This window comes from Ursus americanus, chromosome X, assembly GCF_024610735.1.
Source record: "Ursus americanus isolate L20-20 chromosome X, mUrsAme1.1.p, whole genome shotgun sequence".
Lineage (NCBI taxonomy): Eukaryota > Metazoa > Chordata > Mammalia > Carnivora > Ursidae > Ursus > Ursus americanus.
Window position 1 is genome coordinate 111,189,400 of NC_142164.1, and position 142,593 is coordinate 111,331,992.

The following is a 142,593-nucleotide window of genomic DNA, read 5'->3' on the forward strand; positions in this document are numbered from 1 at the left end:
CTGAGCCAGTGTAAGGCTTTCAAGGAAGTAGTAGTTTGGTGAAAATTGTAACCTTGATGGATTTGGTCATTTGGTCAAAAAGAGCTGGACTTTGTCTACTTTACTCATGATCCTCAGTGTGAAAACAATGTCTTACATTTAGTAGGTACCTAATAAATAATAATCAATAAATAATAAAGAAGTATTGCACTGATTTTGTGGAAGCCCAAGATGAACTCTCATTCTCCGGGGCCTCTCTCCAGGTGGCTTTTCATCATTGGGTATCTTGCCTGAGATTTGCTGCATAGCCATCGGCGATCAAGAGGAGAGCATCCATCAGGACACTCCTCCGTGCATAAGCACTTACTGATTAAGCTTCTGCTGCCTCCCATTTACGGATGACCCACTGGCCAAGCAGGTCACACGGCCCAGTCTGGAGTCAGTGTGGGAGGGGATAAGATAAGAGTGTTCATTGAAAGCCGCCAACGTCAAGGCCTCCTCCAACATGCGGAGCCGTTACTCTTTGTCCTTCAAGAGCTGAACCCAGTTCATGTCTTCCTGCTTCCACATAGAGTCCAGGACCTACGGTGGCTTTGGTCTGATTACCACTTTGCATTTTAGTTCTTTTTTAAATCACAGCTATAACATTTTGATTTTTCTCATATCTCTTTTTCTTTTTGAAGCAGGGTGAGGAGTGGATAGTCTCAAGATGTTCACTGAAAATATTCTTTTGGCTGCAAGCAAGTCTGGCTCAACATCAAGTCCATTTTCCTCAGTAAGATCCTCGACCAGTTTGCTTCAACCTTTGCTGGAAATGCCCCCCTTGTCCTGTCTGAACCCTTCCCCTCCTCACCCCTGCATAACTGCACGGTGGGGTGCGCTGCACAGTCAGCGCCTCTCTACCTTGCTTTTGGAATGATCTTGATCCCAACGGTTGCATGAGCATTTTTTACTTCTGTGCTAAATGCTGGCAGCTAGAAATACTCTTTCCCTCTGAACTCCCAGGGTTTTTCTTGTATTTCTTTTACATTGCTTACCACTTCCTACCCTTTCTCACGGGTATTTACGTACACCTTAGCTCCGTCTTGGTTCCTTGGGTGTAAAGCTCATGCCACAATTTCCCTGCCTTGTGTCTTGTATATAAAAAGTAGGCTCTCAGTACAAATGTGTAGCCTTCCCACTCCAAAATTATCCAAGGGAGCTTGGAGCTGAATTTACAAAGAGCTGGATTTCGAGGGAAGGTGATGTCGGCATTTACTTTATACCTTCTCCATTTATAGGTCATTTTGTACTACAGCTGGTACTGACTGCCCTCATATTTTACTGAGTGTAATCAGAATACACTGCATGTAAGTACTTTAATTTTAGTAGTTTCTAAGAAAATTCTCTAAAAGCATACCTTGATTCCATACATTTAGGCAGCACACTATGATTAGAATTGTCCCTAGTTTTATAGCTTAATCCTGATGCTACAACTTTGCTTTGACTTTTAGAAAGTAGCCTTAAATTTTAACTGACTATAAATGGAGTCTCATACCCACATGAGATTGTGAGCCATGTGCAGAATTATGATTTATTTACCTTTAATGCTCAGTGCCTAGGTCAGAGACAGGAGCGTGATGAATGAATTTCAATGTTTTCAGACTGCCAGAACCTATACACTTCATTGGAAAAGCCTGCAGTTTTCTCAGCCCTCTCCCCCACCACAGAGATGCAGCAACAGTGTGCCTTTATTAATTATTTATAAAGGTCAGCCTATTCTATAGTACTTAAAACACAAAGAACCTTTCGAGGCAAGTGGATTGCTTTTTACTGTTGGAAAAAGGTATATAAAAGCTAGGAAGGATTAAAAAAACTTTTAAAACATAGAGACTATGTTTAATATTCCTTGTATTCCCCACAAAGCCTTTTACAGAGTCAGCACTCAGTAAATGTCTGATGATAAAGGTAGAAAATATTCTGTTTTGAAAAAAGATCACAACTCTTTTGAAGGAGTATTGGTATCGGAATCTTAGAATTTCAAATGGGTGTTGTGATTAGAACTATGGCCCTGGCAAACCAGGGGATCAAGAAATGGGCTTATTATACTTTCCAGGGTCTCTGCCCATGCCCTGTGTCTTAAAACTTATTGCAAAAATGAAAAGGAGACCAAAGCAATGCTGTAGCATCTGGTATGTTGGTGCTATCTGTGCAACCAACTGCGACTTATTAAGCTTGAATAAGTATCCTTGACCCTTCATTATCTTTATTCTCTGATGCTTCAATATTAACCCAGTGCAGCATATCTACTCCTACTTGACTTAAATAACTTTAACTCATTAAAGTTAACTCATTGATACACTTCAAATCCTACAACCAAAATGCTCTTTGAATTATATCGTTGAACTGTAATTTTTTAAAAAGATTTATTTATTTAGTTTTAGATGGACGGAGGGAGAGAAGGAGAGAGAGAGAGAGAAAGAGAAGGGGCAAAGGGAGAGAGTCTTCAAGCAGACTCCCCCCAAGTGAGGAGCCACACGCTGGGCTCAATCCCACAACTCATGAGATCAAGACCTGAACTGAAACCAAGAGTCAGACGCTTAATGGACTGAGCCACCCAGGCACCCCTGAACTGTAATTTTTATGTGGTACACTCCATCAAATATTTTCAATACATTTTATTGGGTATATAATGTGTTTGTACTGAGACTGTATTGATATTGGATTTTAAAAATTCAGGGGCGCCTGGGTGGTACAGCGGTTAAGTGTCTGCCTTCGGCTCAGGGCGCGATCCTGGCGTTATGGGATTGAGCCCCACATCAGGCTCTTCTGCTATGAGCCTGCTTCTTCCTCTCCCACTCCCCCTGCTTGTGTTCCCTCTCTCGCTGGCTGTCTCTATCTCTGTCAAATAAATAAATAAAATCTTTAAAAAAATTCATTAATACAACTAAAACTTATTCAATGTCTGTTACCAGGAACAAACCTTGCCTCAGCTTACTATCTGGCCGGGAGGGCAGACACTTAACAAGCAAATTCAATTGCCAGTTTTCAGAAAGAAGTCCGTGTGAGATCCCAAGAAGACCCATCTTCGAGGTTCAGGTTGAGGGGGACGGGAGCTGGCAGCCAGGAAAACAACTTGAATATCACCCGATAACTGCTATACCAGCATATGGCCAAAGTACTATCAAAATTCAAGAGGGAGGATTTAATTCCGTCTGGAAGCTTGGGGAGGGCATCAGAAAGCTGAAATTTTCAGGGGATGAATAGGCTTTCTACAGGCTTAAAAGGGGTGCCAGTGATAATGCTCAGGAAGGCATCTGTTCTTGAAAGCGTACGCAGGGCAGAGCTGGGGGAACTCCAAGCACCACATGGAAGGGGTGGATGGCCATCAGACCACTCCATGGATTCATTAGCCTCCTGGCCAAGCACCATCATAGCCAGTTGAACCAGTTTTGAGTGGGAGTTGATATTTCAGGTCAGACCTCCGATTTTTTTTTCCTTCGGAGTGTAGGGTTGCCTGATAAAATACAAGATACCCAGTCAAGTTTGAATTTCAGATCAACAACGAGTAATTTTTTAGTAAAGTCTCCAATGTTTAGGACATACTTGTATAGAGAGTATTTATCTGAAATTCAAATTTTTATAAAATTTGATTTTATTTTACTCTTTATCCGTGTATTTTTATTTGCTACATCAGGAAACCCTGGCAGGGTGGTTAAGAACAAGCACGGTTCTGCTGCGGCACAGATAATCACAAACACAACGCCACCACGACCCCGGTAGCCTTCCGCCCCAAAAGTCTCCCCAGTTCGAAGCCAGAGAAAACGGGCTTCTAGAAAAGAGACGCTGTAACTAGGTAACCAAGACGCTAGCCCACTCGACCTTCCGCAGAATTCAGGTTTAGAGGTGCGGTGCATCCTGGGAGTGAGTTTTCTAAGTTCAGCTTCGCTTCCAAAGGCCACCAGACTACAACTCCCAGCAGCCCTAAAGGCTCGCTGCGAGTCACGCTGGGATTTCTGACTTTACCCTGAGGAAGGCTCCTGGTAGGCTACTTGCGTCAGAAGAGAAGAGGGACGGTTTCTAGAGATTTGCGACAGTAAGAATTCATGGGAAAGGTTAAACCAAGGATTACTACTTTCGATGCAGAGAAAACAAGTCTCCGCGAACATTGCGAAAACCTGTGCCTACGCGCACTGACGTTACATCCCGCGCTGAAGGGTGGGGACTGAGCGGCGCTCCTGCACGTGACGCCAGCGCATCTTTGCGATTGGCCGTCTCGGGGGCGCGGCGCTCGAGCGCGGACGCCTCGGATTGGTGTTTCGGGGCAGCGGGGTGGGACTCTGTCTGCAGCCGCGGGAGGTCCGGACACTGGCGGCCATGGGACTCGCCGGTAAGTGCGCGTCTGACCCTGCGCCGGCACTCTCGGCCGCTTCCGGATGGGACTGTGCTGCACCCGTGGGAGTGTGGCCAGAGATGGAAGGGGCGAACCCGGCGAGGCTTAGAAGCTCGGAAGTCGGGGTCGAGAGCCTCCGGAGTCGAGTGGGGCTGAGGGTGCGCTGGGGCGGCCGCGCTGGAGCCGGTTCCGCCGAGACTGAGGCGGGCAGGGTGAAGGGCTCCGGGACTCCCTGCCCACTGTCTGGCCATCTTCCTCCTTTTTGGCCTGGCGACCCTGCTTAACTCCAGCGGGGTCGCTGATGGAGCGGGGTCGTCCCTTCCTTGGCCCTGGCGCTCCCGGGTGACCTCTCAGTGAGTGAAGCCGGGGTATTGCCCAGGGTGTGGATGTGGGTGTGGAAGCACCGTCCTCTTGACCCAAGCCCCCGCGGGGTCTCCCTAAAGCTCCTTGGGAGCCTCTGCTGCTGACTGCCCGGGGACTCGTTGGCCATGGATGGTTGTAAATTTACGGCCATCTCGCGTTTGCCACTTAAGTGGCTGGGTGGAGACCTTGGTCAAATCGCTCAACTTGTTTGGCTTCTCATTTGTAAAGCAAGGGAGGTATTCCTGCATCTCCAAGCTTCTCGTCGTCTTTAAAATCTAAGATTCTCTGATTGTTCCGTTTGTTGAGCTTTTACGCCATAAAAATGTTAGGCGTGATAATTCGATGGAAGTAGGCAGACTCCTCACAGAACGTTTGCAGGTTAATGACAAAACTTCAGATAATTTCATGTGGTTCTTTACTCACTTTTTTTTTTATTAATCATCTTTTTAAATTGAATATAACTGGAAATTCAGGTTTAGTTGATAAACCACAGTAAGAAAATGTTACTGAAACCACGTAAAAGTACAAAACTGAAGAATTGCAGTACTTGGTTATCTTGAATCTTAATTAGTGAATTCAGATCAACAAACACTTATTGAGTATTTCTGCGAATATATTTAAAATATAGATGACTTTGTTGGCAAGAATAGGTAATTAAGAGTTTACACAGGCAGTTAACTTTGCATTTCCTGAGTTTGCAGGTGAAATCAGAAACTCAGACCTTTAGGATGGCTTTCCAGAGGTGTGGAAATTCCGTCTGTAAATCTGAGGAAGATTTCCACTAGCTTTCCAAGACACTCTTTAGCTTTAAAAGTAAGAATCTCTGATAGTACTGAATATTGAGTGGGGATTTTGTGCTGATGAGGCTCTAGAGGGCTCCTGAGAGCAATATTTCCTACTTGAGATGGAGAAAATGGCCCCAGATCCAGTCCATCTCGAATTGAACCCGTATCTTTAGACTTCAAACCAAAGAGAAGGACACTTCTGGAAGAAAGGCCTACGTAACTGAAAGAAAGGTTAAGAGAATGAAAGCAGTTTATTGCCATCCTTGAAGAAGGAAGAGGAAAACGTAGATGGATGTCTGCAGCATGTGCTGTAGGCAGTACTTGAAAAAGCTACTGTCAAAAAGACACTTCTAGCTCCAGCAATTTTTTAGTATAAGCCACAAAGTGAATAGCAAGATTGTATGAGATTCGTTGCATCAGTGGCTAAGCTCTAGAGCAGGGTTGGCAAACTTTTTCTGGAAAGAGCCATATATTTAATTATTGGAATGAACTGGTTTGTTAGCATAGCACAGTCTTCTATACTGTGATGTAACAAACTAATTTTTTACAATGACATGTAGCAGTATTTTTAAAGCAAAATTAAAATGTAAGGGTATTGTGAAATCTAGTTTTGTTGTATAGCACAGAGTAAGTACTAAGCAAGTAAATGTCAGATGAGTAATTTCATTATAATGCTTGTGTTTTATTTCTATGGGGAAAGCTAGCAAATTTACATTAGCATAAAACAGTGTTTATATCTGGATTTGGAAAGTGTAATGTATTTTGTCTCTGAGTTGAGATCTTGTTTTATACTCTCTTTCAGGTACTAGACGACACATTACTGAGTTGCTCTAAGGACAAATGCCTAAACCATCTCAGCATGGCGTCTAGAGGAGGAGGTGGGCATGGCCAGCCTCCCTCAGCTGTGCGCTCCCGTGTTAGCCCTGGAAGTCTCTCGACATGTAGGACCCATACCCATAATATATGCATGGTGTCGGACTTTTTCTATCCTAACATGGGAGGCGTGGAAAGCCACATTTACCAGCTCTCTCAGTGCCTGATTGAAAGAGGGCACAAAGTCATAATTGTCACCCATGCTTATGGAGATCGGAAAGGCATCCGTTACCTCACTAATGGCCTCAAAGTCTATTACTTGCCTCTGAAAGTCATGTACAACCAATCTACAGCCACGACCCTCTTTCACAGTCTGCCATTGCTCAGGTACATATTTGTTCGGGAGAGAGTCACGATAATCCATTCACATAGTTCTTTTTCTGCCATGGCCCATGATGCCCTCTTCCACGCCAAGACAATGGGGCTCCAGACAGTCTTCACGGACCATTCCCTTTTTGGATTTGCTGATGTCAGCTCGGTGCTTACAAACAAGCTTCTAACTGTGTCTCTTTGTGACACAAACCACATAATTTGTGTCTCTTATACTAGTAAGGAAAACACTGTGCTAAGAGCAGCACTGAATCCTGAAATAGTGTCCGTCATTCCTAATGCTGTAGATCCTACTGACTTCACTCCAGACCCATTTAGAAGGCATGATAGTATAATAACTATTGTTGTTGTCAGCAGACTTGTTTACAGAAAAGGTAATGAAATGATAGCTACAATTGCACTGCACACTTTTTTTTTCTTGTAGAAAGCTGTTGAATACTTGAATGTAATGATTGTTTGGTTTTTCGTTTTGTTCTATGGTTTTATAACTACTTCTGCATTAAATACAGCAAAGAAAGGTCCAATACTGTCTTATACATCCAAAAAGAAATTTTTGGAACAGTGGTGAATGCTGCCCCCCCCCGCCACTTTGATGCTTTAATAGTTACTTAAAAATAAAAACAGTAATCTGATGTTGTTTAATAGGTCAGGTCTTTTTAAAGTTAAAACAGCCCTGCATGTGTGGTAAGAAGTCAAAGGCTGAGCCCACCACATATCCCTTTCTGACGGCAAAAGTCATGTCTTTCATTGGAGGTATTTTGAAAACTCAGAAAAGCACAGGGGTGAAAACTAAAATCAGCTGTGACTGTACGATTCAGGGATGACCCTTATGAATATTCTGATCTGCAACTCTCCTGTGTTTTATGCATGTCCTCAAAGTCAATGAGCTTGTTCCACACGTGGCTGTTCTGCGGCTTGCTTAGTTCATTTAGCTGCAGACTTAGACGTTAAGAACATGTAGGCAGGTAAGTGGTGAAGGCAGAACCATTAGCCTGGAGTCTGAGCCTGGCTGCATCCCGTTGTGTGAGGACAAGCTACTTAACATCTCTGAGTCTCAGTTTTTTCATTTGTATGATTTGGGCAACAAGGGGAATCTTGTGAGGGTTCGGTGATGGTTCCCCTGAAGTACTTAGGCCAGTTAGAGTTTGATAAGTGTCTGCCGTTACCAAGGAGGATTTTTTTTTCTTAGTGCCTCTGCAGCGCTTACTGGACACCTCGATAGCATTCATAGAGCCTTGTGTACTAGAAGCCTGGAACAGTCTGGTTATTCAAAACCTAACTGGTCTTCTGGATGGTATTTGAAAACCTGTCCAGTAGTCAAAATTGTCACTTCAAGTAGGGGATTATAAAAAAGATAACATGTACCGTTCCTTAAATACTTGAATTTGCCTCAAAATGTTATTAACGTGCACTGAGTTGCCAATAATCTGACGTCAGCCTGCAGGCATTAAGAGTACTGGTCCACTGCTTGGAGCTGTGTCAACGTTCTGGCACAATCTCTTTCAAAAAGCATAATTTATACTTGCCAATTTGGGTGTTTTTTTTTTTTTTTTTAGGCGGGGTGAGGATGTAACGGTATATGAAGTTATGTACTTCTGGATTTTTAACTTGTTTTTTATTTTATACAGTGGTTTAAGATGCCCCCTAATCTGACTAGAGCTTTTTTCCGTAACTTTGCTTTGTTGAATTCTTCGAACCGTTCAGCTTAGCTTCATGGAAACTTATTCTGTCAGTTTATGTGCTGTTTAACTAAATTACCCAATGCAATAACAAGTGTAACTGGCATCAAACACGTGGACAAATGCAGCTGATGGTTGGTAAGCACGAAGCTCAGCGGTAGGATCCGTAGCGTCCCGGTGTGCTAGGGATCGGCCTGAAATCCACGCGTGGGCCTTGGTCAGTAGGCTTTATATTTGGAATAGCCTTGGTTGACCCAGCAATCCACTTAAGCGGTGGTTGGTGGGAAAACTGGTGAACTGGGTTTTCTGGGGTGAAGGCATGCTCTCGTGATGTGCTTTCATTCTTGACTCAAGAAGATGTGAATGGACCAGCATTCTCTGTTCGGAATCCCTCTTGGGATATTGGTGACGTGTTTGTTGTATCTTAGAAAATGTGCCTAGTTTGTCTTTTAATCACACAGTATACCTTCGTGAGATAGCTAGCTGAGCAAGCATATGATGCACGCATGGTCGAGGATCAGAGCAAAATGAACGATTTGTACAAAGATTAAACCTGTTACCGTTACTTCACTAGTGATGGTATTTTAACCAGCCTCAGCTGGTTAACCGCCAGCCACAGAGTGAAGGTATGGCCTGTCCTGTTCTCAATTCAGTGCTTTAACAAATATTGAACCCTCTCCATATGCCAGGCACCGTGCAAAAAGTAACATTCTCAGAAGGAACGGCCTCATCCGTAGCCCAAAAGTGAGTAGCTGTATTTATGGTCCGTTACTTATTAACTAATTAATTTCCTTAGGAGGTGTTCCTTTGGACCAGTTCTCAAAGGCCCACTGCCACGTATTGAGTGAGAGAGGATAAGTCCCAGTTCTTAGCACCCAGGTTTTCTGGCTGCCTTCCTCCCTCTTCTCTAGGGCCTGTTTTGCCCTCAGTCAGGGTTTCCCAGCGCTCCTGTGCATGTGCAGGCACACCCCACTTACTGCTGTGGTGGTAATGACAACTTCCATTTATATTCTGCAGTTGGTAAAGCCTGTGCATGGTACAGTACCTCACTTGACCCTCCCAACAACTGTAGGGTAGATGTTATCTGCATGTAACAGACAAAGAAACTGAGTCTCAGGGTAAGTAACTCGCTCAGGTTACACAGTAAGTATCAGAGATGACAAACATGAGTTCAGCTCTTGAGTTAAAGGTCTCCTGTTCCCCTCACCTCTGGCCCAGCCTCTAGGTATATGTAGATTGATTAGATTTGTTAAAATATTGTTAGCTTTAAAAGCAGTTTGAATTAACGGTTTTTCTTTGTCCATTTTGTATGACCATGGCGATTAAAAGCCCTTTTGTATGTTCCATCGTGTTAGACTCTTCTTAGAGGCAGGAGAGTCTCTTTTATTGTTTGGGAAAAACCTTTTATTCTTAGAATAATATTATAGATCATTGATAATATTAATCAGTTCACTTCTTATAAGGCAACTGTCAGGATTAAATGACACAATGCACTTAAGGGACATAGACTGATGTAAGTAACCACTCAGTAAATGTTACTTGTTATCAGCAGTACGATTATTAATCAGTATGTGTTGCATTTTTCATTTGAAGAATGGGTTCTTAACCTTTGTATTAGAAGGGAGAAGGAAAGGAAAGAAAGAAAGTGAACGAATGACATGAAGCTAAATGTTAAAAGTCATTAAGCCACCTTCTGGTTTATGTAGAAATCCAGTTGATGGATTTGGTAATTGTCTCAAAACAAAGATAGCTATGATTTTAATGAGATGCCTTCATAATTCAGAAAAGCTGCATGTGAATTTATGTTTTGCTAATGCAATCATATTTTGAAAATACTGGCGGAGTTTACTTAAATCCTACTTTGAATTATTTAATAAATATAACCCCGTATAAATGATTTCTCCGACCATCTTTTTTTAATAATTGATCAGCCTGTATTTGGGAAGATTGATAGAAAAGTACAATTCTTATGTATGCGCGTCTATATGTATGCATTTCTTAAAATAATAAACTTGAACTGGGTTATTTTACATTCACTTTTACTTTTGAATGTGTCCAATTTATAGTTGTTAATGACCTAAATTCCCAAATAGTGTCAACATTGCTGTCACGTTGGATAGCCACTTTCAGACTGGTAGGGCATGGTTTATGTTACAGCTTTCTATCACCTGAGGTTGTATTTACCTATTATAAGAAAAGTGTTTCATTAAAGAAGCAGGAACCAAGATGCACCCTCTTGTTCTCTGGACTGTAACGGTCTGGCAGTTGAGGTCCTGCCAACTTCATTTACTCTCATTAAGTGTGGGCTACGGCAGGTTTGGACGGACTGCTCTTATATTTGGCTAACACTGTCGTGATCCTTACAAGATCCTCTGTGCAAACTGCCTTCTCCACAAAGCCAAGGCTGCAGTTATACTTTGTTACTTAGCCCTTTCCTGTGGTGGGAAGTGGAACACAGACTGGTAGAAATTTTGTAGCTGAAAGAGACCTTGGACTTCAGGTACATCTGATCTCTTCATTTTCTGTATCAGAAAACTTGCCCACGAGCAAAGAGCTTGCTCATGAAACGGCTGGGACAAGACCTAGATCTCCAGTCAGCTGTCCGGCTCTAGAAAAATGTTAACTACCTCAAATACCGTTTTTAGAAGTAGGTGATGTGTAAACACAAGTGGATAACTTAAAGAATGTTATGTTAGAATGAAACAGGATAGGCCACGTATTGGGTAACAATGGATATCCCTGTATGTATCTTTAAGAATTGCAACTTTTGGGAGACCCCTGGTAGTTTGGCCATTCCACCTTCCCAGGGAAGGTTTGAGAGTTTCTCTACTTAAGGAGGGCATAGCTAATCCTTTTCAAAGTGAGTGGTTTCTCAGTTCTGATGAATTTTTTTTAAGTTTAAATGTTAATATTTCCAACATTCAACTTTATTTTATATTTTCAGGGACTGATTTGCTTAGTGGTATAATACCTGAACTCTGTCAGAAATATCCAGATTTAAATTTCATAATTGGAGGAGAGGGACCTAAGAGAATCATTTTGGAAGAAGTACGAGAACGGTACCAGCTACATGACAGGTATTGATGGATTCTGTATTGTCTTGGGTGAGAAAATATGTTACCTAAATTCAGTTTTGGTTACTTGTGTCTGTTAAGCGGTCTGCTTCTCCTACGTGTGCTTGATGTAAAATGTAAAAATGCCTATTTTTTTAAAAAAATGTGTATAAAATGGGAAACCTTAGTTTTAAAAAATCACAACTTAATTTTTTTTTGTTTTTTTTGTGCATACACACGCACACACACACACACAACCACCACTTTGGAAATGTTTGTACATTTTCAAGCCTTGCTGAGTTGTGTGTGATTTAAATAGCATGGCCCAAATCATGTAAATTGTCCTGCACATACAGATTCAAATACTTCTCTTTCTCAGTAACTTAGAAGGATGTTTGCTGTGAAGCATCAATTTAAAAGGGGCCTTTTTCTGTTTAGAAATGACTCTTTAATATTTACTTACCAAAGTATATTAATATTTTTATTAAATGCCAACTAATTTTCCAGAAGATGAGATTTGTATGCATGACAAAACTTAGAAATATTTTAGCTGTATGAGTTTTAACCAAATAGCTTCAAAAGACTCTTTTAGATCAGAATTTGAGGATATTTATCTTTCGTGGTGGAAAACATTAGAATACCAGCAATAATCTAAGTATAACATGAATAACACACTTGGCTTCTAAGTGATATTTCTTTTCTAGCATGATTTTCACTCCCTTCTTTTTTTCTTTCATTTCAAAAATCAGAGTGCGTCTCTTGGGAGCCTTAGAACACAAAGATGTTAGAAATGTCTTAGTTCAAGGACATATTTTTCTTAATACTTCCCTTACCGAAGCATTCTGCATGGCAATTGTGGAAGCAGCCAGTTGTGGTTTACAGGTAAAAACCTTTGAGGGCTTACATTGTTGGGGTTCCTGTACTTGTATTTTGAAAAATTAGCAGATGCGTTCTGTAATGACTTTTAATTTGTTGGTTTTGCCGATTTTCCTGAGATACGTATTATGGTGTATTGTATATTCTTTTTCTCTTTTTAAGGTTGTAAGTACCAGGGTTGGTGGAATTCCTGAAGTACTTCCAGAAAATCTTATCATTCTGTGTGAGCCTTCTGTCAAGTCCTTGTGCGAGGGTTTGGAAAAAGCGATTTACCAGCTGAAGTCAGGAGCATTGCCGGCTCCGGAAAGTATCCATAACGTAGTAAAGACTTTCTACACCTGGAGGAATGTTGCGGAAAGAACTGAAAAAGTATGTCATGTGCTAAGCAAAGGGTATTTGAAGATTGTGTCTAAATTCTTGGCGTTTCATGTACACGTTTGCTTTTTCTTGTATAGGTTTATTCTTTCTGTTGCTTAAGTTTAAGAAATCTCTTCGAATGAAAAGAAATGCACTGTGTACTATTTTTGGGATATGCTAGGCTGAGTTTCTAGTCAACTCGATGCGTTTGACATCTGAAAATAGCAGTAATGCCATCTAGAGCTTTCATTAAAGTGGGCGTAAGAAAGTTACCGAATTTTCTAGAAGTCACAACTGCTAAAGGCCAAACTGGTATTAAAATCTGCTCTTAGACATTTCTTGAGGCTGTTTTTAATTCTAAAGCATGTCGGTCTATTAGAAAATACATGGTTTTGCTTAGTCCGATGGCGGCAACTTTAAAACTTGCAAACGTTTAATTCAGGCTACTCCCAAAACTCTTGCGTCACCTTGGCTAAGTACCGTGATTTTCTATGAGAAGAGGATTTTTGCATCCCTGGCTGACTGAGAACATAGTAAGTTAGAATTCAGAATGCAAGTGACAAATGTTGGAAATACCATAAATAAAAAGCGGCGATAGAGAATTTGTAGTTGCTCTTTTAATTCTACCTGTTCCGCACAGGTCGTTTTGATCCTTTTCAGCTCCTCCTCTGTAGTTTAACTATGCTATTTAGAAAATTGATGAAGAAATTAAATTGGAGTTCACGCTGGAAACATACTTTGTCAACTGTTCTAATTCACCAGTCGCAGCATAATTCGAACTGAAATGTATTCCAGATGTTTTGAGGGTAGAAGAGCTAGCTGGAAACAGCCTGTACCTCTCGTGAGGCCAGTGGCCTGTAGAGCTCGCACTGCATGTCCCAGCCTTGCTGAGTTCCAAAGGAGATGGCTCACAGGTCCGCTGCGTGACAGTGACCACAAGTCATGCTCGAATGCAGTCGAAACCGATAAATGCTGGCCTCGTTTATGTGTTCAAACTAAGTATGTTTACGGATCTTTGTTTTTAAAATATTTCTGAGTTTTGTGCTTAGCAGTGCTTCAAAACAGCAAGCCACCTGCTACCAGTTCTCAGTAAACGTTTTGTTTGCCAAAAGCGTTTGACCTATGCCATCTACTAAAATGTCCCCCATCTTTTTCCCCTTCCTTTTATTTGGAGTCCATGAAATGGTTCTGTATAGTCTCACCATCCATGCTCAGCAACACGGCCTCACGTGGCTGTGGAAAGAAGAGCCTCTCTGTACCCAGAAGCACACTAGATTAGAGCTCTCTGATAGTGGTTGATGTCTGCCAGCTTGCCGAGAGAGGTGCTCAACCGAGTCAAGGAATCTTAGAAGGCCAGTCCTGCTTCAGGAAGTCACTGCTGAATTAAATGTGGCCTCGACAGAGGTGACCCGAAAAGCGGTTCCAACTTCTCAGGACTTTGGAATTCTTGTAGTTGGTTAAAATTGATGGTGATCCCCTAGGGGACAGGAGCCCTGGCATATTCGTCTTTGTGTGATGCGGTGTCTAGCCCAGAGTTTTGTCCAGAGTCAATCAGCACTCCATAAGTGTTGAATCGCATGGCAATAATTACTTTAATTTCATTAATCACATCCTTGCTAAAACAACAACAACGAAATGTAAGCGACTCCCGTTTGCATCTGTAAAACCTTCCTGGTCCGTGCAGGTCGTTGTTTATTGTGGGTCAGAGCGCTCACTCTCGGCCTCTCTCCCGCCAGGTGTACGACCGCGTGGCAGGAGAAGCTGTGTTACCAATGGACAAACGACTGGACAGACTCATCTCTCACTGTGGCCCAGTAACAGGCTGCATTTTTGCTTTGTTGGCTGTATTCAACTTTCTCTTCCTCCTTTTCCTGAGATGGATGACTCCAGATTCTGTCATCGATGTCGCAATAGATGCCACAGGGCCAAAGGGCGCCTGGACTCATCAATATCCTTACAGTAAAAAAAGGGGCAAGAATAATGAGATGTCTAAACCCAGGTAGAAGAAAGCCTGGATTGTAAGGTTTTACACATTTGTAATAATTCCAGTAAGACGATTGAAAATAACCTTGCTTTTTTCCTTTTTTTAAAAAAAGTTTATTTAGTAAGTTATGCTACCTCTATATCATTCAATGTTTTATTTTGAGGAAAGATAAAAACTTATGCAATTCCTGAGTGTAGAAACTCCTTGCACTTACTTAAGATTTCGGAGAGAACATTGAAGCCACTCAGGTATGAAATTTTTCAGACTACTGAAATCTCTCTAACAGAGATGTTTTAAAATTATATTTTGGGAGCTTTGGGTGCTGAAGGGCCAAATGTTTTCTGGGCATTTTTTGGCCAATTTTAAATGTTCTACCATTACTTAGACATTCACCAAATGTTTACAGGTTTTCTTTCGGGAAGTACAACAACGATATGAACTATTTTTGAGTCCTGTTCATACCCATTTTAGTCATTGAAGTCACGTTCTTAGACATTTATTTGGTACGCCTAGTGTTACAGATCATCAGGTTTCTTGAGCAAAATGGTCCATCAGTTATGAGCATGTTTTATGCACCTACTGTCTATTGAACTAGACACTTCTGCTGTTCGGGGCCAGGGGCGCATTCAGATGCTCTTTGTTTATCACTCGGATGGCTCACTTCATTGTAGTCACAGTTGACAAAATGGGGAAATATCTAACATGCCAAAAATGCTCACGCTTTCAATGCCAGGAAAAAATGGTCGGCAGGTTCCAATTCCTTCTTCGATCTTGTATGCATTCTCCTAGGTAGAGCCTTTGTCTTAATTTGTGTTTATGAAGAAACTCTTTGCTTCTGAAATACTAGGGACCGATATCACTGTTGATGATAGTGCAGAGAAACCCTCCACGTCTTCCCGTGCATCATCGAGTCCTCTGTAAATGCCTTCGTGTTTTCCGAGCAGAACGTACGAGGTGTGCCATCCCCAGATCAGCTGCTACCCTCCTCTACCTTGGATAGAAGTCACTTCCCTTCACTTGTGGCCTAGCTGATGTCTGAGAAGTATTGTCAGTGTGCAGAAGTCTTCACCCCAGAATATTTTATTTATAGCAAATTGAGTCTGAAAATTGTAGGAACACAGTCTCTTTGTGGATGTCTGTTGTTAACTGTAATCGTTGTTGCCCAGAGCCATGGGTTTTTAAACCCCAAATTATCCACATGGTGTGTCTTATTAACTCCTTGAACCCCTTAGAATAAGTTTTGGTGATAAAGGACTGCGAAGTCAAAGAGGCGCTTGCGGCGCATGAGGAAGGTGCTGGCGGTGTTGGGATTCTGTACAGGATTGGTTTTTTTTTTTTTTTTTAACAACACTCAAAACTTCTTTTTTAAAAAGTATCTTAACATGCCTGTTAACCGGTTGCCACTGATATGTGAGAAATACGATTTGTGTTTTGTGCTAAAACACAAATGCAAGAGTGCGATTTTTAAAACCTGGAAGTTAAGGGATCTTTTGTTAAAGAAAAATGGACTGACCCAGACCATTAAATCTTATTGGGATTTTTATGCACAGAAACTGATTTATATAAATATGAAATAAACAGTGCCAGTATTCATGATAAAGCAAGAAACTGTAACCTATGTTTTTATTTATTCTCTTCAGCAATTTTTAAGGGCATACTACTGTTTGTTCTTACATTTTTGTTTCTCAGCATATTTTCGAGATGGCCGTTTATTTCACATGGAAATGGGATTTAAACTTCTTGCATGTAAAATGTGTAATTTGCAAATCAAAATTATTTGTTTTTAACAAATGGAAGTAAATTTGCTTCTTCTAGTAAATCTTAATTTTCGGGCTTCCTGGATACCTTAATTGTAACTGTCAGTGTTGCACTGGTCAATATGTGGAAACATATTGTTCGACCCTGCTACTTACATTTATTTAAAAGTGAACTTGCAGTGATGAGGAATTTATGAACAATATATTGTATTTCTTTTGATATAACAAAAACTAGCACATATGAAACTGATTTATGAGAACATGCTACGTGTCCAAAAATAAAGACCAAAATGACATTTTGACAATTTTCTGTGTTTGTCTTGTTTTATGAACAGAATATGATTTACTCGTTGAACAGTGCCCCCCCACCCCCTCCATCATATGCTTGATTTTTCACTGCGATTAGATGTTGTTGCTTGGTCTGTTAGTAAAACAGGAACTGTCCTTAGATGATAAATTACTCTGTCATCTTTTCTTTCTAGAGCACATGCTCTCTCTTTATTTGTGGAATAGCAAGTTGAATTGTGCCTTTGTTTCCTGATCCACACAGGCCCTGTTTTTCCCTGCACTGGAGTGGTCGCGTGAGACAAGTGAATACATCTAGAAGCTATTGTGTATGCGAACTACGTAATTATACTTTCTATCTTGTAAGCTATTTTAAGAGGAATTTGAATTTTGATTTCATTTACAGAAGCCCAGCTTCTCCCACCCCTTTTGTTGGAAGCAGTGGAAATCAGTTCTCTAAGATGATATGTCCTGATTTATCTTACGCCAAAACTTTTTTTGGCAAAGTCGGTATCATGGGCCTGTGTTTACTTTCGCGAAGTATTTTTAAAGGCCTCTTTCTCCTTCTCCACATTCCCAAAAGAATATGGTGAGATGTTAAATTGTATCATCATGTGGCTGGACTTTTTAAATATGAAATTCTAAAAATTCAAGTTCTGTACAAAATTTAATTTGTATGCACTAGTACTTCGGGGAGTTGATTTTCCTTTATCCCTTATATTTGGCTATGGCTCAGTGGTTCTTAATTGGATGTGATGGGGGTAAGGGAGGAGTGGGGGTGGCGATTTTGCCCCGTAGAGGACACCTGGCAGTGTCTGGAGACATTTCTGGTTGTTAGGTCTGGATGGGAGTGGGGGGGTTGGCAAGGAGTGGGCAGAGGGCAGAGATGCTGCTGGATATCCTACAATGCTTTTGGATACCCCTCCCCCAACAAAGAATTGTCTGGCCCCAAATGTCAGTAGTGCCGAGGCTGAGAAACTGGTGCCACAGAGGATGTCATCTGTGAAGGGTGCTGTGAATTAACCCCTTCCTTCAGTAGCCTTTTGTGCCCATCTCGAATGGAATGCTCAAACGTAGTTAAAGATGGTCTCTCAGAAATAGCATAGACCTCCCTTTGAACCTTAAAAAAAAGCCAAGCTCCTCATGGCCAACTTTTCTGGTATATAACACAGAAAGTACAGCCATATTTTAAATGAAGATTAAGGCCCATACAAGATTGAATAATGTCCTATAATACGTCACTGGGCTGACTCACCGGGCTCTTGGAGGGCAGTGAAATGAGACCTGGAAAGAGCTAACATGCTTGTGTTCACGGATTCTCCTACATTGGCACTCTCTAGGTAGTAAGCTGTAGGTCAGTACTAAGCTGGGTCAAGAAACCCTATATTTTGATCTCAGTTCTTGGGAGTGGGAACTGCACCAGATCTTCCTGGTTGTGTAATACACTGAAATGGACGCAGTGTATACTGGGATGCAATGCTGTCTGCTCACACATCAGCCTCTCCCCGGACTATAGGGAGCCAGTTCTCATAGAGGTGGTCATTCTAATTTGCCTGAGTGCTATGAGAAACTTCCATATTTTTTGCATAAAGCATTTAGTAAGTAAGATTTCTTTAGTCTGCTTTTGCAGTTTTTTTTGGCTTGCCTCTTTCAGTAGTTTGTAGAGATTTTTGAAAATGTAATATAGCTAAGAATGCAAGAGGAGACCTGGATTTTCCTCATCTAATTTTTGTAGGTGAGGGAAATGAACAATAAGTCGATTTCCCTTGTATTGGCCCACTGACGCACGTTGAAGAGTGAGGGCTGCAAGAGAATACTGTCCAACGAGAGAAGGTATTTGAAACAGAATCTTTGGATAATTCACCTAGAACATAGGGCATCTTCTTCATCCATTTCGCTGTAACTCTTCCATGGTCAAGGAGAACGCCCATATTCCAGTCCGAGGCACCACCTTTACTGACACTTGAAATGGGAAATGAATGATGGGCTTTGCTAGCGGACGTTGTCATGGATGAGACCATTAGAGCAAGTGGTCTAATGCCCTCAATCTGACACATCCACTTGGAGAGGCATCCAAGATGAGCCCTTTACTAAATACTGCCTTAGAGTAAATGGTCTTGTTTAACTGGTCATATTTTAGATTGGGACATTATCTCCCCAAAACCGCGGGAGGAGAGAAAATGTAATGGTCTGGGGCCAACACTTCCCACTTCAGAGAACTTGCTGTGTCCCCATGGGATCGGAGAAGTTTGCTTTTTCTCTCCAGTGCTCTCTTCCCACGTAATGTAGCACAAATTGGGATTTAGGAATAAAAAAGATCCTGCCAGAAATCCTGTGTGTTAAATAGCACTGAGGAATGCAGGTCTAAAAGGAAGTTTCTGGAGTTCATTTCACATTGCTCTGAAAGTCAGCACATGCAGCCGCCAAATCACAGTTAGCTTAGAATGTACGAGTGAGTTCTCAGTAACAGGAGCACCAAGGGTTAGAAAGTTGAAAATAGATGTCATATGATACCAGTGATAACTCAGTGAGATTTTGCAGTACCAAGAACCTACACAGACTGTAAGCCAAAATGGAAGACGGTCCTGTTTCCTATGGCTTTAAAAACATTTTTATTACAATGTTTGCTACTTTTTTTTTCTTCAAACTTCTAATTAAAGTTTGTTTGGCTCTCCTAACTCATTTCTATATCGTCAAAGGAAATAGAAAAGAAGCGGCTAGGATAGCAGAAGAGATCTATGGTGGAATTTCAGGTAAAAACACATGGATTTGCTCCTAAATCTTTTTTTAAAAAACCTCTTCTAGATAGTTCATATGAGTAATATTTTTAGAGGGCAGATTTTATTTATCCTTTGGCTTTCTTTGTGTGGGTAGTTTTAAAAATTATTATTTAAAGTAGCGAATGATGTTGACTGCACCAATTTGAAGGATTTTCAGCTTTATTTTTTGCAAGTTTGTAGTTTGGTTAGTGGTTATTACTTAAGTAAATAAGGTAGTGGCATTCTAAGAGTATTTGGAGAAACTTCATTTCTACTAACCTAAAAAACGACTTATATGGGATTATTTTCTTTAATATTTTTAAGCAGACTTTAACAATGCATTCTAACAAGACTAAGTGTCCTCAGGAAATAGAATGACCAGTAAATCTGATTTAAAGCAGCAAATGTGGCGTGCTATCTATGTTTTTGTGTTGTCATTTGCAATTCGAATCCATTACCTACTCATCACTGTCAGAAAAAAACCCTGCACTAAACCCGTGTATACACGGCGTTGTGCAAAGCTCTGCAAACAAAGGTTTTTCTAAGATGAAATGCCAACATTTGAGAAAAACATTTTAAAGTCTCATGCTCTGTAGGACTTATTCTCCAGTCCTCTCAAGAAATGATTTACCTTAACTGGAGGGAATTGCTACAAAAGTAAATGGATCAGATACTCTTGTTGCTGCTGGGATGGTCACTTGGTAGAGGAGTATTTATTCGTAAACAGAGTTCCCAATTTCCCTCTGTATTCTTAGTGTTCATAGGGGTTCCAGGATGACATCATTCTTGAACTAGTATCCATGTCAATTTGCACCCAGGATTCTCTTTCAAAATAGACCTGTGCAGTGTGATTGCAATACACTAGACAACTTTGAAGACACTAGATGACGGCAGTCTCATCCCCCCAAAAAATAAGACCTCCAAAGACAAAGCCTCAGAATGCTTCAATTCACTGGGGGAAATGAGGAGAATCTTGAAGTTTCAGGAATTGTCAGAAGGCCCGGAAGGTGGAAAGCAGTTTCTTTTGGGGATTACATTTGTCACACATTTCAGGGAGGTATGTTGCTTCGACTGGTTTTAAAAAAGTTTCTCTTTCATTTCGAGTTAAGCGTGATCTGAAAATCTGTTTTCTGATTCAACGTGTAAATGTGGGCAGGGGCTTTCTAAGAGTTTCAGTAACACAGGATGGATGTTCTCGTAGATCGATCCTCCTCACGGTTTAAATGAGGTAAAGTTCAGCAAAGCCCGTATTGACAGGAGTGTGTTAAGAATGTTTTGTCCTCTTGCTCACATGCATTGTGTCTGTCTTTGTCATCCTGAATTAAGTACACTCTTAAAAAGGTTCAATAATAGTCAAAACCTACATAAACATGGTTTGGATTTAGGCCTGGAGCCATAATACAAATCTCTTAAATAGAGCTCATTCATTCTTTAGCTCATGTGTCCTCCTTTGGTCAAGCTCCTAGGATAAAATTCATTTAATTTGCAAGTTGCATGATATTATAAAGTCAAAACCGTATTTTTTTGATTATCATTAACGAGGTGGAAGGGGGAGAATAGTACATGCTAATTTCTCAGTTTAATTTCCTTTCTATGTATACAGATACGTGTATGTGGGTGACTTTGTGTGTATTTGAATACACACACACACCCACCCACACGTATATATAATAGACAGTATATCCAGATGTGGTAAATAAGGCTTTCTGTAATTAGGCAGCAACATGCCAGAAACAGTGCTTTTCTTCTTTTGACACTGTTAGGAGTTAGATGCTGTATACTTTTTTTTTTTAAGATTTTATTTATTTATGTGACAGAGGGACAGCGAGCGAGAGAGGGAACACAGCAGGGGAGTGGGAGAGGAAGAAGCAGGCTCCCAGCAGAGGAGCCCGATGTGGGGCTCGATCCCAGAACACCGGAAGGCAGACGCTTAACGACTGCGCCACCCAGGCGCCCCCAGATGCTGTATACCTAAAGCTAGATGTCTTAACAAAATTCTGTGCCAGTCTTCAGCTCAAACCGGAAATTCTCCTCGCTGCTTACGGGTCAGACAAATGTCGGTTGGGAAAATATGTGACATTTAATCAGTAAGTTAGCTAATTGACTTAGAAAAGTCTCAGTCCAAGGTTAAATTTCTTGATTCCAATAGCATATTATGTTCCTGTAAACTATCAGCAGAGCTGTCAAAAACAAGGGGAGCATAGTTAAAAACTCAGCCAGGGCAGAGTTTAGCCTGTCATAGGTCCTGGCACGCTTTCTTTTGGAAGCTACACCTAGCAACATGTCCCTCATTAAAGATCATTTTTGGGGCTGTAAAATCTTCTGGAATTTTTTTTTAATTCTGGACTCTCATATTCTGGAATACATCATTCAATAGGTCTTTGTGGCTTAAACTATTACATTTATTGATAACTTACCAGACTTGAGGTAAACTATGGTTGGCTGGTTTTTTGATTTTTTGGGCTTCTTTGTGTGATTGGTCAATTATATATACATATATATTTAAGTTTAAAACATTGTCATTGGCCCTTGGCGCTGCATCTCAAGCACTGGATGAATCACTGGCCCCCACCTTCAGCCCACAGAGATTTCTATGGGCACTTTGTCCTGACAGACGTGGTATATGATTTTTCCGCCTTGGCTCATTGGGCCAGAATTGAAGCTATATTTAGTCTAGGGCTTGGTCATCAAACTTGATAAAAATAAAGTGTAGCTACAGGTTGCTCATCTGTTTTCCCGACCCTTGGGCCAGATGTGGTTCAGGATTCAGGAGTTTCGGGGATACTGGAAAGACTGCACGGTGTGTACGGTGTATATTACACAGCACTCCCATAATCAAACATTTTGATATTTCTGTTTCTGTATTATATTTGATATTTTAAACTAAGCAGAAATACAAATGAAAAAGAATAAATTGCTTAACCTGAGTCCTCACCATGCTTTGCTGCCAAAGGAGTTTGCATCCAACTTGGGGGAAAGCTTGGTTTTCAAAATCTGGGCGATTTTACAATTGCAGATAAGAGATTGGGGAACTATTGCACTCTTTTTTGAAAAAAAAAAGTTTATGTGAAGCCAAATCTAAAAGATTAGTTCTTGTCTAAGTGTTAACGCTTAGAATCAGTTGTCCTTGTTCTAAATTCAAAAGACTCACCTCGATTTGATGGCCACGCCTCTGTGTGACTCAACATCCTGACTCCTTTTTCCTGTCCTTCCCCTTCCAACAGGTTTTTCCTGCTTTTGGTTCATTCTTGCCTCATCCTCTGCCTAGCTTTCTACCCTTGCTCAGTTTTGCTGGCTGGCTTCTCAAGCCTTGGCCCAGCCATCCTTTGCGTAGTGACCTCTCACAGGTGCCTGCTGGCTTTCCCAAGTTTGGACAGCCAGTCCTCAGCAGGGGCTCTGCCCACACCACCTGCTACCTTTAGCTCGGCTCTCCTGCTCCTGATGGGCTCAAGGGCACCTTCTTTCTAACACCCTACAGAAAGATGTTCGTTGACCACGGTGCATCTCCTGATTAGAACTGTGTGTTCTAGAGAGTATGCATTTTAACTCAATTTAATTATAATATTTTAGGTATCCCATGAAATTACTATAATATGGGTTTTTGTCAATTACCTTTGTTTGACTTAAAATACCGTTAATTCTGCTAGGCTCTTGCGTAGATTTTGGTTCGAAATTGAGAGTCCTTTTGAATTTTTTAATTTGATAGATGCTGCAGGAGAAGATATTGCTTCATATAATTTTGGAACTTGAATAAAGAGAATAAAGATTGTTCCATATGCGCTGGAGATTATAACCAGTTAGGTGGTTCTTTAAAAATAATAAACCAGTAACCTTAAATACTTGTTGGAATTAGGAAGGGGAAAATTGGAAAAAATATACTTTTAAATAGTCATAATAGGTTTTATCTTGAATACTTGGCCCTCAGACAACTATATTCCTTCGGAACCGATTTTGCTATTGAAATCTGTGGTTTTAGAAGTTGTCATGAAATTGTTATTCAAAGAATCTGAGAACTAGAGATATAAATCATATTCTGAGAAAAAGTCAAAGGCGGGGGGATGAAAAAGTACTTGAACATTTTCCATACACCTCATCAGGAACAAGTCCACATATTTGTCCAGTAAACTATCTTCCTAATGTGCTTGCAGCCCTGTGACACAGGCAGTCCGCCAACGGACTAAAAATAGGCTGCCTTAGAAGAGAATGGTTGAGTTCTACTTGGGCTTTCATTTCTTTGGAGAGCTTAGTTGATATTTCCTGAAAGGAATGGAAAAAGTCCCTAGCTGCCAAATAACTTTTATCCTTCATTTCTCACAATTAGCTCCAATTTGAAAACAAGAATGATAAGGGTGAGAGACTGCGTGTTGGGAGTAAGAAGAGGAGAACAGCAGAGCCCACCATGGCAGAGTTGCTGGAAAGGGTTTTGTGTGAAAACTCAAGGTCCTTTGAAGCGAGTGCTGGAAAACAGTGTGACTGGAAAGGTGACTTCCTTTAGAGTGGTTTTGTTTCCAGCTGGGAAGCAAAAATGAGTTCTGCTTTTAAGGTGATAACAAGTGGATTCATTTCATGCTAGGTATGGGGAGACGGTGGGTAGAGCTAAGCATCCCGGGCCAGTAAATAGGCCTGGAGGTGAGGCGGCATTGAAAGCCAGTAGTTCTAAACACTAGAGCAGGGTGTGTTCTCTAAGTCACAAAAGCTTGGAGTTTGGTGCTATTTCTGCCACTTGCTGCAAGTGGGATCTCTTCATGTGGGGCGAATGTGTTGGCATGCATTTTGGGGGTGTTCCCATTCGTGAAGCAAGTCTCTTCCCCACCCTCCTCTCTGGAAGGCCAAGGGTGGGGGCTCCAGGAGAAATACAAGTTGAGATAAGGGGCCTCTGGCAGGAGGGGAGCTTGGTATTTCCCTCTCAAGGTGGAAGTCCGCTCAGGCAACTTGCTGAGCTGCCCCCCTGGGCTGAGCTGCCCCCTAGGCCTATCCTATGGGAAAAGAGAAGCGGAGAGGTGTCCTGTGGTGAGAGACAAGCCCCGGACGGCTCACCACGCCTGCTTTCATGGTGGAATGGAAGAAGACTCCGCAGGCTTGCCATGACGTCCGAGGTGTGGTGTGGGAGTCGGGGGTGTCAGAGGGTGCTGCGTTGACAGGGGACACTAGGAGAGGCGGCCCAAGGCCAATACATAGGAAGGGGGCCTGGAAGTGAGCCCCGGCAGGAAGGGCAAGCCTGCAGTGAGACCAGGAGTGAGACTGGCCTCCTCTTGCAGTGAACCGGAGTGACGTCTTCCCTTCTCTTTTCGTCACCCCGGAGGCACTGGGGGAGCTGGCACCTAGAAGGAGGAGGTGGGGACGCGTGTGAGAACACTCCTCCGTCGGCAGCTGCTTGGAGAGGGCCGTGCCCTGGGCTGGGGAAGGCAGAAGAGCAGAGGTTGTAGTTTAAAGTGGACTGCCCCGGAGACTAGTGGTTTGAAAATCTCTTTGTTGAAGCACTTTGTAAATACAGGCAAGGGCACAAATTCTAAGCGAACATCTGCATGAATTTTCACAAGGCGAATGGGATCAGGTGTCGGCTCCCAGGAGCAAGAAACTGTGTCTTCTTAGCATGGCCCCTACTCTTTGCTCTTCCAGTCAGCCCCCTTCCCTCCTTGGGGTCCTTTTGACTCCTAACAGCCCAGGTGAGTTGGGCCCCTTTTGTACGCGAGGGAAAGGGGTCACACAGCACGTGCTCTTTTGTGTCTCACTTCCTTCACTCAACATTAGGTTTGAGATCTCTCCATTATATGTGTGCAGTGGGTCTTATGGGACTGGTGAGTGACAGAAGTTACTAGAAACAGGACGAAGATGTGGGTAAGGTTCCTGCTTCTCAGAAGGAAAGGGGATGCCACAGCCCACCTGGAGGTAAGTTTTAAAAATAATAAAGCCATTTCATGTTAGTATTCCAATTTCACAGTAGCAAGTTACCATGTAAACCTTGTTTTTATTTTTGAATCAAACACTTCTATAGCATACCTTCAGGTGACTCGGGTTGACTGGCTCTTCTTGGAACAAAAGAATAACCGAGCTGTGGCTGTGGGTTTGCTTCTTACATTGGTCAGGGTGCTGAGTTGCCCTCTGTGGATGAAGACTGTCCTTCCAACCCCAGTGCCTGTGTCCATTTCCAAGAGTGATTAGGCAAGAGGGCAACGTGTCCGAAACACAGTTCATGTTGAATGAGGTGGAGATGTATTAGAGGAAAGCCAAGGCTGACTAATTGAGGATTATATGCATTCATTATCTCATTATTGTCAGCTTATGCAAATTATAAATGTCGGAAGAGATTTCAAAATACTCCATCAGCTTTTAACTGACTCAGGAACAAGTAGAGATACAAGCACAAGATTTTTAACATGTTAAAATTGTTATCTGTTTTTCTTATAAAAGCATCACACATTCTACCAGGAATATGAAAACAGCAGTGATTATATGTGTATATAGATAAATTTATATATAAATTAGTTTCAATTTGTGTATGTGTGTGTATCACACTTTTTAATTTTGGAGCTAATTTCAAAGTGACAGAAAAGTTACAAGAATGGTACAAAGAATTCCCACTCCTCTTTGCCCAGAGACGCCATTCCTATTTACCCAACTGTCCTAATAATGTCCTTGAGAGCAAAAGGATCCCATGCGGGCCTTTGGATGTTGTGTTGGTTCACAGTGTCCTCGGGGTTAGATTTGGGTTATGCATCTCAAGCAGGAATATTACACAAGCTATGGTGTGGTTTTTTTCGTTGCATTCCCTCAGCACATGATGTCTCCCATCGCAGTCCATCCCGTGGCACACTGTGCTAATATCTGTCCCATCACTTCTGACGTTAACTTGGATCCCCTGGGTAAGGTGGTATCTACAATTTTGTTTCACCGTGAAATGGCCTGTGTTTCCTTTATAACTAGTAATTATTTTGTGGGGAGATAACTTGAGTCGGATTTGACGATTTCGTCTACGTTCCCCAGTTGGCGTTCTGTGAGGAAGAGCTTCCTCTTCACTATTTATATATTAATTTATATCAGTGAGGACTTAGAGATTCCTATTTTATTTGATAGGATATAATCACCTACTACCGTATTTAATTTCGATGCTCAGGTCATCCCATGTTTGACCAGTGGAAGCCCCGTGTCTTTTTGACATATCCCATCATTCATTGTCTTCCCAGCAAGGTATTCAAGGCCCATCTTGTATTTTTCCTGGCCTGGGCCCGAAATTAGCCATTTCTCCAATACCTGTTAAAATAATATAAATATGAATAGAAATAGAAATATACATACATTGAATCACATTTTTGTACAAACGACTCCAATTTCAATCCAACCCTGTGGAGTTCATTTTAGCCTTCCCTCTTTTTATAACCTCAGAGTTAAGAGAAGGTAAAAATTGAATTGCAATATAAGAAGAGGGACTACTGAAATGTTTATGGCCCGGGTTCTCATCTGTTGGAGAAGTTCACTCTGTCCTTGTGGCCTTGAGTTATTTCACACTCTCGTAATCCCATCTTTGGCGGGGTTGTGTTTGCCAAGGTCGCTGGTATAGGAAAATCCAAATTCTTGGCACCATCAGGATCCCCTAGAAGAGGTTGATAAGATGGACCCTTTGTGTGAAATCCAAATTGTGTTACATGCTATTGGGTGAATGAAGAGCACGATTATGTTTGAAATTTTGCAAACTGAACAGGTGTTCATCCCAAACAAATGATTGCCCTTTGGCATGTTTAAAGAGGGTTACTTCTCAAATGCCCCTTGAAGCTGGTTAGCCTGTTTACTAACAAGTGAGTACAGGAAAAAAAATACTCACCCTGCCATGTGTACTTACTAATCATAAGTTGTCGAGTACCTAACATTATTGATGTGTTTTATTGGCCTACTTAGAGACCAAAGCACTTGCTAAATACCAAATTACTAGACTCCCATTTTACAAGTCACGAAATCGAGGTCAAAATAATTTTAGTAACTTGCCCCTCTTGGCAGAAAGGGGTTGAGGTCGGACATGACCCCAGGCAGTGTGGTCCCACGGGCTCTGCACTTAGCCATCACGCCCAACTGCCCGCAGGAAATTTTTGGAAGATTGTGTCATCTGAAAAACCGTACTTATTCTGCATCATTTTAACAGATACGCCTCATGACCAAAATGAAACCGAGACAATTACCTAGGGCATTGAGAACCATCCCATTTCCCCTGATCCTCCAGCCTCCATCGTGGGGTACAGGCTGTTGAGTTTTCAGGGTAGAGGTGAGGGTGGGAGGCGGGGGCAGGGGGAAAGCAGGGAGGCTCAGTGACCAGCTTTGCCCTTCATTTTGCCTTATTTAGAGCTATCAGACCCAGGTCCTGGGCAATACGTATTTGAACTAAATCTATTGCTTGTGAAAACTGCCCCCCAAAGAGTGAGAGAGATGGTCTGTGCTCCCTCTCCGCACACAGCGCTAGACCAGTGTGCCGTACACTCAGTGGCTCGTCACCCTGAAAGGGGCTGGTGAGAGAGCCTGATGTGTGGTAGGAGCTTCCCTTGTCTTCCCCAAACCCCTCCCACGGTGGGTGGGCAGCGTGATGCAACAGCCAGAAGAAGACTCCAGACTTTGACTCTGAGCTCGATATGTGTTTCAGATTGCTGGGCTGACCGATCCCCACTTCATGAAGCTGCCGCCCAGGGGCGCTTACTGGCCCTTAAAACTTTAATTGCACAGGTAAGTAAACCGAAGACTTGCTCCTTTGCCCTTGCGCCATAATCAGCATCGCGCTTTCGGAGCTTTGGCTGTGGCAGAGGTCTTGCTCGCCCCATCTGGGGGCCCGTGCAGCCAGTCTACATGTACATATCCTCATTTTTTATGCCCAGCACCCTCCCCCTCTTCTGGGCCTGCCTTGACCCCATAGGCAGTTTCCCTGTGAGGGGGACAGCAGATGCCCTCAAATTTTTCTCACATTAACTCACCCCGTACTCTCTCAGCGTGCCTAACAACGGCCCTGAAACCACATTAGTCAGTTACCGCCACATAACAAATGACCCCAAAAACGCAGTGGCTGAAAACAACCAGCAGAGATTCTCGCAGCTTCTGTGGGCCAAGGAGCAGCCTGGCTGGGTGCTTGTGGCTCTGAGTCTCTTGCAGGCAGCCAAGTACCAGCTAGGGCTGCAGTCGCCTCACAGCTTGAGGGGGGAGGATCTGCTTCCACCCTCACTTGTGGACTTGTTGGCTGCTTCAACTCCTTGCCACAAGGCCTCTCCACAGGGCTGTGCCATGAAATGGCAGCTGGCTTCCTCCAGAGAGAGTGCGAGAGAGTGCCTAAGAAGGAAGTCTTAGCATAACCTAATCTCCAAAGTGACATCCCATCACCTCTGCTATATTCTATTCATTAGATGTGAGTCAGTGAATCCAGCCCACATTCAAAGGGAAGGAAGTACGCAGTGGGCCAAAACCAGGAATCAGGGATCACCGGGAGCCATTTTAGAGTCTGCCTACCCGGATGATACAGTATCTCAGGAGCAAACATTACAATAGGTTGACATGGGTAAATCTTACTCCTTTGGGAAGATTCATTAAAGTCCTAGTTATTAAGGCTACTTCATTTTTATTGATGACTGTATCCCTCGCACCTTGAACAATGAATAATGGCTTGGTAAATATTTGTAAAGTGAATGAACGAAAGTGTACATGCTCCACTGACTTTGTTTTAGAGTCTACATGTGTATAGAGGAGGCGATTCATTACATGTTTTTTCCACATCCTAGCTACCACCGAACCTGGCTTCCTTACCATTTTGAATTTAAACAGCTGGACGCATGGTTCTGTGTGTGTGCGTGTGTGTGTGCGTGTGCACACACACACGTATGCACACAAGCCTTTTTTTTTTTTTTACTTCCTCTTTTATGAGCTGGGTTACTTCTTAAGAAAGTAGAGACAAAAGGAAAACAGTACTGCCAGTAATGATCAAATGGATTTTGTACTTGATTTTTATGACTTGCTTATGTCTAAGCACTTAAAATTTGATCTGATTTGATTATTTTGAATATGTAATATATTCACAGTTTGAAAATTAAAATGAAATTAAAAGGTGAAAAGTCTTACATCCACCTCTTCCCTTTCAGCCCCCCACCTCGACACTTTTATTAGTATTTTTTAAAAGATTTTATTTATTCATTTGAGAGAGAGAGACAGGGAGACCACAAGCAGGGGGAGAGGCAGAGGGAGAGGGAGAGACAGACTCCCAGCTGAGCTGGGAGCCTGACGTGGGTCTCGATCCCAGGACCTGGGATCATGACCTGAGCCGAAGGCAGATGCTTAACCATCTGAGCCACCCAGGCGCCCCAGTATTTTTTTTTTAAAGTAGGCTCTACACCTAGCATGGAGCCCAACATGGGGCTTGAACTCACAACCCTGAGATCAAGACCTGAACTGAAATCAAGAGTCAGACGCTTAACCGACTGAGTCACCCAGGCACCCCTTATTAGTATTTTTTATTTTTTTATTTTTTTATTTTTTATTTTTTTATTTTTTAAAGATTTTATTTATTTATTTGACAGAGATAGAGACAGCCAGCGAGAGAGGGAACACAAGCAGGGGGAGTGGGAGAGGAAGAAGCAGGCTCATAACGGAGGAGCCTGATGTGGGCTCGATCCCAGAACGCCGGGATCACGCCCTGAGCTGAAGGCAGACGCTTAACCGCTGTGCCACCCAGGCGCCCCCTTATTAGTATTTTTTAAATAAACTTTTAATTTGGGAATAATTTTAAAGAAGAGTTGTGAAGAGAGTGCAGACAGTTCCCGCATGCCCTTCACCCAACTTCCCCTGGTGCTAATATCATATATAACCCTGTACTTCAGTCAAAACTAAGACATTAACATTGGTACAATAGTGTTGACTACAGACTATTGGAATTACACCCGTTTTCCCACAGACTCCTTTTTCTCTCCCAGGCTCTGATCCAGGATCCCACATTGTCTTTAGTACTTCTTTATTTTTATTTATTTAAAGATTTTATTTATTTATTTGAGAGAGAGAGAGAGGGAGAGAGAGCATGAGAGGGGAGAGGGTCAGAGGGAGAAGCAGACTCCCCGCTGAGCAGGGAGCTTGATGCAGGGCTCGATCCTGGGACTCTGGGATCATGACCTGAGCCGAAGGCAGTCGCTTAACCAACTGAGCCACCCAGGCGCCCCCCTTTAACTATACTCCATAAGCATGTTGGTTTCTGTAAACCAGTGTGCTTAAATGTGTGAGGAGCGTTCTTCGGAGAAAAGTTCAACTTTTTCTCAGCGCATGCCCACTTCCTCACCCTTACACCCTAGTGAAAAATGTATTATTCTATTTTTTACTCTATTTCACATACATCGTGGTGGAGTAAAACATTAAACCAGGAATCAGGAGCTCCTAACTCTCAGGCTGGCTGTCATCCACCGCTAGGGAGCCTTAAGTCTTATTAATAATTGGAATTGTCTGCGTCTCTCTTTCCTCGTGCACAATGGAGGTGATTCACTCTAGATGGTCTTTCAGGCCCGTCCAGCATTACATGCGCAGAGACGCAGGGATTCTGAGAACGTGTGCCAGATGCAATTTTTTTTCTAGTGCACTGCTGCCACCTTGTGGACTAGCCTGTTTATCTTATTTTTTTTTTTTAAAGGAAATCATATATAGGAAAAGGACAAGATTTTTCTAATTGTATTAAATACCCAATTTGAAATCTGTAGCACGGCTCTAGAGTAGTGACGCCATATTCAGGACACAAGAGTGGACAGGACCAAGGAGGCATAGGCCCTAAGATGAAGGGACCCGCAGTCGTGGGCAGTCCCAGCGGCTGGCCACAGCAGGGATGCCCTCAGCACCAGGGAGGTCTGGCAACTTAGGTGGGGGTTTGGGGTTCAGGGTCACACACTAGGTTTTGGAAGCTTTCAACGGGCCAGTGAGGAGGCAGGAAATCAGGAGCAGAACTCCGCTCGGAGGGACCGGCAGGGACCTAACTCATTTCCCAGACAGAAAGTGGTAATCATGGGGCGGGGGGAGGGATGGTAAGGGCCAAGTTGTGAAAATCAGGGCTTGAAGTCAGTTGATCTTGTCATCTGTCACATGGAGGAAGGTGGAGCGTTGCAGGAAGAGGAGGGGGACGTACTGGGCCTGGGTAAGGAGATGAGGGTTGGGAGAAGCCGCCGGCCCCTAGACGCTGGTCCTGCAGAGCGCGCTCCACGCAGCGGAGTTGCGTGCCCCCCTCCCCCCTCCCTGGCAATGCTGCTACTGCGGCTCACGGCTCATGGCTCATGGATCCCAGGAGCCCTGTCCACTTGCCTTTGTACTCTCCAGTCCAGGAGTTGCTTCCCTTACTATTGCTAATGCAGCCTTTAACCCCTTCTCTTCAAATTCTAGGGCGTCAACGTGAACCTCGTGACCATTAACCGGGTCTCTTCGCTCCACGAGGCGTGCCTTGGAGGCCACGTAGCCTGCGCTAAAGCCTTATTGGAAAATGGTGCGCACGTGAGTACCCCACCCCCACCCCGCGGCTCTGTCTGCCCAGCTGCACCTGCTAGCGTCTACAGAGATGCTACCTTCCAGACTACTACACCCCTGGGGGTGTAGGCGGGTCTGGCCCTGTCTGCGTGCACATTCCTGAGCTACCCGCACACTGCGGGTCCCTCCCCTCTCCAGCCTCTGTGCCCCTGGGCGAACATTCCAATGAGGTAATTCACAAGAATCTTTGAAAATTGTGATGCTGAGTTTCAAAAGATCAACTGGAACCGAACTTATTTGAAAACCGATCTTGGGACATTGATTGGGAAACATTAAAAAGAACACAATTTAAACGAACAACAACAGAAACACTCTTAATGCAACACCCTAAACCAACAATTATTTTCATTGAGCAAAATCATCACATGAGCTTTTAGTAAATAATACATTGAAAAAAATCCAACAGAATTAACTTTATCTTCTTTTGAAATTCTACCTTTATTTCTCTTTTTCTTTTGTATATTTATTTTATTTTTATATTATCTTTAACCCCAGTGTAGTTAACATACAGCATTATATTAGTTTCAGGTATACAATAAGGTGATTCCACGCTGCCCTACATCACCCAGTACCCTCAGTTCAAGGCTAAGGAGTGGCTGAGCTGCTGTGTTGTAACACAGATATCACAACGGAATTGTAAAATTAAAACTTTTGAAAATCTCAGTGACATTTATTTAGTTGCAAGCTATCATTTTGTTGCTAATTTTGGTTTTTAATTTCAGTCCTTGTGTTGTTTCATGAGCTGCAACATTTTTAAGTGCTTATGGGAGATTTTCTTTGCATTTTATGTGGAAGTTGGGTTTCTACACGTAGAACTGAATATGAAAGTCTTTCTTGGGCAAAAGCGATGTTCCCGATGCCACAGTGGTCATGCATTTTTATTAGGTAGCGCTTCCTTACGTTACTACTTAGCTCACGTGTAATGATAAGGGTGAGGTTGGGTGTGGGCCATTTCCTTTTTTTTTAAGATTGATTGATTTTAGGTGGGGGGAGGGGCAGAGGGAGAGGGAAAAAGAAAAACCCAAGCCGACTCCGCGCTGAGTGCGATGTGGGGTTCGATCTCACGACCCTGAGACCGTGACCTGAGCCAAAACCAAGAGTCGGACTCTTAACTGACTGCGCCCTCCCCGCCCCCCGCCAGGCACCCCAGAGGGCCCTTTCCTTCTGTTGGTGGAAAAGAGCAAACAGCATCCTTTTGTAGAGGAGTGTGTGCTGGTACGAAGCTGGGAGGTTTTGTGGAGGAGAAAGAAAGAGTAAGACACGGTCCCTTGGTTTTGGCCTCAGTCTTATGAGGGAACAGTCGATACTGTATTATTTAACATTTAAATCAGAAGAAGAGAATCAAAGAAAGTTGGTCGATCAGTAGAAAATTCCTCAAAATTGGCAGCCCTGTGGGTGCCTCAAACTCAGTGCATCTGAAACGCTGCTTATGATGTTCTTCGTGGGGGACCGGCCCCTCCTCCGGCCCGTCCAGTCTCAGAGCCCCCGCGAAACGTACTCGTGCTTTCCCACCTTCCAAACCTGGGCTCGGCCTGATCTTCCCTCTCCCCCACTAATGAATCCCCGCATCCTGCTCATTTTACTTCCGAAATAGCTCTCGTCTGTCCTCTCTTTTGTCTTGCTCTTAGAGTGATCTAAAGCACTTAGTATCGTGTCAAAATGATCTCCGTTTGTGTGGGTCTTCCCTGATAGAATTCAACCGATTCCGGAGAGGCGATTGTCTTAACCCGCCTTTGCTTCAGAAACACTGGCGCCTAATAGGTGGTCAATAAATGTTTGCTGACCTGAACTGAGAAACTTAGGAAGTCAAATTAGACGGCTTTGGGACTGAGGATGAGGATGATTCTCAGTAAAAACAAGTCAAATCAAACCAGCCCCACCCGATATTTTTCAGTAAAAATGTAAATCGGTCGGAAATCCCTAGACTGTATGAATTCACACACATTGTGCCCTGTCCTTGTCTGTCTCTGCCACCTTAGCATCTCCTGTTTGACGTTCCAATTTAACAGGGGCTATCGTGGCACTGTGGAGAAATAGCTTTTGTTGTTTCTTTTTTTTTTTTTAAAGATTTTAAAGAAAATGAGCAGGGGGAGGGGCAGAGGAAGAGGGACAAGCAGACTCCCAGCTGAGCCCAATGGAGCCATACACGGGGCTTGATCTCAAGACCCTGAGATCACGAGCTGAACCAAAATCAGACACTTAACTGACTGAGCCCCCCAGGCACCCTCTTTTTTTTGTTTCTGAAACAAAGAAACTTAGGATCCTGATTATGTATCCTGAGTTGTTGAGGCAAATGGTTTGACATCAAGCCTTTATTGTCCTCCATTTCGATCCTGTCAGAGCCTCCCCACCATTAGAATGCTTTGGTTCCCTGACGTTCATTCCAATCTATTGCTACTACTCAAAGATGCCTCCCACGTCCCCGGAAGGCAGCGAGGGACACCGCACTGATGGCTATTTTCTTTGTGCCTTTGGCTTGATCACGATCTCGTCGGGAGTCACTGCCGGCACATGCGGTGTGTATGGATTATAGACCAGTAAGGACCTTTGTGGCCAGAGACACAGAACTGTGGCAAGAGAGACAGAACTGTGGGGGAATTGCTGAGATTTTTTTTTTTTTTGCAAGCACAGATTTGAGGACCTGGTTTCTCCCAGCATTTTTGGTTCCTGCCATGTTTGTTCATGGTTGGGAGCGGGAGTCGGATCCTTATTAATGGAAAGTGAAAATAATTGTTGCAAATGCTTAAATGTTTACTCGGCCTGAAGCAGTGTTCTAGGTGTTTGACCTGTAGTAACTCCCTTGATCCACCCAATAACCTCATGAGGTTGATTCTTTTATGATCCTAGTTTAAGGAAACTGAGGCACAGAAAGTTAGTATCCCAACCAAGATCCCTGAACAGGTAGAAGAGAGGGTGCTGGGATTTGAACCCAAGCTAATGATTCCAGAAGCCATGTACTTAACCACCAAACAGGACAACTCCTCAATGATTAGGAGGCTCCTAAGAAGCTCTGGAACACCCATGAATACATTTGAAAAGCTTTCTCCCATTTTGCCCCACTTGGGATATTACGTACAGGTGAGACTTGATAGGCTACTGGCAGCTAAAAAACGTAATACTGTTAAGGGTGTAGCGTTCCCTCCCTCATTCACCAGCCTGGGAGCTTCCTCCAGGCAGACGCACAGGAGTACACGCTTGGAAAGGGTGATAGAAAAGTGGCAAATCCTCTGGGTCTCTGCTCCCCACTAGGTCAACGGAGTGACGGTTCACGGAGCCACGCCCCTGTTCAACGCGTGCCGGAGCGGCAGCGCCGCGTGTGTCAACGTGCTGCTGGAGTTCGGAGCCAAGGCCCAGCCCGAGGCGCACTTGGCTTCACCCATCCACGAGGCAGTCAAGAGAGGTAAACGGGCCATCCCACTGCACGCACCGCATGGGGGGGGCTCACTCCGATGTGCAGGCGGCAGCAGTACAGTGGTTACCGTGCAAGACACAGCCAGACCTTCACCGGTAGGCTACGTGTTGCTTAGAATCCCAGAGCACCAACTTCAGAGTGCCTGAACCTTCAGGAAACACCCGTGGGGCATGCAGCCGCCCTTCTTGGGACCTGGGAACGGCTTTCTCAGATGTCACATTTCCTGGGGAGTCAGTCTCTCGGCAGCCCTTTCTTGAAGCTTTTCCTGGTGTTTTGGGGCAGCTGGCCCGGTCAGGATGGCAGGGGTGACTTCCAAGAGTCGTACTTTGCTTATGTCTCTGTCTTTACTTGAAAAGAACAGCTCATCTTCCCAAAGCCCATAAAACATCAGCCAGTAAAATAAATTATGAAAGCGTCTGAAAGCCAAGGCTGATAGGATCCCTAATGGAAGATTAAACCTAACTGTCCGCAAGAAGCAATATACTCTTTCTAGATGAGCTGCCGACTTCAAGGTCATTAGTTACTGGAAAAAAGTTGCAACTTTAAAAAGCATGGCATTAGAAATCTTGGAGTTGATTCTGGACTCCTATATTCTCAGTTACTTTTGAAATGAGAGTCAAATGAGGTTTTAAAAAACTCTATGCATTGGCTAGACATGAACAAGAAGGTATCACTGACAGGCCAAGGCCATTTGTCAAAGGTCACGCCGAGAGAGCAACATTTCTGTTACCCAGTGGTGGAGTTATTCTCTTATATTGAGATAAGAAATAAAATGGGGAAGTTAGAACACTGATCTTGGCTGGTCTAATTGGGGACGAAAGTCTTTATTTCCAAAGGCAATAATGAAAGATTTGCCCCGGGTTATTAAACATGTCACTTGGTAATTTTTTTTGCAGCAGATTTTTCTTTCCTGTGCTTTTACTTTTTTCCCATTTTTTAACAGTTGAAGTATAATTAATGCACAGTACTGTATTAGTTTCAGGAGTACAAAGCAGCAATTCAGCACTTCCCTCCATCACCCGGTGCTCCTCCCAAGTGTACTCTTCATCCCCACCGCCTGTTTCACCCAGCTCCCTGCCCCCCTCCAGCTCCCCGCCCCCCTCCCCTCTGGCAACCGGCAGTGTGTTCTCTGTATTTGAGTCTGATTTTTTTGTCTTTTTTTTTCCCTTTGTGGATTACTTTAAATGAAACAAAAGGCCCAAATCTCAATGTATCTATGGTTTTGATGTCTTATACATATTTAATAAACTTCTATTGATTAATAACTGATGCTGGTCATTTCCCAAACTCCAAGTACATCCTTTAAGTTGAAGGGAAATGGTCTACTTTGGAAATGATCTAAAAGTCTTAAAAATTTTTTAAATATTGATTTGAAGTAAAAATTCATCTGTTAGTTACATTTCTATCCAAACATTTAAAAATGGATAAATATTGGGAATGGTTTGAATTACTGAAATAATTCTGCAGTACTTGGATGGTTTTATGTTGGAGTGTTTGGTATCTGTGTGCCTACAAAATATATACATGCTTATCATAAACACATGAATGCATGCGTCTCTATGTATTTTTTTTTCTGAATCTACAAGTATGTTAGGGACCCACATCCATGGAATGGAAGAATAAATAACAAATTAATTGTTTTAGATACTGTTATATTAGTGCTTATTATTTATATATTAATTTCGTAAATCTTCCTGTGAGTACTTAAATTTAACTCAGACCAGGCTCAGTTTCCTCTGCAAAGAAAAAGAAAGAAAAAAATCAAAAGGATCAGGAATTACTTAAAAATGCTTATTAGATATCCTGTATTTACCAGGCAGTTTTAGGTACTGACTAGAGATTAGTTCTGGATTCTTTAAGCCTCTGCCAACAGACTAGGTCAGTCTGAGTCCATGCTTTGACATATTGATGCTAGAATCCCAGTATAATATTTATGTATGTGAACAAATAGTTTGGATCCATAGGATCCTTATTTGTACATTTTAATGCATATTTCTACTTAATTTAGCATTTGTGATAAATCTACCTGGTTTGAGATGAGGCTTGCTTTTATGTTATCTTATGAAGAAAAGATTGGTGAAGTGATGGTAAGATTTTTTTTTTTAAAGAAAGCACTTAAATCTTCAAAGAGAACAAACTATAAGCTCCCATCAATTCTTTGCTCCCGTCAATTCTTTGCTAGAAGTATTTGCTCCTGATCAAGTCCTTCGTATGCTGCAAATTAATCAAATCTGTTCATTGGGCAGCGTCTCCGAGGACAATGCTTGTCTGCATACTTCTTGTTAGCCACCGAATTTGCAAGTGCAGTTAAATATATCCTATATTTGAGGCTTTGAAAGTGCAGTTGAATATATTCTATATTCGAGGCTTTTTATTCTCAGAGGTGTCTTCCAGCTGAACCAAAATAAGGAGGTGAGACCATACATGGGTGAAGAAGAGAATGAGGGATTTGTAATGGAGAGGGATCAGGGCCCGGCCTTGCATTTGAGCTCTGGCTTTTCAGGATAATAATAGGATAAGTCGTTCACCCGTCTGCATCTTGCAGCCTCTATTTATAAACTGGTGGCTTCATTGTAGAGAGTGATTTCAGCTGTGCTCCTTAGAGCCCTTAGTCTTGTTGAAGGTACCTCAAGGGCTGCAAAGGGGAATTTAAGTGGGGAAGTATGGGCATGCTTTTCTTTTTAATGGTTTTGAGTTTGGAGTTTTCTAAGATCCACCGCCCCCCCCCCGCAAATTATTTTTCTGCTTAAAAAAAAATCTAGGTTATTTCTAAAGCCCATTCCAGATAAGCAAGTCTATTGTTCTATAAATAGTCAATATTTCCCTTACTTGAGTAAGGTTATCTTTTTTTTCCACCAGGTCATAGAGAGTGCATGGAGATCCTGCTGGCAAATAACGTTAACATTGACCAAGAACTGCCTCAGCTTGGAACTCCCCTATATGTGGCCTGCACCTACCAGAGGGTAGACTGTGTGAAGAAACTTCTAGAATTAGGTAACTTCCAGAAATCTTTTTGTGAGAGGAACCTATTAACTTTGTTGGCTTTCTATGGCTTTAAAGACAAAGTTCTTGTCAGGCTGGATAAAGTTCTGACAATATTTGATGTTGGAATGCTTGAAACAGAACTTTTCTAAAGAAATGAGTGTCTACTTCCTTTGATATTGGCTCCATTTACCTGGTATGATTCTCCTTGGTGGTTTAAGAAGAGGGTAAGGGTTTCTTTCCCATAAGTCCTAGTGGGAAAAAACAATTTTATTTCATTGGCTCCTTACAAATCACATGCCCATCTCTGAGCCAATCATGGTGGCCAGGAGAGTACAATGCGGTGATTGGCTTAGGCCTAGATGTCAGTCTATGCTGTGGTGTTGGGCTTTACTGGAAACACCTGAAACTGGGAATCTGAGGGGATGGTTTCCCAGAGGGGAATCTAGGCGTGGTTATCAGAAAGATGCCCCATAGCAAAAATAACAGACATTTGCCATAGATTCCTTTAGACCAATTCTGCTAGGATCCTTAGTAACCTTTTAATTTTTATTTTTAATTATTTTTTTAAAAAGATTTTAAAATTTATTTTAGAGAGAGAGAGGTGGGGGGAAGGGCAGAGGAAGAGGGAGAGAGATAGAATCTCAAGCAGACTCCCTTCTGAGTGTGAAGCCCAATGCAGGCCTCGATCTCATGGCCCTGAGATCGTGACCTGAGCCGAAATCAAGAGTTGGAGGCTTAACGGACTGAGTCACCCAGGTGCCCCCTTAGTAACCTTTTTAATTCTGAAACGCATATATAGAAACTGGGAGTCCAGGGAAAAGCAAAATGTCTTGAAACTATTATTTAGTTAAAGGTTCCCCAAACTTAGCTACTGACATAAAGGTAGACTCTGTACTAAGAACCTTTAAATAAGAATTTTTATCTCCAAGATTTTTTTTTTGGTCTTTTTTTAATCCCCCATCATTTACTACTCCCTGTAGTAGTTCAGAAATCTTTTTTTTTTTTGAGCCCAGAATAATAGAAATACTAAAGAAACTTCACTTTACCCTTTGCCAAAAACCAAAACAATAATTCTGTGTGAAAGGAGCCGCAAATGTTTAATTTTGTTTGTCACACAGTTCCTACGGGAAAGCGAGTAACGTATTTTTAATGACTAAAAATATCTTTCCTCACTTTTCTCATCAAAATAGTTTGAGGCGGTCTCAGTAGCCATTGCTGAGGTTCTGGGCTTAAGTCCTGCATTTTCCAAGATCTGTCAAATACGTCATGACATTTCAGTTGCCATTATCTGCAGCTGCCGTGTTTTAGGCTCCTGGTATTTCCACGGTGACGTTTGGCGTTGACGTGCGGTCGTCTTCCTTCAGGAGCCAGCGTGGACCGCGGCCAGCGTCTGGACACGCCCCTGCATGCGGCGGCGAGGCGGTCCAGTGTGGAAGTCATCCACCTGCTGGCCGACTACGGGGCTCCCCTGAAGTGCAGAAACGCCGAGGGCAAAAGCGCGCTGGATCTGGCCGCTCCCAACAGCAGCGTGGAGCAGGCTCTCCTGCTCCGGGAAGGTGAGCAAGGGCTGGGTGCCCCTTTCTCCCCCTTAAGCGCATCGGCGCTCTCTCCTTCCTGTCTTCCCTCTAGACTTTCTTACCTTTGTTCTTTTCTCTGTTTAATTGGGAGTGGCGTGTGGCAAGGCAGCAGGTCTCACTTGCATCGCTGGGATGAGACTTTATATGCTTATCGCATAATGGCATTTATACGGCTGGTGTATCGCAGTGCGTTTTCCATAACGAGAAAATAATCAGAGAAATTGGTTTTCACCACGAGGAGGTTGAACTGCCCCGTGTATCCTGGCCTAAGTGCACAGCTGAGTAGACCAAGACTCAGCTTTGTCATTTTCGGGGAAATTCGCGATACTCGCGTTAGAGGCTGGAGGGTGGACACGGAGTGCGTATTTCCGATCCGGGACTAAACGGTGAAGTTGCTTGCCTGGTCTGTTTCCCCCCCCCCGCCCCTGCCTCGCTCCCGTTTCCACCACGGGCTAATGGAGCTACAGATGCCGGAGGAGAGAAGGCAAGTCTCTCAAACGCTCTGCATTCCAGATTCAAAAGCGAGCCATGCAAAGTCCATACAGAAAGAGAACATTATCCGAGCCTCTACCGATCATTTGTATGCTTGGGAGACTATTAAAGAATAATAGTAATTATTCAGCTTTATACATGTGTCGGGCGCTGAGCTGAATTTGAAATGTAGATTAATCTCCCTGAATTCTGAAAACTTGAAAGCAGGGAGAACTTTAGGGTAACTGGTGCTAGCCCAGGTGCAAATGGGAGAAGAGAAGCATAGAGATACTGGCTTGCAGCAGGTCATATGACTCCACCCTAGAACTAGGATTCCAGCCAAGCAGTCTAACCCCGGAACATGCACTCTTTAATGTTATGCTGGCCCTATCCTGAACCTTCTGAAACAGCTTCTGGCAGAGAAGGGTTTTATTTCACTCACCGGTTCCATCTTATGAATCCGCCCTCATGTCTTCTAAGCCTTCCAAGTGGAATGCTTGGTTCAATAATTTTAGGCATACTTTCTAGGTCAGTGCTTCCTGAGTTCTGCCGTGAGTACAGATCACACAGTCGGGGGGTGGGGGGGTGGGTGTGTCTCGTTAAAATGCAGATTTGGATCCAGGAGGTCTGCCGTGGGGTCCAGACTCTGCACACCCACTGGGTTCCCAGGTGATGCTGCTGATGCTGTGGTCCGAGGCCACACTTGGAGTGCCACTGGTCGAGGTTATCTCCAGTGGTCTAGGTCATTAAGGATTGCTCTTTATTTGAACGTCTGCTTGAAGAATCACGATCTTCCTTTCCAGCTCCCTGTTTGGAAATACCAGGTCCTTTCCGACTCTTAGCTGAGAAGATGGTTTATAGCACTCGTCACATTTCCTCTTTTCTTCCACCAAAAACGTCTCCAGGTCCAGGATTTAAGTTCTTCTGTCATCTGCTGTCATCAATACAGCTGCTTCCTCCAGAAGGATGAGCGCCAGCTATGTCAGAGTTCACTCTGGCGCCTGAACTTCTGTAGGCAGACTGGACAATTCGTCTGCGCTACTGTTTTCCAGAGGACCTTTAGTTTGGTGGCAGGTAGAGATGCTTTCCATTCTGACTTCCCGCGATTTTGACCGAGGGCCGTTATTTGCTGCTCCTATCACATGGCTACTCCTTGGAAACATCAAATCAAATGTTATCTGGCTACTTGCATATGCAGGGCACCATTTCTCATGGGGTGCAAGATCCTGTTATGGTAGGATTTTCTTGACAAGGACAACTTTGTGTCGTCCAGTAACCACACAGGTCTACTTGAAGAGATCTTTACCGAGACAGATTAGGGAATAATGGGACATTACAAATGCCTCAAACTAGTGTTCCAGCCCAAACCTCATTTGTCCTGTTCAGACATAGTTTGGCTCTCCTTACTTTCCTTCAGCCACTCAAAGCCATGGGTGTGATGACTCCACGAGCTTCCTTGAGACTGAGGTTCTGGGCATAATGGGGGTTAAGCGAATTGGGTCCTTTCTCTAGATCCTCTCTTGAGCTGGGAGCCTCGTGCAAATGGAGGGCCCCTCCTAGTAGGACTTGAGACCCAGCCACCACCTCATGAGCAGCGAGGGCCAGGAGGTCCAGGAGGCCTCTGTGACCATACAGGCCCCAACACCCGCTCGGCAGCTGGCCGCTGCTGGGCAGCTCTGTCTCAGGCTCCTGCCCGCTCAGCGCTTCCATTTGTGCTTTCTCCTCGGCCAGTATTATCACGTTCATTGGCACGTACAGTGTATGAATAGAGGGCGTTCCCTTTATTTATTTTTTAAATTTTTTATTTAAATTCAATTAATTAACCTATGGTGTATTATTAACTTCAGAGGTAGAATTCAGTGATTCATCAGTTGCATACAACACCCAGTGCTCATTACACCCCGTGTCCTTCTTAATGCCCATCCCCCAGTTACCCCACCCCCCCAACACCTCCCCTCCAGCAACCCTCAGTTCATTCTGTAGAGTTAAGAGACTCTTACGGTTTGCCTTCCTCTCTGTTTTCGTCTTATTTTTCCTTCCCTTCACTTACGATCCTCTTGTTTTGTTTCTTAAATTCCACATATGAGTGAAATCAAATGGTGTTTGTCTTTGTCTGACGGACTTCTTTTGCTTAGCATAATACCCTCTAGTTCCGTCCACGTTATTGCAAATGGCAAGATTTCCTTCTTCGGGATGGCTGAGTAATATTCTATTGTATAGATATGCCACATCTTCTTTACCCATTCCTCTGTCGGTGGACATCTGGGCTCTTTCCAGAGTTCGGCTGTGGTGGACATGAAGTGCATTCCCTTTAGACCGCATGCTTCATCTCTGGCTTGCCTCTGGTTAGCCTCACTCTTCAATATCACTAATACAATTACCTTTAGAGGGTCAACTTAAATGTGTCCCCACCCGGAGGGACAAACTGGGGTCCCTGTGTGTATTAGTGTCTGCTCCATCACTCTGCCATCCACGTACAGATCCAGCTTCTCTTAAGCTTGTAGAACATTTCAGCCTCTTCCAGTCCTCTGGTCTTCCCTTCTCCCCCACCCCCACTGCCACGAGCTTCACACATTTTCATTTCTTCCCCAGGCCCACCTGCTCTTTCCCAGCTCTGCCGCCTGTGTGTCCGGAAGTGCTTGGGTCGAGCATGTCATCAAACCATCCACGAACTCCATCTTCCAGAACTGCTGGAGAGATTCCTGCTGTACCAGTAGTCCCAAATGGCCGTGGGAAGATACTTGGAAATAAGCAGGTTGTTGCCTGCTGTATCCAGGGTACCTAGTGTAGATGCCTAACCACTAGACTCTGACTATCTTCGAATGAACTAAGTCAGTTAGTGTAGGTCCCGGATGAACTGGAACCCTTGAGGAGTAGAAACTCCCGGTTAATGCTCTCATTAACCAAGGGACAACCAGGAGCCTTTTTGTTATTAGCTTTTGTTGTTAAGAAACTTTAAAAATCTGTGAAGGGGAGTGAAAATAATCTATGTTTGAAGATTCATGATCTTTAATTATCTAAGGGTCAATATTCTGAATATCATGCAGACGTGTGTAAATCTGGGTGAATAAGATGATGTTGAGAGTAAGTATTTCAAGATGTGTTCCTGATTTAGTTCCTCCTTCCCTTCCCCTTTCTTTCTTTGCTTCTGTGAATAAACCTCTGCTATAATTTCGATATATATGTAAATGCTGAATTCATTAAAAACATCACAGTTAACAGAAACTTCCAGTTACTGAGGTCCTGGTCGATAAGAAAGATGTTGGAAGAGATGAGCTCACCCAGAAGTTGGGGTCTGTCGCTCGTCACTTCTGATACTAAATGCTGTTCCTTGAAGCAAACAGTTCTAGGCTCGAGCAACATTGGGCGCTCCCAACTAGCTGAACCCACAGGCGCTGTTTGATAGGTATTGCAACCTAAGCATCCATCAGCTTGTTTGCAGAGTCAAGAGCCTCAGGGTTTTTGTCTGACATGTTAATGCCAGTCACTGAGATGGGCTCAAAGCTGGGTCAATATTATTTCTGTGAGTCTGGGCCCCAGATAAGCATGATGATTATAATAGAAAACACAGCCTTCCCCTCCCGCTCTCTTTTTCTTCTTTTCCACTCGTTCCCCTTCTGCTTTTCCCATTGCTAGCTCTTCTTTCTCGCCTCCTCCTTTTTGTGAAGTTGGAACATGGAAGTTGGATAGACCTTTAATTGTTTTAAGTACTACTGTCGTGGTTCCGTGACTAGAGTCATATTAGCTTCTAAGAAGAAAATTTTCTCTCAAATGATCCTAAGGTTTGTTCCAAACATGTATTTTTCCCCCAGTTTTTCTAGCCCTTTGATTCTCAACTGGGGACAATTTTGCCCTCCCCCCCAACTTAGGGACATTTAACGGCAAAGTTTGGAGACAATTTTAGTTGCCACGACCGAGGGAGGGGTGCTACTGACATCTAGTGGGTGGAGGTCAGAGATGCAGCTAATCATCCTGTGACCAGGGCAGCTCCACACAGCAAAGCATTATCAGTCCAAAATGCCAGTAGTGCTGAGATTGAGAAACATTGCTCTAAACCTGGGCTATTCGGTACAGGAGCCGTAAGACACATTAGGCTGTCGATCAGCTGAAATGTGTCTAGGCTGAATTGAGACGCGCTGTAATATAAAAAAAATACCGTGTTTTGAAGATTCAGTACAAAACATGTGAAATAATAATTTTGATGTTGATCACACATTGAAATGGTAATAATTTGAATATATTAGGTTAAATAAAATTCATCATTAAAATTAATTCCACTTCTTTTTACTTTTTATTTATTTTTATTTTTTTTTTATTTTTTTAAAGATTTTATTTATTTATGTGACAGAGAGACAGCCAGCGAGAGAGGGAACACAGCAGGGGGAGTGGGAGAGGAAGAAGCAGGCTCACAGCGGAAGAGCCTGATGTGGGACTCGATCCCGGATCGCCAGGATCACGCCCTGAGCCGAAGGCAGACGCTTTAAGGACTGCGCCACCCAGGCGCCCCTCTTTTTACTTTTTAAATGTGACTACCATACAATTTTAAATTATACACGTGGCTAACATATTTCTGTTAGTACTGTTCAAGACCTTTTTCTGATTTTCACAACTTTGGAATATCAAGTTAATTTAGTTAACTACCTGGGAACAAAAGGTTAAATTATTTTAAATTCCTATTTAACATCACATTCCAAAAACAAATCTTGGTTTTCTGAAAATGTTAAAAAAAATTTCAAATGCTCTAACATACTAAAAGAAAATGTTCATGAATATACATGAAAGGGAAGGTCTTTTCTAAGCCTAATATCAAAGGCAGAAACTTTAAAAGAAAATACTGATAAATTAAAATACATATCATAGATATTCAGTAATTAAAATATATATCATAGAACATTCAGGAATTGTAGTTTCTATCTTCAAAGTGTTCTCCTGAGCGCATTTTTTGGTCAACTTACATCTTGTTGAATGTCTGAGCTCTGTGTTAAGCCCCAGGATGTCCTAGGATATTCCATCTGTCTGTGGCCCCAAGGAAGTCGAGGATCCTGCTGTTCCATCTGCTTTCTGAAACTGCAGACCATGAATTTCACGAATCATTTGTACGTACCTTCCAGCTCTGGTAGGTGTGTTTTGTGTGTGTGTGTGGCGGGGGCGGGGGGACACTTTAATTCTGAACTGAGTCCCAAGAGACCACTTACCAGTCCGATCCTTCTGACTCCAGAAGGATGTGGATGCAGAACAGGTCCAGATCCCTGTGTCTTGGAGCTGTTGTGCTGTTTTATGATTTATGAATATAGAGTTTGGACATGAGGTGGTCTTTAAATTCCCTGTGAGTCCTACAGTCCATCAAGCTAGAATTAGACCATCAGATGGAATCCTCTGATTTATACGATATTACATTGCTTGCTTTTGGGGGGGTTCTTAACTCTAATCTAGATTATTTCATTTTTCACGGGATGTGGGATGTTTTATTCCCCAAATGGTGTAATTTTCTACAATTTCAATCATATTTGAAGTGCTCTAGGATGACTTTTCAATTAATTCATTCAATACATTTTTCCCCAGCATCTATTATGTGCCAGGCACCAAGGCTCTGAAAAAGATGGACAAGGTCCTTGCCCTCGACAAACTTATGCGTTACTGGAGGCAACAGGGACTAAAGCAACACATACGTACATATCATCGTGTCAGGAAAGTGGTAAGACAAATAAAGCAGATTGGGGTAACGAGAGCTACTCTTTTAGATAAGGTAATTAGGCAAGGTCCCTGGCAGGGTGACTGAATTGTGAAAGAACTCCTCAGGCATGTGTCTAGAATTTATTAGTTCATTTTTACTGTGAAGGTTTTAGTGACTTTTTTCAGTATATCACGTTTGTTGTTTTGTTTTGCTTTCTATGCCTGGTTTAATGTCGTGGTCCTGTTATAAAAGTATTTTTGATTCCTGCTTTTCCCCCAAACCATGTTGTAATGATTTTCTAAATTTCAAACCCTTTGAATCTATCCTCTCAAATGGCTGCATCATATCCCTTAGCTATTTCCATGTTGTTGGAATACTTAGATTACTTCTAATTTCTTGCTGTTACAAGTAACACTAGTGTGAACTTCCTTTTTTTTTTAAATTTATTTATTTGACAGAGATAGGGACAGCCAGCGAGAGAGGGAACACAAGCAGGGGGAGTGGGAGAGGAAGAAGCAGGCTCATAGCGGAGGAGCCTGATGTGGGGCTCGATCCCATAACGCTGGGATCACGCCCTGAGCCGAAGGCAGATGCTTAACCGCTGTGCCACCCAGGCACCCCCGAACTTCCTTTTTTAATAAATCTTTTTAAATGTTTGAAGTATTTCTTAGAAGATGTTCAGAAGAGGTATCTACCGATTAGGAAAACTATTTAAAATAATAGTTAAAAATAATTGGAAAGATTACACGATAAATCACTTTAAGGGAAAAATATTTTCATAACCACACAGATCTCCAGTATTACCTATCCATGTACCATGTGTCTCTCTATAGAGACACCTAAGACGTCAATCTCTATACCCTGTGTCTGTCTGTCTCATCTGTCTACCCATCCATCATTTATCTGACTATATTCCTCATCTGCCTTGACCCATTATTTTTTAAAAAAGTAAGCTTGCCTGTTTTATTTGAAGACTTAAGCCTCAACTCTTTCAACATCCCTTAAAGTACTTAAAAGGTGAGGTATGTCATTCAACATCTCTGTTTTTCCTGTGTTTTTTATTAAGGGACCGTTTCTCCCAAAGTGATTCTGCTCCCTGATATGTCTACTGTCACCTTGTCAAAGAAACCTGAGGCTTACAGATGATACTTTTCTCAGTAACAACGCTCATGGCTGAGACAATTTGACGCACGTACCACGACGAGAACGGCGGAGGCTTCCGAGACGTTGCCCGAAGCTGGCAGGGTGAGGGGTGAACGGTGGATGAACAGCTTGCTGGGGGAGGGCGCGCTCAGTGTCGGAGGACCTCCCGAGCTGACCCGTCACAGATGGCTGCCAGTGGCTGCTCCCTCGAGGACACTTGCACGTGGTGTCGATGATCTCCTTTCTTCAGCGGAGCTGGCACTAGGACGAACACATGGGTCACACTCAGAACAGCAGCTCCCTACTTTAACACGGGTTTCACCTGTAAAACATGTACCCAGATTTTAATTTTTATGTGATACATTCTCCCCCACCGCTGTTGTTTTGAAACTTCCCCAGCCTACAGAAAAATGACAAGAAGAATACAGTGAACATTTGGATACCCATCACCTCAGTTCACCAATTTTTAGCATTTTGCCGCATTTGCTTCTCTGTGTGTCTGCACACACGTGTGTATACGTACATACATGTGTGCATGGGTGTGCACACGCCTGTAGAATTATGTGTATGTGAACCATGTATAGTGAATACATATACCAATAGTTTTTTTAAAGATTGATTTATTTTTGAGAGAAGGAATCTCAAGCTGACTCCCCACCGGGCACAGAGCCCACTGTGGGCTTGATCCCACGACCCTGAGATCACAACCCAAGCTGAAATCAAGGGTCTGGAACTCTTAACCTACGGAGCCACCCAGGTGCCCCTGTACAAATAATTTTAAATGAGCCATTCGTGAGTCAACTGTGGAAGTCCTGAGTCTTCCCCAAGGCCAGGATTAGCTGAGGCAAGTGTTGCAAAAAAATTTAAGGGGGCACCCAGAAACTCTTATCATCAAAGTAAATATTGTAGTGCAATCTTTAAAAAAACCCGACATTACAGAAAAAAGCCCAGGATGATCAAAAATATCAAAAATTTTTAATAAAGACGGGCTGTGGTTTGTTTTACGGGCTTACATAATTGTGCAAGGAGAGGAGTGTTTCCAACCAGCTGGAGGTCCTGGGACATGTGGCTGTTGGGTTTATGAGGCATGACGGTGGCTTGTGAGCAGATTAGGCAATGAGGGCTTTCTATATTCTCACGTGTTTTGACTGTAGAGCTTGCATTAGCTTTTTGTCTTTGGTGCACAATGTGTCAGAGGGGCAGGCATTCCTCCCTCTGCATGTGGCTCTGCCCCAGCCCTCGAGCACGCGACTCCTTAGGAGCGCAGAGTTTCTTTTGTACCGCCCGGTGAAGTCACCACGGGCAGGAGGCTCGACGGCGATGCACTTGTGACTATGTGGCATCAGTCCCTATTTAAGTTTCGGGGATGGTGGCATTGATGTCTTTTAGGTCTTACCGCCCCCAACACCCCCCCCCCCAGGCAGGATCTGATCAAGGATCATGTACTTTTTTCTCCTTTAAGCTAGAAAGCCTCCCCACCCCCACTTTTGTCTTCCGCGCCACTGGCAGTTTTGAAGACTCCAGCCCCATTGTTATGCAGACTAGCTCTCAATTTTGATTTGCCTGATTGTTTTCCTCGAGAATAGGCATTAGGCTGGATTTTAAAGAACACGTCCTTGTTTGGATCTTACCGCACTGCTAGACGGAGTGAAGGAGTGACTGCATTCCCAAGTAGCAACTGTCAGCCAGCTCAGCATGCAGAGCCAGCTATGCAAGGACAACAGAAACAGCTAGGCGTTTGGCGGGTGGCGCAGATCATTCCAAATTAGCAGAGGAGATGTGTACCTTTGGGGTTTTAAAGGTTTTGTGCTAGAAAAGTTGCTGGCTGGAATGACAAGAGGTTTCTGCTCCTGGGCCGACTTTAACTGATGGGAGGTGACTTTCAAGGCTCCCCAAGGCCTCGGGGCCGGGGCGGGGGTGGGGGGAGAGTCTTGCAGTCCATGAGTGGTGTCAGCCGTGGACATCTAGGTGAGGGGTGCAGAGGCACTGGCTGAGCGTTAAGACTGCACCTGATAAAGAATGACTGTGGCCTTAGTGCTGCCGCAAGCCATAATTCTCTCTTCTTACCTAACCTGGGCCAAGTTTCCTGAACAGGCGCACACACGCATGTACGCATGCGCGCACGAGGACTGACTGGAAGTTTGTAAGGTGTCCTTCTCTTGGGGTAAGCCCACCCATTCCTCTATAATCACAGCTCATACACATGTAAATCAACTTTATCCCCATACAGACCCTTAAAAATGCATGGCCTTCTCTAGTAATGGTTTTTGAATTCCTGACTGAAGTGTGGCTGAAGAGTTAAATAAAAAAATCAGGTCCCATCCTCCACTATTCACGGGAGGTGACCAACAGTATAAATGTAGCAAGAAGGTTAAAAGCTGATTAATTCCCTCCCAGGTACTAAGGCAACAACCTGGAAATCCTCTTTATTGTCATTTTGGACAATAAATTTGGATATGGAAAAGTGCTATCTTCTTGGAGTTTAATTAAAAGTAAATAAAGAAGCTGTACCATGAAGACTTTACTCAAAGAACAGGGATAATATTCAGGATCCCCATGGTGCCTCTCTGTTTAACTCCTTGTCATCCAGTCTACCTTGGGAATACATTTCTCAGTCTCTGCCAAATGCAAGTTTTATAGTTCTTCGAATCTTTCCTGATGTTGCAGTGAACAATGCCTATGCCTGTGGCCTGTTCAGATAATTCTGGAAAGAACCGGACGGCAGTTTGGCAGTGTTTCTATCAATCTTAAAGGAACAGCCCCTTTTTTCAAAATGAAATTTGTATTGAGGTAATTGTGCATTTGCATGCAGTTGTAAGCAGTAATACAGAGAGTTCTGCCGCGGCTTTGCCCACGTTCCCCCAACGACAGCTTTCTGCAAACCTTGAGTACAACGGAGCTCGACCGTGACACAAGCCACCGACCTCATTCAGAATTCTCCAGTTTGGCTTGTAGTCACTTCTGTGTGTGTCTTTAGTTCTGGACAAATCATTGCACGTGTGGGAGCACACCTCTGACCTGGCATTCCCACTCTTAGGAATCTCTCCTCCAGAAACATTTGCAGTTGTGCACAAAGCCCCTGAGACAAAGATATGGACTGCGATGTGTTTGTGGTAGTAAAGAAATGGTAACAGTCTGCTTCCATCACAGGGGAATAGTGAAATATTTGGGGCCCAAGATGGAATGCTACACAGTAATGAAGAAAGAAAGGGACAGCTATATGCGCGGGGAGAGATCTCGAAGATAAAACAAGTGTGAGAGGCATAGAACAAGATGGTAATATAATTACATTTATGTGAATAATGTAAAGGGATAAGTGTGTACCCATATGTTTGCACAGAAATGCATTTAAAACATGAAGGGCAGTGGCTGCCACATGTTTCATTTCAGGCAGGATCCCTAAAACAGCTACCTCTTTGGCATTAAAAAAAAAAAATCTGCAGTCATTTCACAGACTGCGCCTGAGACTAACTCAGAGCCTTCCCTCCCTGGGAAGAAAAATGCCCTTCACCTGGAAAAGAGGCCCAGTGGGAGTCTCGGGAGGGCCATCAGCCCGCAGCAGCACCCAGGGGTGCCGGGAGCTGTTTTCGTAAAGGCAAGCGGGCGAAACCTCCCCAGAGTAAAACTTTTTATAATTAACAAAGTAGTAGGTTTCCCCCGCAGGCCATGCAGCCACCCATTTCCCAATAACAACCATTAATTATTTATTTAGAAGTTAAAATACAGTGTGGGGAGGAAGGGCGAAGCAGGATGCCCAGTGAAATCCTCGTAGTCAGAGGGAAGAAAATAGAAGTTCTGGCCAAAGGGGCATTTTTGTAACATATAGACACATTTTCCCATAAGAAACTCCCAGAAAAATTGAAACCACATGTGCAGATGGCCAGGGCGTGCTGTGCATGTTGCTGTGCAAGCGATTCAGCGGGGCTGCAGCAAAACCAGCTTTCTCAGCTCTTGGGTTCTGGGGCTTTCTCAACAATGAGAAGCCCCCAAAGAACAAGCAGATCCCAGCAGAGCGAACAACGTTGCAGCAGGGAGTGGTTTCCTTCACCCCCACCCTGTTTGTTCCCTTTGCTCTCCAAAAGTTACAAACTGGCTTTCCTTCCTGATAAACCAAGGCTTCCTCACTGATTGGTCTCAGTTTGGGAAAGGACGTGACATCAGCAACTTTGCAGACTTGGGGCTTGGGGGGCCGTTGTGAGCTTTGGCCAACCTCCAGCCAGCTAGGTGGAGCGTGCGTGCGTGCATGTGTGTGTGTGTGTGTGTGTCTGGGCGCGTGCGTCTGACCACAGGTAGTGTGCTCAGATTACCCTGCCTGTTCTGTTCTCTGCTGTTCTCTGCCGTCTGACCAGGACGGTACGGCTCGACCAGCCACAGCACTGGAATTCCCAGGAGCAGGGGGAGCATGGAATTTGGACTCTCCTGAGCAACTGAAGTGGAGCACAGAGCTGGCCCGGCCCAGGAGAGCACCATGGACGGCGAACCGGGGGGCAGGAACAGCAAGTCCCCGAGGCCAGGAGACCCTCCTGACACCAGGCTCCTTGCAAACCCGTGGATGGGGGGTGAGTGGACGGGCTGTGGAATCAGAGTGCTGGGGAGGCTGCCTAACGTGCTGAGGAGAGGAGAGGGCGGGCTGATTTCAGTGGCCCTGTCTGAGGTGTGTCCACAGCTTGGAAGATGTATGTCCTTTACACGGTGGTTCAAAAAAGGTGTGCACCTCTATCTGCAGAGTCCTAGAGACCGCACTAAGTCGACTGTCACAGCTTATTCACCGGTAGAAACTTCCGCTCCCAAAGAATTCTCTTTTGTGGGCCAGAGGTATCACATATATTACATCAGAGGTATAAAACTTATATTTAAATAGGATAGTTTTACTGCCAAGACATTATTAAAAGGTCTTAGGTATTTGGCATTTAGGCGGGGCCGGGTTTATAAATGATGTCCAAACACTGAGTACTGATTGATTCACTTTAAAAGCAGACTTCTTTTTTTTTTTTTTAACTTTGGAGAAGCATCTTGGATGATTCTCACCTGTCAGGTGGTGTCTTCACTATAAAGCCTCATGCCTCTGGGCAACTGTCATTTTTGGTGAACATTCAACAGGTGCCTGAAAGGATTCTGAAAAATGGGTCTAAGCATTAGAGGAGCGATGCTGACATTCGGATTCATATTACTAGCAAGGCTGCCCACAGCACTTGTCTATCAGAGGGGCAATATGCAGGGACCCAGAAGTCAGGCAGGATTTATTACTCTCCTGTCGTACAGCTGCCGAAAGGCGAGGAGAAACCAGAAGAAATTAACAAAATGCCTTCCCTCCCACTAACGACTGCTTCGGTCCTTCATTCATGTATCCAATTTTGCTGCTAAAAGGAGCAGAGCTTTCAACAGTGAGTAGGATTTGCATCTGCAAAGGCAGAACTGGATTAATCAGATTTTTTGAGCCCAAACTTGGAGGAGTAGAAAGCAGAGTGGCACCAAAAATTGCTTTTAAAAAAATGAATTTGGTAAATATATTTTTCAAGCAGCAAATTGTATTTCCGGGTTCATGTGGGAAAGAATCTGTAATCTGGATGACTTGCACGTGATTATTTTACACCTAAGTATGATGTTTATTTTTATTTCCACTCCAGAGAGGGGTGGCAGCCACTTTTCACTGATTAGGGTTTCTAAAGTTCCTAATCTCCATTTGGGGCCGGATCAGTGGGTGGAGGCGGGCAGGCGCCTGTATACTTAAAGGTCTAGTGCTTAGAAAGTGGATAGAGGGTCACAAGTAGGATGCAGAGAGTCTTAGGGAGTCCGCCGAGGGCAAGTTTGGAGAGATGAACTTGATCATGGAGCTGCGGAAGGCTCGGACGAGTGAAGCCTTCATGAGGCAGGGAGTTGAGAGCCATCGATGGTTCTGGAGTGGAGATCGGGCAGTAATGAAGGCTGTTAAGTGAACCTGGTGGCCAAAGTGAGGCTGGATAGTGGGATCACGGGAAGTTCTTGCACTAATCTGCTGCTTCTCCAGCTCTCATGCAAGGGCGTCACCCGGAGGGCTTGCTCGCATGCAGATGGGTGGGCCCCACCCCCGGAGCTTCCGAGGCCCTGGTAGGCCTGGGTGAGGCCTGGGAGTCTGCATTCCTAATAAGCTCCCAGGCGATGCTGATGGTGCTGTTTGGGGACCAGGCTTGGAGAACCATGCACTCACTATCTCAGCATGGAGCTTACACTTGGATCGAACGTTGGAAATGACAGAGAAATGGGAAACGGGTGACTATTTCAGAGGAGAGAGCAGCCAGGCTGTTGCTTGATTAAATACCGGGACGAAAGGAGGGAAGGCAGCTGAAACTAGTTTTGAAGCCTAAATTAATGTCAGCCAAGGGGGCAAGGTACGAGAGAAGTTGGGGACAGGAGCTGACGTGGGAGCCAAGTGAGGAAGGGAGGATAGGGCTTCTGCTTTGAACATCAAAGTACCAATGCCGCTGCCCGGCGCACAGCATGACCATGTGGCCCGGACGCTGGGGAATGCGAGGGGTCGGGAAGCCGAGACCTCAGAGTATTCTGCGGGGGCTGTGCTGAAATCCTGGGAAAGGAGAGCTGGTCTGATGGCCCACAGCTGAGAGCCAGGGTTGGGCCCCGGGGCCAGGCCTGCAGGTGAGCACGTAGGACCAGTGAGAGAAGCAGGAAGAGATTCAGTGTTGGCATTCCCCAAGAGCTAAAGGAATAGGAGTTTCCAAAGAAGCAGGAGTCACAAGGGCAGATGGCAGGACACCTCTGCTCTCCTCCTTCCTCGTTTCCTGCCTCTGACTGGCCAGGTCCCCCTTATCTTCCACCCCTCAGCCCTGCCACTGCCACCACGAAGCCCTCCTGGGCTCTCTGCTGCTCCCTTCCCGAGTGGAGCCCAGCTCCCCTTGCTTTGTTCCAGCCTTGCCCCTTGCGCGTAACCTCAGTTCTAGCCCAATTGCATCTGTTTGTGCTTCTGAAGTCCTGACCTTGGCGAGGTGTGGAACGTGAAGTATTCCGAACGCTGTTTCCCAAAGGCCCTGCCGAGAGACTCAGCTCAGGTGAAGCGTGTCCCCTGGCACAGGACCAGGTCGGGGTTAACGAGGGCCCAGGTGTGGTTCGTCTGGGGAACTTGGCTGCTCCCTTTCTCCCTTGCAGGTCTTTCTCTGACTCCTACTCTGAGGCAAGGGAGGAAAGGGTAGGCAGATGGCAACCAGCTCTTCGCAGAGATTGGTTTAATAGTTTAAGGAGAATGTCTTTATTTTCCTGAAAATACCTTGTTATGTATGGGTTGAGTTGTGCCTCCCCAAAGGATGTTGGAGCCCCAACCCCCATTACCTCAGAATGTGACCTTATTTGGAAGTCGGGTCGTTGCAGATGTAATTAGTTAAGATGAGGTCATACTGGAGTCGGGTGGGCCCTAATTCAATGACCGATGTCCTCAGAAGAAGAGAGGAGAAAGGGAGAAGACCTGTGACAGCAGAGGCAGAGATTGGGGTGACGCGTCTAACAAGCCGAAAAACCCAGTAAAGATGGCCGGCCACCACCTGAAGCTACAAGAGGCAAAGAAGAAAGGATTCTTCCTTAGGGCCTCTGAAGAGAGCATGGCCTTGACAACACCTTCCTGCCTTCCAGCCTTCAGAACTAGATGACAATGAATTTCTGTCGTTTGAAGCCAACCTCGTTAGGGCAGCTCTAGGAGAGCGATGCATACCTCCTCTTAGCAACTCGTACTCCTTATGGTGGAGGAGAAACTAGACATCACCCATGACGCACCGAGCAGGTCCCCACTCCTGCAGGTTTTTGTAGAAAGGTCTTTCCTCCCGAAATCGAGCCCACCCTGTAGAGAGTGGGCTCGCATTTAAGGAGGAGACAGGCGCGAACGGGCACGGAAAGGAAGCAAGCCCATGTGCTCATGGTGGATCTTGAGATATCAGGGCGCTTCGGCGGGGGCAGGTTTTCTGGGGAAACCTGCCTGACCAGCCAGAATGGGTGCTGCTGTGAGGTCCCTGTGGAGAAAGCAGCCTGAGAGAGAGACACAGACGGACACCGGGAAAGAAGAGGCTGGGCAATGGGGCTGGAGAAGGAATTACAGTGGACAGGTCTGACTTGCCCAAGAGCTGCCTCAGTGGGCCTTTCTGTTTCCTGTTTCTGACCACGAGGCTCTGCCTCTCTTCCTCTTCTTTTTGTTTGTCCTGATACCCAACCAGGGTCCATCGTAATTGTGAGCACAGCCCCCACTCCCTCTGTGTCTCGGTGCACACCCCTGAGCCCCCCTCGCCACGTCCCGTAGACCGAAGGCAGACGCTCCCACCCTCTCACGGCCACCCAACCTCCCCTTCTGCCCCTTGACCTCGCAAAATGTTTCCCAGGATGGAGACAGATTTATGCCACTGCCTCAGAGCTTCGGTAGTAGCTCTTCTCAGAATGTACCAATTAGCGCCTTTAAAATCTCTTCTGAAATAATGGAAATTAAAAAAAATCATTCCAGAATTGCAATAAAGATGAAATGGCAGCCTTCCTAATGCGCTGCAGGGTTTGACGGCGGCTCGATTTAAGAGGAAGGCAGGTGTAATGGCCCTAATTGGAGGACTGGTGGAGTGGGTTTGTGAGGAGAGCTGCCTGCCCCATTTTCACCTCGAGCTCGGCTGCGGCATCTGTGGCGTTGCCAATGACCCCATTTGGCATTGATTTTCTGGCAGTCAAACCAGTAGACCCTGGCTGAGCAAGTGTTGGGGAAGAATCCTTAATATATCCTCAGGGCTTGGGTGGTGTGTCGTGTACAGATAATGGCCCTTGAGTTTCAGAGGCGGTGGTGGGGTCAGTGGAAGAGGAGATGGTGACCTTGAGTCCCTTCTTCGTCCAGTTCCCTACTGGGAGCATTTCTGTGTTCTGGGGGAAATCGGTCCCCTTTCCTGCCCTGTCTGCTCTCTGGTGGTTAGCAGGAAGGCAGGCAAAGCTGTTTCTGGGTGTAATTGCACATGTTGTCTATAGCTCATTGCCTGCTTGGGTGTGGGCTCTGGAAAACCCTAGAGAAACCTCTTCCTGATCTTCCCAGGCAGGAGCACATAAGGTGTATGCCTCAGCTGTCTCTCCAGTGTTTTTAAGAGCTGGAGAGAGAGAGCGTGTGTGTGTGTGTGGACTAGTCCGTGTTGCAGATTACGGTGTTTACTAAACCATGTGTGTGTATGTATGCATATAGATACGTATCTCCACGCTCTCGATGCTAGAAAAATGTCAACCTTCCCACCATCATGGTTTTCAGTCTTCACACAATCACTCAGTTGTTCAGAGACCAGCTGAGGCTGACGTCCTTGTATAAATCTGAGATGAATTTTGCCTTTGGCAGGACCCATGTTTTTCTCCTGGGCAGGAGTGATCGACACATTATGATAGGCTTACCGAACCCTAGTCTGAAATGACTTCCAATGAGAAAGGTGCTGACGGGAATATAAAGAGGTACGACCCTTTTGGAAGAGAGTTTGGAAGTTCCATAAAAGGCTAAACATTGGGTGACCATGTCCTACAGCACTTCCACTCCTAGGTATGAAGCCAAGAGAACTGAAAACAGCCACGCACAGATTTGCTCATGGATGTCCATAGCAGCGCCGTTAATAGGAGCCAAGAAGTAAAAACAACCCAGGTGTCCATCAACTGACAGGTGAATAAGTAAAATGTGATCTTATCTCGACGGTGGGTATTATTTGGCCTTGGAAAGCGATGAAGTACTGATAGGTACTAGAATGTGGACGAACCTTGAGACATGACACTAGGTGGAAGAAGTCAGCCGTAAAGGACCACGTCCCGTACGATTCCATTTACGTGAAATGTTCAGCTTGGCAGATCCATGAAGGCAGACAGTATATAAGTGGCCACCAGGTGTCGGGGAAAGTGAAACTGGGCAGTGACAGCTAATGGGCGAGGGGTTTCTTTTGGGGATGATGAAGGTGTCCGAAAATGGACAGCGTAGTAGGACGGTTGTACGGCTCTGTGAGAACCAATGACTGGTACACGTTAGGGGCGTGAATTGTATGGTATGTGGATTATGAGTCAATCACGTCGTTAGAGAGATGTAGATGGTCAGCCGCTCACCACGTGCACCAGGACAACACCCTGCGCTTCTCAGTGACACAGACTGTGTCTGCTTTGGAAATCCCACACTCTAACGCAGGGGGACCAAACCGCAGGTGACCTTTTTTATTCCTCTTAGAGGAGTACGTGGTTCTTTATTTACGGTAAATGGAAGGAGTAATGGTTTCAAGACGAACGAACAGAAAGTAAAGCCCGTTTTTGTCTCTGGTTGATAATATAATTGCATCGTTTTTATGAAATCTGAACAGAGTTACAATTTAGGACCCAAATTACCTGCCCGGACTGTTTAGGCTGTCAGCTCTAATTAACCGAGCTCGCTTTAAGAAAGGGGAATGTACCAGCTAGGTTTCTTAGCAGCTGAACACTTGGAAGGAAAAATGGATTAATCATCACACACATGGTGAACCATTAGGGTACATTTGCAAATGTCTTTTAAAACAGATCTTCCAAACCTTTTTTCAGTTGTTGGCTCTTCTTCTCACTCAGGATTCGGCGCACATTTGTATTTTGCATCAGCACCGACAGTGCAGAATTAGTTGTCCTTTTAATTCTAATTTGGAGAGAAGTCTTTCCGTATCTGCAGCCTCGAGGGTAGGCTCCAAGCACTAGAAACAGCAATATTTTTTTCCTGAGAGAATCAGGAACCTCAGAGACTGCTGCGAGGCCATGAAGTTTCTACTGAGCGTAAGGTTTTGGAGGTAGGAAAAGCCATTTCACGTAAGGAACTCGTAGGGACCCCCGAAGGAAAGCGTTGGATGGACTGCGTGTCTGTAGGCTCGTTCAGCTGCCTCTTACCTATCAATGCTTCACGAATCCATCTGGAAGGATGGTAATTTGCTCCCTAGGACAGATTTTCCAGGGCCTCGATAGCTCCAGATAGCAGGCGGACCTCAGCCAACGCGTGTTAAGTACAAAGTGTTCTAGCCACCTCCTTTCTGGCTTTTCGGTCGGTAAGGCATTAGTAACTGCCCTGCTTCCCCAGGTCCCCGTAGCTTTTAGGAGCCCCTGGTTCCTTTACAAGGCGTGGCTGCTGCAGACCATTCTGCCTTGTTCGTGTGTAGCGTGTTAGGCAGGCAGGCAGGGTGAAGCAAGCTCGGATGAAACGCCTCACATTCTGATTTCCTGTGTTTGTTCTAGAAATCAGACACAGCTTGAGAGGAGGAAAATGCAGGTCTCTGTCTCATTCAGGTTGCCTCCACATTCAATTAGAGAGAGGAAAACATTTAATGTGTTGGGACAGGGTTTACAGGCTTCCTTCCGCGGAATGTGTATTCTTTCTCTGTGGTCGTGAAATACGTTTGCTATTTGAAATAGCAGTGATGAGGGGGTATAATCAAGACTCTGCCTGATGGCAGGGCAGGATAATGATAGTAGCTAATAGGTATTGAGCTGTGGGTAAGTTTATTACTGTCCTTACGTGACAGGGAAGGAAACTGAGGCTCAGAGCCTGTCCACGGACCCACAGCTCAGGAGCGGCCAAGCGGGTCTGAATCCAGAGCTCTCTTAACCACACCGGCATGCTACCTTTTGGGGTAAATCATGTTCCCGTTACAAGGTCAGACTGAACTCTACTTTGTGCTTGATATTGGGATAGGAGGTAGTTCATAAATAGATAGGGTTCTGTTTAGATCTGATTTCAAACCTAATGGTGTATGTAATGATGTCAGTACTACTATTAGTATGTGGCGCTGTTTGCTGAGATACCAGAGTTCGGATTTCATGCGGGAAGCTAGACTGGCAACCACAGCTTAACACGCTAATGCTGCTGATTAGTGAAGCTCTCACTTAACTAAATGGACCATTTGCCTTTGAAACCAGTGTGTAAATGGAAGTCCAGTAGTCCGTCATCCCAATCTATCTCTTTTGTCCTCAGCTGGGAGACTGGCTGTCGTTCTTTCTTTAGCTATCTCGACATTTCAAATAAAATGTGTACTGGGAGCATCAACAGAGGGGAGAAATGCTGAAGGGCTCATGGGAGTCTTGGTTGATTGACTCCAAGCTCTCCATCCAGGAAGACCCTTTGGGCTCTTCTTGACGGGGGAGGATGCGCCTTGGGTCTATAGTGTGTTAGCACGATGTAACCCGTTCCTCCCTTTCCGTGTAGATGTTGTGTCTGATTGGTCTCCTGTGCACGAAGCTGCCATCCACGGACGTCTGCTCTCTCTGAGGAACCTCATCAGCCAGGTACATGGATTTTTTTGGGGAAAAAGATAAATATTAAGCATATCTATCTCTTGCTCACCATGCTGAGAAAAAATTATAATCTGATTTATTAAGATAGAAATTTCCTCTTTGGCAAAATGAAGTGAATCCTGTCCCCTTTAACCATTTCTTTATCGGGAGGCTGGCACCAATACTAGAATTTACTAAATTCTATGCGCATAATAGGTACTATTATACCTACTGGGTGAATAACTGAGATCAGTGCATTCGAGTTACCCTCGCTTTACTCGATAGACTGTGTTCTTGAAAATTATCACCTGAAACAGTTTTTCTCAACTGGGGCAATTTTGTCCCTTAGGGACATTTGACAATGTCTGGAGACAGTTTTGGTTGTCACAGCTGGGAGTGGGGGTTGGGGGGGTGCTACTGGCATCGAGTGGCTAGAGACCAAGGATGTCATTGACATCCTACGTTGTGCAGGACAGCCCTCTACATCAGAAAACTATCCAGCCCCAAATGCCGGTAGCGCTGAGGTTGAAAACCCCTGATGTAAAATAAATGCTTGAAAATGTCTTTTAAAATATGTAATCTTACCATTTTGAAGATACTTTCAGTCTTACGGAACCTCTAGCTGATAGTGGCTCTGCCCAGTTTGATAACCAGTTTCTCTGCTCCCCAGGTGTAATTTCAAGTACACATTAATTTGAGTTTTGCTGGTTCGAAATTATTGGGAACTTAAGCAAAGACACTTGTAAAAAAAAAAGCGATTGAAATCAAAATTCTAATAAAAGTTTTTGTTCAGAATGTTCTGTTTTCAGAAAAGACTGTAGTCTTTCAGGTGGGAGCTCTTGGCCCTTTCCGTACCATGGACCCTTTGACAGCCTGGCAAGGTCTGTGGACCCCTTCTCAGACTAATGTTTTAAATGCGTGAAACACAATATTGAGACGACCTATCAAATGAGTAAAAGAACAAATGTGACATGGTGATATAAAATGCATTAAATAAGATTTAGCGGCGATTCCAGTGACTACCGTATTTTCTAAGTAGGCTGAGTGCATGTTTTGAGATATTTTAGATGTCTGCAACAATCGAAACACAATAAGAGGGTCTGTGATTCCTCTCAGTGATAGTCCTCTGTGCTGGTATTACCACTGTGGCTTGTCGTCTGGATTCGTAATGGAAGGACATCAGACATCTTAGGTAGTTGTTCGTGAAAATAAATGTTTTAAGTTTAAAAAAATTCCAATTTCATGGACCTATCTAGACTAAGAAATCCTCCCATAAGATAACAATTTCTTTTTTTTATTTAAGTTTTTATTTATTTATTTGACAGAGAGAGACAGCCAGAGAGAGAGGGAACACCAGCAGGGGGAGTGGGAGAGGAAGAAGCAGGCTCCCAGTGGAGCAGGGAGCCCGATGCGGGGCTCGATCCCAGGACCCTGGGATCAGGCCCTAAGCTGAAGGCGGACGCTTAACGACTGAGCCACCCAAGCGCCCCGTAAGATAACAATTTCTAAAGAAAAATTTCAGACTACGTTAAGCCACTATCTTGAGCTGTTTATGGTAGCAGCCTATTATAAATCGAAATTTAGGTAGTAACACATAACTCCAGCTAAAAGCAGTTAAGCTGCTTCTCAGATAAAATGAAACATTTACCTTATTTTGGTAGGATGAAAAATGATCACTGTGGCTTTTATATATCACTTATTAAATTGGACTGATATTCATTTATATTCAGTATTTATATGTCTACTGCACATCAGATGGAACCATATCTTTATCTAAGTTCTGTCACATTATTTGAGCAACTTATCTTCTTGGAACCTCACTTTCTACCTTCATAAAATGAGCATTCCAATAACTACCTGTATCAGTCAGATCTTGCTGGGCAACAACGCAGCCCGAACGGAGGGGCATAATACAATAAACATTTATTTCTGGTCAACGAGTCTTGAGGTCAGCCAGCCTAGGTCGGGCTTGGCTGTAGGCTGTAGCTTGGGGGCGGCTCTCCTGCATTTATCCCGTCCCTTTTTGAGCCGCGGCTACCTGAGGAATTTCGGCTTCATGGCAAAAGGCTGGAGCACAGCAGGGCAAGCCCAGCCATGCAGGGGTACTTCCGGTCTGTTCATGTCACATCTACCAACATCCCGATGTTGGCCAAAGCAAGTCAGAGGACCAAGTCTGAAGTGAAGGCTGAAGGAAGTACATTTTGTCAACGATGAGGTGACGGCAAAGGTGTGAATGTGTTACACTGCTATAGGAGAGTAAAGAATTAAGACCAAAAATTCAGTCCATTAGGTTACCTTATATGGGTCTGCGAGGATTAACTGAAGTGACATCATGTAAATTACCTACTCCAGTTACCGTCATCACACATGGCGTTTATTTTCTGATTACGATCTAATAGCACTTTGGCTAATCAAAGAATAATGACAAACACGGTTGCTAAACCAAACCTATTTTAGGGAGGGAAATAAGACCAATGTTCAAATGTCTATAAAACAAAGAGAAAAGAGAAAGAGGAAAGAAATTCTAATTTTGCCCAAGAATGGAGAAACTGAATCCGTAACTATTCTTCACCATGGCTTCACATTAAAACATCCAGGACGTTTTTAAAAAATAACAATGCCTGGACCTCACTCCAGATATTCTGATTTAAACTAGGGCATTCTTCATACATTGGTAGGTTTTTTTTTGTTTTTTTCACATTTTATTTGAGAGAGCGAGCGAGCATGTGAGTGGGGGGAGGGGCAAAGGGAGAGGGAAAGGAAGAGAGAATCTCAAGCAAATTCCCTGCTGAGTCCAACTCAGGGCTCGATCCCACGACCCTGAGACCATGACCTGAACCAAAATCAGGAGCCAGATGCTTAACTGATTGAGTCATCCAGGTGCCCCCCCCCTGCTTTGGTAGTTTTTAAAAACCTCTTGTAGAACTACTACATTCAGGGATTTTTTTAATAAAAGAGACCATTATGATAGTGTAGGAGAGAGAGAGGCGATTGGATATGAAAGGAGTAGTAGGAGGAAAAAAAAAAGGACCAATAAGTTGGATTTCATTAAAATTAAGAACTTTATCAAAAGGCAATATTTAAAAAGGAAGGAGGCCAGCCACAGATGAGAAAATATTTGTTTTATATATATATATATATATATATATATATATATATATATATGTATATATGTATATATACACACACACACACACCCATCCATCCATCCATCCAATGAAGGGCCCATAATCCTTGTCTAAAATCAATACAAAAAAGATAGGCAACCTGACAGAAAAATGAGCAAGAGACTTGGACCGGCACTTCATAAAAGGGGCTATCCAAATAGTCAATAAATGTATCCGACTATGCTGATTAGTAATTGGGGTAATTCAGATTACAAGTAGGAGATTGTATCACCAGCTCTTCCCAGCAGAAGGGTTAAATGTGAAAAGACAGATGATATCAAGTTTCTTTACCTGTGTAGTGATAACATGCATATTTTCTTTATGATAATTCACTGAGATTTACACTTAGGCTTTATGGACTTTATTGCACTTCAGTAAAACCTTATTTTAAAAAAAGTAGCAGTTTGTTAGGTCAGCAGAAAGCAATTATGATACCACTTGACCATAGTGGGACCTTAATCTGGTGGTTCTCAATCTGCACTGCACATTAGAATCGCCTTGAGATGTCTGGGATAAGGTGGTGCTCTTAAAAATACTGATGCCTGATTTCAGCCTCCTTTGATTATATGACAAATGCTCTGGGGTGCAGCCTGGGTGTCAGGACTTTAAAGGCTCCCCAAGTGATTCCAAGGCACAGCTGAGATCTAGAACCTTAGCAGTAAGTTCTGGCTAAAAGCAAGTGGTGAAGACGGGCTGTTCAGTTCCTTGAATAAAAGTCCTTATGCTGCCCCCTGTAATCCTCAGAGGCTGAGGATCAGATCATAACTGCCTGCAAGTTACAGCATGCCGAGCATACGTCATTTCTGAGTCCTCGTAACAACCTTATAGGGTAGGGACAATTGTCTCCATTTTACAAATGAGGAAACTGAGACTTAGGGAGAGAAGTAACTGGCTCAAGGTCACACTGCTTGTTAGGTGATGGTGCCAGCATTTGAACTTGGGAATCACTCTGCTTACCCTCCCTCTGAGGTCTCCGTCCTAGGTATGAGACAATATAGTGGGACCATTCAGAGAATTCGGGCTGGCGAGACAAGGAGCCCTTTTCAGGGAGAGTTTGGTTGTTGGCAGAGGCTGAGTTTATGTGGTTAGTTGGGTCTCTAGATGCTTATGTCTTAGCAGGGAATTAGAAACGTGTACGGGGCAGAGATTGAGTTTGGAAAGCCGTATACGATATGTAGAGAGTATTGAGAGAAAAAAGAGCCGAGGGCAAATCCTTGAAATGCCTGCATTTAGGAGATGTGAGGAGGAAAAGGACTGAGTTAGTGAGAGAGACAGAAAAAGGACAGTAGGAGGTCAGAGAAAGCGCTTTTGTCAGGGAGAGCTTGGTTTTCGAAGCCAGGGGAGAGGTTTCATGAGCTTGGGATGAATACATAGCAACTTCCAGAAGTGGAGGAGGTGGAGGACAGAGCGAGCTATATTGCATTCGATAAGGAGAAAGTCTCTGGTGATCTTTAAAAGCAGTTTCAGCAGGATTGTGTTGGCAGATGAGAGAAGGGCTAGAAGTAGAGACAATGGGGACAGACTAATTTTGAAAAAAAGGAGGAGGGAAGCAAAGGGGAGAAGGGCATTGGATGGAGGTTTAGTAGGGGGCCTGGAATGAGAATGGGAAGGCTTCAAAACGCAAAAGGAAAGTGTGCCTGAAGAGGAGAGAGCTGGGGAACGCCTGTGAGAAGGCGGCCGAAGGCAAGTCATGAGGTGGTGGAGGGACCGGGTAAGGTCACAGGCTGTTGGGGCGAGCTCAGATGTTTCTTTCTCAAAGAAAGGAGCAATGGAAGAGCAGCAGACTGGAGACATGCAGAGAGATTTTAGGGGTGGGGAGAGAGGAATGCGTGAAGTCCTCACATCAAGTGGCTTTGATCTCCTTGCTACAGTAGAAGGGAATGATGTGTTTGATGAGCCTGAGCGAGACGGCTGTTCGTGACCTTCTTCTGCCCCGAGCGCAGAGAATGCTGTGTCCGTTCTGTACAGGACAAAGGAAAAAGCCAAACCTTCTTGTAGTCTTCAGGTTGGTTCAGGTGGGGGAGGGCATGTGATTTGAGGCTGGGACAGAAAGCTGCCAGGTACTGAGCACTGTGTCACCGTGGGTAACCTGACATTGCCCAGCCCCAAGGATGCGTCAAAAAGAGCGTCTGATGATAGGCCGAGATTAGGGACAAATTGATTACAGAAAGGTTAAAGATAAGCCATTTAATCCATTTTTTTAAAACCTGAGAACCCACTGGGGACTGGACCCTGTGTGAAATAATGGGTTAAAAGTTACCTTATGATATCCTAGGATTCAGATTTGTCAGTAATTCTGACCGGTTGCCGCTGTTCATTAAAGTTGCGTCCAAGCCCAGTGGAGGAACCTCTTTGACATGTGCTTATGTGATGGGGGTGAAAAGCTTTTGTATTGTGACTAAATTCTTTTTTGCATTTTCATTTACCTGGGTTTGTGTAGAAGAACCCCAATGATTGCTTAGAAACGGCAGCGGTCTCAGAAAGCAAGCAAGAAAGAAAAGAAACGGCGTTGGTAACTGGAGGAGTTCGTTGGTAATAACAGAACACCTAATACCTAATTCCTTTAAAGGACAGTCTTCTGTCATCTCATGATCTGTGACCCTGGGGAATTGTGAATTTCTTGTGTATTTCTTGTATATTCTAGCAGTGTGAGTGGAAGAGATTGGACAAATACAGAGCATTGAGAGGGGGCAAAAAAGGATCTGAGAACAGAGCTTTGAGGGGATGCCTCCAATTAAATAATAAAATAATAATGACAATAATAAAACAGCAGATGCCACCCTGAAGTCCCTGGGCAGTACCTGAGAAGGGATCAACGCAATAACTCAATTCTTCTTGAGTCGGCCGTCAGGAAGCATTCATTCAGTGCTCAGTGGGTACAGAGGGGATGCGAGGTTACAAAGGAAGGGAAGATGTAGTCCCATCCCTTCCTGTGAACAGCAGGGCAGTCGGGGGGGGAATACTGTAAGGGATGTTGGAATTTCTCGTTTACAAGTGGGTTATTTCGAGTCTCCCAGAACCCCTCCCCAAGCCCACCCAAAGAAAGGCTCTGGATTCAGGATCCTGTTGACTCAGGCGTATGTCCAGAATGATTGGACCTCTCAAAATCTATGAGGTCACCCATCAGACAGTAAAAGCCGACAGGACAGGATGATCAGGAGGCTGACTGACGCATAAATGTCCACACAGGTGGAAGAATGTGTGTTAGGAATGACAACGTGAGAGCAATTCATTGGAATGATTTTAGGCAAATTTTAACTATTATGGGAAGAAAAGGTACAATGTATTACCAAGTCATTAGTTAAACTAACCGTGTTCTCAAAAAATGTGTCCCAAGAAAAACCAATTTGATCGTACCCAATTTCCTCCTGTTAAGAATAATGTGTTCCATGATCAGGGCGTCTGCGGAGCCTCTCCTGGAGTTCTTCCGATGTTTTGCTTGGATTGAGCTCATAATCCATCTCCCGGAGAGCACATTTTCCCAGAGGTTGATGAAGCCCAGGGCCTTCTGACAATTTTCTTGGCTCTTCAGACCTCGAGTACCTAGAGTGGGAACGTCATTGCCCCTCTGCCTTGGGACTTTCCGCCTGTCTGTGTGGAGGCTCCCCTCGTGCTTTGGTCCTGCATGAGTCATCTCTTGCTGTGTAACAAATTACCCCCAAACTCAGCAGCTTCATGTAATAGACCGTAATGGGTCACAGGGTCTGTGCCTCAGGAGTCTAGACACAATTTACCTGGGTCAGGGACTCCTATAGCTGTTGGCCAGGTTCGGTTCCTCCGGGCTGTTGGACTGAGGGCCTCAGTTGGAGTTGTTGGACTGAGTGGCTGTTAGCTGGAGACCGCTCTCCGTTCCTTGTCATGGACCTCATCGAGACAAAAAGCCAGCAAGTGAGAGGACAAGAGAGAGCGAGAACGAGATAAGTCAGTCTAGAATGTGTATCCCCAAGAGTTAAATTGCGGGGTCACAGGGACGCATCTCGTCCACTCTAGTAGAGGCTGTCCCGCTGTATTTCTGAGAGGCTGTAGCATATTATCCTTTCGCCAGCTGCATGAAAGTTCCTTTTGTGTTTGTTCGTTTGACGTTATCAGCAACACCTTAGCATACAGTCCGACTGGGAGCAAGGTTAACTTTAAAAGAATTGTCGAAGGGCTGGATCTGTGGCTGAAACGCCGCCCTATGGAGCTGTGACTTTGCACCCCTTACTCTGTTCATTTCCTCTCCTGCAGGGGTGGCCCGTGAACCTCATCACGGCAGATCGTGTGTCCCCACTCCATGAGGCCTGTCTCGGAGGTCATCCCTCTTGTGCCAACATTTTATTAAAGCACGGAGCTCAGGTAAGTGCGGCTCAAATGTCTTAGAAACCACGACAAATGCCTGTTTCCATCCCTTTTGAATAATTTCCAGCACTTTTGACTAGCCTGATCTGAAGGTCGAAGAGGGGTGTTTTTCAAAAGTATTGTGTCCATCAAACTGCTTTGCTTTAGCGATAGATGAAGTATTGAATTTTTAGCTAGAAAGGAATGGTTTGAGTCTGCATCATTTTCTTTAACCGTGACTACTAGTAAATAGCTGTTAGATTTCTGCCTTCGTTCCCAAGGCTGGAAGGTGATGAAATATTATAGAAAACGTAGAACGTTTGGCTCCATAAGACCCGAATAATGGTCCCAAGCCATGTCTACCATTTGCTAATATTGGAAACTTGGTTAAGTTACTTAGGCTCTGAGCTTTAGAGTGCGTATCTGAGAAGAGGGGGAAAGTAACAACGAAGCTGTGTGCCCCGGAGAGAGGAAAGAGCTTTGCGGGATGTCAGTATCTACGCCACAGCAGGCAATCACCAAACACTGTTTCTACCTGTTATATTTGGCCGTGTAACAAGCCACCCCAACTTAATGACTTATGACAAGAGCCATTTATTTGTCTCACAATTCCTTGTGCTGGCCAGGTAGTTCTTCAGGTCTGGCCTGGTTCGGCTGACCTCAGTTGGGCTTCCTTTAGGCATTTGAGGTTAGCTGACACGTTGGCTGGGGCAGGCTGCTCTGTGACGACCCTGCTGGGGTGGCTGGGGAGGCAGAAAACCTCTGTGTGGTCTCTCATCCTTTCGCAGGCAGCCTGGCCTGGTTCCCATGGTAGCAGGGATGCCAAGAGCATCAAAAAAAGACAAGCTCTCGGCTTGCATCCCATTTGCTCTTGTCCCATCGGGCAAAGCAAGGCCCATGGGCGAGCCCCGACTCAAGGATCGGAAAAGAAGTGTCCATCTTGTGATGGCAGGAATTGCAATGCTGTGTCGCAGAGGGCTATGCATACTGGGCAGAGAATCTGTGGCCGTTTTTGCAAACTACCACCACGTGACCAGTGTGAATACTAAGAAGCTTGCTGGGAGCACACAGAAGTGTGCTGGCCCGTTCCTTTCTGATGGGGAGAGGAAGCCTGATGAGGCTTCCGAGGGGAGAATGATGTCTAAGCTGAAAGGCAGAGGACCCGTTGGCATCAGTCAGCTGAGTCGTGGGTTGGGGCAAGTTCTGGGCTTCCCACCCACTGGCAAGAGCAAATGCAAAGACTTGAAAACGGAAGTGAGCAATTTTTTTTTTTTAACTTCCAATCACTCCTTGTGGCAGCAGAGCAGAGTGGGTAAGAGGGGCCAGAACACAAACAGCCTTGTCGTGCCCGCCAAGAAAATGGGCTTTGTCCTGAGAGCAGTAGTAGAGAGCCATAGGTGAGAGCATCATCGGGTTTATACTGGGGTTAAGAAAACTGACTCCACGTGTGGAAGCAGGGCCGAGACGAAGGAGAGGCTGAGTGGCACGTAGGGTGCCAGGTATAGAGAGAGACTCCCTGCCGGGGTTGCTGTGCACTCGCGTGTCTCCGGGAAGGGAGTGCCTCCTTAAACTTTGTGCCCTGGATATCTTCTGTGCCTCACTAGTCCTCTTCTTCCTTGGAAATGGCTTGTGAGAATGATTTCATGGTCTTCATAATATCTTTGGTTAACAATGTAGAAAATTTGCATTTGGCTTGGCTCTTCCCTATTTGATTATAGCCCAAACTGTGAAGTCGGATGTGAACTTGTAAGTTTCAGTCAGATTTCCAACCTTAGAAAAGATGGCCCCAAAGACTCTAGCTTTATGGCCCTGTAGGACGTTAGCGAGTCTTGTATCTATTAGCAGATTTATTTCAGCATTTAATTGACTGACGATATAATTTTTCCTTTGAGCCAGCCGTACCATCTTACTGGTTCTCTCATTAACGAACGAGTTGAAGAAAATCTTTGGCACGCATTCACACTATAGTTCTGTGAAACTCATGTTTTAAAATTTAAAAAAATACGTTAGCTCTAAAAGGTTACTCTCACTGCTGGAAAGGACACTGGATTGGTGTGGGACGGGTCTAGAATGGCATGTTTAAAACAAGGAGATTAGTTTGTAAGCTATATAGGATTATCCTAACTAGTTTCAAGGTTCATGTTCCTGGGGGCGTGGAAGTGGTAGAATATTCGATAACATTCTCGATGCCTTACCTCAGTCAGTTTTTCATAACCTTGCGGAATTTGGTATTTTTGTCCTCATTTTATAGCTGTGGAATCGAAGGCTCTGAGAAGTTAAATAGCAGCTTAAAGTAGTGGAGTCTAGATTTGAACCCACGACACCCCACTGCCAGCCTTCAGCCTGGAACTTTCCTTTCCAGGTGAATGGCGTCACTACAGACTGGCACACCCCCTTGTTTAATGCATGCGTCAGCGGCAGCCAGGACTGTGTGAATTTGCTTCTGCAGCACGGGGCCAGCCCCCACCCTGCGAGCGATCTGGCGTCCCCCATCCACGAAGCGGCTAAGAGAGGTAAATCTGTTGAGAATTCAAGTTTTCCACCACTCCTTCAACAGACATCTTACTGTTGTAAGAGGAGGGATATTTTTAAGGGCTCTCTTCTCAGTGTGGGGTCCTGGGACCAGAAACATCAGCCTGGCCTGGCAGGCGGTTGCAGATTCTTGGCCCCCACGCCAGACGCATTGACTCAGCGACTCTGGGGTGGGGCCCAGCCATCTGTGTTTTGTTTAGCAGGCATCCAGGTGATTCTGATGCACAAAAAGTTTGGGAAGCACCCCGTCAGAGCATCTGGAATGTTGTTCACTGCTGTAGCTCTGGAACAGGGTCTGGCACACGGTAGACCATCCATCAAGATTTGTGGAATACACTGTTGAACCCATGACCCCAGAAAAATCAAATTATTTTATTTATTTTTTAATTTATGTTTAAACAATATTTATTTAACAGAGAGAGAGAGGGAGAGAGAGAGAGAGAGAGAGCACAAGCAGGGGGAGAGGCAGGCAGAGGGAGAGGGAAAAGCAGGCTCGATCCCAGGACCCTGAGATCATGACTTGAGCCAAAGGCAGACGCTTCACCGACTGAGCCACCCAGGTGCCCCGCCCCACGTAGGTTTTCTAAGTGAAACAAACTTTCAATGTTCGGAAATAAAAGATGCTGTATACAGCTTGGGGTAATTTTCCACCGTGCCCGGCTTTATTGAGGTATAATTGACAGACCAAATTGTATATATTTAAGGTGTACTAACACGATGACTTGTTCTACACCTACATCATGAAATGGATACCACAGTTAAAGTAATGAACACATCCGTTGCCTCATAGAGTTACCATTTTTTGTGTGTGGGGCGAACACTTAAGGTCTGCTCTTAGCAGACGCCCGGCACACAATATGGCGTTCTTCTGCACGGTTAGCCTGCTGTACATTCGAACCTCGGAACGTACGCAGCTGCGGCAATCTTCCCATCAAGCCACAGTTTTGCCAATATTCTTAACTCTGGTACAAAAAATAGAATGGCAAGTTCTGCCTCTCCCCAGTGTCCATTACCGTCGTCATCACCAGCACGACCACACGTTGCTAGAAGAGTTTTTATTTCCCCATGACCCTTACAGCAGCCCTGTTCGACTGAAACCATCCATATGATAATTATCTCCCAAAGCACTGACATTTCTCTCTTTAAGAGACCTGTCAACTCATCAATTCCCTGGATGCATGGAACTCAAATGATTTTATAAAAAGAGAAACGCAGGGCGCCTGGGTGGCTCAGTCGGTGAAGCGTCTGCCTTCAGCTCAGGTCATGATCCCAGGGTCCTGGGATCGGGTCTTGCATCAGGCTCCCTCCTCAGTGGAGAGTTTCTCCCTCTCCCTCTGCTCCTCCACCCTGCTCATGTTTTCTCTCTCAGGCGCTCTCTTTCAAAGTAAATAAATCTTAAAAAAAAAATACAAAGGAGCAATGTTTGAAGTATGAGCAATGTTGAAGTAGACCAAGCAAGAGCGATTTGGCTTTCACCATACCTAGTTTGCCAAGCTGGGCCCCACTCGGATTGGATTTGCAGCTGCTTCTCAGCCTCGCCTGTGTCCACCGTGGCCTGTTTCTCCCCAGGGCTGGCCCTTGGTGAGCTTCTCGGCTGCCTCCCCGGGCCCATGGCCCATACGGTGCCCTGTCTTCTTCAGGCCTACCTGCAGTCCCTGTTCCTCCAGCCCTCTCCCCACCCTCACTTCCATTTCTGTATTCAGTCTGATTACAAAGCCACAGACACTTAGAACAGGTTGCTGGTTGCTTCCCGTGGCTCGTAAACCCCAGTGGAGTTCTACCCGGAGCTGCAGAGAAATAACCTCTTAGGGTCAGCCCGTCAACTGATGGCAGTGTGTCAAGTCCTTTCCTATGCTAAGTAAAAGGAATAGCTTTTGGTCCGTGGCAAATGTAAGCACGCAGGAGAGAGGGAAGGTGGTGTTTCCGTGGCTGAGAGAATGTGCACTGCAACCATCTTTCTTCTGTCTTGGGCTTCAGGCCACGTGGCGTGCGTGGAGACCCTTGCAGCTCATGGGGGCGACGTGGACCATAACATCAGCCACCTGGGCACGCCGCTGTATTTGGCTTGTGAAAACCGGCAGGTAGCCTGTGCCAAGAAGCTTCTGGAGTCAGGTAAAGCAAAAAGCACACGAAGCAAGGAAAGAAAATGAAAAGTAGACTGAACGTCTTTTGAAGCTGTTTGTATTGCAGCGGGGGGAAGAGTGTGGGCCACGGCATCGGGTGAGATCAGGGTCCGTGGTGGCTGTGTTCCCAGGAAGGGGGGATGTTTTACACTCTTCGCACTTTGACTGTCTCACTCGTAATGAGGGTGAGTATGATGAGCCTATCTCCTCCCCAGGGTGGTCCTCCGTGATTAACTCTTCTCCTCCCTTCCCTCTCACCTCCTCCCTCCGGCTGCTCACATTCTTTTATTTTTATTTTTATTATTTTTTAAATTTTTTATTATGTTAGTCACCATACAGCACATCATTAGGTTTCAATGTAGTGTTCCATGATTCATTGTTTGCGTATAACACCCAGTGCACCATGCGATACGTGCCCTCCTTACTACCCATCACCGGCCTAGCCCAATCCCCCACCCCCTCCCCTCTGAAGCCCTCAGTTTGTTTCCCAGAGTCCACAGTCACGCTCTTAGCCCGGCAGGACTCGCACAGCTGCTGGAGCTGGGCTCGGCCTCCCTCCCTGGGGCCTTCTCCTCCAGTTTGCCTTGTTTGGAGATTCAGCCTGCCCCATTTGTAGCTCATTGTCGATCTTCTGTGCTCCTCGGAGAGGCCTATGTTGTATCATTCTTTTCACCTCCGTGCTGTTGTCCAGACCCTTCTTTGACCTCAGAACACCACTTCGTCACCCGCGTAACGACCTGAGTCCTGGCTTATTCTTTAAAACTCCAGTAACCCTTCCCTTCCCTTCCCTTCCCTTCCCTTCCCTTCCCTTCCCTTCCCTTCCCTTCCCTTCCCTTCCCGTCGCTTCCCTTCCCTTCCCTTCCCTTCCCTTCCCTTCCCTTCCCTTCCCTTCCCGTCGCTTCCCTTCCCTTCCCTTCCCTTCCCTTCCCTTCCCTTCCCTTCCCTTCCCTTCCCTTCCCGTCGCTTCCCTTCCCTTCCCTTCCCTTCCCTTCCCTTCCCTTCCCGTCCCGTCCCGTCCCTTCCCTTCCCGTCCCGTCCCGTCCCTTCCCTTCCCTTCCCTTCCCTTCCCTTCCCTTCCCGTCCCGTCCCTTCCCTTCCCGTCCCTTCCCTTCCCTTCCCTTCCCTTCCCTTCCCTTCCCTTCCCTTCCCTTCCCTTCCCTTCCCTTCCTGTCCCATCCTGTCCCTTCCTATGAACGTTCCTGTGGTTATTGTTGCCTGCTACTCATTTGGCTGTTGTTGCCATGAATTAAGAGATTCATTCTCTCATGGGGCGCCTGGGTGGCACAGCGGTTAAGCGTCTGCCTTTGGCTCAGGGTGTGATCCCGGCGTTATGGGATCGAGCCCCACATCAGGCTCCTCCGCTATGAGCCTGCTTCTTCCTCTCCCACTCCCCCTGCTTGTGTTCCCTCTCTCGCTGGCTGTCTCTGTCTCTGTCGAATAAATAAATAAAATCTTTTAAAAAAAAAAAGATTCATTCTCCTTCTCTCTCTCTCTCCCTCCCACCATCCTTTCCTCCCTCCCTCATCCCCTCCCTCTCCCCTAATGCTCTAGGGAGATTTTAAGCTCTTAGTCAGGAAAGGGTAGGGTTTCACATCCGTCACAAAACCAAGAACAGTACCGAAACAATCCAGTTACTATTCGTCGAGGGGACATAGGTTTCCATTTTACTAGGGGGACAGCAGCTCGGGCAAAGCCACATGTCCCCGCATGTCCCAGTGGCAGCCAGCATCCGGCCAGGGCGCAGATTTGTAGAAAGTGTAGGGGTGCAGTTGGCTTGGGATGGTCCTAGAAATCCACCTTACTCCTGAAGAGGAGGACTTTTCTTGTATGTAGCACACCTACGCTCAGCACTTAGAGGCAAGGTTTTAAACCTCGTGCGCTCTACAGCTCGCGTCTTATTCAGCGGGATCTAGTCATCTCCCGTTTTCCCAGGATTGCCATGCCCACCGTCGAAGCCCTTTTGTTAAGGGATCTTGAGGCACGGTGCTTTGGGAAGTTAGATGCTCACACTCAGCCTCCTGGCTGACTCTTATTCTCGTGATTCTCTAGGAGCCAGCGTGAACCAAGGCCGCGGTCTGGATTCCCCTCTTCATGCAGTGGCCAGGGCGTCCAGTGGGGAGCTGGCACTGCTGCTCATGGACTTCGGAGCAGACACCCAGGCCAAGAACGCCGAAGGCAAACGTCCCTCGGAGTTGGTGCCTCCAGAGAGCCCTCTGACGCAGCTTTTCTTGCAGAGAGAAGGTGCTTCTCCTTTGCCCGAATCTAAGCCCTAATCCATAGCGACTCCTGCGGGCTCTAGCAGGAGGCAGGTACTTACCGAGTTCTGACTTCTGATGCTATAAGAAAGAGCATTCTCTGCCGCCACCAAATGTGGGGAGCGGAAATCATTTAGTATTCTACAAGGAATGGTCTTGGTCACGTGGTAAAGAACCATCTGTTGTTGGAAATGTTGGAGACAAGCTGTTTTGGATGATCTAATATTCATATACGGGGTAGGCCAGCTTTAAAAGAATTAACATTATTTTCAACTTTTGATATTAAAGTTATCTAGAACATGCTTTAGAATGATGCGGCAGAATCCTCTCGGGGGTTGTACAATGCCCCCGGGATGCCTTACTGCACTACAGATGGGCCAAACTACTGGGCACTTGGGTTCTGGGGGCAAGAATGCTACTCGCTAAGTGCCGTAAGTTCTTCCTTTCATGATCGGCAGCAGTCTGAAGACATTGACTATGGACCGTTGCAGGTCAGTCAACACCTATGTCCACACTGCCCCCCAAATAAGAACCAGCACTTCCAACCCAAACAACTAAACATTGTCATTAAGTGCTGTGCAAGGGGATAGGGCTGTGAGGTCGGGGATGGGCTAGGGTGGGGAGTAGAGACCCCTCAGAGGGCATTCGTGATTGTCCCTAGAAATGGAGAAGAGCCAGTTCAGGACCTGCTGTCTTACTAGAGTGTGGACTTTATTTATTTTTTTTTTAAAGATTTTATTTATTTATTTGACAGAGATACAGCCAGCGAGAGAGGGAACACAAGCAGGGGGAGTGGGAGAGGAAGAAGCAGGCTCCCAGCGGAGGAGCCTGATGTGGGGTTCAATCCCAGAATGCCGGGATCACGCCCTGAGCTGAAGGCAGATGCTTAATGACTGCGCTACCCAGGTGCCCCTAGAGTGTGGACTTTAGGTTAAGTTTTCAGGGTTGTGGGACTTAGAGGCAGGCTTCCCTATCTGAGGGGTTCTGAGGACAGGTTATCTTGGTATATACTGCCTGCGTGCTGAGAATTAGGCCTAGCTCTGTGCAGAATTGTGAAGTGGCCACAGAACCTTCTTCCTCCTACCCCGACTGCCTGGCACACTTGCAGCCAAAGCCCTGCCTTCGGGCCCCCAGACGAGGCCGTCCTCCCTGAGCAGTGTCACGCTCAAGGCACAGATCAATAGAACCCCTTTACGTTAGGCAGTGTGATCAGCGCCAGGCCGCTCTACTTGCATTTTGATGATTTGTTTTTTGAAAATTCTATTTATATATAGGGCCTATTTCTCCAGCAAGCACGAATGGTCAATGCTTGGGGCCCATGATGTTTTTAGGGGCCCATAGAAATGTGTTCATTTCTTTAAAAATCCGAAGGAAGAAAGGTTTAAAACTCAGCCTGGATTATGTGTGTCTTTATACCGACACAGTGGTAAAGTACCATTTGTTTTTAAACTGGGAAAGAGATCCACAAAAGTTACAAAGTCACGTACACACGTACACACACACACACACGTATGTGCGCGTGCATGTGTGTGTGTATACACACACACATACACGATCCCTCATCCCCTGCCTCAGCAGATAATCCCATTGGACTTTCAGATCCCCTCCACTGGCTCTTCCGTCCCCCTTGATTTCCCCAGGCCATTTGTAGGTATCCTTTAATTCCCATTTTGGTGACAGTGTGGTCGGTGATCCCACTGGTTTATAAAATGGCATTTGCTCCTGGAGAGAATTACTGCTGCTTTTGCCTCCATGAATCATTTTTGGGGTTCTGGTGAGGTCACCTCTCAGCAGTCTGGAAGCCCACGGGAAATGGGGCCAGGCCAAGTGCAGAGAGCCAGACCTGCGGATTTAACAGCAAATTCGGTCTCGGGATGTCCCTGGAAAGGAGTTCAGCAGTATTACCACGGCATTGGTCTTGAAAAGCGTCTAAAGCCGTGTTTACTCACAGCACACAATGAAACCTGAAAATGACTCCAGCCCAGCATGACAGGGCCACCCTTGAACGCACTTTGGCTTTAAAGCATCGTGAGTGTTGCTGGGGGAAAAAAAGAAATCGAGACCAAACCAATATGCCAATTCCTAGATAAAGAATATGCTGCTTTTATTATGGAGTCAGATGCACTCCTGGAACACTGGCAGGTGCCAGGAAGCGGCTGCAGGGCTATGGTGGGTTTTCAGCGCTGCTTCTGTGGACGGAAGGCTACACTTGTGCGTCAGGCTACTTAGAGTAAACAGCAGACGTTCAGCTAGTCACGGTAGTTGCGCTGAGCTTCCTCCGATGTCCTTTTCTGCGTCGTCCGATACTGCTTTATCCGTACCTCCCACAGTTGTCCCCGACCGCGTGTCTAGCACAGATGCTGAGGCCCTCCGTAGTGAGACGGAATGCAGTTCAGTTTCCCCACAGTGTACGTCTTGCAGCTTGCTACCGTATGCCTCGAGTCCACCGGGAAACCCTTCCTTAGTAGATGGCCTGAGTCCACAGAACAGAGTCCAGAAGGTGCCCTAAATCCCCACAGGGGCCTTGTGAATGTGTTCTGGGGTCCCCATTGACAGGACTGCATTTCTTTCTTTGGTCGTGGAGGTGTCTCTTACCCCCTGTCCTCTTCTCCGTCAGCCGAGAGATGGCTGTAGCTCGTAGGGATGTGGTAGGAAAGCCGAGGCCGCTGTGTCCTTTCGCTTGGGTTCTCAGTCCTGGCTCCACCGTGAGATGACCTGGCGCAGGTGCCTTTAAAAAATCCGATGCACCGGCCCCACCCAAGATGAATGGAAGCCACGGCCCCCGGGGTGGGGCCCAACATCTGTGGTTAAGCTTCTCCCCCTGATAGGTCTTTCTGAGATGGAGCCTGGATTGAGGACCACTGCTCTATGGGATTCTGGAAGGTGTATAGCTTTGCTTTTGTGTGTTTAATAAGAGAGAATTCCCAGTACAGTTTGGTGCAGGGGGTGGGGTTGGGGAGTGGGGGGGAAATCGTGGCCCATCCTTCTACGCTGTAACAGGGTTTCTCAACCTTAGCAGTGGTGACAAACAGAAGTGTCTCCAGGCTTTGCCAAGTGTCCCCTCCTTTGCCCTTCTATCCAATACCCTGTTGAGAACCACTGTCCTAGAACGTAAAGTCTTGGCTGGTTCGCAATGCAAAGTTTGTGCTACTTTGCTCTTCACCTCTGAGTCGAAACATTGGGTTTGCTCTGAATGCAGAATAAAAAACAAATATGACTTAAGAAGATAACATACCCTTAGGCTTCACCGATAGCTCACGATATTTGAATATCTTAAAATTGCTAAATTATAAACATGTTTGTATCTAGAAATGCCTTATTTTTGGGGAAATACCTTATTTTTTAAGGTAAAGTACAAGAAAGCTGTTGAACGCAAATTTTATTTTTGCTAATGGGAATTTTGTGTGGCTTCCTAATTCCAAAATTAGCTGCCTTCAGCCTCCATTAGTGAGACTAAGCTTTGATTTTTTTTTCAATCTGTTCTAAATCAAAACCTAATAAGCTCATTTCAGTTAGATACCAGAAAAGAGAGAGAACGTGGCCTAAAAATGCCTCCTGCTACAAAACCCCGAAAATGGTCTTAAGCAGAACCACGTTTATTTCCCTATGACAATGTTACAGCTTGTCTGCTTTCAGAGAAGGAAGGGAGCCTTAGATCAATGACACCGACGCGCGGCTTGTCTTGCGATCTTTCTCCAGGGCCCCCTTCTTTGCTGCAGCTCTGCCGCCTTAGAATCCGGAAGTGTTTCGGGACCCAGCAGCATCACAAGATCAACGGACTCGTCCTCCCTGAGGAGCTGAAACGGTTTCTCCTTCATATGTAAATGTGTCCGGGGACCCGAGTCACAAGCAGCCCCCAGAGATTCCCGAGTATTGTAGCCCCTGGCATTTTGCAATAAAGTCAGGTTTATAGAGCTTGGCCGCTTTTGTCAATTAGAGTTTTATTTTCGACAGAAACACACTGGGTACTTTCGCACTATTAGTTGGGAGGCATAGGAGGCCTTTCCACCCCCCCCCAAGAGGGTGGCGAAAATCCCAACTCTTGTTTGAACCTCTTCTGAGCCAGGACCAGCGTAAGCAGCGGCCCTGCCAGGTAAGTACCATTCCCTCCCCTTCTCCAGGTGAGCCGCGGAGACTCTGGGAGGTCAGTTTGTCTAGGTCCTCCCAGTGAGTTCAGGGAAGCCAGATTCCAGGATGGGTTTTCTGAGGCTCACCTGGGGACTTTTGAGTGAGGCCGAGTTTTCAGACAGGACTCTCTGGGCTCCATCTGTTACGTGGGAAGGAGGATAAAGAAGAAAGGAATTTCTTTTCTACATCTGACTTTTTTTTTTTTTTAAGCTTTCCCATTCTTATGACACAACCACTACTGCTGTAGTACAATGCAGGGGCCATTTCTTTTTCTCAATGAAAATGTCATATACATGTTAGGCATGTTCTAGAACTGTGCTGTCCACTACAGTAGCTACTAGCCTGGAGGTTCTCAACCAGGGGTGATTTTGCCCCCTACGGGGCATTTCTGGGGCAATGATTGGAGACTTTTTTGGTTGTCACAACTTTGCGGGGTTGAGGGGTTTGGGGGTACTCCTGGCATCTAGTGGGTAGGGGCCAGGGCTGTTATTAAAGCAGCCTGCTGTGCACAGGACAGGCCACCACCACAAAGAACGATGGCAGTCCAAAATGCAAGTAGTGCCCAGGTTGAGAAACACTACACTAGCCATCTGTGGTCGGCTATTTCTAAAAATGTAAATGAATTAAAATTGGATAAAATTAATCCAGTTCCTCAGTGTCATTCACCACATTTCAGATGTTTAATAACCACACGTGGCTAGGGGGTTCCTGTATTGGATACGCACAGATATGGATCATTGCAGAAAGTTCTATTGCTCCATTGTTGCAGACCTTTCTATTGGACAGCACTCTTCGGATGCTGAACAAGTGGATTTTAGCTGCCTTTCAGTTTCTGATTTACATGAGACCTGTAACATAGTTTAGTAATAATGGCTGTCGTCTGTCTTCTCTGGGAGAAATGAATTTGGGGCTCCATTGTATCAACAGATGATCTCTAAAGATATTTCTGACATAATTTACGTGATTCTAAATTCAATTTGCTTTTTGGAAAAAAAAGACTCTAGAATATTGTTCTAAAATACCCAACTAGTCACCCAGCAGATGGCGCTGCTGCCTCACAGTCACTTAAGCAAAAAGGCTCCTTATAAATGACCCATTGTAAGATGGTTTACAACATAGGGTCTGGAAATTTCCATTCAGGAACAAAAACTTTGTAGTGGTAAATTCATTCCGTTGACACTGGGTTTCCTTCTTTCCTTCCAATGTACCCCAAAATGCAAATATGACTCTTCAGAGCCTCACTTCCCTGCTCCTTTGTTTTCCTTCTCCATCTGATCACATGGACATTTGTAACTGCTCAGAATCGAGACAGAAAAAGAACACCAGCATCCTGCCACTTGCTAATTCATTTAATTTCGTTAATTCGCTTACTCAGGAACTATTCCGTGCCTGTGCCCGTACCAGGCCCTGTTCTAGGCACCACAGTGAAGGGGGCAGGCAAAGATATTACATTGACTTTCTGGATCTTAACACTGTAGTTGGGGGAATCATTTGCCAAGGAGTAAGGAATGATAGGCTCTTTGCTATAGTTTTCTTTTTAGAAAACAGTAGTTCAAAAAATAGCCTGGATTCTCATTTAAAATGTATCGGGCAGACTCTTGCTTATGTTAATCTTCCCTCGGCCAAATCCTCTGAGTGCAGGACGGTACAGAATTACTAGAACAGCATTTTTCTTCTTAAATCTTCCAGACAATTAACCAATTTGCAAATCCCTATAATAGATGGTCATCTCCACAAATGGGAAAAATACCACCACTACCTCGCTCATTGCAATTTGGGAAAATTTCAAATTACCTCACTTAGCAATGCTCAGAAAGAAGATTCGATTTAAACAGGGAGTCTATTTTTATGAGTCTGGATGTGGTTATATTTATAAATGGCATATACCTTTGAACACTTTATCACAATCTGGCACAACCTCATAAATTCTATCATCAAACTGGTTCGGTGACATTTAATAGACACCCCCCCCTTTCCTGCATGAGGGATGTAAATTTTTAGCCTCACAAAACCATCTTTTAAAAATGGTAATTACTATGTCTGTTTTTAGAGTGCCCACTTCACTCCTATTTACTGTAGCCCAGTCTCCTAATGTGGGTGACTGCATTCCCTTGGTTTTATTCCAGTAGAAAATGCTGACCGGTTGGTAGCCATCTCAAGCACAATTCCCGTTCTAACGAAACGTGAGCAAGAAGGGCAAGGCGGGGAAGGACAATTGATTTACTCTGGGTTTGTGCTGGGGCTGATTGACGTGGTCCGGTACTCCGTGTACCAGGTTGGAGTGGTTAGTCATTAAGCAGGCGCTGCGAGCTCAGAAACAACAGACCAAGAGGTGCTCAGCTGTCTGTTGTGCAGAACGGGGCTGGGTATTTATAGTACGATGAACGCTTAGCATTAGGGCTTGAGTAGAAGACCCAGGCAGCATCAAAAGCAGTTAAACACCACCCTCCGTTTTTAGGGCCCGCTAATGGCTAGGCCCTACGGACGTATCAGTGATTTGTAAGCCTGACCTCAAACCCTCACAACTCTGTTATCCCCATTTTCCAGATGGGGGTGCAGAGGGGTTAAGGAATTTACAAAAAATCACACAGTAGGTGGCGATACCAGAGTTTAAGGCGGAGGCCACAGCTCTTAAGCATGATGCTCTCTGCTTTCTATCCTCTTCCATAGCTCCCGGAGCTCGGGTCCCTGGGTCCTAACACCCCTGCCAATTTCAGGCCAGCCTTGGCAGTGGAGGCGGGGCCAAATCTGTAGGTCAAAGGTCTGGACACGCCTGTCGGAGGCTGCTCGGGCTTAGGGTGGACGCCACCCCCGCCCTCCCCCAGCGAACGAAAGCGGCCTGGGAGGCCCCACGCTTGCTGCTCCTGGGCCGGCCGCTGAGCCTGGCCCCGCCAGGGACGCCGGTGAGTACAGAGCGACGCCTGCCCGTGGGACCAAGCCCCGGGGGGCGACTGCCGTTTCTTGTTTCTGAACAGGGCGAGTATTTTGTATTACCTTTCTCCGCGTCAGAGACCTTCAGCAGTAATGTGGCCGGGTGGAAAGGAGGCTTGCCTGCGTTTTGAACGAAATCGTCCAACTGGTCATTTGTTACCTGTACCTGTTTGGTTTTTTCTTTTCTCACTATATTCGTGTTCTGTTGCCGCATAGTAAGTGACCACAAACGTGGTGGCCTCAAGCGATACCGATTTTTGATCTCATGGTCTCTGAAGGTCAGACGTCCAGGCACAGCGTGACCGGGTTCTCCGCTCAGGGTCTCACAGGGCTGAGATCAAGGTATTGACCCAGGCCACAGTTTCTCATCCGGGGCTTGGCGGGGGAGTCTTCCTCCGAGATCAGTGGTTGTTGGCAGAATTCGGTTCCTTGCAGCTGTGGAGGTCAGGCCCTTTGTTTGCCTGCTGGCTCTCAGCTTCTAGAGACGTCCCACAGTTCCTTGCTCCAGCCCCCCCCCCAGGAATTTCACAGCAAGGATGCCGGGAGCGGCTTTCTTCCAGGCCAAGTGCCTTGCATCTCCCCAGCTCCCCTGCTGCAGCCAGCTGGAGGAAACTCTGCTTCTAGAGGGTTCGCCTGATTTAAGTCAGGCCTACCTAGATCATCTTCTCATTTGGGACCTTTGTCACATCTGCAGAAATCCCTTCAAATGACCACTTGGATTAGTGTTGAATTGAATAACTGGCAGAAGGAGTATGGATACTGGGGACCCAGAATCTTGGGAGACATCTTAGAGTTCTGCCTACCACACCTGCTAATGACTAATTGCCATCAGTTTTGTGTTGATTTGTCTGAAGTCCAATATATAATAACATGATCATGGTTATTTTTGTTATTTAATCAAACACATAGTGCTTACTCTATGTCAGGCATGGCTCTAAGATTTTCACAAACATCAACTCCTATAATATAATAATTCTTTGATACAAGTGTGTTATTATGTCCATTTTACAGCTAAGGAAAGGGCCGCAGAGAGGTTGAGTAACCTCCCCAAGGTCACACAGCTCTGTGCCACGGCATATTCCTTTAATCACATCGAGGCTAGATCAACTTTGATAATGATAAATGAAGGTCCAGATGGGACCAAGAAGTGGGATTTCTCAGCCTCTACTCCATTTCTTTTGGAACCTGCTTACTGAGTACAAAGTCACTGGCATGCCTGCCTGAGAGGTGAGGTGGGGTTGTGATGTTCTCTCTTATGCTGGTCTTCATGACTCTTCTGTAAGTCTAAGTATGTTATGGACTGAATATTTGTGTCCCCCCAAACCTGTGTTGATCATATGTTGAAATCCTAACCCCCAAGGTGATGGTATTAGAAGGTGGGGCCTTTAGGAAGTGATTAGGTCATAAGGGTGGCGCCCTCATAATGGGTTTAGTGCTCTTATAAAAGAGACCCCAGAGAGTTCTCTGGTCCCTTCTGCCATGTGAACATATGGGGAGCAGATGGCCCATCTCCAAACCAGGAAGCCGGGCCCCACCAGACACCAATCTACCAGCACCTTAATCTTAGACTTCCCAGCTTCCAGAACTGTGAGAAATATATTTCTGCTGTATAACCCCCCCAGTCTGTGGTATTTTTGTTACAGCAGCCTGAATGGACTTAAGACGAGGAAGGACAGTTTCAAGCAGGCAGGTGTTTTACAGGAGTCTTCACTAAAGTTTATGAAAGCCACAAGGGAACCCAAGTAACGTGCTTACGAAACGCAGCTCAGTTTCCTACCGGTGCGCCTCCTGGCCTAGCCCCTGGCCACCTCCCCTTGAGCAGGGGACATGGGTCCCTCACCTCTCCTGGCTTCCCTTAAGCATTTCTCTGTGACGTCTCCTCCACACTCAGGAGAGTGAAGCCAAAACAGACACTAGCCCCCACGTCTGCTTTCTGCTCAAGGCCCACCTTCCGTGCTCTGGTTTCCTGTCTGATTTCCTGGTGATGTCACTGGGAGTGACCAGCCCCTACTCACTGAAGTGTGGCCTTACTCTGCAGCCACAGGACGTGTGTCTTATCAGATGGCTCAGTGACCCCTAAAACTCGAGGGGCATTCAAATCAGAGGCAGGATAAGGGGAGCCATCTGTTAATGTAATCTGGAAGCTTCTGGTGAGTCAAAACAGGCATTCTTAGGACTTCTCGTGTCTTACCCCAGTGCCCCCCTTCAGGATGTTTGGGCCAGGACTAAGGGAGTCCTGTTCACGTTTGGCTACCGCCGTGGGCTCCCCTTAATGAGGGACGTGGCAAAAATCCTTGGCAGGGTCCTTTCAGTACAGACAAGGGTCCCATCTTCATGCTGTATTCTCCACCACGTGATGGAGAATGTCCTACTGCCTAATAGACCCTCCAAGACCTTCCAGTGTATAAATTCTCACTGCTTTGACAAGATTGATTTTCTACCCTTTACTTTGCAAAATCTTTTGTGAGGCCGAAGCAAGTAAAATTGATTTCCGCTCACTTTCCTCCCCACCCAAGGCCTCTTTGCTCCCTTCGGGCGATATGAGATTTTTCAACTTTCTATACCCTTTTGAAAGCTTGGGTTTTTTGTTTTTTTCTTTTCTTTTTTTTTTTTGGAGTACAGTGAAATCAGGTGGCTCCACAGGCCTGTGTGGGAATTTTAATGTGACGTTTTCGGTGTTTAAGCCTCACGGGCTTAGAAGATACCGCTGTTGGAAGCCTGAGTATTTCCATTGTAAACATCAGGCTATGACCACGGAAACTGGGGATGGTATCGCATTTTGCTTTCATAAGAATGTGCCTCAGAGAGCCGCGGGTGCGCCGAATCGAGTGGAGGAGGTGTGTGTCTGACTCCTCAGCGTACGCGCTAAGGAACACCCCGTTTATTTTAGTTCTCTACGGTGGATTTAATTGGTCCCAAAGCACCATCAGCCTGGCTGGGAATTCAACCTGAGTCATAAGATGAGCCCCACTGAAGAGTTAAGCCGAGATCTCCAGGGTCTTATGTTGCGCAGAACAAGCAAGGAGGGCCTCCAGGTCCCAGGTCTGATGACGTCTGTTGTCCAGGCTCATGTGCTTCCTCGGAGACAGGAGGCTGGAGGCAGCCGCAAAACCTAACGCTCAGGCTGAGGCTGGGAGCCCTAGTGCCCGGGACCCAGCCTCCCCGGACGGTACCGGTAGCAGTTCTCTCTCAACGCTGTTGCGTGGGAAGACGGCAGGAGCACCTTTGGCTGAGAGGCTGGGAAAGATGTACAGCCGTCGTCTTCCATAGTGGAAAAGCTGACTGCGCTAGGGAAGGGCGGTAGGATTGTTAGGCTGTGGAGTGCCCACTTGACATCTGAGGTCACGATTGTGTTTTTCTCCAGCCACACTCAGAGCTCAGGTGCTGCTGTGGCATGGGTGCCAGACTGGGAAAGAGGGGCGAGACAATCAAGGGACTGAAGGGGAAGAAACAAGGGGATGAGTGCTGCCTAAACTGGGCAGGGAGGGATGGGGGGACGCTGAGGGCACGGCCGGCGGACAGTGAAAACATGGTAGGGCCAGTGGCCTGGAAGTCTCAGGGACCTCAGTGAGTCAGGACTATCGGCATCTAGAGTCAGTAGTTTAGAGCAAGAGGGGTTGATTGTTAGTGAGAGGCTCGAAATCAAGGTTTGGGAGGTCGTTTGGTTATTGGCGATGATAGACTCTAGGAGAAAGTGGGTAGATTAAGGGAAAGATCATTGACAGTGGAGGCTGCAAGGGACAGAGGAATGAGGCAGTAGAATATATGAACTTCTCCAAGAGTGGGAAACGGACAAGAGCAATGACAAGCATGAAAGCGTAGGAGGAAGACAGAGAGGCGGGTCTAGAAACCGGACATTTGTTGATGACCATAGCAAGGAGGGGTGGTGGCTCTTGTCCTCTGCCGGCATACACTTAAAAGGAGATAGAGGTTGAGGGAGGAGGAAGAGAAATGATCTAGAGCAGAGGCTGGCAAACCGATTAGCAGACCCAATCCATCTTGCTTCCTGTTTTCATAAGTAAAATCTTACTGAAACATAGCTGCACCCATTATTCACGTATTACCTACGTTGGCTTTGCCACTAAGAGTTGAATAGTTGTGCCAGAGACCGCAAGGCCTGCAAAAAGCCTAAATTATTTACTATCTGGTTCTTTTTTTTTTTTTTTAAGATTTTATTTATTTATTTTAGAGAGAGAGAGTGCGAGCAGGGGGAGGGCTACAGGGAAAGGGAGGGGATCTCCAGCAGACTCTACGCTAAGCACGGAGCCCGACGTGGGGCTCAGTCTCATGACCCTGAGACCATGACTGGAGCCGAAAGCAAGAGTTGGGTGCTTAACCCATGGAGCTACCCAGGCGCCCTTTTATCTTCCTTCCTTCCTTCTTTTCCTTCCTTCCTTCCTTTCTCTTTCGTTCTTCTGTTCAAGATTTTATTTATTACTATCTGGTTCTTTACAGAAAAATTTGCTGGCCCCTGAACTAGAATTAGCACTGACGAACATTAACCTTATATTGAGAAGTAAGCACCATTAATATCACAATAACTTCTCTTGGCACACAAATGTCAAATCCTTCTGTTCCTTTCAGTCTGAGTCTGCTCGAGGTCACCAGCTCAGTGAATCGACCCATTGGATGGCTGACATGACAGAATGGTGGGCTGCGTTAGCTTTGTGCAGAGATACATTTTTCCATGTAAGCCAGAGCCAGCATGCGTAATCGTAATGTTTGAAATTTATAGAGGTGAATTTCATCATGTGCCAATCCAGAGTGCTGTTCATTCAAAAATGAACCGTGGGCTCTGGCACTCCTGGCTGGCCTGTTAGGTTCTTGAGTAAAAATGATTCTAGATCTGTTTCCCCAACCAATTTCTTGTTCTGCTTACCTTGTTCCCTGCTATTAGCTTTAAAAATGGGAAACTGTCCTAGATGGCTTTCCCCAGCACAAAGAGACAGGCAGGGACAGCATTCTGGGAGTAGCTAATCTGAGGCTTGCCTATGGTCACTCACATTTCTTCTCTGGAAAGTTTGAATCAAGCAATAGAAAGATTCAGAATGGTCAACTGAGTCAAATAAATGGTGGGACGGCGGAGTAAGGATTCATGTATGCCTATCGTTAAGCTTCTTGAAACTTTTTTTTTTTAATTCTGATCTTTTTTGGAGCCTGGAATCTATACAGCTTCGCCTTCCGTGAGATCTTTATTCTTTAATGTAAACTAGCTTGAGTAGCTGCTTTTCCTTAGGACCAAATGGTTACTGAAAGAGTCTCAGTGCCGCGTTCTTGGTCGAAAGTGGGCCCGTTGTCTCGTTTCTTCTAGGATTTCAGGTAAGATGTGTTCCCCAGGCCAGTAGAGCTTTACGCCCTTTGTCATGTGGAGAAAGGATACGGAAGGAGCAGGACAAATGCAAATGAGTCTTGACTCTTGGGACGACCACTGACGGCAGGAACCCAACTGCAGCCGAGTCAGCCACTGGGGTTATTTGCTGCGCAGAGACAGCCTAGGGATTCTCTCAGACAAAGCTATGAGTGGAGCGTTGGAGATGCAAACAGTCTCCTTGAAAGATTTTTATTAACAAGGGCATCAGCTTGGCTGTTTTCCTCCCTGCATTTTCCAGAACTGACAGTAACTGTGGTTATTTGTAGAGACGTATTTCCAATGTGGTTGTATCAGTTATGCTCTGGACCTGTCAAACTGCAGGAGATGAGGAAAAAAAAATCCACCTTAAACAAAAATTCCTGCGCAGCCCCCTAGCTCCTGACGGTTACTGATGGAAACTAGCCCTGTGTGCCCTTTGGCTCATTAATGTTTTTCTGATCCAATCACTTCCTATGTTCGTTGTGTCTAGTGAAAATGCATTCCACTGTTTGGAAATTTAGCAGTAGAAGAGAGGAAGAAATAAATATGTGTGTTAGTACTGGCTACAGAAAAACACGGCACCAGAGATCTGGAAGGATTTTGACCCGTGGGAGTACTGCTGTCTTGGTTCCAAGGCATGCCTGGTCAATGATGACTCCTTTCGCTCTGATTAATGAATAAGCCATTCTCTGTCTTTAGTTCAATAAACTGTGGACGGGAGGTAGCTATTCCACGATGGGTCCCCACCAGTGGCGGCGATGCCAAATTGCTTGTTAAATGAGGCTGGCAGATAGTTTTCCTTGGGCTGTGAATTTTTGTGTCTCGTGTGATTTCCACGCTAGGTCAGGACTAGAGACGGCCCGCTGCTTTGGAAGGGAGCAAAACTTCAGTTTGATGGGAGACGTCCAGCCGTCCTCTGCTGGAGGAAGTGATCAAAACAAATGACTTCTTTCTGGAAACCTTCATCTTCTTAGGCTTGTCACAGGGGGCAAAGATCCCTCTTCAAATAGAGAGTCCTGGAATAATGAGCTTCTCTGCATTAGTGTTAGTCATGTAAAGAGTGACTCAGAGATTAGGGAGGAGGCTTGTTTCCCCCGCCATGTGGAATAACAGGACAAGATTTGATATTTGGCTGCTCTAATGTGTAGAGGACCTACCGTCGCAAACACCTTGCCTGACTAGTGGAGGCAACATAATGATTCGTCTGGCTACTCCAGGTCAATTGTATGTGGCCTCCAACTACGTTTTCATCGTGACAGTGCAGAGTTGTGGAAAGAACTTTGTATTGGAGTGGGGGGAGGGCCCATTAGGGGAAAGATCGTTCTTTTCTCCTCAGCTTCTCCCATAATTGACCATTTCAGTCTTGGACAAAGCATACGTCACCTGCCCCCTTCCTTGCCTTCCCAACGACTTATGAATAACAACTAGACACCAGCTTCTTCCAAACCAACTTGAAAGCAAGTCTGTGGGGCTGTGCACTGTACATTCATCTTCTCTACTCTCCCTCTGGAAGTTCGAACAGTAAGAAAATAAATGAAAGAAATACAATGTCCGCAAACTCACCGAGCCCAGAGCAAACGGTGCAGTCTCCTCTGAAAAGATGTCACCACTTGGACACTTAAAAATGTAACGTACAGCATGGTGACTGTAGTTAATAATACAGTGTTGTGTATTTGAAAGTTGCTAAGAGTAGACTGTAAAAATTCTCATCCCAGGAAAAAAATTTAACTCTGTGAGCTGCTGCATGTGACCCACGCTGGTATCAAAAAATAAAAATTAAAATCAGATTTCTTGAGAGAAAAAAGAACATATAAAAAGGAGTTTTCTCCTATAATTCAAAAGAAGTGAATATAATTTGCTCATTAAAATCACGAATCACTTTTGAATTGACTAATTCTTTACAGTACAGTTTAGAAAACATATTCCCCAACTGTAAAATCACACACAGAAGTTCTAAAAATACTGATTTCCCACCTCAGACCTGATGATTTAGAATCCCCATTGGGATGGGGAATGGAGAGGAAGGGCAGACCCTGTGTTTAAAAGAGGGGACTTGGTTATCGCCCAGCTAAGCAGCACTCAAAGTTAAGCCTGTGTTTTCTAGATCAGCAGTCCATATGGGAGCCCAGAAAGACTGAGGGATTTACAGATTAATGTTGCCGGTGGTAAGAAGCCAAACCTCTGTATCAGTGGCCCATCGAAACGGCTCCCCATCAAACCTTTGGTTCCCCAGACGTGGCAGGTGATCTCACCGTGGTGTTTGCCAGCTGCCGACCATTTCATCCTCCTGCCTGTAGAGCAAAGTCCCCAAAATACAGAAGCTTCTGGAAGTACTAGGGAAACTGAATGCAATGCCCCATCTGGGTGACTCTGATGGCCTTCAGGGGCTGGACGAGCTGTCAGAAAGATAAGTTCTTAGCCACTTGTGGCCCTTCGTGGACATCAGGTTTTGGTCTTTGAGTCAATGTCAATTAGGTACATCAATTCCTATCGCAACCGACCGTCAGCATCTCTGTGCCTTGTGATAACGGACTTGAGTATAATCAGCAGGTGAACATACTCTTTATCATTGTCCATCTTTCTTTATCATTGTCCATCTTTCTAAGCTTCCGCGTATTGATTTCCAGCCTCAGAGCTGGGCCAAAACAGCCTTGAACTCTAAGTGGTAGTTCTCCTCTGCCTCTTTCTGCACTTACTTATTCATCAAATAATAAATGCAGAAGGTCTGCGACGGTCCAGAGATACAGCAATAAAGAAAAAATTAGACCAGAAACCCTGCCCTCAGGGAGTGCCCTGGTGGGAGGACAGTTAAAAAATTATAAGCAAAGTAATAAATAAATATGGTAACGCGGTCAACAAAATCAATAAGTAAAATATACAATATATCAGGTGGTGCTTAGTGCCGCAGAGACAAGGAAGAAGAGGGAGAGCTGGGTCGGGATTGTGTGCTCATGGTGGCACTTAAACAGGGTTTGGTTGCTAACGAAGCCTCCCAGGACCTTAAATGGCAAGGCCGACGAGTCTGGAGTTTATTCCGTGTGGTAGCCAGGGGTCTGGAGAAGTCAGGGCTGGGCTCTGTCGCCTTCCGTCGGTAAGGCTGTGGCAGGAATGCGTTCTTGCTTTCTGCTCAGGAGCCGTGGTTGTGTACCCGGGACCCCTGGAAACCAGGACACTCCAAACGGAGTCTTGGCTTGGAGGTTTTCTCTTTTGCCGGTTCTGTATGCACATTTCTGCTATGTCACCAGAGTTAGCAGCAGAGAACTCTGAGGCTCTCACTCGGACTGGATGAAGATCATCGCCTCACTGTAGTCAATAAATAATGCGGACAGGCTCGTACGAACTGCTCCAAACTCCTCCAACCCACGGTCACAACAGCACTATTAACTAATAGGTTTCCTGCCTTAGCCGGGAGCCAGTGCTATACAGATGTGCTTCTGACTTTAACAGAATAGCTTAGGCCCATTCTAGGCATGCTACAACCAACTCTCCCAGCACGGATTGCAATTCTAAATAGGAAGTCAGGGAGTTTACCAGAGAAGGTGACATTTAAGCCAAAATCTCAAGGTAGTGACAGAACTAGCTGTGTACAAATCCTAAGGCAGCCCCTCCCCCCACTCAGGCAGGGAGATCAGTAAGTGCAAAGGCCCTGAGGCAGGATTGTCTTCAGGAAAAAGCAAGGGGGTCTCTGAGGTCAAGGCTGAAATGAATGACGGGGGAACTTAGCAGATGATCTCAAAGAGGTAAGGTACAGACACTGAGTGGAACTCTGAATCACGTGGTCTTTGCAATGTTTTTGGACACTGCCTTGCTTTCCCCTTCCTATGTTCGTCCATTAGAACAGGAATTCTTAATGGGGGGGTATTAATGGATAGAATTCAAGAGGCCATACATTTAATTTTTAAAAAAATCTCTTTTATACTATGTAATGGAAATGAAACATTTCTTTCACTTAGGAATTCAGGAAACCAAAGTAGTATTAGCAATACCTGTAAACTCGGCTCTACATAGATCTCACAGATATTTTTATGTCCCATTATAGTTGTAGCAAATATTCTGAAATATCTTTTATGCTCCTCACATCTTTGAAATTGCTGTAGTGACCTGCTGCTAGATTCCACATGGCCATGGTCTTCCTGTCTCCACATCAAATGATGAAGTTGCATATTTTTACAACTGGACTTAGAACATTCTAAGAGAGTAGATTTGAAAGTTGCTAAGAGAGTAAATCTTTTTTAAAAAAAGATTTATTTATTTATTTGAGAGAGAGTGAGGGGTGGGGGTGGAGGGGCAGAGGGAGAGGGATAGAATCTCAAGCAGACTCCCCGCTGAATTGGGAGCCCAATGCTGGGCCCAATCCCATGACCCCGAGATCATGACCTGAGCCAAAATCAAGAGTCAGATGCTTAACTGACAGAGACACACAGGCACCCCCTAAGAGACTAGATCTTATTAGTTTTTTAAAGATTTTATCTATCTATCTATCTATCTATCTAGAGTGCAAGCAGGGGGAGGGACAAGCAGACTCTGTGTGCAGCGCAGAGCCTGATGCAGGGTTTGGTCCTATGACCCCGAGATCATGACCTGAGCAGATATCAAGAGTCAGGGGCGCCTGGGTAGCGCAGTCATTAAGCGTCTGCCTTCGGCTCAGGGTGTGATCCTGGCGTTCGGGGATCGAGCCCCACATCGGGCTCCTCTGCTGGAGGCCTGCTTCTTCCCCTCCCACTTCCCCTGCTTGTGTTCCCTCTCTCACTGGCTGTCTCTCTGTCACATAAATAAATAAAATCTTAAAAAAAGAGTCAGTGGCCTAACCGACTGAGCCACCCTGGCACGCTTCTGCCCCCCTTTTTAAAAGGAGAATAAATCTTAAAGTCCTCATCATAAGAAAAAAAATTGAAGCTGTGTATGGTGAGAATGGTAGCTAGATTTATTGTGGTGATTATTTTGCAATATATACAAATAATCATTATGTTGTCCACCTGAAACTAATATAATGTTATATGGCAATTACACTTCAATAAAAAAAGCCCAACAGCACCACCACAAAAGCAAATAAATAGTAATAATAATGACAGCTTAGAATTCCTATTAAAAAAAGCTCTGGAGAATTCTAATGTCTTTGAGAGAAGATTATCTTCCCCTTGTACAACGAGCTATGAGAGTTTGATGTTGTTTGCAAGAATGTATCTCTATGGATTGGCTTTTCGACATTGGAAATCATTAAAATAAAAGAAATGCTATTGATGGGCTATTGAACGTGATGTGGCCCCCCACAGCCAAACTCCACTAGTCACGGTCCACGTTTTTTTTTTTTTTTTTTGAAACAAAGCAACAACAGCCTTTGCACAAAATGTCTTCTGAAGGATCCCGAACGTTGCGTATATGCGTTGTATTGTTATTTGTTGTTCATTTAGGGGATAACGAAAAAGCACTTAAGTTACTAGGCCATGAATTTATTCATTTTGTTTATTTGTTTTAGATTCATAGAGGTATACTTCACATCCAATTCGTAGAACTTTACCAGCTGCCAAAAAAAAAAAAAAAAGCGCTCAGCGAGAACATTTCCGATTAGCTGTTCCAAATAGATATGCAAGGTCTCCAGGATAACAGCTGGTATCTTGAGAAATTGAATTTTCCAGTGCCAGGTAAGGTTGATGAGGTATTAGCTCCTGAATAGAATATATCATATAAGATTTGACAAGCTTGAATTAATACCTAATGTTCTCGAAAGGGGCGGGAAATGATGGGAGAGCAATCAGGGCGCGCTCCCAGAGAGGCTGCAGACACCGTGCAAGCAGCTAAATATGAAAATGCACCCCGTTAGCAGGTCACGGATGGCCTGGCAGGGCTCGTTATTGCTGAGGGCGAGACGAAAGCTTAAGGAGATGTGTGAACACGGCAGGGAACCAGCGCCTCTGCTGATCTCTCCCTCTCGGGTAACCGGAAATTTGTGACGGGGCTTGGCCACTCAGAAACGCATTTGGCTGAAGGCTCTATTTAAATACAGAACAAAAGGTTGGCTCCCGCCGTGCTCTGTCTGCTGGGAAATAGGCGCCCCTCGGTTCTGTGGTTCTGTTTCGGTCCGGGCTCTCACCATGTCTGACACCCGCCCCCCATTTCCCCCAGCAGCCCTTTCTCCACCCGGCGCAATGCAGTGGAATCTTCTGGGGTCCTCTGGGGCTCACTGAGTCCTGAGCGAGGGGCTGTTTGGGCCCCTCCCAGGGGACATTGGACAACGCGTGGAGATCTTTTTGGTGGTCAGAACTGGGCGCTACCGGCGTCTAGTGGGTAGAGGCCAGGGCTGCTGCTCGACAGCTTACCGTGTAGGGGACAGCCGTCCCCACCCCGGCCTCCCCCCAGCAGAGAACCCTGGTCCAGAGTGAGTGGCCGCAGGGTGCGAAACCCCGGCGTAGAAGATGATGGGCAGAGCTGCCCGGGAGTGTCAGGCTGACGGAGAGGAGGGGCTTGAGGCAGGGGCAGAGCGGCCAGGTAGACAGGACAAGAGAAGGTGTACCGCGGAGTCTGCCTTGACACCTTTTCCGAAAACAGCTGGCTCTGGACTTCGGATTGTGGCACAGAGCTCACTCATTTCTGTCCTGCTTTCGTGTTTCCTGTGGATAAAACGGGGCAGCCGAGACCCGGGGGGCTCCAGCAAGGCTCCGGTACCACCTAGAAAAGCATCCACACTTGGGTCTCCCTTGTTCAGTGACTTTTTTGTTTTTTGTTTTATTTAAGATTTCACCCATTTATTTGACACAGAGAACATAGGCAGGGGGAGCGGCAGGCAGAGGGAGAAGCAGACTCCCCGCTGAGCAGGGAGCCCGTTGCAGGACTCGATCCCAGAACCCTAGGATCACGACCTGGGCTGAAGGCAGCTGCTTAACTGGCTGAGCCACCCAGGCTCCCCTTGTTCAGTGACTCTTACACTAAAATATTGATACATTATCAATGAATATTGGTCCTCCCTATATCAATCAATATATCGTGCATACTGATCTGTCCTCCTGCTCCTAATGGCGATTATTTTTAGCTCCTGTTCAAAGAAAGCATTTGAGTGCAGTCGTAACTCCTGTGGCGGAGCAGCTGGGTGACAAATGGGTTTTCAAATAATGTTCCAACCCTGACCCAAAGTCAGAGGTGCTCTGACCAACCCCACGGAGAGGAAGGGCCGTGGTGGGACACTGGAAATGGTGGCAGAGAAGTAAGGAAGCATGCTTTCCCTTGGCCGTGGGACATGGTGATGGGACTCAGGCCAGGCTGACTGAGAGGTGAGGCAAACTGGTAGCAAGTGGCTGTCCTTCATCACCTCCTGTGATCCCTTTCCCGCCACAGAATCCGTGACCCATGAATTCAACCATCTTGGGGTCTGATGGCTGCTCACTGTTCCCACTCTGATGTTTTTTTTTTTTTAAAGATTTTTTATTTATTTATGTGACAGAGAGACAGCCAGCGAGAGAGGGAACACAAGCAGGGGGAGTGGGAGAGGAAGAAGCAGGCTCCCAGCGGAGGAGCCTGATGTGGGGCTCGATCCCAGATCGCCGGGATCACGCCCTGAGCCAAAGGCAGACGCTTAACGACTGTGCTACCCAGGCGCCCCCCACTCTGACGTTTGCTGATGAAAGCCCAACATGTTTCCTGGCAATGTATTTGGAGATTCTGGGAAATAGCAAAGTCCTCGAGGCACCAAGAAATAGCTTCAAATGTCATGCTGTTTAGGTCAGAAAAACAGATGTTGGAGCTCAGAGAGGCATTCGGAGAATCCCTTCAGTCACCACGTAGGGTGTCCGCTGTCTATTCTCTTAAGCAACACAGCTTACTCTTGCCCCACAGTCCCTTTGATGTGTGAAGTCCCCGGTGCCCTTATCCAGCCCAGAGCTGTAAGTGCCCCCTTTATACCAGCACCCCCAAACAAGTACTAAGAAGTGATTCTCTGATTGGGCCACCACCAATACAGTAATCAAGCAGTGACTCCGCTTCACCGAGTTTGAAATTTGATCGTGGTGGGCTGAAAGCGAATGGTAGGCAAGGAAGTAGATACAGATGGCCACTCTTTCAAGAAGAAACCAGTGAGGACGTTTAGGGGAAGGGAAGGTGGTGACCGATCTCTTTAGAAAGATGCGTCTGATTTCAGAGGCGGCCGCGATGGACAGTTCCTTGCAAATCTAGACTCGGCCTGCATGTACGAGGCCCCGGCTCAAGCGCGCACCGTTCTGCATCCCGCCTCACGGTCCCCCTCGCACCCTGGGAGCTCATAGGCCCTCGCACAAGCGTAGCCCAGAAATATGAAGCAAGTACCTTCACCACGAGGGAAGGAACCTAGTGTATAAATGCTCCAACGTCCCACCTTTAGGCTGGTCAGTGTTTTCAGCTTCTCTCTCAGAATCGAGCCCTCATTTCACACAGTGGAGACTTCAGTAAGGCACCTTGACGTTGGCCTTTCCTCCTTCCCCGTCCCATTCTTTTCACTCGTTCATTCCTGATTACTATAGCCTGATGCTTCCGCTCAGAGCTTGTCATCACCAGCACCGAGCAAACTCTTGGCTCTGATGAGGTTTAAATAAAGACCTTTTCCCCCAGTTTCCTGCCCAAATGGAGCTGTCGCATCTTTTTGAGTCGGGTGACAATATCAACAGATTCCTTCCAGGACACTCCAGTTTGCAGTGTCCTCAAACAGCAGCACCTGGTGCCTTTCTCACTGTTACCAACCGTCCATCTCATGATGAAGAGTCACATGGGGTTGGTCTCTTTTGTCTTAAATCACTGAGTCTCAAGATCTCACTTCTCTGATGGTCCTTTCACAGCCTCAGAGTGAAGGGGCTCATATGATGAGTTCTGACTTTTCTGTGTTACTATGTCTGCTCATTTAATCGTTGCTTTCTGGGGTCCAGGCTTTGCATTTGCTTCGGGATCCCTATCAGTGTAAGACTCTTGATTGTGTACTTTTGGTGACCAGGCCTCCCTGGAATGCTCCTGTCTGGCAAGAATATTCTTATTGTATGGATCAACTATGGTCAGATTTCCTGCTGGTAAAATTTTCAAGCCGGCTGGAGGACACCTGAGATTTCTGGTCCTGAGCTTCTCAGTAAGGCTGCAGCTCACCTTTAGGGCCCATCATGCTCCCAGAAGCCTGCAGAGGGCCAGAGTGGACAGGAAGGGGTGGACGAGATGGATTCATTTTCTGGTCTCTGGCAAGGATCGTGGCAGCCTCAGCAGGTGCGGCCCATCTTCATGAAGTTCTCATGTCTTTGGATCGCTCCTTCCAGTTTGCAGGTTAAGGCTGCTCTCAACTGGTGCTGAAAAAACATTAAACAAATTCTTCTCTTTGAATGTAGCTGACATGCAACATTACATTAGTTTCAGGCGTACAATGTAGTGATTCGACTTCTCTATATGTTACGCTGCGTTCACCACAAGTGTAGCTCCCATCTGTCACCGTGGGCGCTCTTACAATACCATTGACGACGTTCCCTGCGCTGTACCTTTCATGCCCGAGACTTATTCACTCCGTAACTCGAAACCTGTCACTGCCCTTCACTCATTCTGCTCAATATCCTGCCTCCTTCCCTCTGCCAACCATCAGCTTCTTCTCTGCATTTATAGGTCTGATTCTGCTTTTGGTTTGTTTATTCATTTGTTTTTTTTTTTGATTCCATATTTGAGTAAAATTGTGTGATATTTGTCTTCCTCAGTCTGACTTACTTCACTTGGCATAATACCTTCTAGGTCCATCCATGTTGTTGCGAATGGCAAGCTCCATCCTTTTTCGTAGCTACATAATATTGCATTGTATATATTTGTACGTGTATGTATATATATATACACCATATCATATCATATATATACCATATATGTACACACACCATATCTTCCTTACCCATTTGTCTATTGATGGACACTAGGTTGCGTCCATATCTTTGCTATCGTAAATAATGCTGCAGTAAACATAGGGGTGCATACATCTTTTCGAATTAGCGTTTTTGTTTTCTTTGGGTAGATACCGAGTAGTGGAATTATTGGGTCATATGGTATTTCTATTTTTAATGTTTTGTGGAACCTCCATACTGAAAAACATTTTTTAATGAGCTGCATAGAGACTGACGAAGTTTTCTTCAACATCTTCTCTCTGTGCACGTGGTTAGACCACTTGTCTACATTCCTCGAGGTTGGTTGTGGCTATGTGACTGAGTGTGACCGGCGGAATGTAGACAGAAGTGGAAAAGGCCACCTCCGGCCCTAGCTCATGAAAACCTCCATTGCAGTCCTCCGTACTCCTCTCCTGGTAGGTCGGCATGGAGGGCAGCTTGTGGAGGACATTTCGGGAGCTACACCTTGAAGATAATGCAGACACAAGATGGACGGAGTCTGAGCCTTGAATCCCCACTTTGAGAAAAGCTGCATGCCTGGTTACGTATCTGTTCTCGCAGCTCTCCCTCATCAGAGTCAACGGTATGCGGAACTGGGCATCGTGCAGACTTGACTGCTGCTGGAGGGATTCTAAGAACAGAAGGGAATTCCAAGTGAATGGTTCACACCCTCACCCGTGCATCACAATACTACCTGGAGGGTTTGTCACAAATTCAAATCTCTGAGCTTTGCACATGAGAGGGTTTCGTTCAGCAGAGCTGGGAAGAGGCCCAGGAATGCGCACTTTAATTGATTTGGATGCAGGTAGACCAGGAAGACTATTTTGAGAAATGGGGAGAACATGGTCTCTCACAGTGCCAAGGGGATGTTTGTCAAATGAATAATTAAATGAACAAGGAGCAGGAGAAGGGAGAGCAAAAATGAGATTACAAGCGGGGAGACGTGAAAGAAGAAGTAAACAGCTGGGGAGAACCTAGCCCTGAGGCGCACGAGAAGGTGGGGACATTTTGTCACAGGTGGCTGCGGCTGACGATGGCAGACAAGGCATATGGAGTGTGCTCCTGAGCTTGCCAGCCCCAGTTTCCCCAGGGGAAGCCCTCTGTTTTGAGGAGGCTGCTTTTGATCAGGCGTTTTATGTACGTCCTGCTGTCGCTGTCCTCTGACAAGCCGCTGCTCTGCCGGACATATTTTCATGGCTGATGGCACTGACGTTTTTGGAGATTCTGGGGGCAACAGAACACGGGGAACGTCGTGTGGATAGATTGAAACCAGTCCCCACATGCCAGCGTTTGCTCATTTGCGGCACAAATTTAATTTAAGCCAAAGAGATAAGATCTCTCTGGTCCTGCAGCCTTCTGCTCTTGCTTTCCTGATGCCCAGGTCATAAATTTGATTTGCTGAAATAAATACCATTCTGTCCCTAAGGGGGCTGGAAGAAAACCCACCCAGGGCTCATATGGTGCTCATGGCCAAGCAGGGTCAGGCAGAGAGCAAAGGGGTTAAGCTGGCACCGGGACAGAGGGGTCAGGGTGGAATGCACCTTGAGTGATGCGAGCAGATGCCGCCCGAGACCGGCGATGGCAGAGACAAACCGGGGACAGTGCGTGCCCTAGCAGGCGGCTTGACCGCAGGCGGGGGTTGTGCCACACACAGCTTTCCGATCGGCCTGTCCGATAAGTCTGGTGTCCTCTGCCAGTGTCCTCATCAGGTCCTTTCAAAATAAGTGACATGCCTTATGTCCAAAGGTCACCGGTTGGTTATTCATATTGTGTCGTCAAGAGTCCGAGGTGAGCTGGTGCCCCGGCTGAACGTTCCTCCAGGAATGTCGTTTAGAACAATCTTCACTTCCTAAAGCCTCAGGATAGAAATATTGTCACTCTAACGTCACATCAGTCCATTGGAGAAAGAGCTCTCATTTATGAAGCACTTAATGTGTGGCTCGTGTTGTGCAGAGAACTTTACATACGTTGCCTCGTTCGGTTCTAACAGTGACCTCGCGAGACCAAGACCTTGACTCTGTGAGGTTAGAGTCGAGGAAACTGACTCTTAGAAAAGTAAGAAACGGGTCCAAGCCCCCGAAGCAGCAAAGCCAGTATCTGAACCTAAGCATGAAGGGAATTGTTTTAGTATCAAAACATAGAAAAATTACATGACGCTAAGTGAAATTAGAGAAGACAAATACTGTGTAATCTCTTATACGTGGAATCTACAAAAAATCCCCAAATTCATAGAAATAGAGGGTAGTATGGTAACCACCTGGGCCTGCGGGCGGGGGAGATGGGGAGATGCTGGCCAGAGGCTTGTAAGCCTTCAGTTGTAAGAAGGGAGTCTGCAGATTTATGCAGCACGGCAACTCTAGTTAATAATGCCATGTTGTGTATTCGACAGTTGCTAAGAGAGTAGACCTTAGGTGTTCTCAGCACACACGCACACACACACACACACACACACACACACACACACACACACAAATGGTAACTATGTGAGGTGATGAATGCATTAACTAACTTGATTGTGGTAATCATTTCACAAAGTATATGTATTTCAAATCCTCACAGTTTACCCTTCACATATATCTGATTTCCTTTGTTAGTTATACCTCAGTAAGGCTGAAAAATAAAATGTAAACTCTTAAAAAAACATTTTTCAGCTAACTTTTTTTTAAAGGTTTTATTTATTTATTTAAGAGAGATAGAGACAGCCAGCGAGAGAGGGAACGCAAGCAGGGGGAGTGGGAGAGGGAGAAGCAGGCTTCCAGCAGAGGAGCCTGATGTGGGGCTCGATCCCAGAACGCCGGGATCACGCCCTGAGCCGAAGGCAGACGCTTAACGACTGCGCCACCCAGGCGCCCCTTTCAGCTAACTTTTATGGGAGGAGATATAATGAACCTTTAGACACATCACATCTATCAGCCTCACCAGCAGCCCCGGTGGAGTAGGCATCATGCTCGTCCCATGGAGATGAAGGGAAGAAGGGGTAGACAGATTACGTGACTTGCCCAAGGTCATACAACTCTTCAGTAAGACAGAGCTGTGCTCTGCTGATCCCAAGGGTTTCTGGCTGGGCCTTCGACAGCTCTTCTCTGCTGACTGTCCCGTGAGTCAAGCTGCCGTTTGGAACCCCAAGTGCTGATTTCCGGTGTCTACTGTGCCAGCCTGTCAGCCGGTTCTAGACCCCACCGAGGGAGGGTATCCTTTATCATTTAACACTGCAGTTTCTAAGTTGTTGCTACTGCTGGAGTTAAGGGGCTCTGGGGAGATGGTGTGAGGGGCCCGGGAGATTAATTTTGGTGGAAATTCTGGCAGAAGAGAATGTGAAATGGTGTCTGCTTCAGAGATTTAAAAGAGATTGCTGTGTGTGTATTTGCGTGTGATTTCCTTCTATCGCTCTTGGGGGCTGACGAAAGGAAAGCTATCGGTTGTTTGCCCCAGCCCCAGTGCTATCCCAAGAGTGAGAAAAAGCCTGTCTGAACAGGGGCCAGGTATTTGTCTGAAAAAGGAAGTCAGGCGTGTGTAGAAATATACACACAGCGGGCAGCAAATGGGGGGAAGCGTTTAATCTGCCTCTTGAATGGATTAGCGGTTGGTTTGAAGAAGGCGCCTCTGACTTTTGGCCGTGTAGACCGGGAGGAGGGGCCGTGCTCCCTAACGAGGATGAGTGCCGAAGAGGAATTAGTTGTGTGTCTGCAATCAGCAAAAAAATAGCCGTAAAATTATTTCCAAAAAAAGCCAGACTTCCTTATGTCAAACTGGGATAGAAAAAAATCACCCACCTAGGATGCTTTCTCTCAGAGGTGGAAAGGGTTTGCTTGCAAAAGCAGCCGGGCATAGAGCTGGGCGGCCCTGTAAGTGGCTACTTAGCCCCGTGTGGTCACGGAGCACATGAGGGGTGGCCATTTCAGACGGCGCCGTGCCATGAGGGTTCAAGACGCACCAGATTGCAGAGACTTAGCAGGAAGAAAGCCAAGTATCTCCTCGATCACTTTTCAACACGGATCACACACCAAAATGATAACATTTTGGATAAATTGAACTAAATAAAATGCTAAGATGAATGTCACCTGTTTACTTTTTTTTTAAACGTGACTGTGAGGAAACGTGAAATTAGGTATGTGGCTCGCATTGTATTTCTGTGGGAAGGCAGCGGTCTAGACTCTGAGCGGGGCTGTGCGGTCCAAGGACATTGAGTTTCTGCTCACACGTGTTGGGCCAACAACTGCCTCTACTTTCGGGTGATTATGACGGCAAAGTACTGAGCGTGTTGAAAGTGTGGGCAGAGCGGCCCACTCGAGGTAAAGAGTAGTTTTCGTCTTCCCTTCCCTCTTGCCACACACTTTGAAACCTGGAGGGAAATGATTTTGGATTTTGAATCCCACAACCTGGCAAACTACCACTCAAGGGTCAAGAAAAATTAAGACTTTTTAGAGACGCAGAGACTCATGGAGGCCCTTTGAAAGTGCTACTTAAAGATGTGACTCACAGGGGCGCCTGGGCGGTGCAGTTGGTCAAGCATCCGACTCTTGGTTTTGGCTCAGGCTGTGATCTCAGGGTTGTGATCTCAGGGTCGTGATCTAAGGATGGAGAGATCGAGCCCTGCGTTGGGCTCTGTGCTCAGCGGGGAATCTGCTTGAGATTCTCCCGCTCCCTCTGTCCCTCTCCCCCCACAGCTCTCCCCCCTTGCTCTCTCTGTCTCCCCCTCTCTCTCAAATAAATAAAGCTTAAAAAAAAAGATGTTACTTACAGGGCCACCAGAATGAAACTGGAAGCCATGAGAAAGAAATGACACAGGAATCGCAGTGGTCAGCAAAGTACCAGAAAAAGCTATTGATCACTGTCCATGATTATGGAGGCAAAAGCCAAATGATAGTAATAACACTAATGATACAACCCAGGATCTGAAGCCCTAGCTGTCAGAAGGGAAATGAAAGGGAGAGAAGGGTTTAGATACTGATTGCCTTTGCACGCAATTAATATAGTACAATTTTAAGTATGCTTTTGTTAAAAATTTTTATTTTTTTTATTATTATTTTTTTTAATATTGATTTTTTATTATATTATGTTAGTCACCATACAGTACATCCCCGGTTTCCGATGTAAGGCTCGATGATTCATTAGTTGTGTATAACACCCAGTGCACCATGCAGTACGTGCCCTCCTTACTACCCATCACCGGTCTATCCCATTCCCCCACCCCCCTCCCCTCTGAAGCCCTCAGTTTGTTTCTCATAGTCCATAGTCTCTCATGTTTCATTCCCCCTTCTGATTACCCCCCCTTTCTTTATCCCTTTCTTCCTCTACCGATCATCCTAGTTCTTATGTTCCATAGATGAGAGAAATCATATGATAGTTGTCTTTCTCTGCTTGACTTATTTCACTTAGCATTATCTCCTCCAGTGCCATCCATGTTGTAGCAAATGTTGAGAACTCGTTCTTTCTGATAGCTGAGTAATATTCCATTGTATATATGGACCACAACTTCTTAATCCAGTCATCTGTTGAAGGGCATCTCGGCTCCTTCCACGATTTATCTATTGCGGACAATGCTGCTATGAACATTGGGGTGCATATGGCCCTTCTCTTCACTACGTCTGTATCTTTGGGGTAAATACCCAGTAGTGCAATGGCTGGATCATAGGGTAGTTCAATTTTTAACTTTTTAAGGGACCTCCACACTGTTTTCCAGAGTGGCTGTACCAACTTGCATTCCCACCAACAATGTAGGAGGGATCCCCTTTCTCCACATCCTCTCCAGCAATTGTTGTTTCTTGCCTTGTCAATTTTTGCCATTCCAACTGGCGTAAGGTGGTATCTCAGTGTGGTTTTGATTTGAATTTCCCTGATGGCTAATGATTTTGAACATTTTTTCATATGTCTGTTAGCCATTTGTATGTCCTCATTGGGTAAGTGTCTGTTCATATCTTCTGCCCATTTTATGATTTGTTTATTTGTTTCTCCTGTATTGAGTTTGAGAAGTTCTTTGTAGATCTTGGATACCAGTCTTTTATCTGTAGTGTCATTTGCAAATATCTTCTCCCATTCCGTGGGCTGCCTCTTAGTTTTTCTGACTGTTTCCTTGGCTGTGCAGAAGCTTTTTATCTTGATGGAGTCCCACAAGTTCATTTTTTCTTTTGTTTCTCTTGCCTTTGGGGATGTATCATGAAAAAGGTTGCTTTGGCCGATGTCGTAGAGGTTGCTGCCTATGTTCTCCTCTAGAATTTTGTTGGATTCCTGTCTCACATCGAGGTCTTTCATCCATTTGGAGTTTATTTTTGTGTATGGTGTGAGAGAGTGGTCAAGTTTCATTCTTTTGCATGTAGCTGTCCAATTTTCCCAGCACCATTTATTGAAAAGACTGTCTTTTTCCCACCGGATGTTTTTTCCTGCTTTATCAAATATTAGTTGCCCAAAGAGCTGAGGGTCCATTTCTGGGCTCTCTATTCTGTTCCATTGGTCTATGTGTCTGTTTTTGTGCCAGTACCATGCTGTCTTCGTGATCACAGCTTTGTAGTACAGCTCAAAATCCGGCATTGTGATGCCCCCAGCTTTGTTTTTCCTTTTCAACAGTTCCTTGGAGATTCGGGGTCTTTTCTGGTTCCATACAAATTTAAGGACTATTTGTTCCAGTTCTTTGAAAAACGTTCTCGGTATTTTGATCGGGATAGCATTGAAAGTGTAGATTGCTCTGCGTAGCATGGACATTTTAACTATGTTAATTCTTCCGATCCATGAGCATGGAATATCTTTCCATCTTTTTATGTCTTCCTCAATGTCCTTTAAGAGTGATTTATAGTTTCTAGAATAAAGGTCCTTTACGTCTCTGGTTAAGTTAATTCCAAGGTAACGTATGGTTTTTGGTGCTATTGTAAATGGGATGGATTCCCTGATTTCTCTTTCTTCGTTCTCGTTATTCGTGTACAGAAATGCAACTGATTTCTGAGCATTGATTTTGTATCCCGCCACGTTACTGAATTGCTGTATAACTTCTAATAGTTTGGGAGTGGCTTCTTTTGGGTTTCCCATATAGAGTATCATGTCATCTGCGAAGAGAGACATTTTGACTTCTTCTTTGCCGATTTGAATACCTTTGATCCCTTTTTGTTGTCTGATTGCTGTTGCAAGGACTTCTAGTACTATGTTGAATAATAGTGGCGAGAGTGGGCATCCTTGTCGTGTTCCTGATCTTAAGGGAAAGGCTTCCAGCTTTTCCCCATTGAGAATAATATTTGCAGTAGGCTTTTCATAGATGGCTTTTATGAGATTGAGAAATGTACCTTCTATTCCTACACTCTGAAGGGTTTTAATCAGGAAAGGATGCTGTATTTTGTCAAATGCTTTTTCTGCATCAATTGAGAGGATCATATGGTTCTTGAGTCTTTTCTTGTTGATATGATGTATCACGCTGATTGGTTTGCGAATATTGAACCACGCTTGCATCCCAGGTATGAATCCCACTTGATCGTGGTGGATAATCCTTTTAATGAACTGTTGGATTCTATTAGCAAGTATCTTGTTGAGGATTTTGGCGTCCATATTCATTAGGGAAATCGGTCTGTAATTCTCCTTTTTGAGGGGATCTTTGCCTGGTTTGGGGATCAAGGTAATATTGGCCTCATAGAATGAGTTTGGTAGCTTTCCTTCTTTTTTTTTTTTTAAGAATTTATTTATTTATTTGACAGAGATAGAGACAGCCAGCGAGAGAGGGAACACAAGCAGGGGGAGTGGGAGAGGAAGAAGCAGGCTCATAGCAGAGGAGCCTGATGTGGGACTCGATCCCATAACGCCGGGATCACGCCCTGAGCCGAAGGCAGACGCTTAACCGCCGTGCCACCCAGGCGCCCCGGTAGCTTTCCTTCTGTTTCTATTTTTTGAAATAGCTTTAGGAGAATAGGTATTATTTCTTCTTTGAATGTTTGCTAGAATTCCCCAGGAAAACCGTCCGGGCCTGGAGTTTTGTTATTTGGAAGGTTGTTTATCACTGACTCAATTTCTTCATAATTAATTGGCCTGTTTAAGAAATCAATTTCTTCCGGTTTCAATCTTGGTAGTTTATAGGTTTCCAGGAAGGATTCCATCTCTTCCAGATTGCTTAGTTTATTGGCATATAGCTGTTGATAAAAATTTCTAATAATCCTTCCAATTTCAATGGTGTTCGTCGTGACCTCTCCTTTTTCATTCATAATTTTAATAATCTGGGTCCTTTCTCTATTCTTTTGGATAAGTCTTGCCAGTGGTCTGTCAATTTTATTGATTCTCTCCAAGAACCAGCTTCTAGTCCTGTTGATCTGCTCTACTGTACTTCTGGTTTCTGCTTGATTGATTTCAGCTTTAATTTTGGTCAACTGCTTCCTCGTGCGTGGATTAGGCCTGTCCCTCTGTTGCTGTTCCAGCTTCTTGAGGTGAGAATATAAAAACTGCATTTTAGATTTTTCTATTCTTTTGAGTGAGGCTTGGATGGCTATGTATTTCCCCCTTAGGACTGCCTTTGCAGTATCCCATAGGTTTTGGACTGTTGTATTTTCATTCTCATTGGTCTCCATAAATTGTTTAATTTGATTTTTGATTTCCTGGTTTATCGAGTCATTCCTGAGCAGGATGGTTCTTAGTCTCCAAGTGTTTGAGTTTCTTCCAAATTTTTCCTTGTGGTTGAGTTCCAATTTCAGAGCGTTGTGGTCTGAGAATATGCAGGGGATAATTTCAATCTTTTGGTATCGGCTGAGACCTGTTTTGTGTCCCAGAACATGGTCTATTCTTGAAAATGTTCCATGGGCATTAGAATAGAATGAGTATTCTTTGGTTCTGGGGTGTAGTATTCTATATATATCTAAGAGGTCCAACTCGTCAAGTATGGCATTCAAAGCCTTTGATTCTTTGCTTAGTTTTTGCCAGGGTGTTCTATTTCTGAGAGTGGAGTGTTGAGGTCCCCTACTATTAATGTATTTTTATCTATATGTCTCTTTATTCTGGTTAAGAGTTGGCTTGTGTATCTTGCTGCTGCCCTGTTGGGGGCATATATATTTATAATTGTCATATCCACTTGTTGAATACTTCCTTTAAGAATAATATAGTGCCCTTCTGCATCTCTAACTATAGTCTGTAGTTTAAAATCCAGTTTATCTGATATGAGAATTGCTACCCCAGCTTTCTTTTGAGGTCCATTTGCGTGAAAGATGGTACTCCATCCCCTTACTCTCAGTCTGAATGCATCTTTGGGTTCGAAATGAGTCTCTTGTAGACAGCAAATGGATGGGTCATTTCTTTTTATCCAATCTGCAACCCTGTGGCGTTTAAAGCAAGAATTTAAACCATTCAAGTTAAGACTGAGTACTGAGAGATATGCTTTTAATTCTGCCATGTTGTCAGTAAAGTCTTTGTTTGTATTGGCTGTGACTTTCTGTTTTGTATCACTCTTGGGGCCTTTTTACTTTTATAGAACCCCCCATAATACCTCCTGTAGGGCTGGTTTCGTGGTTACGAAATTGGCTAGTGACTGTCGATTCTGAAATGTCTTTATTTCTCCATCAATTCTGAATGACAGCCTTGCTGGATAAAGGATCCTTGGCTGCATGTTTTTCTCTGAAAGAGCTTTAAAAATGCCCCCCCAACCCTTTCTCTCATTCCAGGTCTGTGTAGACAGGTCTGACGTAATTCTGATGCCTTTGCCTTGGTACGTGAGAAATTTCTTTGCCCTGGCCGCTTTCAATACTGTATCCTTGCATCTAATATTTGCGAGTTGCACTATGACGTGACGTGGTGTAGGTCTGTCATGGTTGAGCTTGGGAGGGGTCCTCTCTGCCTCTTGGACACGAATTTTTGTTTCCCTTGCTAGATTAGGGAAGTTTTCAGCTACAATTTGTTCAAATATCTCTTCTAGACCTCTGTTTTTCTCCACCCCCTCGGGGATGCTGATGATTCTAACATTGGATCGTTTCGTTGAGTCAGTAATCTCCCGTAGCCAACATTTGTGGGTGTGGATTTTTTTAAGACCATCTTCTATTTTTATTTTTTCCTCTATTAACCCATCCTCCAATTCACTAACCCTTTCCTCTGCTTCGGTGACCCTGGCCATCAGAGCCTCTAGTTTTGCCTGCATTTGGCTCATAGAATTTTTAATTTCTGTCAAGTTCGCTCTCATTTCCGCCCTTAGGGATTCTATATTCTCAGTAACATTTTCCTGAATACTTTTTTCAAGTCTACTCATTATCTTGACCATTGTTACTCTGAATTCCATTTCTGATAATTTGGTTACATCCATATCCGTTACTTCTGTGGCAGAGGCCACTGACTCACTGTCTTTTCTTTGCTGGGGGGGGGCTTCTCCTTCTTGTCATTCTAATGAGGGGAGGTTGCGGGGTTGTCCAGAGCCCAAATTATTGACTGGGTCCCAGGCCGTGCCCCTTGTTTTATAGGGATCTTAGAGATGTGGGCTTCTTCTTTAAAGATTTTATTTATTTACTTAGAGAGGGAGACAGACAGCAAGAACGGAACAGAAGCAGGGGAATGGGAGAGGAAGACGCAGGCTCCCAGCGGAGGAGCCCGATGAGGGACTCCTTTCCGGAATGCTGGGATCACGCCCTAAGCCGGAGACAGGTGCTCAATGACTGCGCCACCCAGGTGCCCCGGGTTGTGGGCTTCTTGATTTTTCAGCCTGCCTTCTGTGTTCTGGGGGAGGGGCCTGCCGCGCCGATACTCAGGCAACCCTGTTTGGGTAGAGTCTCCGTGTCCCCTGCGAGGGAGGATGGGGATGGGCACTCCCTGAGCCGGTGTTTCCAGGCTTTTGTTCTCTGGCGGCTTTCCCTGGCGGCCGGCTATGCCTCTTCTGAGAGTCAGAGCAGCAGAGGCTGCATTGTCTCAGAACAGAGGGATTGCGGCCCGTTCTCCACTGATGTTCTGGCCACTTTAACTCTATTACTGTTGGTGCTGCTCAACCCTGCAGCGTCCCGGGATGTGCTCCCCAACTCGGCGACCCTGCCCTCACTTCCAGGGCCGGCGCGTCTCTGTCCTTTGTGTTTCTAATGCCGCCAGCCACCGGCCGCCCCGTCTCTGTCCTTTGTGTTTCTAATGCCGCCAGCCACCGGCCGCCCCGCACGCTCCCGGGTCTCCCGGTCTCAGTTTATGCCCGGTGAGCACACCTCGATTCCGGAGTTTCGTGAGAAGCCTGGTGGCGCACGCACCCGGTTCAGGGTCTCAGTCTGCTGTTTCGCGGGTGCCGACCGCGAGTCCGCCCGCTCCCCCGTGCAGGTGGCCCGCCAGCTGCCAGCCGCCCCGCACGCGCTCCGGGAGTTCCCGGTCTCAGTCTGGATCCCGTGAGCACACCGGGATTCCGGTGTTCCGGGAGATGCCTGGTGGCGCGCGCGTTCACGGCTCACCGGTCTCAGTCCGCTCTCTCGCGCGTGCCCTCTGTGAGTCCGCCCGCTCCCCCGTGCAGGTGGCCCGCCAGCCGCCAGCCGCCCCGTGTGCGCTCCAGGAGTTCCCGGTCTCAGTCTGGATCCCGTGAGCACACCGGGATTCCGGTGTTCCGGGAGATGCCTGGTGGCGCGCACGTTCACGGCTCACCGGTCTCAGTCTGCTGTTTCGCGGGTGCCCTCTGTGAGTCCGCCCGCTCCCCCGTGCAGGTGGCTGCCGCTTCCCGGAGCCCAAACGCGGCGGCTCCCTCCCCCTTCCGTTTATCTTCCGATATCTGTGCACGGTTTACAGCTCCCCTCTTCGTACCTCAATACTCAGCGCTGGAGATGTTCATTTGTAGAGATCCAGATGCATCTTCCCGCATCTCAGGCTGATTCCGTGGTTATTTAGGCTGGTCTGGTACCTATCCAGCTCGACTCAGGGGACCGGCTGAAAAAGGGGTCCCCTACTCCTCCGCCATCTTAACTGATGTTAAAAATTTTTAAAGTATGAAGTAGCAAAATAGAAGAATGATGACCGTTTTGAGATTGCTAGAAGAAAATTAAGTGGAACAAAAAAACCAGTATAACAGCACAACAGCAGGCAAGCAAGTAAAAAGAAGAAATGAGGGCAAGTCATGGTAAAGAGAACAAATAAGATGGCAGGAATCAAGCCAAGAATATTAACAGTTGCATTAAGTGTAGATAGGTTAAATACGCTGTTTTTAGAAAAGGAAAAAGAAAAACACATTGGTTGAACAATTAAAAAAATCTAGCAATATGCTGTTTACAAGAAATAGCCTTAAGGTGAAATAACATCGAAAAATGAAAAAGTAAAGGTTAGAAAAGATACATCATCAAATGCTAAAGTGAAAAAAAAGGGCAGAATTTTGAAATAGGTAAAGAAAAAACAGATAAAAACACAGAAGAATAGATAACTTGCCAAACATATTGGTAGAATTTAATACAACTTCCCAGAAACCAATATCCACAACTCAAAAGCATTGGTATGTAGAGCTTTTCATTGCACATTTACGAAGTTTAACTTGATATATTTTCATAAGCAACAGATTGACGATAACATTCTTTCCAAACATGTATGGCAACCGGTTGTCCAGAGCAGAAATCACAGGCCATGTTTTCTGATCACTGTGCAATAAAATTAGAAATTAATGACAAAATAAAAGCCAAAATACCCCAAATTACTTCTTCAGTGAAGAGGAAATGAAAGTAAATTATAAGGTTAATCAAGATCAATGACAGTCTTACAAAAAACAAAACACGGCGAGCTGGGGCTGCCCACGGTGCTGGCCCCGACCCCTGTCTGTACCGTGTGGCCAGGTTCCCGGTGCAGATGTCTCCGAGCCTGCTGCACCTCTCCCCACAGAACTTCCACATCAGCTACAGCCCCTCGCCCGCCGCTACCCTGCCTGCTCCCTCCTGCAAGAAGGGGTTTAAGGAGTGCGTTTCTTGTGATCAGCACCGGGTGATGTACGGAAGTGCTGAATCACTACGTTGTACCCCTGAAACTAACACAACACTGTATGTTAACTAACTGGACTCAAAAAGAGGCATTTCAGCGGTATCATGACTATAGTTTTGGTCTCTGCAAGTGGGACCGTGGCCCTGCTTAACTTAATACTGCAGTTGAGTTACAGCAACTTTTTTTTTAAAGATTTATTTATTTATTTATTCGACAGAGATAGAGACAGCCAGCGAGAGAGGGAACACAAGCAGGGGGAGTGGGAGAGGAAGAAGCAGGCACATAGCGGAGGAGCCTGATGTGGGGCTCGATCCCACAACGGCGGAATCACGCCGTGAGCCGAAGGCAGACGCTTAACCGCTGTGCCACCCAGGCGCCCCGAGTTACAGCAACTTCTAGTCTCAGTTGTCCTTGACTCAGCATGTGATGTTTTCCCCAATATCTCTGTGGATGGATCCTATACTTGTGAGGGGACCAGTGGCTTTGCTCAAGGCCATCAGAGTGTGGGGAGTATTACGAGGATGCCATGGCTTTTCCTAAGTTTAATGTTCTGCCCTGGCACATGGTTGATGACCAGTCTTCCCCTTATCAGAGCATCGCTTTTCCCAAGTCAAGCAACAAAGGAAGCTATTCTTTGTCTCATGTTTGTACCCCAAATGATGTCCGTATGGTGATCTCCTATGCCCCCTTCAAGGGATTCAATTCACACCAGAATTTGATAGCCCTAGACATATACAGTCTTGAAGAGAAGTTCAGAAAACCTTTGTGACTCCCTGTTACGATGGACCTAAGCAGTCCGGGACCTTTGGAACTATAAACCCTATTCTGAATTCAACTTACAGCTTCCTATCTGAATGTTTCAAAGAAATTAGTACAGTGTTTCCAAATCACGTCATTCACTTGGGAGGAGATGAAGTAGAATTTAAATGTGGGGAATCCAATCCAGAAATCCCATTATTTCATGAAGCAGAAAGGCTTTGGTGAAGAGTTTAGAAGACTAGAATCTTTCTACATTCAAAAGCTTTTGGGTTTTGTTTCAACCACCAACAGGGATCCATAGTCCGGCAAGAGGTTCTTGATGATCGTGGGAAGCTTTGGCCAGGCACTTCAGCTCAGGTGTGGAAGGATCAAATGTCTGGTGAGGAACACGGCGGAATCACAACAGCTGGCTTCCCCGTGGTCCTTTTTGCTCCTTGGTACTTAGATTTGATTAGTTATGGACAAGACTGGAGAAATTCCTATAATGTGGACCCTCTTGATTTTGATGGTTCTCAAGAACAGAAAAACCTCGTCATTGGTGGAGAAGCTTGTCTATGGGGAGAATTTGTGGATGCAACTTCCCTCACTCCGAGGTTACGGCCTTGGGCAAGTGCCGTTGGTGAGAGACGCTGGAGTCACGGGGACATCAAAGATAGAGAGGATGCCTAGACCAGACCAACATTTCACTGCTGCAGGATGGTCAGACGCAGAGAATCTGCAGAGCCTTTTTTAACTGGATAATGTAACCGTGAGTACAAAATATAATAACGAGCCCAAATAAAGAAGAAAATAGGAGGAGACAAAGCCCACAGCAATCTGTACTTCAATCAGCTTGATTTTGGAAAGCATAGAAATTAAGATTTCATATACTGTTTTTGAATAAAATGTATGTATTTAATGATTGAAAAAAACCCACATGGAATACAGCCAAAAAAGTGCTTAAAGAAAAGTAGACAGTTATAAGTACATTTCCTAGAGAAGCAGAGAAAATGAAATTAGCAGTGAAATCTAAAACCCAATAAAAGAACAACAGAAAAACCTTTTAAAAAGTAGAAATAAATATAAAGGCAAAGCAGATGTTAATGGTATTTTTCTAAAAATTATAATTAATATAACACCAACCTGATTCTTTTAAGAGATCTCCCAAATAGTCTATCCTTTAACAAGTGTGATGTCAAGAAAAATAAAACATAAATAGAAAATTTTATACTCTGATGCCATTTTTTTGAGTAATTTTTCCTAAACCTCACAAAAGCTCATGTAGCTTTCATGCTTTGTAAAATATTGCAGAGCATTAACAATCTGAAAAGCTCCCAAGCTCACTTTTTGATGCTACTATCACACGGACAGAAAAATCAGAAAACTACCCCGCCGCCCCAGCATTGGGCCAACCTCGCCTTTGAGCTTGTATGCAAAATCCTAAGTAAATTCAACATTTTATTTTTTTTTAAAGATTTTATTTATTTATTTGACAGAGACAGCCAGCGAGAGAGGGAACACAAGCAGGGGGAGTGGGAGAGGAAGAAGCAGGCTTCCTGCAGGAAGCCTGATGCGGGGCTGGATCCCAGGACTCTGAGATCACGCCCTGAACTGAAGGCAGACACTTAACAACTGAGCCACCCAGGCGCCCCTAAATTCACATTTTAAATCTGGCAGTGTATTAAGCCAGTATTACATAATGATTAAGTAGGGTTTATCCTCACAAGGAATGCACGGATGGTTTAGAATTTGGTCATTTATATGTTATTTATGATGGCAAGAGATTAAGGGAGTCGAACTCAGTAATCGTGCATGCTAAAAAAAACACTTGATAATTAAATTTAAGACTGATTTCTCCTGCACTTAATAGAGAAATGTAAGATGCATTTTTATTACATCCAGGAAGAATGAAAAATGTCCATTTTCACCACTGTACTGCCCAAGCAGGAAGACAGGGAGAAGATACAAGAGGCATAAATATTGGAAAGAAGAGAGAAAAGTGTCTTTGCTTGAAGATACTACTGATTATCTGCTTTGAAAATCTGAAAGATTTCTCTGAAAAATGATTAAAACCATGAATAATGTTCTATCATTAAGGAAATAGAAAATAAAAATATAAACATTAATAGCCTTCTTCTTCTAGCAATAACCTATTTGAAAATGGAACTAAAAATATTACATTCACTGTACATTCAATAACCATAGCAAGTACGTTAAAAAAAAAAATAAAACCAGGACTAAGCTTAATACAATTTGTAAGATTTAGTTGAGGAAATTAAAAAAGAACTATTTACTGAAGGATATTAAATAATACCTGAAAAATGTAGTTATGTCATGTTTCTGAATGACAAAATTCAATGTTGTGAAAACGTAAGCTTTTGTCAAATTCATGCATAAGGTCAGTGCTTTCCAACTTGAAATTCCAACGAGAAATTGTAAAAGGAAGTTGACAATCCAACCCTAAAATTCATATAAAAGTGAAAATGTAATAAAGGGAACCAAGAGAGTTTTTAAAAAAAATATTGAGGATAACTGGCCATATTAGAAATAAAATATAAGTACCCTGTGAAGCCACAGGACTTCAAATATACATGTGTCAGTTTCTGAACTCTCTCGTCTGTTCTATTAATCCATTTCTGTTGGTTGTAGGTATTAGTAGTTAGAAAATGAAATTGATGTAATTTGCTATCTGTATGGAAAACCAATATTTTAGATTCCAAATTCACAGCATTGTAGTTTTTATATCTTTACTTAAATTATTTATTTTTCCTAACAACTACACTTCAGTTGGATTTAAGAGCTGAATGTAAAGTCAAAATAACGAAATTATTAGAAAAGACTTAGGAGAATAAAAATGAAAAAAATAAACTCCAAACTTTATTGTTATTTAAATGGGAGAAGAAATCACAATGTAATACATATTATGTATTATATTAAAGTAGACAAAAATACCTGGACAAAGAGCTAGAAGGATCCTTATCAGTAGGCTAAGAAGTGGTTACTTCTAGAAACCACCGAAGTGTTCAGCAGGAAAAAAATTATCTCCAGGACATTGTATTAGTTGAGTTAAAAAGGCAGGTCACCAAGTAATATGCGTATGTGTGTATGTGGGTGTATTGATGTTTATAGTGTGAAACCATAGGAGAAGTAATATAAGGTAGAAGAAGGACTAGAACGATATTTAATAATTTGTAAGGAGTGGTAGCGTTTAGGGAGGGGCTGCTGAAGGGCTATGGGCAGCGATTTGGGTACTTTGCTGTTCAGCCCTTCGCTCTGTATGAGGGAAACGTGCCGCACCTGCGCTGTCCCGTTCAGGAGCCCCTAGTGACAGGTAGCAGTTGAGCCCTTGGAATGTGGCTAGTGTGACTGAGGAAATGAATCTTTCCTTTTACTAATGTTTAAAATTTAAACAGCCATGTATGACTAGTGGCTAATGTGTTGGAGAGGGAAGCTCAATATACCTTTACATTGTTTGAAAAAAAATCGTAATTTTTTAACAATAAAAATGTCTCTCATGGTTTAGGTTACGCAGGGATGACAAACTGCCCTAAAAATATCTGTGACTTAACAAATGCTTATTTGCCTCTCCTGAGCTGGCTGGTGGGCTCCGCTCCGTGCCTCGTCATCCTAGGACCCACGCTGACGAAGCCTACACCTGTAGCCTCACCGGTCACCGTGGTAGGAGGAAGGCGATGATACCGGGTCTCACGGGGAGAGTTTTCAGCCTTTCTCCTGGACGGAATCAACACACATCCCTTTATGAATTTCATTGGTCATAGTGGGTCTCACAGCCACCCTGAGTCCAAGAGGGTAGGGGCTTGCAGACAGACCCTGTGCCCAGAGAGAGGTGAATTTGCATGCAGCCCTAATGTCTACCACATTTGCATAATTTCCTTTTTAATGAAGGAAGAAGGAAAAGCCAAGTGAGAAAACTGGAGCTCAGACCTCTACAGTAACATTCATGAAAGCTTAATCAGTATTTGAAAGCTATTCACCCACCCAATTCCTCATTTAAATAAAACACAGTCAGCTTTGGAGTGCCTGGGAGGCTTAGTGGGTTAAGCAACTGACTCTTGATTTCAGCTCAGGTCATGATCATGGCGTTGTGAGATCAAGCCCCGTGTGGGGCTCTGTTTTGAGCTTGGAGCCGGCTTAAGATTCTCTCTCTCCTTCTCCTTCTGCCCCTCCCCACTTGCCCTCTCTCTCTCTCTCCAAAAAGACAAAAAACAAACAAACAAACCCCACAGTCATCTTCATTTGTCGAATTGGAGAACTTAGCACAGGCTGTTGCTTCTCGAGCTATTTTGGTTGACTACCTGGGGAAATATTTCAATAGGATTTAACAGTTCTTATCTGGTAAAGCATGCAGGCTGATACTGAATACACATCCATTTTCCCCCCAAATAATATTTTATTTTGAGAAAATATACCAATTACTGATAATACTATGATTAACGATATTTCTGCAACAATGTGCATATGTCTTCTAGTAATATGACAGTGTACGATTTTGATGGCATCTGGAAAATTGGTAGAAGTGAGAATTTACTGCTCATTTCCACTCTTCAGTGACTGCAAATGAAAGCAATCTCATATAAGAAAGTATAAAATACTTATTGGAAAAAATGTGAAGGTAAATGAGCCAGGAATTCGGGCCACACTAACTCTAAAGAATGAGTCTCTGGGTCCCTGTGAGAACTGATTTGCTTACTATGCACAGGTTTGAGTCTTATCAGAAGCTAATGTGGGGGAAAAAATCCCTATTTTACCTATGGAATCTTGCTTTATCTTGTTGGAGTCTGGGCACTAATGGGAGAATACGTTCCTGACTATTCTATTCAGAACTTCTAGAAAAGGGACATTGTGCCTTATTGGTGACTGCTTCCTGCATCTGTCTAGTCTCAGCACATTGCCTAGCCTGGGTCAGTCCTGAATTTACCTGGTGCTATTATTTAAGGCTCCTTTGTGCTGTTGAGCAGTGCTCGAAATTCGGCATGTTTCAAACCAGACCCGTGTCAGAGCACTTAACCCTTTGAATGGGAAGTTCACTGAAGGTATTGAAGCCCACTGAGCCTGAGAACACAGCTCTACTCAAACAACGTTAGGTGTATGGAGCTCGTTGCCACAAGAAGTACCATTCCTTGGGAGGTCCGTGGACATCTCAGTAAGAGGGATCTGGGAAAGGCCTCTTAGAGGGCTTATGCTTACGCTAAATCCTCTAAGGAGGATTTAAGAACTCAGGGCCTCTTCTAGCTTGCCTGTTACCAAGGAGCCGTGACAATTTGGTGACTGGGTATTTTAGAATGATGTTTATTTAGGAGACAGGAGGATTAAAGCAAGGCTTGAGGGGTCACCGGTAAAGAAGCAGCAGTCACTCATGCTGATCGTAAGAAAGGAATGTTTAATCATTTTTGTGGTTGTGGATTGGCCATGTCTGAGCATAGTTCATTTGGCGGCGGAGGTGGGGGGGGGCGTCAGCTTTGCTTATCAGTTAAGAATATCAGGTTTGGCTCCAATAGGGCTGTTTTTCCCAGGCACACGGCTGCCTCCATGTTTAGGACCTGCCCCTAGTTTCCTGTATTTAATTACTTCAGTAGATTGAATTTCAGTCGAATTTCAAAGCAAGAACGCATTGTTGAGGTATTTGGAGAAAAGAGGAAAGTTACCAGATCTCAGTAAGGTGTTGTAGGGTGTAATAGGGCTCCCGGTAGAGGACAAGTATAGACAAGGAACCTGAAACAGACAACTATTCAACTGTGTAAATGTTGGCTGTTTCTGGATGAGCGCTGGTACGCGCTAATCATCATTAGGTGGTGCCTAACCATCACCTGTATGCACCTGGAAGAGGAACGTGGTGATTGTAGAAATGGCCCCAGTTCCTTCCTCTTCCCCACATCCTCACTCTTTGCCTTGGTCTTATCATAGTATATACTCTCCCCTTTTGACTTTGGACTTGGCGTATGATTTGCTTTGGCCAGTGGGATTTTCAGCAGACGTGACACAAGCAAAAAAGACTTCTTTGAGGAAACGAATTAAAGCCATTGTCTGAAAAATGAGAAGGGACCCGCTAGGCAAAGGAAGAGGGCAGGCGTGGGAAGCACGAGCTTTCCAGGAAGAAGGAAGCGTACTTTAAGAGATCCCGAATAAGGGAGCACAGAATTTGATGGAGAGGGAGTGCATTGAGCCTGACGGGAAAGGCAGGGCCTAGCAAACACTCATCTTCTGCAAGCTGCATGACAGATTTAGGGATTTCTCCTAACAGTAATGGAAAGCTATGGAAAAGGTTTAACCTGGGAGTGACATGATTTAATTTACTTTCTTAAAAGATGGCTTTGGTTGCAGAGTTGGTATTATAATTAGAGACAGAATTTGGGACAAATGAGTCCTAGCATTTTCCCATCTTTGTCAGGGTGCCATGGAATACAAATTGGCTCTCTCATTTGTTCTATTAAAATCAATGACTTTGTTTAGGCAAAGTGGCTTCTGGACATTATCCCAGAGAGGGGTTAGAAGGGTTCTTCATAATATTCTAAATTTACTAAATGAAAATTAGAGAGCGGCCAAGAGGATTGATTTTGGGGTAAGCCAGCAGTCCTTGGTGGCACTGGGCCAAGCAAAGGAGGGCCGTTAGGCTGGGCTTAGGAGGCTGTGGATGTGGGTAATGAAGGGCTGCCATTTTCTTCCAGTGGTGACTCATTGTGGAAATGAAGTCGATAAGAATAAATAGAATTTTTCTGTATGAGAACTAAAAAGCACAACCCTTTCCAGCATAGCCTCTGTCTAATTATTCAGACTTGGATCTCATCTGGAGGTACACTTTGAGGCCATGTTATATGTCAGAACATTAGATTTTCTCATTTAGAAACTCAGGAGGGCTGATATCACATAGCCTTTCATAGGAACACAAAATTAAGACAAAAGTGAGATCAGATGACACGAAATCTCAGAAACTTGAAATTCTGAGAACAGGAAATAAAATTACAAGAAGAAATTTGGCTTGCTTTTTGAAGTTGGCTCATTTGTTTTAAAAACAAAAAGTTTTTAGAAGCATTCCCCAAATGGGCTTGTGGATTGCTGATTTTACTGGTTACTTAAGTTTTGGGGCCTGGTTTATCTGCATAACCTGATGTAGCCATATTTTTATTTACAGAATGAATGGCTCATGAGGGGAACTTTGGTGGCACCAAAGTCATCTGCAGGATAAAATGCTATGTAATTGTTAGGAAAGCTCATTTTTAAGAAGTAGAATTGTGCCAACATACATTGTATTAAATGTTGACAGAGGTTTTAAGAGTTTCTCAAGTTTAACCCTGTTGACATTTTGGGCTAGATAATTCTTGGTTCTGTGCGGCCGTGGATGTTCAGCACCATCGCTGGCCTCAAACCCGCTAGATGTCAGCCCCCCCCCCCAGTAGTGACAAATAAAAATGTCTCCAGGCATTGCAAATGATGCCAAACCACCCTAGGTGGAAAACTGCTGGGTTAGATACTGTTTTTGGAAAAAAGCCCTCTTGATATGTTGTCCTGTGGTTTCCATCATGGCTGAAGCTGTGAGTGAGCACAGGGGGAAAATATCAGAGGTGCTCGTTGGAATTTTGGAAAAAATTTCCCTGGCCTCTGATGAGGGAGAAAGAATTTTAAAAATGTGTGTGTGTGTGTGTGTGTGTGTGTGTGTGTGTGTGTGAGTGAGACAGACCCTCAAGATCTGCTTGTTAAAGAGTTCGCAAAGGTCTCGTGATTCAGTGTATTTTGTGCATGTGTCAGAGCATGAAAAAATAAATATTCATCGAATGAAATATTCATTAAAGTTGAGTTTGCTTTTTCTATTTACCTTTAGAATTGAGAAATGCTGCGGATTACTGAGATGAAGGGCTGCTGACTGAGGTCATGTGATTGTGTTTAAGAACACGTAGGAAGGGCCAAATACAACTGGTGACTACAAACAAGTGATAAAGGAAATGGAGAGGATGGTTTTAGAAATGACTTTCATTTAAAGAATTACTGGAATATGAAATGCAGAGCGAGGCTCCCTAGAGAAATAGCTGAAGTCACCAAGCATCAAGTAATTTGAAATAGGGAAGGGATGACTCATAGCCTGTCTTCGGAGAGTTTGTCTAGCCCTGAAATACTGATGGGAAGATTAGCCCACAGAAATTAATGAGATAAATGTACGTGCCACCAAATTATCAAAAACAGCTAAAGACAAAAACGGCTAAAGAAAAAAATACAAGTCAACCGTTCTTTCAAAAAGAGTGAAACACCCAGGTGCCAATAACTCTGGAAGGTACTAACATGGAGTCATCCTCCCATACCAGACTCCCCACCTGTGGCTAAAGCTGGATGCAGGAGGAAGGATAGCAGAAGCATACAATGGGTTCTGGGAAGCATAGCAGAAGGAGGCCTGATGTCCTGCGGGCAAGGGCCATCAGGGAGGGCTTGTTGGCAGCGAGGGCATCAATCTAAGTCCTTTCCTTTCCTCTCCCAAAGAGCTCTGGAATCCATCCATTTAATTCCAACCCCTCTTCCATGTCTTCTATCCTCTGTTACCTGGATTTCTATCTTCTGACGGGTCAATCCATGCTCTGCATGCAGCCATAATGATGATTCTAAGAAATGAATCTGATCACGTCACTCCCATCTGCATCTCCACCCTCACCCCTTTAGTGACTTGTCACCCCCTCCAGAGCAAGCCAGCCTCCTCCAGGGCAATTACGGTTCTTCAGTTCTGGTCTCTGCTCCTTTATCAAAACCCATCTCTCCCCCCTCCCCCTGTGCTCCCTCCATGCTGAAGTACATTTCAACCAAAACCTGCTCCACATCCTATGTCATAAGGAAAATGCAAATTACAATAGCAACGAGATACCACCACACACCTGTTAGAATGGCCCAAATCTGGACCGCTGACAGCACCAACTGCTGGGGGGGGGAGCGTTAGGAGCTCCTGTTCATTGTGGGTGGAATGCAAAATGGTATAGTCACTTTGGAAGACAGTTTCTTGGTTTTCTACCAAACTAAACATACTCTTACCGTATGATTGAGTAATTGCACTCCTTGGTATTTACTTCAAAGGGCCGAAAACTCATATCTACCCAAAAACCTTGCACACGCATGTTTATAATAGCTTTCCTTGGAATTGCCAAAACTCGGAAGCAATCAAGATGTCCTCCAGTAAGTGAAGAGATAGATCAACTGTGGTCCGTCTGGACGGTGGAGTACAGGCACACCTTGGAGATATTGCAGGTTCGGTTCTAGACTACTGCAATAAAGGGATTATCACAATAAAGTGAGTCAAGTGAATTTTTTGGTTTCCCATGCATAGAAAAGTTATGTTTATACTGTAGTCTACTAAATGTGAAATAGCGTTATATCTAAAAAAACCACCAAGGTACATGCCTTAATTTAAAAAATGTTTTGTTGTGGGGTGCTTGAGTGGCTCAGTTGGTTAAACATCTGCCTTTGGCTCAGGTCATGATCTCGGGGTCCTGGGATCGAGCCCCACGTTGGGCTCCTTGCTCAGTGGTGAGTTTGCTTCTCCCTCTCTCTCTGCCCCTCTCCCCTGCTTGTGCCCTCTCTCTCTTAAATAAATAAATAAAATCTTTAAAAAATGCTTTGTTACTAAAAACCACTAACCATCATCTGAGCTTTCAGCCAGTCATAATCTTTTTGCTGGTGGAGGGTCTTGCCTCTACCCAACGTTAAGGGCTGCTGACTGATCAGGGTGGTGGTCGCTGAGGGTTGGGTGCCTGTGGCAATTTCTTAAAATGAGATGACAATGAAGTTTGCTGCATTGACTGACGGTTTCTTTCATGAAAGATTTCTCTGTAGTACGTGACGCTGTTTGATAGTGTTTTACCCGCAGCAGAACGTCTCTCAAAATTGGAGTCAATCCTCTCAAGCCCCGCCGCTGCTTTACCAACTAAGTTTATGTCATATTCTAAATCCTCTGTTGTCATTTCAATGGCCTTTGCCACATCTTCACCGGGAAGAGATTTCATCTCAAGAAACCGGTTTCTTTGCTCCTTCATCAGATGCAACGCCTCATTCGTTAAAATCGATCACGAGCTTGTGGTGACTTAGTCCCATCTTCAGGCTCCACTTCTGATTCTAGTTCTCTTGCTGTTCCCACGCATCTGCAGTCAGAACACGCACAGCATATGGGTGCGGTTCATGGTGCCCCTGAGCGATTACAGTAGTGACATCGGAGATCGCTGCTCACGGATCCCCATGACCAAGCAGAATGATAACGAAGACGTTTAAAATATTGCAAGAATTACCAAAATGTGACACAGAGACACGAAGTGAGCAAAGGCTGTTGGAGAAATGGCTTGACTCAGGGTTGCCAGAAACCTTCGATTTGTAAAACATGCAGCATCTGTCAAGCGCTATAAAGCAAAGTGCGATCAAACAGTGTATGCCTGAACTTTCAGTTTCCCCATTTTACAGATGAGAATACTAAGCCTTAGAAGTCAGGGGGACCTTGTTCTAGGTCTAGAACTAGAATTAGGGTTATGCAATACTGATTGTCCGATTGCTCTTAGGTGTTGAGGGCTGACATGATCTACTGAACTTAAGGACTCAGCTTTGTCAATATGGCACCAGCTTATCCTCCAGTCGATGGCATGAGTCTGTTACAAAGATGTAAAGAAGGCATTGTACTTGAACTAAGTCTTAAAAAAAAACCAGGGGATATTACGCTAAGCAAAATCAGTCAGAGAAAGACAAATATTATATGATTTCACTCATATGTGGAATTTAAAAAACCAAACTGATGAACAGAAAAATAAAATAAAAACAGAGAGGGCGCTTGGGTGGCTCAGTCGTTAAGTGTCTGCCTTCGGCTCAGGTCATGATCCCTGGGTCCTGGGATCGAGCCCTGCATCGGGCTCCCTACTCAGCGGAAAGCCTGCTTCTCCATCTCCCACTCCCCCTGCTGGTGTTCCCTCTCTTCCTGTCTCGCTCTCTGTCAAATAAATAAAATCTTAAAAAAAAAAAAAGAGAGGCAAACCATAAGAGACTCTTTTTTTAAAAAAAAAAGATTTTATTTATTTGAGAGAGAAAGAATGAACAGGGGGAGGGGCAGAGGGAGAGGGAGAAGCAGACTCCTTGCTGAGCAGGGAGCTCGATCCCAGGACCCCAAAATCATGACCTGAGCCGAAGGCAGATGCTTAACCAACTGAGGCACCCAAGCACCACACCATAAGAGACTCTTGATGATAGAGAACAAACTGAGGGTTGCAGGAGGGGCGGTGGGTGGAGGGAGGGGCTAAATGGATGATGGGCATTAAGGAGGGCACTTGATGTAACGAGAACTGGGTGTTGTATGTAAGTGATGAATCACTAAATTCTACTCCTGAAAACAATACTACACTAGATGTTAACTAACCTGAATTTAAAAAAAAAACACAAAAAAACCAGGGGCTAGCTAAAGATTGAATCAGTAGAGAAAACAAGGAAAGGCCATGCAAGGAAAGAGAAGTAACATATAGAAAATTAGGAACATTAATACTTGACCAGTGGCTTACGTATTAACTTCAAAAATGTGATTCACTGGCTTTTTGTTTTAAAGGAATAATGGCCCCAGATTTTCATTTCCTACCCTAGCAGATCTGATCAGTTACCAGCTGGCCAAGAAACCTCTAAAATCCCATTCTTCCCTGAGATGCAAATTCCAGACATGTTAAGGCATGGGGTACTGTCTATGGTTAAAGGCAGAGATAATAAAATGTAAAACTGAGTCCCGTTTTGAACTTTTCCAGGGAAAACAATGGAAGCCTTCACACAGAATCTACTCAATAAATATGGTCTGAAAGTTGAAATGAAATTAGCATGTTAATGTCCTCTGTGATGCAATCAGTCTTATCAATTACAGCCACTGTAGCCCTGAGCACCTTGTGAAGAATTGCCCATAAAAATACTAAAATAAGCTTTGCACAAGATGGGAGTATCATGACATCTGTTTTCAAAATTACTCTGCTGTAATCGTTGAATCTCATTATAGTCAGTAAAAATTGTATTTTTTCACCTGGGATAAGAGCATGTACTTTTAAATAGTATCACTTCAGAAATGAGGAGTGCAGATCCGTGCTAATTACACCGTTGCGTCGTGCCTGCCATAGAGAGGGGATCCTCGCCAATGATTTGTATCAGTAAGGATGGTTCTGGCTACAGGCAGCGAGAAAGCTCACGGCAAATCGACTTTGGGAATTAATGTAATAGCACGTGCAACAGGGTGTCCAGAAGTAGGGTGAGCCTAGGAGATTCTATAGTGCCATTAGGGACTGGAGTTCTTTCGATTTCTCCCTTCTGAGGCCTTGCAATTTGCAAAAAAGTGAGAGAAAGAGAATTTCCTCTTAAGCCTGTAGGGCCGGCCTCATCATTTAGGCCTGGTCCTGTGGTTGCTGGATGCTCTCGTAGGAGCGGGATGGCTGCTGGTGGCAAATCTGCCTCCCATCCGCCCTCGTTTGCGTCGGTCAAGTAGGGGGAGGCTCCTCCTGGGTCTCTCCTAAGACTGAGGAAGCTTCTTTCTCAGATACACTCGGCAAATCTCTCCTAGCATCTCTGTTCGGTCCAAACTGGCCTCGGCCTGCCCAGCCCTGAACTAATGACTGGCAAGAGGGATAGAATTTCGGGGCGCCTGGGTGGCACAGTGGTTAAGCGTCTGCCTTCGGCTCAGGGCGTGATCCCGGCGTTATGGGATCAAGCCCCACATCAGGCTCCTCCGCTATGAGCCTGCTTCTTCCTCTCCCACTCCCCCTGCTTGTGTTCCCTCTCTCGCTGGCTGTCTCTATCTCTGTCAAATAAATAAATAAAATCTTTAAAAAAAAAAAAGAGGGATAGAATTTCCATGGTTAGCTCAGGGTGGGCGGGGGGAATGAGTTCTGGAGAATTCCCCACAATATCCACCATACTATAATATTTTTTGGCTCAATGTTTAACCTTCGTAGGACAGTAAGGAAGCCCTCTCTGGAAAACGGCCATAATCCCAGGAAGTGTGATTTAATCTAGCAGACGAATCGGTCTCCTTGGATGCATTGCGAACCATCAACATGAGAAGTGGGAGTACCCGCCATGCCATCACTTCCGTAGTCCCGAAGATTTTTGTGGCAATATAGGCCATGCTCGGAGAAGCAGCCCCTTCAGCAAACTTGCTGAGGTCTGTCCTCTGATCTCATTGTCCCTTTCTTTTGGTTTGACATTTGCAAAAAGAAGGGAGTAGTTTCTTCTTAAACCTAGGCCCCATGGTTCATGAACTTTCTGTCTACTCCAGTGTCCAGCAACACCGCGTTTACCTTTACGGCCGTGGTCCGCTCTGTTCAGGTATGCGACTAGATTTTAGGATAACTCTGGAAAAGCATAGCTTCAAAATAATAACTGTTTATTGGTTGGTTGCCGTACAGTGAAGCTAAGTCACGAGTGTCGTCCTGATTGGGCCACAGTTAGAAATCCCTAGGGCAAGGCCGCTCCCCCTTTCATGTGCGTACAAGTGACCAAGGTCTCGTTGGAGCCCGGATTCTGGTACAGTGAGTCCTCAGAAAGGCTTACATGAATGTCACTAAGAGCGAGACGACTCCGGGAGGCCATGGTGCGATGATGGCGCCCAGGACAAGGGTGGGAAGAACAAAATAAGCTTCGAGGGAGGTCGCCTTGCAATTGGGTATTCTATTCTAGAGAAGGCGGAGGACTGAAATGGGGGGCGTTGGATCCGCTCTCTGTGGTCCACAAGACAGCACAGCGGACCCGTCTGCCCACACCAGCCTCCGTCGGCTCTGACAGACGGCCTCAGGTATCCAAGCTGCTCTGACTTTTTCCTTTCTTGCATTTCCCAGTTCTAGATCTCATACTGAGTCACACTGCTTCACGGTACTGCGGCTAGACAACTTACTTGCCAGGTCCTCCGCACAGTTTTCCAGTTGGCCACCTGACCTCAGTTCACGGCAATTGTCAACCTGCTTATGTAGGTACCTGCCGAGCACGGTGGTCCCACGAAGGATGACACCCATCTGCTCCTCTGTTTTCTGGTGTGACATTCCTCATCACGTACCTACCTGACCTCAGCCTCTGGAGACCCCACAAGAACGGGTCTGGATGACCAAACCAGAGGGCACAGCCCTCCCCAAGATCTTCAGTGTATCTTTTCCACTCTCTGTTTGAAACGCATGCACACCGGCATGATATTTGCGAGATCTAGAGGGGATCTCCGTCACTTCGGTGCCCCTGGCTGGAGGGTCCTCCAGAAACATTCCAGGGGATTCTTGCTTCCCCATTAGAGCAGCGCTAGGAAGAGTGTCAGGCGAGAATGATTCTATTTCTCTCATCTAGCTCAGCGCCTCTTCCAAACTAAGCATTTCCTTTTAAGCATTGCTGGAAACCATTCATCCAGTTTCTGCTTGAACTCCTCTGAGGCAACCCGTTCCTTTTTTTTTTTTTAATATTTTGACAGCTCTATATTTTAGAAATTCTGTATTCTTAGCTGGGAACTGGCATCACTGTATCACTTCCTCACTTTGGCTCTAGTACTAATTTTTTTCGTTCCTCTTCCACTTGGAAATCCTTCAAAAAGTTAAAGGCAGGTATCCGTTTCCCTAAGGTTTCTCTTTTCCCTATGAAACATGACAGGTTCCTTTAACGATTCCAAATCTAACACGATTTCTATACTTTGTCATGTTCGTGACTCTTGCTGGTGTCTCCTTTACCATTATCCATCTTGATATTGCCTAGACTTTACCCAATAAAATTTAAACATCAGAACCAGTTTTTTGATGTGAGCACTAGATATTAACCCAGAAAAAGAATCATTCGCATGCAGCCCATTCACAGCACAGACTTTTTATGGCATCTGGGCCAACATCTCGAGCGTCTAAAGTATCCTGTTTCTTTTTCTCTTCTCTTTCTTCCCTTCCTCCCTCCCTTCTTCCTTCCTTTCTTTCTTCCTTTTTCTTAAATAGGAACAGCTAATAAATAAGCCATTTCTCATCCCAAGAGACAGTTGACATAGTACAAAAAAGCACGGTACTTAGAATCAGAAGACATGTGTCCAAGTTCTGGCTCTTACCACTTACCAACCTTGAACAAGTCACTGTCCTCTTTAGGCCTCCATTTTTTCACCTGGAAAGCAGGACTCTTCAGAAGATCTGCCTTACCCAACTGATGGGGTTCTTTGGAATATCAGGCAATACATGTCAGACACTTTTCTCGATTGAAAACATGATACTAAATTTTAGTAACGCTCGGGTATTATTCCGTGCCTGTGTTCCATGCATTAAGCCAGCACCTATTCTGTTATCCCATTAATCCAATACCAGTCTGAGCTAATGCATCAAGATACTTCCTGAGTTCAGAAAGCCAAAGCGAGTAAGTTTTTTTTTGTTTTTGTTTTTTTTTAAGATTTTATTTATTTATTTGACAGAGATAGAGACAGCCAGCGAGAGAGGGAACACAAGCAGGGGGAGTGGGAGAGGAAGAAGCAGGCTCATAGCGGAGGAGCCTGATGTGGGGCTCGATCCCATAACACCGGGATCACGCCCTGAGCCGAAGGCAGACGCTTAACCGCTGTGCCACCCAGGCGCCCCACGAGTTAGTAAGTTTTAATGTAAGTTTTAACCCAGGGTTTATTCTAAACCAATTTCAAGATGATCAATCTCCTTTTAACGTCCATTGTTTTGGTCCTTTTGCTTGTATTTTGAGAAGATTTTAAGGCAAAAAGAGAAAGTGTAAGAAAAAGATCTGTGAGCAAAAGTTGGTGTTTTGTGTGCCGCTTTAATTTTTGTGTTTTTACATGTCTAATAAGTAGAACATTGCAGATGGAGTTGAAATCCCCTTTGTCCTCCTTTCTGGTCCTATCTCCCACCCTCTCCAGAGTCAACTGCCAGCACAGACGGGCATGCACCCTCCAGTCCATGTTTCCACGTTTGACCACATAGACAGACATCCGTGAACAACAGTTCGTGTATTCACTCTATGCACGTAGCGTAATATATTTATTAATTCCTCTATTGCCCAATAAGTAGGGTGTTTCCCAGTTGTCTTGTAATTAAAATGATGCTACAATGCACATTATTCTGGAACTCTCCTGATGTTTCTGTGGCAGACTTTTCTCTGGGATTTCTCCCTCACAATGGAACGGTGGAGTTCCAGGCCATGCACGTTTTTAATGATAATAAATGCTGTCAGATTGTTCTCCAAAATGGTTATGTCCATTTCCACTTTTTCCAGCAGTGATGAAAGTTACTTTCACCCCACATCTTTTCCAACATTTTGTATTTATGGGTTTGAAATGGCATCTCATCTTAATTTCTGAGTTTGAGGGTTTTAAAATTATATTTATTAGACATTTATGTTTCCCGTTCTGTAAGTTGCCTGTTCCTATAGGAATTCTTTTCCAGATGCTGTATCAGATCACTACAACGGTAGTGGCTTAAAACAACACAAACTCATTATCTTCTAGTGCTGGCGGTCAGAAGTCTAAAATGGGTGTCACTGGATTAAAATCATGATGATGGCAGGGTTGCACTGCTTCTAGAAGCTTTGGGGAAGAATTGGAAACCAATTCTTTCCTTGCTGTCCTGTGTCCTTGTAGGATGTTTAGCAGCCCCTGACCTCTGTCCACTAGAGCCAGTAGCACCTCCCCCCCTTAGACATCGCAAATATCTCCTGGGGGACAAAATCACCCCTGGTTGAGAAGCCCTCTTCTGGAGCTTTATACATGAATCAATCTCCTTTTCCTCCTACGATACTAACTGAAGGTTCTGCCAAAGGGAGAGCTGGGTACAAAGATGGGAAAGAAAGATCCTCTATTATCTGGCAGTTAGAGTCATATGGATAAATTAGAGAAGTACACATAAGACTTTAAATCTTAGCAAAATGAGATAACCTGCCACAAGAAGATGTAACAAAAATGAAACCAAGTATGTTTATATTCTAGGTCATTTTATATTTGAGAACATGAGTAGAGATATCTCTAGTTATAATATGCTTAGAAATAAGAGTTTTGGGGGCACCTGGGTGGCTCAGTTGGTTAAGCGTCTGCCTTTGGCTCAGGTCGTGATCTCAGGGTCCTGGGATCGAGCCCCGCATCAGTCTCCCTGCTCAGCAGAGAGTCTGCTTCTCCCTTTCTCTCTGACCCTCCTCCCCACTTGTTAAAATGAAAAAAAGAAAAAAAGAAAAGAAAAAAGACTTCTGTCTACGTATATTAGGTTACTTATAGGTGGCCGTTGTTTCAACATGTCATATGTACAAATGAAGTGAAGACCTCTTTTTCATTTTAATCTACTTTCATTTTATATTAAAAAGAAACCATAATCACTTATTATGGATAGTGGATGAAAATAGGTTCTTTCAAATTTCACCATGAACCTGGAAATTAACCGAGAAAATAATTATGTGAACAATTTCCATGTAATTATAGGATACCTCTATAATCTCTACAATTTTTCCTTTTAAAAAGCCCAAGGCCTCACTGGGTTTCTATTATTAAATTGCCCTGAAGATCCAAGACACTTGCAGTTAGAATTCACAGTTTTCTGTCCGCTTCTTTCCTTCCACACTCGAGTACGTCTGAAGAACCTAGATCTTGTCTCCCAAATAAGTCCTTCTTTTCTTGGTCCAACTGATTTAACATTTTTTTAATTAAAGATTTTATTTATTTATTTAACACAGATAGAGACAGCCAGCGAGAGAGGGAACACAAGCAGGGGGAGTGGGAGAGGAAGAAGCAGGCTCACAGCGGAGGAGCCTGACGTGGGGCTTGATCCCACAACGCCGGGATCACGCCCTGAGCCGAAGGCAGACGCTTAACCGCTGTGCCACCCAGGCGCCCCCAACTGATTGAACATTTTATGATTGTAAGATGTGTCCAGATAAACCATGGCCCATGTCATTACACTCATCATTCACGAACCCTTTTGCCGTTCCTATTGGTCCTGAAGATCCCAAGTAACCCCGAGCAGTAGGAGAGGCAGGGCTTCAGTTAGAGGGGCAGGTGGAGACATGGTGGGCAAGCTTGAGCATGCCTGGAAGGAACTGAGAACTGGTGGAAGAGGCCTGGGAGGAGGCACAGGGCTCGCCGGCAGCTCCAGCTCTTCTCGGTTTCCACTCCTGAGAAATGAGGGGAGAAAGACCATGGAAAGCGTGGAGTCCATACTGTTTGGGTGCATGCACAGACCTGCAGGAGGACAGGAGCCCAGGCTGCAAATGCACCCAGACGTACCTTTTCTGAGAATCAGAGAGGCCCGTATGTTGGGAGAGGGTGACATTGGGAAAGAGCAGCCATCTCTGGGAAGAGCTTCTTGGTTTTCCAATTCACAAAGGGCGAAGGAGCCTTCCTGAAATGTTGGCTCCGACATTAGAATTTAAGCATATGCCACTGGCAGAAAGTATAAGTCTTCCAAGGCCAATTTATAGCAGCCTACTCAGAGCAATCACATTTAATACATGTTCAATATTAATAATGTCTTATTTTGCTAAGGCCTTCTGCCCCAGTTTCCCTGCCTGATGAAACTACCCAATTTCAGGGTCCACAGGGACAATTAAAATACGGTGTGTTGAATGCTGCAAGAAGGTTATACGTAGAGGGCAGGAAGAACAGAGACCATGAAGCATCAGAGAAGATTGAAATATACATACATTTTTATTCTGGATTATTTTAATTTGATCATATAACTTGCTTATAATTTATATTACATGTTTAAAGATTTTATTTATTTATTTGAGAGAGAGAGAGAGAGAGAGAGAACAAGCTGGGATAAGGGGCGGGGGGCGGGGAAAGAATCTCAAGCAGACTCTGTGCTGAGCATAGAGCCTGATGTGGGGCTTGATCTCATGACCCCAAGATCATGACCTGAGCCGGAATCAAGAGCTGGACGTGTAACTGACTGAGCCACACAGGCACCCCTATACTGCAATTTTAAATAGACTTTGGTTTTAATTTTGTGTGTGTGTATGTGCTGCAAAATTTTTTAATTTTTAATTTTAATCCCAGTATTGTTAACATACAGTGTTTATATAATTTCAGGTGTACAATACAGTGATTCAGCAATCTGATACGTTTCTCAGTGCTCATTATGACAAGTGTATTCTTTAATCCCCATCACCTATTAGACTTGCATTTTAGAGCAATTTTAGGTTCACAGAAAAATTGAGCAGTGGGTACAGAGATTTCCCATACCCACCCCTGGCCCACGCATGCACAGCCTCCCCCATTAGCAACATCCCCCACCAGAGTGGGCCATTTGTTACGGTTGACGAGCCTACACTGACACATCATTACTGCCCAGAGTCCGTCGTTTACATTAGGGTTCACCCTTCCTGTTGTACATTCTGTGGGTTTGGACAAATGCATAATGAAACATGTCCATCATGACAGTATCATACAGAGTATTTTCAATGCTGTAAAAATCCTCTGTGCTCTACCTATTCATCCCTCTCTCTCTTCTAGCCCCCGGCAACCACTGATCTTTTTATGGTCTCCATAGTTTTTTGCCTTTTCCAGAATGTCAGGTAGTTGGAATCATACAGTAGGCAGCCTTTTCAGATTGGCTTCTTTCCCTTAGTCATGTGCTTTGAAGGTTCCTCCATGTCTTTTCACAGCTTGATAGTTCATTTCTTTTTAGCACTGATAGCTAACTCGAAAGGTTGTTATGAGGATGAAATGAGATAATCCAAATAAGGTCTTAATCCAGTGCCTAGCATATGGAGACTGTTCGGTAAAGGTTGTTATAATTACACACATAAGATTTTACACATAAGATTTTAGTTTACACATAACATTTTAGTGGGCTGAGATATATATACTCTTGGGGTTGTGGGATTCTATATTTTATTTATACATTACATATATATATCATATATGTATATGATATATAGATATACACACTAACTTTGCTTATTAAAAAGGAAAATCTGTGTTTTATTTCTTTGGCTCAGCTCAGGCTCTGGGTTTCATTTTAATGATGGAAACTTCTCTTAATCAAATGATTTGGAATCTTCACAATAGAAAAGAGGCTCTTACTGATGTGGGCATCTTAAAATCTGTGTTCATGTACATATAAAATCAAGATTCATAAATGACAACCACTGAATTTTCTTTAGGATTTTGAGTAGCAGTGAGAGTTGCTGAGGGGCCATGGCGTGACGCCTGGACAACTGTGGAAAGGAGGAGAGTACATGGGAAAACCAGTAAGTTCTTACAAATCAATGTTTCATAAGCAAAGTAGTTTGTTTTGGAGGCAGAAACTATTGTCTTTCAAGATAAATGAGGATCGGTGACACCCCAAATTTACTTTGAATGTATGCTTTGCCTCACATTAATGTCCTCTCTGGTTTCTGAATTATTCTTCTGGCAAAACAGAATACAGGCTGCAGTCCAAACTGAGCAATGTGGCTATGAATCCTGGCTACACCATTTACTCCGTGAGTGACCTTGGGTGACTCATTTGACTTCCGACTACTCATTTTTTCTCAGCACCATTTGTCCGTGAAAGGGACTAAATTATCTTGTTCATTACCCAGTATCATACGTTAAGGGGCAAACAAACCCTACTTCTAGCTTCTCCCATTAGAAATTGTTTTTGCTTCTGTTTTAGGACTTTTTAGGTAACCAATTCCACTGAATGCCTTCCTCAATTAACCACTGTGGGAAATTCTATTAATATTCAGGAAAAATACCACTATTCACCAATTACTTCAATTACTCTCAGTGATATCCCTAACTGTAATAAGGGAGAATAGAGGCCATCCGGGAAGTTACCCAGTATTTCTAAAAACGATTTGACCAAAGTGTTCATTTCTTGTAGAGCACATCTGAGATGAATTTGGGGGGGAAACACACGCACATTTATCAACGTCCACCAGGCAAGTGCCCACAACGGAGACGAGTCACTTAGCCAACTCTTGCCACTCCTTCTTTGTTACAAACGAGATAACGCATGCAGAAGCCTTTGGAAATTCGAATACCCTGTGTATGAAGAGAACAGAAGAGAAATTTTATTATCACAGAGTGGATAAAATAGAGCACATGGACTTTTTTGGAAAAAATCCTGTATATCAAAAAATACCACAAATAAAAGGCAAACAAGAAAAAATATTTGCAACACACATCAGAACTCATTTCCCTGCTCTATAAATTGGTCACGTAAATCAATATGGAAGCACCAACACTTCAATACAAAAGTGGTCAAAGGTCACAAGGTTAGCTCATAGAAAATGAACAAATGTCTTTTTTTTAATGTTTTTTTATTATATTATGTTAGTCACCATACAGTACATCCCTGGTTTTTGATGTAAAGTTCGATGATTCATTAGTTGCGTATAACACCCAGTGCACCATGCAATACGTGCCCTCCTCACTACCCATCACCAGCCTAGAACAAATGTCTTATAAATAAACAAAAGGAAAATGTTTTGCTCCTAGTTAAGAAAATGAAAAGAAAACAAGAATTACCATTTTTCACCTGTCATATTGGCACACAATTTTAGGTCACACCAACGTTGGGGTGGGTATGAGAAAACAGGAATACCCTTGGGGCATTCTTTTTGGAGGACAATTTGCTAGTTTCTGTCAAAAGTGCAGAGTCCCGTGACATGTGAACCAACAATTCCTTGTACAGGAATTTGTTTTCCATATATATATATATACACACACACACACACACACACACACACAAAGCTATATATTTGAGATTATTTACTGCAGAATGATTTATAACAGTAAGCGGCTGAAAAAAAGCCTCACAATCCATCACGGGGGACTGAGTAAAATCTGTTATGGGACACCTGTACAATGACAAAGTCTGCAGGCAAGAAAAAATAGGTTTTTGAAATGATCTCTATTAGCCATTATTAATTAAAACAGCATTAGGGTCGGTCGATTAAATGTCTGACTCTTGCTTCGGCTCAGGTCATGATTTCTTGGTGGTGAGATCGAGCCCCTCGTCGGGCTCTGTGCTCAGTGAGGAGTCGGCTGGGATTTCTCTCTCTCCCTTTCCCTCTGCCTCCTCCCCCTGCTCATGTGCTGTCTCTCTCTCTCAAAAGAAATAAAATCTTTAAAAAAACCCCAAACAATACGACATATAGGGACTAAAGAGACAAAGACATTTCAACTAAATGCAATGGATGGACTTAGAATCCTTATGATGGATCAACTTTAAAAGTGCATTTATAAGTCATTTGGGGACATTTGAACACTGACTGGATATTCTGATAATACTAAATAATTATTGTTATTTTTTTGTTTGGTAGTGACGTCGAAGTTGTATTTAAAGAAGAACCTCTATATTTCAGAGCAGCCTAATGACACATTCTGGGGGAAGTAATCTGGTGTTTGGGATTTGCTTCATAATAATCTATAGGTTATGAAGGTAACAATGTATTCATCTCCGGGCAGGAAGGAGAGCACAGATGAGACAAGACTGGCCCTGAGTTTAAGACAACTGTCTGGGTGGGGGCGCCTGGGTGGCACAGCGGTTGAGCGTCTGCCTTCGGCTCAGGGCGTGATCCCGACGTTATGGGTTCGAGCCCCACATCAGGCTCTTCCGCTATGAGCCTGCTTCTTCCTCTCCCACTCCCCCTGCTTGTGTTCCCTCTCTCGCTGGCTGTCTCTCTCTCTGTCGAATAAATAAATAAAATCTTAAAAAAAAAAAAGACGACTGTCTGGGTGGATGGGTACGTGGGGTTTCATTATACTCTTCCTTTGCTACTTGAGTGTTTGAAATCTTCCCTAATAAAAAGTCAGAACTGAAAGGTAAAACTTGAAGCTAAAAATGTTCAAATCAAAAGCTAAAAATTAAACAGAAACTAAAACTGAAAAAGCAAGGTGGATAATTATCAGTGTAGTAATCTAACAAGGAATCTGCACGGAAAAATTCTGGGAAGAAAGCCTGCTGCTGTTTTCCTTCTTGGGAAGGCTAATGGGGGCCTGAGATATTTACTTTTCAGTATGTTGATGATGTTTTAAAACAAAGCTATAAAAACACAGTGCTGTACAAATATTAAATCTCCTATTAGAAATAATGTATGCAGCAGTGAACTCCGAATGAGCGAAGGTTCTCAGCAAGGCTCTCCAATTAGCACATTTATTAATTTCACGTCCTGCTCAGACTTCTGATGCTGTTTTAATTAAAGTCTTCAGCTTACTTGCAATCATTTAGTACTTGGTAGAAAATGATAATATAGTTAACTCTATTCTTTTATGTTATATATCATTAAATATAAATTAAAATATATGTTGCTATATCTCTAATTCAAATATATAATCAAATCTGCGGGCTTGATCTCATTCATTAAACATTGGAATATATAAATTTTTCAAATAAACAGAAAAATAGAGATATAATGGACAACCATCATCTAGATTTTTCCCCATATCTGCTTCATCTATTTGTCTAAAGTATTTTCAAGTAACTGAAAGACATTTTGACGGCTCACCCCTAAATAGCGCAGTATGCATCTCTCAGCTGCGCCCAGTCTACTATTAAGCCCGTGAAAGGCATGCTTCATTTCTGTTACAGTGTTTTTGATTTCTAGCATTTCTTTTTGGTTCTTAGGATTTCCATCTCTCTGCTTACATTGCCCATCTGTTCGTGCGCGATGTCTATCCGTGACAGCCCTTAGCATATTAATCATAGTTGTTTTGAGTTCCTGGTCTGATAATTCCCACATCCCTGCCATGTCTGTTTCTGTTGCTTGCTCTGTCTCTTCAGACTGTGTTGTCTTTTCGTATGCATTCTTAGGTGGTCTCCATAGCCAGACATGATGTACTGGGTAAAAGAAACTGATAGAAACAAGCCTTTCATAATTTGGTGATACAGCGTGGAGGTGGGGAAGCGTTTTATAGTCCTAGGATTGGGTCTTAATCTTTCCAGAGCCTGTGCCTCTGGACTGTGAATTTCACAAGTGTTTCTCAGTTTCCCTTTCCTCCCCTGGTGGAACAGGACGGCTAGAGTGGGCTGGATGGAGTCGGGTATTTCCCTTCTCCCAGGTCATTTGGGTTCCTGTTAATTGGCTTCTCCTGCGGGCAGACCTTGTTAAGAAACAGAGCGCTCTTGTGTATTTCAACACGGTTCCGTTCCGCCTCTCCCCGTGGGCAGCGCGAGGGGATTTTTTTCTCTGAAATTTACTATGGGATCCTGGTCTAGCTCCTGGAGTTAAAACTCACAAAAGTATGAGGGCCCTTCTGTGACTGGGCCCCCTGGACTTTGTAACTCGTGGGTTGGTGCGCTCTGAGCCTGAAGCTACTGGTCAGTTCCAGTTCTGCTTTTCCTGCTCTGACACTGGTTCCGGGAGGCCGCCGCTCCTGCTTCTGCTCCGGTAAGGGGTCATTCTCTTTCTTTGCCTGTCTCTCCAGTTTGGGGATTTGCCCTGTGACCTTACTTCTCTTGCGGATCTACAAAGTGTTGATTTTTCGGTTTGTTCGGTTTTTCACTTGTTGTTAGGATGGATTGGTGACTTCCAAGCTTCTGATAAACGGGACCAGAAACTGCAAGTTCTGTTTCTCTCCCTCCCTCTGTGTTTGTTCCCCCATTGACCTGAAGAGGCCCCCATAGGGGACTTGGGGATTATCCCTAAGGAATTATCCCCTAAGGAGACAGGAAGAATTGCCCACTGACGGGCACTTGCTGGTTCTGTCCAGGTCTCCTGCTCCCTGTGGTTGGTGGCTCTCCCTCCCTTTAGCGGATGCTGCTTGCCATGGTCTCGGCGTCCCACAAGCCTGTCAGGTGCATCCAACTATACTTGTTTACCACTTTCCTGAGTCCAGAATTCCCAGGCTCCCTCCGCTTGCAAGGGCATTCATGAGAGGGAGTCCCTTTTTTATAATTTCACCCGTGATGCTTTCTGCTCTGCACACATCCCACTGTAGAACCCTCTGCTTATGAGTTCCAGCCTATTCTGTGAGAAGCTTGTTGGTGTTTGTCCAAAGCCTTTGATGATTCGTAGGGTCCAATGTGAAGCTCTGCTTCAAACAATAATTGTTCCGTAATACTTCCACTTCCTGGACGTGTTCATGTTTTACCTCGTGGGGTCATTTCGCTCGTCCTGCTGTGCCCTGTATTTGCTCTAAAATGGAAGTCAGAGCTTCAGGCTTGGTTCAGTGCACATTAAACATTTATTGGTAGAATACTTCATAAGTGATGGTGTGTATTTCCTGCCACATCACCTCAGGGGGCTCATAAGGTCTGATTGTCCCATTATTATTTGAAAATGCTGATTGATCACTGGGTTAAAGTGGTGACAGCCCGATCCCTCCCTTGTAAAGTTACATTTCCCCCCTGGCAAGCAGTTTGTAATCTCTGGGGTGATTCTTTGATACCATGCGATTATCCAATTCCGCATCAACAATTTACCTAATGGTTTTAACATCTGTGTTAATCCTTGTCCTGACAAAGAACTACGTAAGAGGCTGGTGATTGGTGGTTTTCTAAATCAATCATTCGTTCTACATTTATCAGCTGTCATTTAACTTTGAGAAAGAGCTTTCTCATCACCTGTGTCAATTTGATTACACTGAAACATAATTCCTATTGCATACCAGGATAAATGTTTTCTTCAATACAAATTCCAAAGTAAGGTGGAGGTTTAATAATCTCCTTCAGTGATGGCAAATGAGTGTTTTGTTGCTGTTTCTTCATATAGACCTGTGGATTTTAATATAGTTAGTGCATTTCAATCAGCGATTGTCACATATTGTGGGAGGCCTGTGATTTTCATTTCTTGCAGTACAGGTTTATAAATGTGCTGGCTAATTGTGATTAGAGTATTATGAAAATTAGTTTGCATTCTTCAAGTATAATCTTTATTCTACTGTTCGATTCTTAGCCCCAAATCTGGTTAGTCTTTGAGTACTTCCTTGCTTTGTAGCTCAACAAGTCATTCCGTGTTCACCTAGCATTTTCCATATCCCATATCGAGAAACCGCTCTTTCTCTAAAGAGCACTGCTTCTTCTCAGTAGTGAATGGCATTTAGGAATCATAGTTTCTGGCATGTCCTTGTTTTCCGGTGCTATCAGCAGACAGCCTTAGAACACACACACGCAATGAGTTTATTGGTTTTTACAGCATTCTTACTTGGTTTTATACTTAAGGCTCTTTTACACTGAAAAATCTTGGATTCTATCATTTATTTACTTTATTGTTTAATATACAAAAATGGTTTCAAAATAGCAATACAGTATTACCACTAACCATAAAACTACTGAAAAAATTCAAGATTTTTTTTTTTTGCATTTCTCTTTTTCTTATAATGTATCCCCGAAGGATGCAAAGCAAAATGCTCTGTTTTAGAGACACTTGAAATAATTATTTTCTATGGTTATAATGCCAGTTTGATATATAACTGGGTTCATTTCTTTCAGTTTGTTTTCAATTTGAGGAGTTATTTTGTTTGACATTCTGAAATGTTTCTTCACTGTTTTTAAATGACAAGGAACCCATTAGTTTTTATGGGCGTGAGTACCTAGCCTCCTTAGTTAACGTCCCTGAAGGACCTCTACGCAGAACCTCAAATCTTTGAGTTTTCGGTTTGTTCTCCAGTCTCTTGATAATGGCCTCTGTGTAAACTTTTCTAGTAATTATGCTCTTATAAATATTCAATTATAGATACTTATTGAATTTGGATACTTGCCTGAAATTATTTCATCTATTTCCACCTCTTTTAATCCCCCCAAATTCCAGTTACTATTTTTCTTTATTATTTTTTAGAGAGCGCGCACCCACACACATGAGCGTGAGCTTGAGTGGGGGGAGGGGCAAAGGGAAGGGAGAGAGCATCTCAAGGAGGCCCCACCCCCATCCTGGAGCCCCAGGTGGGGCTCCATCTCACGACCCTGAGATCATGACCTGGGCTGAAATCAAGAGTGGGATGCTTAACCCACTGAGCCACCCAGGGGCCCCCGAGTTATTTTTCTTTCAATATGCTTGGGGGTTTGAAACTGATGGTGGAATACCAACTGAAAGAAGATTCCTAGGCTCTAAAGAAAGAGAAAGTAGCTGAAGTGCCCTGGCTAGGTGTCATTCTGTGAGAGGAGCCTTCTCATGGGCATGACTTCCCAGGGACTGCACAGCCACATGGCTGGAGGAAACACTGTTGACAGCTGGCATCCTCTTGACTGGTTGGTTCCCATGCTTGACTACTCATTACATATTTTTAATAACATTCCTGTTTGGAGGCCTTAGGATTTCATTTCCCAAATCAATTCCTGCCCTTGTCGGGATCTGTTTCAAATAAAGATAAGAACAAACTTCTTATGTGATTAGAAACTTCATAAGGAGTCTGCTGAGAAAATCTGAAGCGATTGAATTTAGTTCATCTCCTTCTATCCAAGAAGATTAAATACAGTCGTTTTCTAGTGCAAGCTAATTAGCTTCTCCCTTGTGTCCACGATGGAACACACATTTTGCTTTCATAAAGACAACACGGTTTTCAGAGTAATGTGCCTCTGGCTCTGGAAGAGAATGAGAAAAGTTGCTGTTGAAAAATTGATTGCCTTCTTTCCCCTCTCTAGATTATAGAATAAAATACTGAAGGTTTTCTGGCAACATGTAATTTGGATATACTTTACCTTTGAAGAGTGAGGGTGGAAAAGACCAAAGAAAGAACTCAATGAAACATTAAAATCCCGATTGAAAAATATGGGCCCTAGAAATAAAACTCAGAAAATAAGAAATACAAATAGAAAACATGTACATCATCATGGCCAAGTGCTGTACATGGGATTTATCAATAAGGATTTTTTTTTTGCCTATCCAAAAATGTGACCCCCTCCTTTCTGGAAGACAGATTGGAGAATATGCCTCAAAAGTCTAGACATTCATTTCCCAGGAATATAGACTAAGGACATGATTGGGATGTAAGCATGAACTTAGAGAAAACAATATTCATTGTAACACTCTTATGGCACAGAATTAGAAATGAAAGACATTTAAAGACAAACATGGTTATAGAAATTTTGGTACGTCTGTATAGTAAAATCTTAGGTAGCTTTCAAATATTTTGAAAGAATGCAGGATGGCACAGGAAGTGTTTATAGTGAATTAGGTGAAAAAGAAAGATGTTATAAGGGTTACAATTTTGTAAACAAAACAAAAAGCAGGAAACACTCTATCCCCCCTCCTTCCCTCACACTTCCATACGCATATATTAAATACTGGAAAGAAATATTCTAACATGTAAAAATAATTTATTTCTTTATGACTTGAGTTTTTTCCCAATTTTTCACAATAAAGATATATTACTTTATAAAAAGTAAACCGAGGATGATTTCCAGAACATACATTAGAATAGGCATGTGCACTTCCACCTACCAAAATGTGCACAACAAAATTTTCACTCCGAACCTTACATGTTAACTAGGAAAGACCCTCTTTACCAAGTGTCTGGAGAACAGTGACCAGGTACAATAAAATCAGTCAAAGTCGAGAAAACTTTGGAGCCAGCAACCCCTCTTCCTGTGTGTGAGGCTGGCGCGAGATGACTGAAGGTGAGAGAGGGTTCTAAGGACCAGACCAGGGCAGAGCTGAGGTGTGAGCAGCCTTTAGCAAGAATGACTGAGGAGCATTACTTGTTTAAGCCATTAAAGTCTCTAGTTTGCAGCTGAATCTAAATTCACCTGCTGCAATGGTATAAACAAACAATTTTAATGTAAGTAATGGGGTTAAAAATCACGGAGGCAGTCGCACAACTGGGGGGGTGAGGTGAGTTAGAATTTTCCCTCATCTCCCAAAAGATTGTTAGTAGATATCATTCCATTTCCATTTAACATTTTTAAAATTAATATATTTTATATAGGTGATGTGTGTTTGTTAAAATTATAATTTAAAATAAAATATGTAACTATAAACTTACCAAAGAGGGACTAAGGGCTAACAAAAGGGTAATTATGTAAAAAAGAAAAAATAAAGGGAATGTCAAAAAAGCATTTAAAAAAGAAATACGATGGAAAGATTATAGTTAAACATTTGTTTCCTTATTAAATGGTAAAGAGCTTATATATTAAAAGATAAAGCTCCAAGGTGGGTGTTTAAAAAACAAAAGTACACGCTCGGTGCAAGAAAAAACTATAATACAGTTGTATGCCGAATGTAAGAGAGAAATTTCTTTCTTTTTTTTTTTTTTTAAGATTTATTTATTTATTTATTTGACAGAGATAGAGACAGCCCGCGAGAGAGGGAACACAAGCAGGGGGAGTGGGAGAGGAAGAAGCAGGCTCATAGCGGAGGAGTCTGATGTGGGGCTCGATCCCACAACGCCGGGATCACGCCCTGAGCCGAAGGCAGACGCTTAACCGCTGTGCCACCCAGGCGTCCCAGAGAGAAATTTCTATAAGAGAATCAGAATGATTAAAAATAAAAGAATGTGGAAATATATTAGGCAAATACAAAGCAAATAGGGTTTCATTAGAGATTAAAGAACATTTAGTAGTCCAAAAATGGTCATTTTAAAACAAGGGTAAAATCCCCAACAAAGATGTAACGCTCAGAAGCCATGATACCCTAATTCAAATAAGAAATACGATGACAGTGGAGGAGTATAACCTCTCTGACAGATCAAGTACATAAAAAGAAATTAAGGTCAGACGCCTCTCCTTGCCTATTCTTCCCATCTTTCTCAGTAACAGAACCCCCTGATTCTGGGCACCAATGTGCCCAAACTCTCAAATACATTGTGTTTTTCAGCATTCCTTGAAGATGAGGGAGGCTCTATAAGAGATAAGCAGAAATCGTTGGGTCAGCTTTCCTGGAAAGTTTCTTTTTTAATTCTATTGTGGTAAGAACACTTGCCATGACATCTATCCTCTTCACATTTCCGTGTGTATTGTTGTTGACTACAGACACGACGTCGTACAGCGCATCTCTGGACCTTATTCATCTTCCTTAACTGAAACTTTATGTCTCTTGATCAGTAACTCGCCATTCCCTTCACCCCCAATTCCTGGCAGCCGTCATTCCAGTGTTTGAGGTTATGAAATGGACTGTTTTAGATTCCTCCTATAATTGGAATCGTGCAGCACTTGTCTTTCCATGTCTGGCTTATTTTCACTTAACATAATGTTTTCATTATGTTGCACAGTGCAGAATTTCCTTTTTTTTGAAGGCTGTTTGAGCAAGCATCGATTTGAATCGGGCAGTGTCACAGTGAAATTGTTGGGGGAGCTAAGAGAAAGGCTTTTACAGAGCAGATGCAGAAGCGAAGCGCGCGCGCACACACACACACACACACACACACACACACACACATATATATATATATATATATATATATATATATATGAAGTCTACCCACAACGTGGGGCCCGAGCTCACAACCCCAGTCTCAAGAGTCGTATGCTCTACCTACTGAGCCAGCCAGGTGCCCCAAGCAAGGAGATTATTTGATTGACTGTAGCTTAAGTGGTTACCTTATTTTGGAAAGCCTAGTTGGCTGTTTGTAATTGGTGGTTTTTGAGTTTTGATTTCTCTATTTTTTTATAATAATTTTTTATTATGCTATGTTAGTCACCATACAGTACCTCCCAAGTTTTTGATGTAAAGTTCCATGATTCATTACTTGCGTATAACACCCAGTGCACCATGCAATACGTGCCCTCCTTACTACCCATCACCGACCTATCCCAATCCCCCATCCCCCTCCCCTCTGAAGCCCTCAGTTTGTTTCCCAGAGTCCATAGTCTCTCATGGTTCATTCCCCCTTCTTTTTACCCCCCTTTCCTTCTTCCCTTTCTTCTCCTACCCATCTTCCAACTTCTTATGTTTTATAAATGAGTGAAACCATATGATAATTGTCTTTCTCTGCTTGACTTATTTCGCTTAGCATTATCTCCTCCAGTCCCGTCCATGTTGCAAAATCGTTCTTTTTGATGGCTGAGTAATATTCCATTGTATATATGGACCATATCTTCTTCTTCTTTTTTTTTTTAAGATTTATTTATTTATTTATTTGACAGAGACAGCCAGCGAGAGAGGGAACACAAGCGGGGGAGTGGGAGAAGAAGAAGCAGGCTCATAGCGGAGGAGCCTGATGTGGGGCTCGATCCCGGAACGCCAGGATCATGCCCTGAGCCGAAGGCAGATGCTTAACGACTGCGCCACCCAGGTGCCCCTGGACCATATCTTTTTAATCCAGTCATCTGTTGAAGGGCGTCTCGGCTCCTTCCACAATTTAGCTATTGTGGACAATGCTGCTATGAACATTGGGGTACATATGGCCCTGCTCTTCACTACGTCTGTATCTTTGGGGTAAATACCCAGGAGTGTAATTGCTGGATCATAGGGTAGCTCAATTTTTAACTTTTTAAGGGACCTCCACACTGTTTTCCAGAGTGGCTGTACCAACTTGCATTCCCACCAACAGTGTAAAAGGGATCCCCTTTCCCACATCCTCTCCAACATTTGTTGTTTCCTGCCTTGTCAATTTTTGCCATTCTAACTGGCGTAAGGTGGTATCTCAGTGTGGTTTTGATTTGAATTTCCCTGATGGCTAGTGATTTTGAACATTTTTTCATGTGTCTGTTAGCCATTTGTATGTCTTCACTGGAAAAGTGTCTGTTCATATCTTCTGCCCGTTTTTTGATTTGATTATTTGTTTCCCGTGTATTGAGTTTGAGAAGTTCTTTGTAGATCTTGGATACTAATCTTTTATCTGTAGTGTCATTTGCAAATATCTTCTCCCATTCCGTGGGCTGCCTCTTAGTTTTTTTGACTGTTTCCTTGGCTGTGCAGAAGCTTTTTTATCTTGATGAAGTCTCACAAGTTCATTTTCTCTTTTGTTTCTCTTGCCTTTGGAGATGTGTCATGAAAAAAGTTGCTGTGGCCGATGTCAAAGAAGTTGCAGCCTATGTTGTCCTCTAGATTTTGATGGATTCCTGTCTCACATCGAGGTCTTTCATCCATTTGGAGTTTATCTTTGTGTATGGTATGAGAGAGTGGTCAAGTTTCATTCTTTTGCATGAAGCTGTCATTTCTCTATTTTTTAAAGATTTTATTTATTTATTTGACGAGCAAGAGAGGGAGAGAGAGAGAGCACAAGTAGGGGAAGCAGCAGAGGGAGAGGGAGAAGCAGGCTCTCCACTGAGCAGGGAGTCTGACATGGGGCTCGATCCCAGGACCCTGAGATCATGACCTGAGCCAAAGGCATATGCTTAACCAACTGAGCCACCCAGGCGCCCCTGGTTTTGATTTCTTAACCTTGAGGCATTGATAGGAATTGACTCTGGTTTAGGTTTCATTCTGCTTACATAGGCTGCCAAGGCATTAGTGCTGCATCAGTCTAATGGCCTCCCTGTTTAATTACATTTTATTTTATTTTTTATTTTTGGAAATAATCTGTACACCCAAAATGATGCTTGAACTTACAACCCCAACAAGAGTCGCATGCTCCACTGACTGAGCCAGCCAGGCACCCCTCCCTGTTTAATTACTTTAACAAGGCTCCACAGTTTTCTCTTGCATGTACATACCACATTTTCCTTATCCAGTCACCCGTCAGTGGACATATCAGTTGTTTCTACATCTTAGAAACATCTTATTACAAATAGAGCTACAAGGAACATGGGAGTATTCAATCTCTTTGAGTTCCTGATTTCAATTCTTTTGAATATGTACTCAGAAGTGAGGTTGCTGAATCCTATGGTAGTTCTATTTGTAATTATTTGAGGAACCGCCATGTTGTTTTCCATAGTGGCTGCACCATTTTGCATTCCCACCAACAGTGTGCACGGGTTCCAATTTCCCAGTTGTGTGTGTGTGTGTTTTTTTTAAAGGACATTGTCTCAGATGGGAGGCCGGTGGCCTTTTCTCATCCTGTTTTTCTCTTCTTTCTTGACCTAATAGGTATTTTCTTCTTTGACCTTTCAATATAGTAATTGTAATTTGTA

The 142,593-nt window shown here is 44.4% G+C and overlaps 3 protein-coding genes, 1 long non-coding RNA gene and 1 pseudogene across 12 annotated transcripts in view; all 5 read left to right on the top strand.

Annotated features, from left to right (window-relative positions):
* Window positions 1–251: 251 nt before the first annotated feature.
* Window positions 252–2,852, top strand: LOC148107007 (uncharacterized). The gene is made up of 3 exons (XR_015723322.1): window positions 252–575; window positions 666–754; window positions 1,260–2,852. It is a non-coding gene; the product is annotated as an uncharacterized LOC148107007 (long non-coding RNA).
* Window positions 2,853–4,269: 1,417 nt separating this feature from the next.
* PIGA (phosphatidylinositol glycan anchor biosynthesis class A) lies at window positions 4,270–15,994 on the top strand. Of its 3 annotated transcripts, none has more exons than XM_045805058.2 (6): window positions 4,270–4,348; window positions 6,302–7,076; window positions 11,326–11,458; window positions 12,184–12,316; window positions 12,473–12,679; window positions 14,404–15,994. In XM_045805058.2, exons 2-6 carry the CDS (start codon window positions 6,359–6,361, stop codon window positions 14,668–14,670), a joined length of 1,458 nt encoding a protein of 485 aa, XP_045661014.1. In that variant the 5' UTR covers window positions 4,270–4,348; window positions 6,302–6,358; the 3' UTR covers window positions 14,671–15,994. The 3 variants fall into 3 exon arrangements, with proteins under 3 accessions (XP_045661014.1, XP_045661019.1, XP_045661015.1); XM_045805063.2 differs by having other exon boundaries at window positions 6,302–6,377; XM_045805059.2 differs by lacking the exon at window positions 4,270–4,348 and adding an exon at window positions 4,364–5,527.
* A 3,235-nt stretch (window positions 15,995–19,229) lies between these two features.
* ASB11 (ankyrin repeat and SOCS box containing 11) lies at window positions 19,230–43,584 on the top strand. 4 transcript variants are annotated; one of them, XM_045805053.2, is made up of 9 exons: window positions 20,362–20,509; window positions 23,774–25,341; window positions 26,228–26,315; window positions 28,079–28,158; window positions 31,822–31,929; window positions 35,212–35,362; window positions 38,234–38,368; window positions 39,724–39,915; window positions 43,000–43,584. In XM_045805053.2, the coding sequence occupies exons 2-9, from the start codon at window positions 25,285–25,287 to the stop codon at window positions 43,122–43,124; spliced, it is 936 nt and encodes a 311-aa protein (XP_045661009.1). In that variant the 5' UTR covers window positions 20,362–20,509; window positions 23,774–25,284; the 3' UTR covers window positions 43,125–43,584. The 4 variants fall into 4 exon arrangements, with proteins under 4 accessions (XP_045661008.1, XP_045661011.1, XP_045661007.1 ...); XM_045805055.2 differs by lacking the exons at window positions 23,774–25,341; window positions 26,228–26,315 and adding an exon at window positions 19,309–19,446 and having other exon boundaries at window positions 20,271–20,509; XM_045805051.2 differs by lacking the exon at window positions 23,774–25,341 and having other exon boundaries at window positions 20,274–20,509.
* A 1,373-nt stretch (window positions 43,585–44,957) lies between these two features.
* On the top strand, window positions 44,958–77,783 carry ASB9 (ankyrin repeat and SOCS box containing 9). 3 transcript variants are annotated; one of them, XM_087859894.1, is made up of 8 exons: window positions 44,958–47,326; window positions 51,574–51,783; window positions 59,403–59,482; window positions 66,865–66,972; window positions 69,317–69,467; window positions 71,464–71,598; window positions 73,659–73,850; window positions 77,564–77,783. In XM_087859894.1, the coding sequence occupies exons 2-8, from the start codon at window positions 51,693–51,695 to the stop codon at window positions 77,686–77,688; spliced, it is 882 nt and encodes a 293-aa protein (XP_087716020.1). In that variant the 5' UTR covers window positions 44,958–47,326; window positions 51,574–51,692; the 3' UTR covers window positions 77,689–77,783. The 3 variants fall into 3 exon arrangements, with proteins under 3 accessions (XP_087716020.1, XP_045661013.2, XP_087716019.1); XM_045805057.2 differs by lacking the exon at window positions 44,958–47,326 and having other exon boundaries at window positions 50,950–51,783; window positions 73,659–73,918; XM_087859893.1 differs by lacking the exon at window positions 44,958–47,326 and having other exon boundaries at window positions 50,952–51,783.
* Window positions 77,784–107,711: 29,928 nt separating this feature from the next.
* LOC148107008 (beta-hexosaminidase subunit beta pseudogene) overlaps window positions 107,712–142,593 on the top strand; it is a 290,730-nt pseudogene continuing 255,848 nt past the window's right edge. The window contains exon 1 of the transcript XR_015723400.1: window positions 107,712–129,907. The product of XR_015723400.1 is annotated as a beta-hexosaminidase subunit beta pseudogene (transcript). The remainder of the gene's footprint in view (window positions 129,908–142,593) is intronic.

Coding starts and splice junctions, on each gene's coding strand:
- PIGA (XM_045805058.2), top strand. CDS start 6,359: ATGGCGTCTAGAGGAGGAGGTGGGCATGGCCAGCCTCCCTCAGCTGTG. Junction 7,077..11,325: donor CAGACTTGTTTACAGAAAAG/GTAATGAAATGA, acceptor TTATATTTTCAG/GGACTGATTTGCTTAGTGGT. Junction 12,317..12,472: donor CAGCCAGTTGTGGTTTACAG/GTAAAAACCTTT, acceptor TCTCTTTTTAAG/GTTGTAAGTACCAGGGTTGG.
- ASB11 (XM_045805051.2), top strand. CDS start 20,414: ATGAGGAGAATCTTGAAGTTTCAGGAATTGTCAGAAGGCCCGGAAGGT. Junction 38,369..39,723: donor GAAGAAACTTCTAGAATTAG/GTAACTTCCAGA, acceptor GTCTTCCTTCAG/GAGCCAGCGTGGACCGCGGC. Junction 39,916..42,999: donor GGCTCTCCTGCTCCGGGAAG/GTGAGCAAGGGC, acceptor TTTCTTCCCCAG/GCCCACCTGCTCTTTCCCAG.
- ASB9 (XM_087859894.1), top strand. CDS start 51,693: ATGGACGGCGAACCGGGGGGCAGGAACAGCAAGTCCCCGAGGCCAGGA. Junction 51,784..59,402: donor TGCAAACCCGTGGATGGGGG/GTGAGTGGACGG, acceptor CTTTCCGTGTAG/ATGTTGTGTCTGATTGGTCT. Junction 69,468..71,463: donor CCACGAAGCGGCTAAGAGAG/GTAAATCTGTTG, acceptor CTTGGGCTTCAG/GCCACGTGGCGTGCGTGGAG.